The following is a 141,518-nucleotide window of genomic DNA, read 5'->3' on the forward strand; positions in this document are numbered from 1 at the left end:
CATATGGTTAGATCAGGGTTTTCAATTAATTTCATGCACTGATTTGGAATGCAATCTTTGATACACCTTTCTACATTGATTGAATGAGAAATGTGTGCTGAAAACACTACCATAATCATAATTATGGTTATAAAAACACTTGATTTTTTGTGAATTCCCATGACGTATGTATTTAGTTATCACAAATTCTAAGAAAATGTTGTACTTTTTTCTTTTAAAATTGTAAGTAAGATAATTTGATGAGCGATGTTAGGTTAATGTTGGTAATTTATATAGTAGAACAAATATTATCTATTTTTAATAGTTGTTTTGGATCAGTTTATTATTTTGTCTTAAAAATATATTGATTCAATTAATTTTGTAAATTATAGCTGGGCTCTGTCTATTTTAATTCTCCAAACAACTTTTTTGCTATAATAACAATAATTATTCGTTCGTATTACTAATTTCTAGCTTGCAGATATATCCATATACCATTTTGGTTTATTTTTTAACGACTTGTTTTTATGGTTAAATGTTGTAACTGCATGTTGTTACCAATGTTTATTTGTAACAACATGTAGATCAGTAAGATATATGGAGTGGTTCAAAAGGGGAAAAGGCACTAATCTAGGAAGGTTTCGCAGTGCAATAATCGTAAAAGTGATTTCAAGATTTTTTTTTTGGTGATATGATTGTAATTTCACTATCCTTTTGGGTTAGTTTTGCATTTGCTTGAATTTAGGGTATAATTTTGCATTTAAAATCAAGTTTTATGTCAATTTTGGCAAATCTCCCTTGACTTTTATGAGGTTTTAGATGATTTTATATGAATTAGAAAGTTTAATAGGATTTTTGTTAGACTATTCTAGAATCTTGACTAAAAAACAATGAGATTTGAATTTTATTTCTTTATTTTTATTTTCTAAAAGGTTTTCAGGATTTTATTTCTTTAACTCTAAACATTCTAAATCACTTGAATACTTTAAAACACACAACTTAAACTATTTTCACAAGCAATGGATTTCATGGATTTCAGAGTAATTTATGAAATGTCAAAATCAATAACAGTAAAATTTAAATGAGTATTTAAAATTCTTGTTAAAATAACGGTGAATTTGTCCATAATGAAGAAGGAAACGAGACTGTTGTACTGTAAAGGGGTTACCGTTGATGGCAAAGACAGAAACTGATTTCTTTTTTTGTCACCAAAATAAACATACTCATATAGAATCTGCAAACCAAACTAATAACTCTGCATTCATATAGACAACAAACCACGGTTGCTTTCTTGCACTGTCTGCGAGACTATCCACCCTTGAATTCTGCTTCCGTGGTATATGAATGAGCTCTGAGCTATTAAAACTTCTCCTCAAGATCTCTATGTTTTCCAAATAACTTGCAAAGACTGATTATTCTTCTGGTTCTGAAACCATCTATACCAACTGAGAACAATCTGTTGCAAATGTAACAATAAACTGTATAAAATCCCTCATGCATTCCATTCCCCAAATGAGAGCCTTTATCTCCGTGTGAAGTGGCGACTGACTCGTTCTTATATTTTTCGCTCCCATTAAACCATCAAAACTTTCCAGTATGTTATATCAAGGCAGAAACTGATTAAATGGGAGTAGATATATATAGTAGACACTTACAAATCACTTAAAATTCTAAGTTGAATACATCCCTTTTAATTACATTGCTTGCTTGCACTGAATGAATTTAAAATTTTGGCTTAATATTTAATCATTAATTAATTTTGTTTTACGGAAAATAAAATTTATTATATAAGATAAATATATATTTTTTTTAGTTTTTTCGAAAATAATAAATTAGTAAAATGAATATGTTTTATTTAACTTTTCATTTATTTTTAATAAATCTATGTTGGTGTACATGTGCCATTCATATCAAAACACTTAGCTAAGACTATATCTACAAACAGTTACAAATCTTCAACAACCTATTTTATATTTTTTAACATTCCACATCATCTTCTCTTTCTTTCACATATTAATTCAACATTAATTCAACTTTTATATCTACAATACTTGTGTTTAATAAAATCGAACACATTATCCCACAATTTTATCACATATTTTAATACTAGTTTATATACATTTACAATAACAGAATATTGAAAATACTTATAAATACCTTAAATAAATACAACTTATATAAATTTAAATTGTTGGCAATCATCGAGATTTAAATGATTCTAATAATAATTAACTGAATTTTAGATGTTAATTAAATTAATATTTTAATTCATTTCACATATTTAATTAAATAAATAAGTATTTTTATTGAAAATAATATTATTATTATAATAATAAGTATTTTTTGTCCAAATCAAATGAACCAAGTCTCTATTTATAAAGTACAAAAATTATAAATTTAGGTATTTTATTTTTCTTAAAGATATATAATTTAGTATAAGATAATTGATGTGAAAAAATTGGAATAAAATTAGTCTTAACAATTTTATCAACCAATAAAATATTCACACTTGCACCAACTATTTTTTTTTTTTTAAAAATTAGTAGTCTACCTTTACTTTCTTTTTGGTCGCATGAGAAACAACATTGTTTTTTTTTGTTTATGTTAAAACAACTCAATTATATGGACCTCATTTTCTATTCATTCAACCTGTTATTCAACAAGTAAGCCGCGCCATTTTCTAAAATCTTTCAGTGCCTTCATTTTTTATGTTCAACCGTTGAAATTATTTTTCGACACATCCATTGTGTATGTTGATATATCATGAATTTTACTCACTTTCAGCTATGGTATATAAGTGTTTTAAGATATAATTATTATGTTTTGGAGTCTTTTTAGAGTATTTACATGTTCAAGTACGTTCTGGAGAAATATGGTGATTTTGGAGCCTTTTGAAGTGCAGAACTGCACAGACGCGTCAGATGTCTAGCTAAGGATGAAGATCTTCCTGCGCTCATATTTTGACACAAGATATAACTTTGAGTTAGCTTTCCAATTCCACCGGTTCGAAGTCAATCAGCATCATATAGCAGAAGTTATGCCCGTTTTACTGGTCAGTCTGCCTCGCGAGAGGAAGCTGTCGTGGAGATGAAGGACTGTCGATCAACGGTGCACTCTTTCCGTCAGTCGACGGTGATGCCAGAATATGGGTTGAGCATATTTTATGACCGACTGAAGCCCAGAAGCAACCACAAATTACCAGAATACCCTTGGACGACCTAAAATCCTACTTATGTGTTTTCTAAGCCATTGTTGACGACTAAACTTTCTTTAATTCATAGTTGTAGGTTAGGAGAGAAGATATGAACTCCATTGGTTTTATAATATCTATTGTAATTTCTTACCTATTCATCTATGATTTCTATGACAAAATATTTGAACACGTTAATATAGTTTGCGGTGATTTTTTTCAAAATTTTGATTTTTAGATATGTATCTGGAGTAAAACTAATTTTAACAGATGTCCATTTTTTAAAAAAAATTGACACTTATTTAATTCACTGAATTCATAGAATAAGTTAAAAAAAGAAACTTAACTCATATCAATAAAACAAAGACGAGAATGAAAGTACAATTTTATAGCGGTAGAAAATGAATTCACTTATAGAGAGTCAATAGTAAACAAATCGAAAGCAGAAATCCTAATCCCCTTTCGTCATTATACAATTGATGTTTCGTATTTGGTTTTGGTGATTTGTGTCAGTCGCAAAACTTAATTTTTTTTGTGCATATGAAGCCTTAAAAATAATTAAAATAAGTAGTAATACGTAAACTTTTCAACAACGATGATATATTTAAGAGACTAATATTTGTATTTGTCATTGAATAATTGATAAATATTATAATGTTGCAAAATGTTAAAACTATTTAATAAATAAATATTATAATAAAAACTCACTTCAAGCATGCGCGCGGATTATCATCTAGTAGGTTATTAAATTCCAAGTTAAAAAAATATCATTAGATGTTAATAGCTTATAGTAAATAAATAAATAGCCCTTTTAACTATATGCCAGAGTTTGACTAAGCAGATCAAATAATGATGACTTGTCTTGATGGAGATCGCTTATTCCGATACATTCTTTTTTTGAATTACGTATACAAAATCAAGTGGATGTTTCTCAGACAATACGTCCAAAATTTTATCAGATTTTTTCAACTAAAAAAAAAGAAGAATTAAGATTTTTGTGTTCAGAGTAATTTTTGAATTTTACTTAATGATTAATTAGACTTTGAAGTAATAGATGTCCATTTTAACAGATGTCCATTTTTTTAAAAAAAAATTGATACTTATTTAATTCACTGAATTTAAAGAAGAAATTAAAAAAAGAAACTTAACTCATATCAATAAAACAAAGACGAGAATGAAAGCACAATTTTATAGCGGTAGAAAATGAATTCACTTATAGAGAGTCAATAGTAAACAAATCGAGAGCAGAAAACCTAATCCCCTTTCGTCATTATACAATTGATGTTGCCTATTTGGTTTTGGTGATTTGTGTCAGTCGCAAAACTTAATTTTCTTTTGTACATATGAAACCTTAAAAATAATTAAAATAAGCTGTAATACGTAAAATTTTCAACAACGATAATATATTTAAGAGACTAATATTTGTATTTGTCATTTTATAATCGATAAAGATTATAATTTTGCAAAATGTTAAAACTATTTAATAAACAAATATTATAATAAAAACTCACTTTACGCATGTGCACAGATTATCATCTAGTAGGTTATTAAATCCCAAGTTAAAAAATATCATTCGATGTTAATAGCTTATAGTAAATAAATAAATAGCCCTTTTAACTATATGCCAAAGTTTGACTAAGCAGATCAAATAATGATGACTTGTCTTGATGGAGATCGCTTATTCCGATACATTCTTTTTTTGAATTACGTATACAAAATCAAGTGGATGTTTTCTCAGACAATACGTCCAAAACTTTATTGGATTTTCTCAACTAAAAAAAAGAAGAATTAAGATTTTCTGTTCAGAGTAATTTTTGAATTTTACTTAATGATTAATTAGATTTTGAAGTAATGGTATATTATACTATCATATTTCTGGATTATGTCAGTATCTAAAAATATTGATGTCCGCAAAATCTACTAACTAAAATAAAGCACCTCATCAATAATAAAGCCAAGTGCAGTCCAGAAACTCTTTCTCTTTGGCACGTTATCCAAGGAGCTGTTCCGATGAATCTCCCCAGCTCCAACCTTGTCGCTCTTCAGATGTGTTCCTCTCTATGGCCATGATGGTGACTACTCATCCGTCGTGTCTCCAGATCTGCCGACGTCATTCCTTGGCTTGATGCACCACTGCTCCTCCTCCTTGAAGATGATGGTGACAGCTCTTCCTCCTCCTTCATAGCCCAGTCCTCCTCCAGATCTGCCGCCGAACAAGCACTTTCCAGTTGAAACTCTTTCTCCCGTCAAGTCACCAGAACCTCCAGACGCCTCCGTCAGCCTCGTTCTTCTTCAAATCTTCGCTACTTCTTCCAGATCTTCTCCACAAGCTCCTCAAATCCTAGATCTAAAGCTTAATCTTTCAAGGGTGTCAAGTAAGCTCAGTGATGGTGATGCTGGCATTCTTTTCCTGTAGGTATACATCTTGTCTCTTTGTCAGCGTTCTTTTCATGTGGTATACAGGTCGTATCCTTGTCAGCTCGGGAATGGGTCTTCTCACAGCTCTTGTTCATGCCTTCTGTTAATCCATTCGCTTATAGATGTCCAGGTTCACCTTAGCTCCTTACTCTCTGGTTACCCCTATTCTTTTGTATGGGATGCAATGCTAGATGTGTGGGTGATTCGAGCTTTAGTTGGTAATGTACTGATGGACTATGTGTCCTTTGGCTACATCTTTATGTCTCTTGTATTTTTCTACTCTGCTATAGAGTGTTCGTTGCATATTACTTCCTTCTACTCTGCTATAGAGTGTTCGCTGCCTATTGCTTCTTGGTTTCAGATCTTTCTAACTTTTTCCAGAGTGGAATACTTAATGTTAAATTGCAGATCTTCAACTAAATTGTGGTTTCAGATCTTGATTATCACCACTGTTGAAACCAACTTCAACTTTCCTATTATCATCGGTTTTGTATCGTTGCTTCTCATGTGTGGCACCGTCAGACTTTAGACTAGAATATTGCTCAACAGATTATTCGCTCTATGTACTGTTCAAAGGCTCAGCATCTTGGTGTCACATCACCTTTACTATTCTTAGTTGTGTCGAGATACGAGGATGTCTCTGCAATGTGGATGCAGCTTGGGATGCCAAGTCTAGGCACTGCAACATTGGAGGCATCTTTTCGGGTAAGACTACCATCACCCTACCAAACCTTTGTGAGTCTCTCAATCATGTATCATCAGCACTCATGGCTGAAGCCATTGATGTCCGTCTTGCGATAGCTACTGTCGTCTACTCAACGTCCGATTCCTGGCAGTTCTCTCTGATTCTCTATCACTCATCAAGCTATTGAAGAATGGTGGATTCAGTCGGAACTTTTCGGTATCATGTTTAATATCTATCACTACTTGTCTTACTTTGATGTTATCTCTTGTAATTTTATTTTCCGAAACTTCAATGGAGTGGCTGATGCAGTAGCAAAATCAGCTTTCTCTTTGGTTGTAACCATCCTAGTTGGGTGAAAACTTATGTATTTTCTTGAGTTGTAAATGTACATATCATAATCTATATATACAACAGTTTGTTTATCAGTTCTTCTAATCTAGCGATATACATAATCAGATCCAAGAAAAATCTAAAATCAGGGACATGTGAGATTTGATATTTGTGACACCAAAATCTCGCTCAAGCATATTGTTGTTTAGAGCCGCCTTTTTTGCAGAGTTATGAAGATAGAAAGGAAAAAAATGAGAGATTTAAGAAAGACAGAGAGAACAATAAGATGAGGAGGAAAAGTCTCAAGAGCTTATAGGTCTGATACCATGAAAACTTATGTATTTCCTTGAGTTGTAAATTTACGGAACATAATTTATATATACAATAGTTTGTTTATCAGTTCCTCTAATCTAGTGATATACACAATCGGATCCAAGAATATAGGATGTTGTTTGGCATATTCTTTCAGTTGTTTAATAAAAAAAAACACCTCGGATTTATACAGTATTTTAAATTTAATGAATCATATCATAACTAAAAGGCTTGTCTTTTTCTTTTTCTTTTCTTTTTCTTCCGGGCAACTAAAAAGGCTTATCTACTTGGAAATAATATTAAATATTTTATATATATATTAAAGCTTCAATTTCAGACCTAAGTCCATCTCATTTGTTACGAATCTTACACTCACTCTATATCTTCTCTCTCTTTGGTCGTGATGATGGATATGTACAAAGATGATAGCTCACCATATTGTTATTTCCATCCAAAGGAAAAATATGTTGGAGTTTGTCCCTTCTGTTTGAACGAGAGGCTTCTTGTTTTAGCTTCAAAGCAGAGATCATCGCGAACTAAACACTTGTCATCTTCACCAATCATTGGTAGTCTCCCTAAGATCTTCGCCTTGAGCTCTCTTCTCAGTCGCCTCGATCTCCGTCTCCATCGGAAATTCCATCCCTCCTCCGATCTTGACGTTTCCACGAGCCAAGAAGGTGCACAATTATATACCCTATATATATATGTTCTCGTACATATACAGTATTACAAACGATTTATATATACTTCATACAAATATATATATATATATATATATATATATATAAATTCTAGTATATCTTAATATAATTAACTCTAAAAGCCTCATACCTCAAGATCTAATTCCAATATGTTCTAAAAAAAAGATCTAACTCCAATTGGACCGTTCCTTTTTATCGTAAACGGAATTTTTCTTTGTAGTTTCCAAAAAGAAGATTTTCATTATCTCTCCCCACACAATATTTATTGGTAATTAATATTAATATCATCAGTACACTTTTATATTCTGAAGTTGAATTTTGAACTTTATAATATAAATATTTCTGTAAGACCATATGTATTTCTGTTAGACAGTTTTTCTTTAGAAATACGTGCATATAATGTATATTAAAACTTAATTATTCTACAAATTAATAATTATTTAAATTTAATTTATTTTTGGGGGTCCCAGATTCTTTTATATCGATAAAATTCGGAAACGATGGAAATGCATCGTGGGAGAGAAAAACGGTGTCAAAGGTCTGTGTAGACAACAACACAAACTCAACATGTAAGACACAACAATCCCCTATAACGAGCATTGTAGAGTACAACAGTCCCAAGTCATCGCTTAAGTGGCGCAAACGTATTGGTCATCTTTTCCACGTCATTAAACTTAGATCGGGATCGTCCACGTCTTTTTGCCACGTGGCATCATCATCATCCAAGGTCGAAGGAACCAAAGTGAGGAAACAGGGCTGGATGGTGAGGACCTTAACCAGAAGGAAGTCCAAGAAAAGTAAAAGTTAATTATTTTCTCGCTTCATATTAAATTCTACACCTAAAACCAAATACTTTTCTATTATTTTGATTTTGGTTTGGTCGTTGTTTCAGTGATTGATGCGTCTGTTTAAAGAAGAAGTACGTGGAAGTTTTTTGTTGTTGTTGTTGTAAGTAATGATACTACATGGATTCGAATTGATTGAAACATTCATATAGTATATTATTGAATTAACTAAAGTTTATGATATAAATTTGTAAATTACATAAAACATTATATATGCATAGGGACAAGAGGCTTGCTCTGGACCATACTTCTTTCTTGGCATGTGGTCTGAATCTGATAAAGCCATTAAAAGATGTGGAGAAGGGTCAAGATAGCCTTTTATCATTATTTTCAAAGTGACAAAAGAGAGTTTTTGAAGAAAAAAATAAAGAAAGGAAGCTAAAGAGAGAAGAAAAACAAAAAAAGTGAGTTGCTTTAGAATATATAAATTTGCATGGGATTCTCAGAATTCTTGTATGACTTTGAGTGCTCATCACCTTAATTTCCTTTTTTCATATTTTATAAAGGAAAATAAAGGAGAGTAGTACAAGTTGTAATGCAAGAAGAAGAGTCCATGTTAGGTTGTTCACAATAGCGGGAAACATTGTGGCACAGAATATGGACCCCAAAGCCTTGCCCCCATTCACATTGTCTTGTAGTTGTCTCTTTTATATACATTGTATATATCCAAATCCTAGATTAAAAGAATTTTTTGACAAATAGCATAGCATAGTTTTATGCTGTAGAATTATCATGGCATATTAGTTTTGCCAAGTTCTTTTTGATTAGAAAAGAAGTAGGTTTAAATGTGAAATCAATAGTAGAATCATTTGACAGAGTTGATTTTGATAGATGACCCTTTATTGTGTGTGTTGAGGACCTGAGGTGACCACTCAATGAAAAGAAAAGGTTGCTTTAGTGTTTTTCTAAGTTCAAGCAAAAGTTAGGAAATCAATGTGACTCCTCCGGAGAAATTATATAAGTTTTATCAATGTGGTAAGACTGATGCGAGAGATAACCTAATTTTTAGGTTAGTTTAACGACGACTTGACATATGTTTGTTTTGTGTACTTTTATCTGCTTTTTCATGCGTCCTTTTTTTTGATTTTTTTATGAAACTATTATCAAAAACGATCGAGTAATAAGTCAGGAGTTTTATCAATGTGCTCCTTTTTATTCAGATATGAACTTGAAAACAAGTTCTAGCCTTCTAGGAAACCATGCAAAGAATCCACCAAAACTGGGTACAAGGAGGAAACTAGAAATTAAATTATTGAATGATTCTTTTTGAAAAAAAATATATTATTGAATGACTAACCGAATTGTGGTGATTATGATCAGGTCGGCACAATGTCTAACTAAAATTTCGCAAAAATAAGTGGGTAAGTAAAAATTCACTTTGGGCACATGCCAATGCCAAGGGCCGCGCCTAATTATGATCAATCAGGAAGTACCATCCCGATTTATAGTATATAAAAGGGTTTAACAAAATTGATTTTCTATCTATGTCACTAATATGTGTTTACAATTTTCTGTCACACATCCGTTTAAAACTATAAGATTAAACATGCTTAAGCTAGAGTAGTGTAAGTATGGGTTACTTATCAAAAAGTGATTTGCGATACTGTGTGAGTGAAACCAAAGCATGAGAAAAAAATATGTGGTAATTGCAGAATCAGTAAACAATGATTTCGAGACATGGAAAATTAATGCACCACCGTTGGATGAGATGGAGTCCACGGGCCGAGTGAGTGGGCGTGAGAGGCCCATTAATTCCTCTCTTTGGGGCCTATCGTGAACGGACGTGGTGGCTCATTAGCCGTAGGAAGTCGGGCGTTATAAATGGTATCAGAGCTGGTTAACCATCTTGGTTCTGATCCGAGAGGTGTTTTGAGATATGTCATGGTGCAAAACGGGGGCGTTGCGCTTTGTTAGTGGGAGTGAATTCCAACATCCCGATTTTTGGTATATGTGAAAAGGCTTAAGAGAGTTGACTTGTTACCTATGTCACCAAAGTGCGCTTACCTTTTACGGCACACATCCGTTTAGAACTCCAGAGTTAAACGTGCTTAAGCTGGAATACTGGAAAGATGGGTGACCTATCGGAAAATGATTCACGATATCGTGTGAGTGAGACTAAAGCACGTAGAAAGATCATGTGGTGATTGCAGGATCAGTAAACAATACTTACGGGCCTTGAAAAATTAATGCACTATTCGTCGAATGGCAAGGGGCCCATGGACCGAGAGAGCGGGTGTGGATGTTCCATTAGCGGTGGACAGTCGGAGCGTTACACAAGTGATCTGACATATTATTTCTAGTTTTAGCAAAGAACCTCGATGGCCGATACACATATACTTGATGAGGACGTGAGCGGTGAGCCCCATTGGTCTGCATATATATTGGACACGAATTTACAGCGCCTATACGAATCGTATAATACCATAATGGCATGGAGTTGAATTTACAATATACAAACGCGCGGTTGAGATGGTTTGGATAATTGAGATGTTACGCGTAATAACCGATATGAGTGCATGGTCATTATATATATTTAAACGTTAGTCATGATTCTTAAGTGACAACAACATGTGGGATTCAAATTTCGAAGTCTTGAACTAAGAACATGACGTATAAATAATAGTTGGAACTACTTCAACTAGACACTTATCCTGTCCTGACTATCTATGCCTGTTTATACGTTATATATCTTTGTTATTCATTACATTTGTATCAATATGAGAAACTCTCATTGGGCTTCAAAGTCCCACGACGGGGCCTAAATTAATGAGCTTGGTCCACAAAATGTGGAAGATCAGATACCAAAGGGAAATGGCGGCTTATTGCAGCACACGTTGGTCATATGCAAAGTATCAGCATGATCGAACATCCTCTAAACCTTTGGCTAAGCCTTCTTATGAACTCCTTATCCATCGTCCCCACTTGCAGGAAACATTTCTTCCTCAGTAACCCGTCTTGAAAGTATCTGGTTCACTCAGAGAATTCCAAGATCCTCAAATCTAGCATTTTACGAAGTTACTGGGTTGTACGGAATCTCCTTTTAATCAGTAGAACACATAAACACAGTCACTACTTTATCAAGTTTTTTCTCGCCTGTGTAGGTGTAGCAAACAACAAAATCCCATAATGTCACAATTTGTTTGTAACAAACACTATTATTGTATAAAAAATAATAAAATAAAACGTGAAAAATCATTCATACGATACATTTTTTTTTTGTACATGAGACGTTGCTGTCTTTTTTAGCCAGTGACAAACTAATCCATTTTCTCCGGAGGTAAGTTCAAGACCGATTGGTCAACCTACATCACAAGAGAACATATTCACATCAATTCAAATGTGCACGATCTCTTTGAAAATATGAACCAGCATGACCCATAATATAAAAAGAGGACAGAGGTCAAAAACGAACAATTAACCAAAAATCAAGAAAAGAGGCAGGCGTTATTCGGTTATTGTTTAGAAAATTTTGCATATAAAAAAAAAACTAATAGACAAAGAAACATTCGCTAAGAAGTGTGGTCTTCTGTGTATTTTCCTCAAAACTACCAAACTAGGCTAGCAGCTAAGAGACGGAACACGCTTCTCCTTTTCAGAGCTCGTCTTTAGTGGCCTCAGCTGTCTTCTCCTCCGTCTTAGGCTCTCCAGCTGTGTCCTTGTTCTTGTCGATGAAGCTTATAAAGTCTTCCTTTGTCCTGTCTCCTTCGTACAGGACAACGTTTCCGCTCGCTGATCTGAAGTAAATGGTTGGGAATCCCTTCACATCGAAGGTATCACGTGGGAAGTCGTTTGCAGTTGCATCCTAGACAAGTGAAAAGAGGAAGAACCCGGTAAGATAAAACCATGGATTTGATAAATGAATAACCTTTCAGTGTGGTGAAAGGGGAAAAGAAAGTGACTTACTAGCTTAGCTATGACAACACTTGGATCGCTTTGGTATGACACAGCCACTTCGTCCAAGATTGGAACAAGCTTTTGGCAGTGTCCACACCATGGTGCATAGAACTCAAGCAACACTGCAAGTAAAGGAGAGGAAACAAAACTGATTCATGTGTTTCTTTACCTACCAGCATTTAATAATGTAATGTAACTCACCGTTCTTTCCAGAGTTGAAGACCATGTCGTCAAGGCTCTCACCAACAACAACCTTCACTGGCTCGTTGCTTTCGGTTGGGACAGGTTGAGATTTTTTGTGAGGGGACACTTTTCCATCCTTGAAGTCCTTGATCCATGAACCAATCTGGTCAACCTCCACATTTGTTTTCAGGTACTTCTTGTCGTCAGCAGTTTGGATGATGATGAGAGGAACTTGGCTCTCTTCGAGTCCAAAGTACTGTTATTGTTTTCACAAAATTCAGAATTAGCATTTTGAAATTGAAAAGGGATGAAGCGGTTGGGAGATAGATAGCCGAGCAAGAGTAACCTGGAATGCGCCTTGGCTGTTCTCAGCATCACCGAGAAGGAAGCTAAGACCCTGTCCCTTGTTGGATGTAGCAACTTCACGGTACTTTGATTTAAGAGTCTCAGCTGATTCTCCGGTGAAGTTAATGAAAAACATCGCCTGAAACTCAAAATATTACGCACCATCAAAACCAATACACGGTTTGGGAATTACAGGATCATTGAGCTAATATGGCATATTCTATGACAATAACTAATACGCATCAGCTCATCTCAGTCAATCTATAAAAGAAACATGCATACTTATACACAGGAAATAAAGGCAAAACATGAATCCATCATTTTAGTGATATCATGATGGGATTAAGATCTATGAGTGATACCTTAGTGTTAGGGCTGTCAAAGAATTTGATAACATAAGGGTGGTTGTTTGGATCCTTGTCAAAGACGGTGATAAGCGGAATGCTCGATTCTTTGACAAACTTCTCCAAAGCTTCTCCATCAAAATCCTGGATGAACAGAAGAAAATCAAATATATACAACAGGACCACTCATCCATGTTACATACAAAGAGAAAAGCTTTTAACTCTTGTACCTTGGAATCAACAAACAGCTCATCGAAGGGTTTGAACAGCCTGACAACAGGTCCTGTCACAGACTCTCCACGAGGAAGAAGCTTAGCATCAGAGGTATGTGCAAAATCATAGTCAGAGCGCAGTTTCTCAGCAGTGGCCAAGAAAGAATCAAACTCAGAGCCAGCTAATTTAGGGAAAACTCCAACCTAGAGCAGCAGAAACAACATACGTTACTTGCCTATTATATACACAGATGAAAAAGGAATGTGCGTGTGGTGTGACCTAGGTTGCACGGGTACTCCAACTTGGTGCCGTCTCACGTATCGGGTTCGTCGGGGGGACGGGGACGTCTCGGGTACGCATAGGAAACGTCCCCAATATGTGTGAGGTGAACCCGGGACGTCAAGAATCGTCGGGTACGGGCTTGGGCAGAGAAGGAGACGTTCCGGAAACGTTTCTGCAAAAAAAAATAGACGTATCCATGAAGTTTTGTGTTATAAAAAGTGTAAAAAATCAAACCATATATGTTTTAAATGTTTAATGTGTTTATTCTATTAATTTTGAAAAGATCAAAAGTTGTAATTAAAAAAAATAATAGTCTATGTCTCTTCGATTCTTCCACTCTCAGTCTCTTGCACGTCCATCTTCTTCTTTCTCTTTGAAACTAAAGTCCCGACCATTCTCTCTCTGCTGATATATCAGCAACAGAACACATAAGCACTTTCCTTCCCTTCTTGTCTCTTTGTTGTTTATATCACAAGCAACAAAACACGTAAGCATTTTCTTTACCTTCTTCTTGCTTCTGTTAAAACTTATGTTTCAGACTTATGGATATTTTTATATTTTCTTATAATATAGTCGCCGTTTCTATGACGTACCCGTATCTACAAATTTTAAGTTTGACGTTTCCCGTCCCCGCTCCCGTCCCAGTTTCCGGTCCCCGTCCCGGTCCCGGGGCTGCTTAGGGTGTGACACTTACCACCACAACCTTCTTGTCACCAACAACATCATCACCCGACTTGATCTCAAAAGAAGCGGGTCCACTTTGTTTCTTCAAGTAAGAAACAATACCGTCAGCTTCACGAGGTCCTTTGTATTCCTGAACAGCTTTGCCTCCGTTTCTGAAGATCTTGATAGTAGGGAAACCCTGAACCTCGTACTTGGTTGCAAACTCTTTGTTAGTCTCCTCACTTGCATCAATCTTAGCAAGAACCACGGGAGGGACGTTACTGCTCAGCTCCGACGCAGCCTTCTCGTACTGTGAAACAAAAATAACATGAATAAGACAAATTGACATGCAAATCATGAAGAAGAAGAAGAAGTTGTAATTTACCTCAGGAGCTAGCTGCTTGCAGTGTCCACACCTGAAGAAGCAAATATCAAATACCATATCATAGATCGAATCGTTCAAAGACAAATCCGTATGATAAAACTCAGATCCATCGAATCGCATATCTCAGAAAAAGGTTTGAATGAGCAGAAGATCAATACCAAGGGGCGTAGAACTCGACGACGATGAAGTGGTGCTTGTTGATGGTATCGGTGAAGTTGGAGTGATCCAAGGTCAGCACGAACTCCTTCGTCTCGCTTCTTACTGAGGAAGTGAGTAGCGACAACGCGAGGATCGAGAACAACACGTATCCCCTCCTCATCGCAGCCATTATTGATCTCTGTGAGCGAGCTCTATGGGGGAAAGCTTTGGGAGATATTTATTTATCAGCTAAATGGTCGCGTATCCACGTGGCGATCAATCATTCGATGTTACGCTGTCATAGTTTGGTTTTTTTTTTTTGAAACACCATAGTTTGGTTAATACAGTATAATCACGTGAACAATGGGATGGGATCAAATGAGATATATATATCCGTCAAAACCTTGCAACGGGTGCGTCACCTTGAACATGCTCTGCCCTCTCTACTACACGACAGCACTGCCTGATCCCACGTACAAGGCTGGTTTGGTCGGACTGATCTTACTCAAGTGAAATTAGCAAAGATTAAACCTAGCATTTTGCATTATTGGTCTCAAGATATTATCAAATGATAGTGGAATTATTAAGGATATTTTTTCATGCTCTGCGAGGACCATGGTGAACTCGACCTCTTCGTTTTGAACCTTTCCGTGCGCATTTAGACTCTCTGCTCACTCTAATACCATGAACCTGACCAACATCGCCAGCATGTTGGCTCAAACCCGAGTCAGAAGAACGATGGTCTTTCCTCACACCAACTCTAACACGATGGCTCCTCGGTCTTAGAGACTTTCTAAGACGCTCTTCTTTTCTCACTTCTCGTCTCGATCTATGGTATCTGAACGACCCATCATCACTATAAGCACCCTCAGTATACCTGTGGTTTCTGCGTCTTCTTCTGCGTTTGGTGTGTAGCAGATCATAGCAGAAGAAAGTGTAGCAATAGCTAAGAATGTAGAACCAACAAGAGACTAGAGCCCAGAGGAGTCTGCAGAAACTGTGTATGATACAATGCCAGAAACCAAAGAGAAACAAGTAGGCTACGATTAGGACTAAGGCAGCTTTGGCGAGACTAGCCACGCAGAAATTCTCTACGTAGCATAACACATCCCACGGTGATGGACAAACCAAAACTGTTCCAAGTTAAAGAATCGATAAACTTTTGAAGAATATAATCTCTGGGTTTTGGAAAGTTACCTGCAATATTTTCCAGATAGAAAGTCAAAAGGAAAACCAAAGAAGTTGCCGAGAGAATGAAAGAAACCGGTGAAGAACGAGTCCATCACAACACCAACTTCAGATTTGTATTATTAACAGACATAACAAGCCGATCCAATTAGGACAAGAACTTATATAGAAAGCCACTGTAACTGCTTTATATCTGGTAGTTTCCTCTGTTTTAATTATTTTCACGATATTTTAATTATTGCAAAAATAAAATGAAAATAGAAACCAAGGAGTACAGTACAGGCGTTAACTCTAATAAAATATCCAAAGAGGAGAAAATCAAACTTCATCCACAATCTCAGAGAAGGAATGGTTCTATGAATTAACCGGGATGTGATGGGTATTCTACTTTAAACCGGTTAACAGAGAAAAGACAACAACTTGGATAGAAGCAGATGATGATGTTGATGGATTAGATTAATCCATCCTTCCCTTTAGGATCCTTTCTTTAATCTCAGTCGGTGTTCTGCAACAATATCACCAAGAAAGTATGTTTAAGTAATTTGGGATAGCAAAAAACTGTGTGGGACAAAAAGAAGAAACTTATTGAGAACTTACACAACGTAGACATGGCCTCCCCAACCACTCAGACAATCACGGTCAACTGACGAGAGAAGTGCTTGCGATATCGTCTCAAACAGCTCCTCCGCTTCCTGATAAATTCCAATTTTGTTATACTAGAGTCTTGATACACTAGTAACAATGGAGGATGGCTAACAAGATACAACTTTTGAACACTTGAGAACCAATTGAAGATATACAAGCGAAAATTAATTGCTACTGTGATTCCTAATGGCATTACGCACCCTGATTTTTCACAATAATTCAAGATTCTAAATTCATATAAGCTAACAAAGAACCTTAATCTACCAAACTTAACTGTGGACCACTTAAGAATTTGCATGGAAGGGGTTCGGTAATAAAACAAGAGATGATAAAGTTGATAGTAGACAAACCATATCAGGCTTGTACATTGCTTCGCAGGCTCCATACAGTGATTCTGAAGCAGTTCCAGATACAACGAAATCTTTAGCCAACTCCCTGGCATTTTTACAGTATAACCACAAGTATTACAACATGTACAGCAAGCCATTATATCAAGAAACAAACGAAATGCAAGAGTAATGGAAAACTCATTCCCGAAACAGCCAACACAAAAGAAACCGATAAAAATAACAAACAACATGAGGAATCATGAACATTCCCGACTCGCTTATGAATCATTAGACACAACTCCAACAAAAACAAATGCTCCATCGAAACACACTAGACTAACCAAGCTAAATGGCACTGAAGAAGGGAAACTACATCCCTACGATCAGAGAAGCAACAAAGGAAAGGAGACGAGCTTACTTGGCTCCAATGGAGTCCATGGTGCAGATGAAAGGCTTGTCATCTTCCCCCAATCCAGCAATCACTGGTTGGCATAAGTAAGGACCAAATCTGAAACAAAACACCCCAAGTACTAATCAAATCTCAATCCTAACCAAACATCAAAATTCGACTTGACAAAGCAGGCAAGCGACAGACCTCTTCTCGTAAAGAATGGCAGAGACGAGACTAGCGAAAGTTTCAGGCTTCATGTCTCTCTCTTCACGAAGCTGGTACAGCTTATGACGAAACACCAAGCGCTGGTACCTTCCCTCCCCACCCCAAAAGAAAAAATCTCAATAAGTTCAAAAAACAAACAAACAAACATCTGAATGCTTTCTTACAGTGTCTGGACATCGGTGGCGAGACCAGAGAGGCCGATGAAGACGCGATCGTGGATCTTGGAGATTCTCTGGAAATCGGTGGCGATTGTCTGAAGCTGCACACCGAGCCTTCGATCACTGGCGATGGCGAAGCAGTTCTTCCCCACCATAGCTACGACCGCACTTCCATTGTACTCGAAGATCTGCATCGACATCAATTAGTCACGCATCAATGACTGATGACGGGATAAGAACAAGAGTGAGTGTTTATGAAATTCAATCCAACTTACCGACATCGGAAGATTAGGGTTTGTGGGAGTGAAGTTTGGAGCTTTTTCGAGGAGAACGGAGGAGAAATCTGAGAAGACGGAGGAGGAGAGAGAGAGAAAGTAAAGTTGACGGTGGCTTGGAAGAAACTCCAGCCGAGTTACTCTTTGGGCCTTCTACAGGCCCATGGGCTGCTAATTGTATAAACCCAATACAACCAATCTTTTGATGTATCAGAGTTAGTTTCTCGGCAAGAAAAAAACGGAACCGAAAAAATTTTTCGAACCGAATTATCCGAAAGCAAAACCGGGCTAAACCCTCGAATACCCGGATGGTGCCTATATTTCTATATCCAAATAACCAAAACTGAACCGAGAACCGTACGGTATCCGAATATGTGAAAAAACAAACTTTAGCTTTCTAATATAAAATAAAACTAGATACTGACCCGCTCTTTAAAAGGACGGGTATTCTATCTATTAAAATGTCATTTTTCAATTTTAATATTATTTCTAATTAGATAAGGATGTGTTTCAATATTTTATTATCTAATATGGTTTTATTTTTAAAAATTGTAATTCTAATTAGTGTGAGTATGTGTTTGAATAGTTTATTATCTAATATGGTTTTTATTTTTATAAATTGTAATGTAATTTATTTGTTATTAGTAAAATTGTGTTTACACATATAGGACTGCAAATCCGTTGTTTGTTTAATTATTAAATATATCACATATATTAATTTGTTTATTTCTTAAATGTATAATCTCAATAAAAATAAAACGGGCTTTTTATGATTTTAAGTATAGATATTTTACACAAATTGGCATAATGGGTTAATATATTTGTTTATCTCTTAAATATATAATCCCTGTATAAAAAATAAAATAATCTTTTTAATGATTTTCACTAAATATATTTTAAACAAAATGGCCTAAGGGGTTAACAATGGTTCAATTTGGACCTATCGAATGGGTTTTAAATTTCTGTAGATCATTAAATGTATTAAAAAAGTAATGGTATGTTTTGTAATTTTTTTAAAAAGTCGGAGGTATAATCCTAAGAAAGATTCTGCTTTAATAGTATAGATGTCATAAATTCCACTCAACTCGGATTGAGAGGAAGAAGAGTGACAAGATTATTACCACCAGACTATATTATCTTCTGTGTATTCTCTTATATTAAAAGAATAAATACTTACAAAACTGACACTTTAGTGATTTGAATTCTGGTTGAATTGATGAATAAACATGTAATCACTATACCACTTAAAATAACATACTAACTAATATTATATATATATGATTTATACATTACGGGTACTCGAAATCGAACGAAACTAAACCGAAACATCATAAATACTTATTGGATATAAGAATTATTTATCCAATATACACAGAACCGAACAGTGTCTACCCGAATATCCCAATGCCCAGGGATAATCAGAGTCGGAATGCCCCGTTAAAACAATTTAACTGAATCGAAATCATAATAAAAGACTAAACCCGAACTAAAGAATTGATTCGGTTTTATATATTCATTTATTGATAAACTGGATCGAGCTGAAAGACCGACCGTATCACCATCAGTCTAAACGGAGTCAAACTCGCATAAATAGGATATTGTAGTAGCAATTGCAGACCTTAAGTGAAAAAAAATGAAATAAACACTTCAAAGTTTTATTCAAGTTTTTCTCTCTCTTTGCATAAGAGAATTATATATAACTGATGCGCTTAAACCACAACTAGAGTACTACATCCTAATCGAGGCGGTCACGTTCCATCATTAGTATGATTCGTTTCCCAGAAGTGCTTAAATCAGACTCGTTACGTTTCACACGAAAAGACGAAGACAATGACGACCACTCCTCCTCCGATGACGAAAACAACTTCGTTTCTGCGTCATAGAAAACGTCAGATTCCGATGATGACGTCGTCATCGAATCCAAACTGGTATTGTTTTTTACGTCGCGGGTCTTACTCTTCTTGAACCGAAGCAATGGCTTGAGAAGACTCCACCGGCCCCAAGCAGTAGCAGTACCGGAGTCGTGTGTTGTAGCTCGAGCTGATGAACATCGCCAATATGGAGTCGGTGGTGGTCCTGTAGAGCGGGAATCTTGACGCGGTTGGAGCTTGAAAGAAGGAGGAGGAGCAAAGGGAGAGACTGCGGGAGAAGACGACAGAGACGGTGGAAGTTTTGTTATTCGGAGAGTAGAAAGTTTCTTGGGAGGTTTAAGGAGAGTGGGACTATCGTCATCGGGCTGGGTTCGGGTCTTGGGTATACCGGGTCGGATCTCCCAGCTAAAAGGCACTGCTCCGGGTCTCTTGAAAGGACCTTCACCATCTAATTCAACCATTGACATAGAAACACACACACACAAAGAACGTTTCTCTCTGATTTGTTTGAAGGATATTACAACAACCCCTACTTATACTTCAGCGTTCAGACAGTTTTATGTGAAACTATAAAAGATTCAATGGATTTATTTATGGTATTACTAATGTTTTCTATATTAGATTGGATATGTATCAAAAACCTTCTTTTTACATGGATAATGGAGAATCTACGTAACTAATTACGTTTTTATCTTATTCACATTTTCGGAGGATCACTCTCTCAGTAAAATATTAAAGAGGTAAATCTCATTTGTTCAAAGTAATATGATATATTACTATACATACTGGTTACAAAAAGTATATATCTAGATTATATTATACCATTTATTATTTGTATATTTTGTTGTTATATAATACAATATCTCATATATATTAATAGAGAAACATTTAAAATGTTATAACATGTAGTTTGTAGTAATTAAAAAAGTATTATGCTGAGTTGTCACGTAATTAGAATGCTAATTTTGTTTACATGGCGGTTTGAGATCAATTGAAAATTTTGTTAGTCCAAAATTAAATTGCTAAAAATATTATATTATATAGTATGTTTATTATGGATCATTCATTTATCAAATTGAAATTATTATATATTATTTCCTTAAATAAAACATACAGAATTACCTAATATGATTAAAATATATATGACAATTAATGATTTTAAATAATAAAGATTTGGTAATAGTCTGTATACTTTATATCATTTTTGTTTACTTAGTTATTATTAAAATAATTACAGAATTACATTAATCATATAATAAAAATTTAGATTTTTTTGTATATGTTGTATTTTGAATTTTTCAAAACTAGTATAAATTAGTAAAACTGTTAAAAGTCTCACATAAACATTTACGATCAAGGTTTAATTTTTCTATAATAAGATACAATGATTATAAAATCATATGAATAAATAATTTTATTTTAATAGGTGTTTATGTCATATCGTTTAAATTAAACTATACATCATATGAAAATACATACTTATATTGATATTTGCGTTTAACATATATTGAAAAGTTAATATTTTGATTTTGAAATCTTCATTGTTTTTTTAAAAATGATTATAAATTATAGAAACCACTAAACATTCCACATTTAAAAAATCGTTGGTATAAATTTATTATACAAATATGCAAATAATCATAAATTCATATGAGTAGAAACTTCATTTAATAAATATTCATATTAAAAATATACTATATATCCATGTTAGTATTATTTAAATTTAATTATATATCATATACGATAGATAATATTGATTGTTTTGATTTATTTATCCTAAAATGATTGTGAATAAATAAATAAGAGCGGTTGTTTGATTTATATATGCACGCCAGTTTATTACATAATAGTAACTGATTTCTTAGTTAATAAATATATAATTATTATTATTTTATTATTTCATAATATGCAGAAAACCATAAAATAAGTAATAAATATAAAATATTTATTCTGCACAATGCGCATATCTTAACCTAAGTATGTATCTCTTTAATAATTTTAAATTTTAAACATTTTCTAAATCTCATGCCAAAACAAAATAACGAAATGAGAATAAACTCAAAAATGAATATTTATATCGAGCAATAACCAAAATAAAGAAAAAAAACGACACAAAAATGAGAAAAATATTAAAGATAGATATGATTTGCACGTGAACGTAAACTTATTATGACTATAATAACTTTTAAATTGCTAAATCATGATATAAAACCGAGCTGACATAGTTTCATTGTAACCAAATAGTAGGCCTGAATTTTTCTGGCCTAAACGTTAGATTCTTATGCGATAAGTGATTTTTTGACCTAAAATATTTTTTAAAATGAGATCACCTTAACAAAAAAAATTAAGATTATTTAAAGACCAAAAATATTAATTCGATGAAAAATATAAATTTTGTTTTTTCATACAATATTTCTTAAATAATTTTCATATAAATTCACCAATACAGGTCTTATCATAGTTAGGTAAATATTTACGAAATGAGAATGACAATTGTTTTGTAGCTTGAGGATTGTAATTGTTGTGATTCAAAAATGTCTTCTTTTTTTCCTGGTCAAAGATTCATTTAACCATGTCTTTCACAGATGGGTTCATAATCCATTGTGATTTGTTGAATGAAGTCAAACATCGATGAAACATCTCTACGCTACAAGCTATAATAAGAGCATTCGATATATATATTTATATAAAACAAACAGAAAAAAGACTAGGATAGCACCAAACCAAGTTTATATTCCCAAAGTAGCACTTAAGGTTCAAAATCACAAAAATAGGTTTCATTAAAGAGGTAAATATACACTTATACCCTTTAGGTTAATTAATCCAAACCTTAGGGTTTAGAGTTAAGGGGTGGGGTTTTGGAATTAGGGTTTAAAATTTTATAAAAAAAAATATTAAAATAAAAAATAAAAATTTTAAAAACAGTTTTAAAAAGTATTTTTAAATTATAAAAAGAAAATTTGAAAAAAAAAAAAAAATTCGAAAAAAAAATTATAAAAATTTCGAATCTGAAAACATATAATCTGAAACTATAAAAAAAAAAATCTTTTTTTCATTTTTTTAATTTTTATTTTATTTATTTTTATTTATTTTTGTTTGTTTATTTAATTTTAAACCAAGGGTATTAGAGATATTTTACTTTTAATGAATGTCATTTTTGTGACTTTCTCCTTCTAATGCTATTTTTGAGACATAAACTTCAAAAGGTGCTATTATTGACAATTGCCCTAAAACAAACTCTATTGTTTTTCTTTTTTTTTGGGGGGCTATACAATATCCCCCATGTGTTTTTTTTTGGGGTGTATATAAAGATGCAAAGGTAGCTACTGTTCAAAGGAAAAATGAGAGAAGAAAAAATGATAAAGACTCCAGGAAACTCAAAGACTAATTATGTATAGAGATGAGCACACAGACACAAAAACAAACAGCTACTAAGTCTCTTCAAGTGTCCTCTACCTCTTAATCAACCATTGCTAGACTGGAAGCATACTCTTCTCAAACCTCTGAATCGAAAGACTCGGGAGGTTTAAGAGAGTTCCTCTTTGTTGAACTTATTCCATGCTTCCTGTTCAGTGCAATTTTGCATTCAGTTAAACAATTAAATAAGAAATACTTGCTTGAAGCTGAGTGTAAGCTTCGTGGATTATTGCAAGAGATAATAAACTAAACCAGATTTCTTCCAATTACTACTAACACTGTGTTAGTAACGCAGAAGCTGGTTTAGTTACTATTTTTTTTTTTGAACATTGTTCCATGAAACTCTTACCGATTGATCCGGTGGGGAACTAAAATTCGACTGCCAACTTTTGTCTAAATTAGATTCTAGCGAGATATGCTCATTCAGATCCAGTGAGAAAATACCTTCAAAATGTCAAAAACCTTTTCGGCTATATACTTTTGTTCAAGGGTGGCTCCTTTCTGCTGAACTTTATCGGGATGTACATACAGCGTTGCCTTCCTATAGACTTTCTTGACTGCTGAAGAAGTGATCAAATCTGTCAGAGAAACAGCTTCCCAACCACATCCAGGCCAGAGTACCTGTCATCGTTCAAAAACAGAATCAGAACTCAGTGAACTTATTTACAACTTTTGTTCTCGTCATTAAAACTCACGATTTGCAAGGAAGATAACAGCGCACGCATGTTTCCTTCTTTCCCAGTCGCCCAACGCCTTATCTCAGCATCAACACCCTCAGAAATCCTCTGAAAAGCAAAGATCAACAAGGAAGCCATCAAATACACCAACAAGGAGACACACACTATGTAGATTTTGAAAACAAAATCACTAGAGGAAATGTCAATAACAGGAACAGCATTATCATAATGAAGATTTGTAAATCCCAAAAAACGTCATTGTCCACATATAAGCACTGTTGAAAGATTAAAAGAGAAATGTAAAGAGAAGGCATAGCTTACAGTTCTCTGTTCTTGTTCAATCCGAGATTGATGATCACGGTTATTCATATCAGCTACAGCTTGTGCCTACATTTTGAAAAGGCACTGAATAGTGTAAAATCATCTAGAACCAAAATTTACGAGTCAAGGTTTGCACAAGAAGTTTCAAAGCAAAAACCAAAACAACCACACATACCACACGGCTCTTTGTTCTCTGTTCACGATCCCATCTAGCCTTTCTACGTTCATCACTTTCCCCTGGGATTTCCTCAAATTCTCTAAATATAGGATCCCCTGTGAAGAAGAAGGAAACATTGCCAAGAAAGTTAGACCACAGTAGCCAATAACTGAAAAAGGCATGTTTCCACGACATCTAACCTCCAAAAAGTGCAGAAAAGTCATCCACCAGGTTAGCTGGAGCAGGTGGCTTCTTTGCACTAGAAACCCCATTAGGCGTCTTTTTCGGCACGTTGACTGCTGCTTGCTTTCGAGTTGCCTTTTGCAGCAGAAAGAAGTATTAAGGATACACATGTGGATACACATTTTTTCTAATTTTAAAGAATGGAACATATATTGAAAGTGGTTCCTACTTCAGTTGTCGCCCGTGATTTTGGTACACTGCTGGACCGATGCCCAGAGCTGAAAAAGGAGTCAAGATCATCCGCACCAAACTGTTGTTTCTTTGTTCCAGCATCTTCAGCTTCTCTGAATTTACTAGCAGTGTCAGAGGCGGAGGCACTACGTCGCATAGTACTACTACCCATGGCAAAGTCTTCAAGCTCGTCAATTGAAGACAATCCAGAACTCTTAACTGTCAAGAAGAAGGAATACAGTAAACAACAGCTGTGAATTAAGGTTATCAAAGAGATTAAGTAACCTCTGTCGACTTTTTGCGTTGGTTTAGGGGGAGGCTTGAGCTTTGTATTTGATGGTTTTTTCCCCTGAGAACTGACAGAAGCAGCAAACTCATCAAGCGGATCCACGAACAGACCCGAAGAAGAACGTGCTGCAGAGGTAGTTGATTCTAGAACCACAAAAGGGTCAGCATCAGCAAAGTTCGATGATGCACTAGTCTTGCTGAAAAACAAACCAACAACAAAAAAAAAAAGAATCAATTCAAACACATTCTATACATGACAGAGGTATCAATGCTTGATAAACTGGAACACAAACCTGCTAGTGGTTTGAGAACTCCCACCAAAACCAGGAATCAACTCATCAAAACCATTCTTCCCAGAACTACTCTGGTTCCAGGTCTTGGATTCAAGACCAAACCCACCCATATCACCCAGCAAATCATCAACCCCAGCAGCATCTTGCTTCGTAGACGAAGAGAAGGCCCCAAATATATCATCATTTCCAACACCAACAGAGACAGGCACAGCACCAAACAAATCAACATCATCAAAACCCCGCGCTGAAGAAGAAGAAGAAGATGTCTTCATCCCAAAGTTGGTGGAGAACATCAAAACGTCGTCGTTTAAAGACGAAGACTTGGTGTTAGTAGGCTTGTTCAACCCACCACCAAAGACATCGAAATCGTCGTTGACAGATACCTTATTGGAGGAATACGACGTCGATTTGGGGTTAACACCACCGAGATTGTTCAAGCTCTGAGGGGTGGTGGTGGGAGGACGCTTGGAGGCAGCCATGGGAGCAGATTTGCCTTGGGGCTTTATCCCGTAACGCTCCGTTAGAACACCAAACTCGTCCATTTTCGAGAGATTGATTCCACAAAATTGATAACCCTGTGAAGATGGGAGAGAGAGATATTCTCTGGATATTGAAAGGGGATCTCAGAGACGGAGAATAATAATAAGGAATAAGAGAAAAACAATCGTCTCGTCTACTTTTTTTTTTCTCTGTGTGGGAAAAAAATCTGAGAGGCACCGACGAAGACGAATGATGGGTGGGTGGGTCCTCTATACAGATGGCTTCTTTTTGCTTTTTTTAAATTCCCACACCTTCCTTTTATATCTCTTCTTCTTTTTATATACATATATATTCGATTTTAGATAAAACAAAAAGATTTCACTGTAACTAATTAAAAAATATCATTTCAATTGTTGCTTATATGATGAATTGATGATCCAGTCACATTCCCACTTTGAAATTTTTTTAGTTGGCTTGTACGCATATGCACCTACATTTTCTTTTTCTTTATACATCTCATGTATTTGTTTTTGAAATTCAAAACTTGTATTTATCAGTGAGCTAGGCGATAAGGAGGAAATAAATTTCCAGGATTTATTTATAGAAAAAGGGAAAACATAATCATAAACATTTATGTTTCTATATATTTACGTGAAATACTCTCTTTTTCTCGACTGGCAATTCATTTAGAAAGTTAGATAACACCACCCACTATGATTAGCATCTAGCAATCATCTACTGTATATGTGAATCAACTTCAGTACTGCTATGAGAGAGTAAAAAGGCCAATACGAAACCAAACTCTGAAAATTTGTACTGATCATAATTTAAAACTAGATTATATTATAGTATGATTATTTGACTAAGTTTCTCCAAGAACATAGAGTCATAAACACAAGTACAAAATCGACCAAGCATAAGATGCAGAAATTCTAAGTCTTTTTAGTTCATGAAGTTGGAAGTATCCTTGAATCTTCTTTTAGTGCTAAACACATTATCCTGTTCTCTAATTCATTCAGTGCCTTTTCGATTTTGACTCAGAGAGCATGTATCCAGAGATCTTGTGCATCTCGTATAACAGCCCAGCAGAGAACAAAAAGCTGCAACCCCAAAACATTGAACAACAAAGCAAAGCAACCCACAATTGTTAGCTAGAGAGAGAGAGAGAGAGTAGCGGAATAGTAGTAACATCGGTTGAATATTGAGAAGAACTAGTGTCAGTCTTACCAGGTTGTAATACAAACTCGATGCACCGTGCTAGCAGCTACAAGAGCTATGATCTCCGCAATAACCACTTCCAAAAATAAACGAACTTTTCATCAGCAAACAAACTTTACGCCATAGTTTTCACAGTGATTATTCTTGCATAAGTTAAGAAATGACAATAAAGAAACAGATCAATTAAAATATCTAATCTTCCCCACATCCTGGAATTGATTCACAAGGTTACATACATGCCCTTGAAACACTCAAAAGCAATATTTTGGGGATTATCTGAGTCTCTGAACTAAAGAAATCAAAAAGTCCTCAAACCAGACAGAGAGTGATAACAGAAAAGAGAAGTGTTTTTAACAGATAATTGATTTTATCAATAATGTCCATGTCAAAGAGAAACAGCTACCTGCACCCCAGCTACTCTTCGTGCCAGAAGACTCCTGGAGATTTCCTATGAACTGCAAATTAATCACATCACATTGGCCCAACAATGTCCAGGAATTTAATAAACCAAATATCTCAAATTTTTGGAACTGGATCAAGTTTCAAAATAGACAAAGATGATAGCTTACTGTGAGAGAGAAGAGAAAGAGGAGGGAGCTAGTGAAGCCTCCAAGGATCGTGAACAGCTCCGAAGAAGCTAATTTCCCTCTGTACACTTCTTGAAGCGAGAGGACCACCGTAAACAGAAGCATGGATCCAAGCATCGATCTTCCACCTCCCGCCGCCGCCATTGATTTCTCCTTAACTCTTCGCGAAATGAAACATCCTCTCAGGAAAGAAAAAAATCTAGAGCGACAACCTTTTGAATGATCGGAGAATGTGATTGATTACCTTGAACGAAAATAACCCTAATAGATCGGAGCTTCCCTCTTCTCCTCAGGTTCACGGAAAATGAAGAAGACGACCGACGAGGCGGAGTAATACTAAAGTAAGAGTATTACAGAAATACCCTCACTCCCGAGATTTTATTTTACATCTAAACTTTCTCGTTTTGATTAAAGAGTTCAAGACAAACAAATGATTTGTTTCCTCCTACTTGAGTGTTGTTCAAGAATCTAGCTTTGATGATGGATACGTCAAAAGAAATAGAGGTACACTTTTGTTAGCTTTTGTTTGCCTCGGTGGTTGTGATTGACACTACAAAATCTAATTGATTTTGCTTTGTTGGAAACATGAATAAACTAAGCTCTGCGGTATCCCCAGTGATCCTTGTCTCTCTGTTGCTTTTGCCTCCTGCATGTCTGATACCCATCATAATATGTTATAACCTCAGTGTCACCAGGTGAATCTCCAAATTTTTAAGGAAAAAGTGATGGATGTCGTTTTGAGAAGACTAACCATAGAGTCAATCCTACAGTACTGGTCACCACTCGGATGGAATCCCAAGAACTATTTGTATCATAAGTTTTGGTTATACATATTATGATTTTGAATAGAAAGTAATGAGATGAGGACGTTGAAAAGCATGATCAATCTATCAGTGTCTTCAGTCCAAATGTTCCAGGAACGCTGATGCCTTCATAGGATTCATAATTCATACAATGTTAACAATTTTCAATCCTTTTATAATAGAGAAAGATTTAAGTAAATCAAAATTATAGATAGATACGGATTATTAAAGAAAAAAAAAACAATTAATCAATCTAATATAAGACGATTACAAAGATACAATTTCAATTTCTGTTTAACCGGGACACATAATCTTTCATTATTCATCATGTCATAACAAAGGAAGAGAAAAGAAAGAAACACTACTCGGAGATCAAACGACAATCGTCAAAAAAAAACCTTGAAAAGGGAAAAAAATGGCAAATGAACTACTACTATATATTAACAAAAAAAAAATGAAGCAAGCAGAAGAGGGCAAACCAAACAAATAAAAATACATAGAACTCTAAGTTCGAACTGTAGTAAAAAACAGCAAACAATATGATATATGATCATGATCATACTCGTATCACACGTGGGCTTGTGGGTGCTAGAAGGCATTCCAATGATCAGAGCTCCGTGGTGTCTCTGCTGTATTTGTCGTTGTTTTGAATGGTCCGGTAGAACCGAACGGGTCATGGTCATCAAACCCAAACCCGTGACTGTAATCAGCGTCTCTAGTACTTCCAATAGAATCGAATCTCGTCAACGAGGCTTTAGGTGTCTCGGCCGCGTAGTTGTTGCTAGACGAATCATAGCTTTGTGCATTGAAGGAATCGTATCTCTGATAGTTGAATGAATCAAACCTGGACGCGAATGGGTCTGGCTCGCTTGTGCTGCGCATCGAGTCTGAGCGTGATAGAGAGAAAGCGTCATTGTTGTTGCTGTTGAATGAATCGAACCGGGAGAAGGTATTGGAAGAGAAGTCATCGTGTGCGGCAGGTGTACTTGGGACAGAGTCGAACATGAAGGGACTTCTCCCTGGGAACAAGTTGTCTGAACGAGGAGTCTCTGATGCAAACGGCTTCCCGCCAAAATCAGACGTGCTATAAGCAGGAGTGCTTGGGACAGAGTCGTCGAAAAAGGATTTCTTTTCGGGAAACATGTTTCCAGGATAAGCAGGAGTGCTTGGAACAGAGTCGTCGAAGAATGATTTGCCCGCGTAAGCAGGAGTGCTTGGAACCGAGTCATCGAAGTACGATTTATTGCCTGAGTAAGAGGCAGTGGTTGTTGCTGGAGTGCTCGGGACAGAATCAGCAAACAAGGAAGGTTTTGCAGTGAAACCGTCGTTTGCATTTGCCGAGGGGCTTGGGACAGAATCAGAAAATATAGATAGCTTTGGAGGGAGGAAGTCGTTTGATAGGGTGGAGCCAGTTTTTATAGGCTTGATGCTGAAGTCATCGAATCCGAACCCGAATCCAAAACCACTATCATGCTTCTCGTGATCCTTGTCCTGCGTAAACACACAACACTCAAAACAATTAGATTAAGAAGACCAGCATCAATATTAATTTAGAGCGCATGTGCACATTATACCTTTCCGTTGAAGCTTGAAACTGAATCTGTTTCATCGTGAGAGTCATAGTTTACAGTTTTGCCAGCAGAAGCAGTAGATTCGCCATCATCATGGCCATTTTCACTGAGACAGAATTGAGTACAATGTAGACAATGTAAGTCAAGTCAGATGTTTAGGAACATGGTTTACTCTATTTTTACTCACTCATGACACACAGACGGTCTAAGAAAAGAGGCCTACCTCCTCGTATCTTTGGTTCGGGGTGAATCGTCAGCTTCAATACCCTTTCTAGCATCAGGGTCATCCAGAGACCCGTTTCTATCATTTTTACCGTCTGCAGATGCTGGATCCTTTTCAGAAGCCTCTTCATCACTGCTTGGCTTTTTCTCTGTTTTAGACTCAACATCTGAGGATGAAATGTCTTCACCTTCATTTGAAGAGGCAGTAATTTCTTTCTTCCAAGCCGATGATTTTTCCTTTGGAGGGGCTATGACGTTTTGAACATCAAGTGTAAGCTCCTTCACAAAGACAAACCCTGAAAGTAGAGAAAAATTAGTATGCCAAATTCAAGTGTTCGACTTCAAAATTCATGCTTCCTCGATAATATTGATTAAACATCTTAAGCCATGCTTCCTCCATAATCTCATCTAACAAAGATAACTAAATCGAAACCGCAAGTATACCTTCCTCCTCTAGCTTATCCCATTCTTCATCCCAATCCGCAGAACCTTCCTGGATTCCAGGCTGCCAACCTGTGAAAAGCGAAAAAAATGAATACATAAAAAAAATGTATACCATTGTATAGAACAAAAGTATTTCTTGCAACAATACATAAAGAGCCAAATATACTGAGTTTCGTGTTGTGCACAAGCATCAACGTTTAATCAAATACTTAAATAATAAAATTACAAGATCCTAAAATCAAAAGCCACATAATATTGTAACCATTCCTGCCACTGATTGAGAGAATACAATATTAAAAGTGTTATTTCATTGGAGTCAAGAAGGGGTAAATCTATACCAAAAGGAAGTTCCACCAGAGTAGTGGGTTTGCCACGTACTCCATATTGTTTGCAGCGCTCATTCAAATTTCTAATCAGTTCCTCAAGGCCTGATTGGATGTGTTCAGTGCGCTCCTACAAGACAACATTCAGCTAACTACAACCACCAATCACAATCAATCAACGGGATAGCACGCGTGGCTTACCTTAACAACACCATCATCAAGCTTGCCTTCTTCAAATTTGACTATTGCCTGGTACAATTCCATTTTCTTCTCCTGCAATTTAAAGGGAGGTTTATCATATTTTTAAGGAGACATATAGCTCGCAAATAATTCAAATTAAGCCATGTTACTGGGATATTGCTTGTAAACTACCTGTATATCACGGAACGTGGCCTCTTCAATAGTCAATTTAGAGCCTACATTGCCAGACTTCTTGTATTTCTCCTCATATTTCTTTGCTAGAGATTCAAGCTGGATTACAGATTTGGTATGTTAAGTAAACAAAACTGGATGTGTAATACCATTACAGAAGCAGCACAGTGCCACGAAAACTGTATACCTCACGTTTATCACCCGAGACTCTCTCCGTAATCTCATTGTACCTGTTGTCACATCTGCTCTTATATAAAACCTGTCACCCAAGGAACCAAAGGGTGAAGGTCAAAGAAACAAACTTATCGTTGGTAATAGTAAGGAAGTTCCTCAAAAGAACTATATTCCTCGAGCTTTTAAGATCACTTCAGCACAAATCAACCAACAAAACTATACAATAATAATACTGTCAAACAGGTGTTTGCCACTAATACTGGATCAAAATAAGCAATTAAAACAACATTTTGGGAAAGAAAAGACCAACCGGAATAAGCAGAAATACTTACAAGTTCCTGCATCTTAGCATGGAAGAACTCGATTTTTTGCTTGGAATCAGCTATTTCTTTTTCAAGCTCATCCACCTGATGACCAAAATACAAGGATTTTGAGAAAAGAAAGAGCAGTCACATAAATTTCTAGGCTATGTCAAATTTCAGTCAATAACTGATCTCCTATGCGAAGAAAGAACACAAATTGCCAGAAGTAGTATCAAAACAGGTTTGCAAACAGTGAAAAAAAGGAATTATGTATAGTTTCCAGAGGCTGTCTGATAACGCTAACCTAAAAAAACTACCACATTGGCAAATTAGAAAGCAAATCAGAGAGAAACCAGAGAGTGCCTTTTTATCAATGGCAGTTGCTTCTTCAAACTTCGAGTTGAGTGAATCCTGCTCCTCTTTACTAAGTTGATCCACCAGATGTTTTTCCAGCTCAGGCATCTTACGCTTTGGCTGAGTGGGCTGGACCATTCCATCACTAGGTGAGAGAGGAACCGGTCTCGGAGGCTTTCCTTTGGGAATAGCTGGTGGCCTCGAACCCCCATGAAGTTGATGATGTTGCGCACCTACAATATTTGGTCCAGAAATAAACATGCCGCCAGCAGAAAAAATGCAAGTAATACAGAAAAGGTTTGGGTGATGCCATACCATGTGGATGTCCCCAGGACGCATTGCCATGTGGCGCCACAGATTGACCAGGAGAGGTAAACATGCTCTCACTAGATATTATGGTGCTTGGGAACACTGGGGGAAGAGGTCGGCCCTCTCTATAACGCTCCATTAGATAGACAGCAATACAAAATTCCCTTAGAGAGAGCATGCTATCATTATCTTGATCGGATAAATCCCAAACCTGCTTCAAAGCCTCTGTAATACCAAGGAACAGCATTGGAAACACACATAAACTGTCTACATTCCCATAAAACACAAAAAAAGTATACATAACGAAACAAGCGTCACTTAATTAATTAAAATGCATGTTCACCATCATAACAACAAGCTCAAACTGAAACAAGACCATTGATAACGGATGAAGTAACAAAAACGAAAATGTAGCCTACCTTGCGGGAGCTTCCAACTGAAAAACAGATTGCGAGCTTGGTTCCCGGTAATCTTTCCGTCCCTATCAGTGTCAACTTGCACAAAAACCTTGGTATACTTCTGGACATCAGCTGGAGTCATTTTTGGCCAAGGGGCTTGTGAGTGGGAGTGGGGTCGGGGCCGGGGCTGGTGGTGGGGTTGGTGGTGAGGTAGGGGCTGAGGTTGGTGGTGAGGTTGATGGTGAGGTTGGTGGTAAGGCTGGGAATGAGGTTGGTGTTGAGGCTGGGGTTGGTATTGGGGTCGGAGCTGAGCCTGACGCTGGGTCATCTGACTAGAAGCTGACATTCCAGCTCCAACAGTAGAGCCAGTTGTACCAGAAGCTGCACCGGAGGGAGCAAATGGCTGGCTTATTTGTCCAGCAAGCTGATTCTGAACCCCAACAGGATGCTGTCCCAAAGAACCATGTTGCGGGATTGAACTTTGCCTAACTATAGACTGTGCAACCCGAGGAGCCACAACAGTTCCAGAAGACACAGATGAGATGGCCACTGTCGACGTAGTTCCAGTAGTAGGTTGTTTTGGCTCCGTGGAACCAACTGCAAACACATCTCCGAAAAGTGAGTCAGAGGCAAAACCGTTTCCTGATGCCGCCAGTTCCTTGGGATTCTTGCCTACCAATTGACTGGATGGCACATCTAGAGCACGAGCACCTGAAGGAGCAGAAGAATCTTGGGGCTTGTGCACAGGCGCTGATTCTTGAGGTCTAGCGGTTGTAGAGCTTATTACTGCTGGTGTCATATGCGGTGTTGGTATATGGTTAGCAACTGAATTAGGTGCAGTACGAGGCGCACCAGCCCCTCCAGCTGGCATACCCTGGCTTTGAAAGTTTTGCGGTGGTTGAGCCGGACGTGGCCCATTAAATTGATTCTGCTGGCCCGGGACTACTTGTTGATTACTAGTGCTTACGGTGCCGCCCATTTGACCTCCCCTCATACCAGCCGCTACTGATGATGGCATCGATGTAGCTCCCTGAGCTTGTGTAGCAGGCACAACTCCCCTGGGCTGTGGAGAGGGTGTTGCAGCAAGATTTATCTTGGGAGCAGGGATATTAGCTGAAGCAGGACTATAAATTGCAGCCTTCACTATCTCAGGCGTCAATTCCCGTCTACTTTGTGCCACAGTTACCAACTTTAAAGCATTGTAGAACTCCGCTCGACCAAGGTAACCAGCCTTTTTTGCATCCGCGTAGGACCATACCTACAAGCATGATAAAAAAAAAAAAAAAGCTATAACATCAACATATACAAAGATTAATAATAGCCACAATAGGAGCTGAAAAACTTATATATGCACAAATCTGCAGAATGTTGTCTACAGTCCAGCAACGTATGATAGAATTCAAATACATCTAGATTGCTTCTCTATTTCAATATTTCCACTAAATAGACTACAAGCTCCCGAATGAAAAGAGAGGCTTCATCTAGATCCAATTCAAAAGGAACCTGAGCAAGGACGTTCTTAGGCAAATTGGAGGCTTGGAAGAAAGCGACAGCCTCAGCACCACTGATACGACCATCTCCGTCCAAATCTGCTCTCCTGAAATACGTATCGAACAGATCCTGGCTCCCCGTCGGCCTCGGCGCCGCCATTTGGAAACGGAGGATGGTCCGGAAGACAGTGTCCCACAACAAGATGCGTGGAAAAGCCCTAACACATGAGGCTGGCCGAGTCCAATCGTTAGATCACCGCATCGCGGGGAGGTTCGATTGGAAGGAAGGAGAAATGAGATCGGTGGCGGTGAAGATAGCGACGGTTACGAGAGGCGGAGAGGATGATGATGATGATGATGATCCCGACAGAGAAACAATCCAATTCCCGGGGATTTGAGATGGAAACCGGTTCAGCCCGATGGAGGAGGAGATTTTGGGAAAGTTATTTGATGAGAAAAAAATAATGTTATTTTGTTAAATCGCATAACTACCTCGAGATGCAAATAATAATACGGACAGAGCTTATTGCTTTAAAAAATAAAAATAATATACAATTTCCTTTTATTATATTATATCAGCTTGCTCGACTGATAACGATGTCTATGATCTCAGAGAGAGATGTAATATGAGCAAGTTCTCTGCTTTAGTAGTTCTTAACTACTCATTTCTACTATACGACGGCGTTTACTCATATCTACCCAGTTTCAAGAGCTCTTGCTCCAAGTCCTCAAAAGGTTAGAGGTAGAGATTGATTGTTTGTAGTTTTTGCTTTAGTTTTTGGTTTTTGTTTTTGCGAAAATCATTTTTTATCCAATTAAGTTTTTGGTTTTAGTTTTAGTTTTTGTTTTGTAAAAACTATGTGAATTGCCAATCAAGATTTTCAATAAATAGATTCTCTAAAATTTAGGAAAACTAGTTTTTCAAAAGTTTAACTATTTAATGAAGAAAAACCAAAAACCAACTTTTTTGAGTTTTTATGAAAAAAAAACGAATTTTGATTTTTTTTTTGTAGAAACTTCTATATTTTAATTAATCAAATAATTAAAAAAAAATATTTTCATACAAATAAAAATATCATACAATTTGTTTACATAAGATATCATTTAAAATGTGAAATATTTTAATTTGTGTTTCATATCTGTAAATAATTTTTTATAAATAATATTATTTAATTTTAAAACTTAGTTATTAGTTTCTATAAATAAGATAATTATATTATTTTAATAATTATTAATCACATTAAAAATGACGAAAATTATAAAAACATAATATATTTTATTAATACAATATATTGTATTAATCCTGAAATATAAAAATTACCATTCAACTTAAAGAAAATATAAATAATTTATATAAAAAAAATTATAATTAGATTCAAAATTTTATGTATTTTATTTTTATATAATTTATAATATTTATATAAGAAAACTATTGATATTCAAGTTTTAAAAATTAAAAATAATTTATATAAGAAAAGTTTCTAAGTAGTTTCAGAATTTAATATTTTTGGTGTAATTTATATATATTTTATGATTTATATTTTACTATAATATATTTTTATAAAAATATAATAATTAAAATATGTTATTTTAATTTATTTTAAAATAATAATACAGTATTTTGATAAATTTTCATTGTAAAATCTAAATATTTATTGCTATTTTGTTGTATTATTTTAAAGAAATGTATTAATTAATTTTTGAAAAATAAAAAAAATTACAGCAAAACCAAAAACCAAAATCTAAATCTAAAAACCAAAAACCAAAATTCAAAAGCTGAAAACCAAAAACCAAAAATTGAAAACTAAAAACCAAAATCTAAAAACGAAAAACTAAAACTAAAAACTACTGAAACAATCATCACCTCAGACTTTTATGCTCCTGTTACAGAACCTGAAGCCACTGAGCCAGTATTGAGTTGCATAGTGTGATGAAGTTTATTTTACACAAAATAAGCAACGCCTTTGTCAAATTTATGTCATGAAACAAAGGTCTATTTTTTTTGTCACAACTCCAGTTTTTTTTGCAGTTCAAAAGCTGGTACTCATCTAAAGTTGGTTTCGCTTTAACCAATGGACCTTGGCTATTGTCACTTGAGTGATAGCTCCAATACGATGAACCCGCAGTTCGATCTCCGTTGGCCACCAGTGCACTCATGGGACTTACATAATAGTCGGTTAACCTCGGTCGCCAGACACTGTAGATAATTAAAAAGAAAAAAACGTTTGTTTCGCTTTGGTTGCCAAATTTTTAAGAGGTATTATGCATAGGTCGCATAACTCCTTTAACATCGTTCTCATCCGGCTCTGACTCTTATCTTTGTCAGAAGCATGTGATTTTCAAAGATTCATAGCCAATGTTTGAATGCATCATAGTGAGCTACTTTCTGAGGAACATTGGCTTGAATGAGAGAGCAGGAGTGGTTCTACTCGGGAGACATTGGGGTTATACACAAAGACGGTTACTCGGAGGTCAAAGACCAGTCAAATGATGTGATCATATGCTACTATTGGTACAAGATTTGCAAAGTGGAATAGTAGTTTTCTACCTTATATTACAAGTGTACTTTCTTGTTAGCTTTGGCTATTTTATTGTCCTCATGAGTTGCGTTTGCAAACAAAAAGAGATCCTCTGCATAAATTCTAAAGAAGAACAAATTGTCAAACAAAGAAAACATGAAGCGATTGATTTTGAAAGCAAAGAGAAAAGACATTGTCCAGAAACTGGTGTTGAGATGGGTTTTCGTTTTTGATGTAACGGGATGGTCCATTATTAAAATTGAGCCTTTATAAACTTAATATGGCCCAGAACCTTTGCTATATTTTTTTATGGCTCATTTGGGTGAATAACCAAAACAAAAATGTAAATTAGGTAAGTGGACATTTTTTTTATTAATTGGCAAACCAGGAGAAAGAACTGCATGGAAAGTCTATATTATCCTTGTTGCAATCGAATGAATCCATCTCTATTTTACCTGCTACCGGCTTCTTCTACTTCAAAAACCTCTTCTTCAGCTTCTTCTATTTCTCTCTCTTCTTCCCCGGCGACGAAGCTTGCCTCTGACTACTCTTCTCCGGCGATCCACAAAGCTTTCTATTTTCCGACGCCGTTGGTTCACCATCCTCCGGCTAGAAAAGGCGACTTCACCACCTCGTTTTCCTCACTTCCACTTTTTATGGCTCTCTTCTCCTCAAATGCTCCTCCGACCAAGAGACGCCTCCTCGTGTCTCAATCGCCGACAAGAACACGACAGATCCGGGCTCACGCGAGTGGATTCCACATAAACCTAAGAACTTGAGAATCTTGCTGTCCTCAAAGATCATCACCAGACCCTAGTCAGCAAACAAACAAACAAGAAGTACTTGCTTTCTCTAAGATAAGCAGAACAAAGTTGAGACCTTTTCCTCTTCAAGATTGTTGGATCCAAAAATCTGAATCATATCTTCCCCTTCCTATGTCGTTAAACTTTCTCTTATACATTTTAACAGGTGGAACACTCATTGGAATATTTCCAGAAAACTAAAAATAAAATTGCAAAATTCGAACAAATAACCAATTCACATACACGAGTCTGATCTTTGTTCTTGAAAAAGAGGAACCTTTGTTGAAAAAAACCGAGACATCACAACATAATTCTCATTTTAAAAGGAAATGAGAGAAAAGCCCCATTACCTATTGAGATAACTCAGAACATAAACCATATCTTTTCCACTGAAGATTCAAGAAACCTGAAATCTGTTTTTCATTGTTCTGATTCTTTTGAAAAAAATCAAACCCCCAATAACTCAAGTATTGTTGTCCTCGGGTTTCTCTGGAAACAGAACGGAGAAGAAACAAAAAAAAGAGTGGAAAACGCTTCACCTCTATTTTCAACTGCTAGAAAGACGCATCACATCTGTTTTTTTTCATCGTGAAGTTTTCCCTTAAGACACTGTAGTTACAGACTATCATATAAATGTAAGAAGAAAAATGAGATATGAAGATTTCAGAGAGTTTTAACATGAGATGGAGAAAAAAACATTCAGAGATGAGAAATTTTTTTTGAGATTGAGACATAAAGAGGTTAGTAAAGCAAAAGAGGATGAGTTTGGTTTAATAATGGCTATAGATAAGTTTTTACAGTTTTGATGTGTGTAATAATGGCTACAGATAAATGAAAAGGAAGAGGATGAGTGGAGCCTTTTTTCGATTTCATAGGAGAATTTCTTTTGTCAAACAAATCTATACTTCAGATTAAGTTTTTAACAAGGAGAGAGACGAAATGGTAGTGGTAAAGATGGGGTACCGATTTGGTCAGTACTACACCTAAGTCTAAATATAGGGACATATTCGTATTAATAAAAAATGTACAGCCTCCATGTCCATTTACCTAATATCAACTCATAATTTGTATATCTACCGCAAATTCCCTTCTTTTTTATTAACATTATTTTTGACAAGTTACATAATTTATTTTACTATCTTATTCATATATGGTATTTTCAATATTATATTTTCAGAGTTTTTGTTATTTTTGTTTTCACTCACTCACTTTTTATTAAAGGTGTTTTCTTATTTCAATAAATCAAACAGACCACATGAAGCCAGAGTCCTCTTTTCTCATGATCAATTTTCGTGGTCTTTTCAACACTGAAAAATGTAAATATAACGAAAGCCAGAAAATTCTGCGAAATATTGTTGATGTTGATACAAATTTCATCCGACATCAACCAAAAGAAAATAATTTCAAGTGAATAATCAAGAAGCTTCCTCTATCATATAGTTTGAGAAAGTTTATTTAGTAGCACTAGTATATAACTTTAATAATCTCTTGTGGTCGGTTTTACATACTTCAAAGTTGTTTTCGTTTTAAAGGAGAAAAAAATATTGCATAAAATTTTCACGACGCACTAATTCATTCAAAATAGATTGTAGTCGAGGTCAAAGTCCTATAGAAGATTAAAGGCGTGGCTGCGAAAGAATGGTCCACATCAATCAATCTCTTGTAAGATATATATGCTCCCCGCTTGATGTGATATCGTCACCCAATATATTACTCGATTTGTAAAGCAAGTATATGATTCTTTGATTTCTTTATACGAGATTTTATTAAACACGCCTTATGGTTACATTATTATGAATAATTTCCGATGACAAAATGTGCTCATCAAGTGAATGAGTTGATTATAGCTGGTTAAACAGTTGAACTATATATTTATTTTAGGTTGCTGAAATTTTGAATTTATACTATTATCTGAGAAGTGAATATGCTGATTTATTATTTTTTCCATGATTTTAAGTTTTTTTTAACAGTGTATAAGTATGTTATTACACATTATGAAAAATATTATTTTACAAACGATAATTTTAGATGCCTTATGAGGATTCACGTCTGACTGCATCACCTAAACCACCCTATGGGATCCACGCTTGGCGGTACTTCTTGCGTCATATTGCAGATCTCTTGTAAATATTTTTTTCAATTAATTCGTATAATTTCGTCTATTCTGGAAATCAAAACTCAGACCTCCTGATGTAGAAGCATTAATGAACATTTAATCAAACCACTGGACTAATGAGACTTCCACTCCATGATTTTAGATTTATTCAATAGTTTTTTATAAATATTTTATTATATATCTTAATAATAAACAGCTTCAGAGACATGATAATTACAATATTTCATCTATACAAAAATTTAATATTATCTTATTTATCATTGTATTTAAAAATATTCTTAGCTAAGTCAATGGTTTTAATAAATAATTTTAATAATATTTATATTAGATAATAAAATAGTTAATTATTACCTACACAAACATTTGATATTATCTTATTAAAATAATATAAAAAGATGGTTCTCTTATATGTTATAAAAGGATTATATATATATATATTTTTTTTTGGTATTAAAAAGTTATATCTTTTTGGATTTTGTTAATATAAAATCATCGATAGCATAGACAGTTTATTATTTTAATTTATTACTGCTTAGTTTAAAAAATATATTTTTAACAATTGTAAATTTTGCTAATATGTATTACCACCAACTGGTTACCACAAAAGCTCATGTATATGTTCTACCAATACAAAGCAGTACACGTTTACATGTCCTAAAGAAACATACAAAAAACTTGCAAAGAAAAAAGATGAATATTTTAAAACATAAAACATTGCCTAAATATCTTCAAAATTTACATTTATTTATTTATTGTAAATCATATTTTAAAAAATAAATATAATTTTTACATATATATATATATATGTGTTATGTTGTTATTTGAAAATAATATTTTCTATTATAAAGTTAAAAATTAAGATGAAAACATTTTATAATTAAATATTAATTAAAGAAAAACATTTGTAAAGATATTTTAAAAATATTTTTAATATGTGAGAGTTAAAAAATTAATTCAATAATAAGCATATATATTTTGATTTAAAATTTTCAAAAACATTTTTAATAGAATATAAACATTCATAAGACGATTATGCCCGCATGTGAGGGTTAAACATCTAGTTAACCATTATATATTAATATACAGTAAAGTAATATTTCATCTATTTATTGTGTAATAATTTGAGTTCAAATATGGTCACATGTTACTGAAAATGATTACTACAGGATATTTTAAAGCTATTCAAATTTTCTTACTTTACTACAGGATATTTTAAAGCTATTCAAATTTTCTTACTTATTCTTCATGTTAGGGTCCTTAGGGATAACTTATGATTACTAGGTATTCACCATATTGCAATATGACAGAAACTTTTATTTTGGATAAAAAGTCAAATAACATCAGATATAGATTAGGAAAAAGTATTAGGATATAAAATTCATGCTTAATATATATATTAGAAATACATGTGAATAGTATTGATAGCGGATTAGATAATACATAATTCATGTATAGAACAACTAATGGATAAGATTCAGATTTGTGTTCTAGTAAACAAATGGTTGTATTCATTATTTCAGAAATTAAAATTATAACACATAGATTGTAAACTGAAAACTACAACGTTATATATAAATAAATCTCTGAATTAAAAAAAATCATGCAATAGTCTAATATAGTTATATTAATTTTGAGAGTTATTTTTATAATTTTAATATCACTACACCAGTTAATCAAAAACGTTGGAGAATTATCAAGAGTAATTTCAAATAATATATTTCTCATTTCATAGTTTTCAGTCAAATTCTGTATTTTTGTTTTATTTTTGTTTGGACAAGAAAATGGTAATGATTCGAATCGATTCGATTACAAGTTATTAATAATAATATACCACATGAAAAATTAGAATGCATGTTCTTGCCGTCTCGTGTCACCCAAATCATTACTTATTGAAATCAAATAGTCAAGGCGTGCATCGCTATACTCAAATAACCACACGAGCCAAGTGAGTCAGGTCCGCTGCTCCAAGACTATTAATTATGAAAATAATAAAAGACACTTTATCTTTCATTATTTTCTTCCGTCGAATCAAATGCTCCATAACAAATGGAGATTAGATAGAATATTTAATCAAGATATTTACACATATACTGAAATTTGGATTTTAAAAATCGTTTTCTGCATGTTTTGTTTATTCCACCTTTTGCTTTTGTTTTTTCACAAGACTTTTACTTTTGATCCCCCCCCATGCAAAGATAACGTTTTAAATTAATTCGAGCATTAAATTTTTGCTCGTGGTTCATGTGGTGAAGTTATGTATCATTAGTAGTACTAGATCGTTTTTCCGCGCTACGCGCGGATAATATATTTTTTAAAATTTTTTTTTTCATATTTTTTTCACATGTAAATTATCATCTTAATTTTAGATTAATTGTGTTTATTTAATCAATTGCAACTTACTATTTCTACTTTCATTGTAAATATTTTGTATAAATGAGAAAATTTAGTTTTAAAATTTTATTTATCGTTTTAAAATTTTATTTATATTAATCTCAAATAAGTTTCTATTATATGAAATGAAAAAGAGTAACCTGACTATCACAGTAAAATTAAGAAGATAGTTTGAATTACTTTTCTTTTATTATGTTTGGCAAACTTTACTTTTGTATAAGATTCGAAACATTTTAGGAATTAAAATTTCATATAAGTAAACACATCAGAACAAACAAATTTGTTCAATAATGCACCTGCATTTATTATTATTGTTTTACGTAAATTTTATAAATTAATGATTAATAACTGTTTTAAAACTGAAACCGTTTAAAATTTGTCTATGCATTATTAAATAGTAAAAATATTAAATTATAAAATAATATTAATATTGATTGGAAGTGACGTAATAATATTATTATTAGTGACCAATAATTTAAATCTTTTAAATTATGTATTTTAATCTTTTATTTCTTTAAAACGTTTTGTAATATTATGTCAATTATATTGTTTGAGTTTTTAATTAGTTTTTTGTCATTTTTTTTTTGAGTTTTTATTTAGTTTAATAAAATGTTATATACTCCTATTGATTTATTATTTGGAATATGAATTTTTTTTCTTCACCACATATTTTATGTTATTCTAAAATAGGATTAAGATTTAGGATGATTACCATAACTAACACACCAAAGGATGAGGAATACACGTTGTTTTTCTTCTTTGCCATTGTACTTCGTATATTTAGTATTTGGTGTAATGTTGAGGTTTTTTTTATTTCTTATTTTAGTTTAAAAAAAAAACTGAAAATTCAAATCATGTCTACAGACTAAAATTTAAACGCTTTAATATTGTTAATAGGCATGTGATTTATTATCCGAGATCCAAATTCGATCAGCGATCCGGATTCGTTCTGAAAATCTGGATAGGGCCGGATCTAGATATGGATTCGATAAGTGATCTCGATATTCTTAGAAAATCCAAATATCCAGAGGGGTCAGATCTGGATCCGGATAGTAAAATTATGAATCTTCCCAAACAGGATCCAAATCTAAATTCGGATTACAAAATTTTGGATCGGTCAAAATCGAATCTGAATATCTGAATTTGTAAAGTTTATTGATAATTATTTAAAAAAATGGATATATAAGAAAGCAATTTTATTTATTATATTTTCATTTTATTATAGTATATATAAATTTTGTAATAGCTTACGTAGAAATAATTAAACAATTATATTTACTTTTATTTTAAAAACTTTGTTAATATTTTTTTATTTATATTTACTGTCAGGATCCAAATCCGAATATCTACCAGATATGAATTTTTTTGAAAGGATATCCAATATCCAGATATTTAACTCCGGATCGGGATAAAGATAGTAAAAACATGGATTCGTCGGATAAAGATTCGGATCCGCATATTCTAAAATTCTCGAGATAGCCGTTCCGTCCCATGCCTAATTACTAATATTTTTTTACTATTGTAATTAGTTTTAAATATATCATACATTAATGCTCTTAAAGTTTCAAGAAAAAAAAATTGTTTCCGTTTGTTGATGAGTAATAATTGTCTGAAAGCAGCAACTTCGTCATCTCATATAAACAAACTAAAAAATATAGAACCCAATAAATTTTACTCCCTCTGTTTTAAAATAATCCATATTTTAAAAAACAAATTTGTTTCTAAAAAATCAATATTTACATTTTCACTGTATGTAATAATAGTACATTGTAAACTCCGAAGACATTAATTATGTTTACCAAATTTTAATTGGCTAAAAGTTATGAGAAATAGCTAAACACAAAAATAATATATTTATAATCAAAATTTTATGAATTTTTTAATATGTGTGAATACTCAATTTTTCAATCTTTAATTCATTTATCAAATGAAAAATAAATAATAATTATCATATTCTTTACCGCTATTTTGTTAATATTATTGCATGATTGTTTAATTAAAGCTCTTACTTTAATTCTGATGAATATTGTATAGTTGTTGTGACTAAATTATTTTAGTATACTGAATACCTTGATATCTAATGTGGATAAACTTTTGTTTCGTTTCGTTTCTTTGAAGTTATGGAAATAGATTTATGTAGATTTATATTTGTTAAAGTGATAAAAATACTAATATTCAAAATTTCTAAACAATATATAGATTGACTACCATTTTGGTATGAGCAACATCTAAAGTATTAGACCACAATAAATAAACACACAGCTTGCACCACTTTACGATGTCCATTTCCTCTACACCAAAGAATTCACGGTACAAAAAGAATGAATAAAATAAAGTTTAATCTTATATTAATCTATATGGCTACCCAGCCGTTAAGAACCAAAAGTAAATATCTCCTCATTGGCCTCATGAAGCATCTGCTCAGTCAATCCGTAGGCGGGGCTGATTGCTTTTATAATCTACAGAGATAAAGAACAAAGACCTTATCATCAAACATGAATGAAAAATCCATAACCATAATTTCTCTTACTTGAAAAGTAGTAAAAACCTGATAATGTTTTCCCATAACATCCTCCCTTCTAACAGCTTCTTCCTTAGTACTTACTAAGGTATAATCCAACATCTTGAAAATACTGATCCAAACATGATGGAAATCAGCACGAAACTAAGATATAAGTAGTTGACACTGAACTTTGGCATAGCAAAACAGAAACTTAAGATATCCACAAAAACTTCTCGAGCTCCAGTGTCTTGCTCACATCAAGCTCTGTTCGTCCTCCCAGAGAGTAAATTCTGTAATACCATACATGTATCATCATATGCTCATCATTAATATACACATTTTCTACAGAGTAAACGTTGTTACAGTGTACATATATCTCAGTGCAGCTCTATTGAAAGATAATTTGAAAGGAATAAAACATTTTGTAATTAAACTGTAAGTTACCAGAACATTCGTTCATTCCACGTCCATTCCACGGTCCCATATCATTGGTGAATCTACGTTGCAGTTTCAAGAGCAGACATTATTAATATCATACATATGCCACCGAGAGATTGTCTTCCATGAGGATGAACGATGTTGTGCTGATGGAAGATTATAATGATGATGACTATTTACTCACCTGTTTTGTTTGGTGATATAGATAAGCGCGGAGAAGTCTTGGCCTCATCATTTGCTTCCGCTTGTAATTTTCATTTATGCATCACATACAATAAACACAAAAGTGACATTAACACATAAAGCAACTATGCTTTGCTTTGTTCCAAATGGAACTGGAAGATTGCACTATTTTATATATTTGATTCGAGTGTAAAGTGATCTTAAAATTATATACCTCTTCAAGGTTGTCGAGCTCCAAGATCTGCAATATATGTTGAGCAATGCTTTCCTGTGGAATAATGGAGTTTCCACTTGAGCACAATATTCAAAAATATTCAGATGTAACTTGCAGAAATAACTCAAGCAATAGTTGACTGCCTCGGCTGCAAGAACTTGACTGTCCATATCCACTTCGATCTAGATCATTGATGATATCTGAAGACAAATGAATTGAAATGAAAACAATTCTTTAAATCAAGAGTTAAAAACCAGAACATAAACGTTCATTTTAAGATCTAAAAACTGGTGGTTCGTTTTCTTACTCTAGAATTGCTATCGATAAGTCCTTCCATTTGAGGAGTTTTCCAGACTCTCGTATCTTCGTTCCTATTGTTCTTCGGGTACATTTGAGCCAACATCCAGAACCTAAAATGAACAAAGAATTTTCAGATTTGTATTTGATTATAAAAGGTAGGTTTCAAAAGGTATGGATAAATGAGACTTCATACCTCTTTCTCGGCTGCTTGTTATAGATCTCCAATGCGACCATGAGGCACATCATATTGAGCCCCTTTTCCCACGGGAATGTTTTTGATGCGTTCAGGCGTTCAGCAGATTTGAGCTCCTAAGAAAAATTGAATAACTTAACATTAAAACCAAACACATTTCATTCTTGTTCATGTCAAATGACCAAACTCAACCCGCTCTCTTCAACAATATTAAGCTGCAACACATTTTCCCTAGAGCCATGTAAGAGAAAACTAACTCGAGCTCTTCCTATTATATGCTGGTAATGTCATCAGAGAAAAGCTCGTATTGATTACGACAATTTGCACATGAGTTAATATAGGAAAATATGAAGCATATAGTATACAGTTAATTTTAAAAAGAAACAATTATCACTTACATCGTCATTATATGAACTCCACGTTGGGTTTTGTGGTTTGTGCGACAGCAATAGAAATCAAACAGCTTAAACATCTCACAACTTTGGTTAACCTATATCAATAGCAATGTATTCAAAACCATACTTAAAACAAATTGTTTACATGAATCCCACCTAAGTGTTTTGAAGGTACTTAAAAACATAATTAGAGTGATGATCTTTAGAAAACCAGAAACCCTCTAGGAAGAAGAAATACTTTTTACCAAAACCGTCTACACCTCGACAGCAGGCCTTGGCCATCTCCAAGGATCAATTTCACTCCGACCTGCCAAAACACACACTCGCACCGTAACCTGCTTAATCAATTAATGGAACCGTACGATTGATGGCTGGTTTAGAATAATTACGGAAGTAAATTAGCGGTAAAAAATCATACCTGTTCATCGATAAGGAGGAGCTCTATAACCCAATAAAGGTCCAACATATAGCAATGTTTCTTGCCTCGCCGAAATGGACTTACCAAAATGGAAGCTCTGACTGAGCTGGTCCTGTGAGATGTCATTAAAATAGACAGCGATTTGAGTCTTGTCAGTGGGGATCTGAGATTTTCCGGTGGATTTCGTGGACATGGATGTAGTTTCAAAGTAGGTTTTTGATTTTGAGTGAATTTAGGTTTAGATACAACGCTTTCTACAGGTGCAGGATCAAGGGGAGGTGGAACAAAAAAAAAATTAGAAGAATTTAAGGTTGATCATTGACTGATCAGGAGAGGCTCAAAGTAACGCTTAAACTCAGAGAACGAAGAAGACGAAGTGAAGAGCCGTAAAAGAGTTTGTCGACAGGGTGGGGTTGGGCTGAAGATTGTTAAAACAAAGCCCACACAAAATACCCTTAATAACTCAGCTCAAATGACGTGGTAAAAAGACTAACTCTGATTGGCTGATTTTTTTGTCTGACGTGGATAGGCTGAATGTTGATTATATCCCCCTTTTAGTATTGTATTGATATGTAACTATTCTCATAAATTATTCAAAGGCCAATAATAATTAAGTAAAGGTAGAGAGTGCGGCTAATCCACAGCGAGCCTAACTCGGAAAATAAGTGGCTTTAATCAGTATCTCAATTAGTTAAATACGGAGTACTTAATTGCAGCATAATTGGTTTGCAAAGGAAGCTTAGTGAACAAGACCACGTGCGGGAAATAACAAGATTGATAAGATAAGAAAAGTATTATATACTATTAATTTACTACATACTATTAGCTTGCAGGACAAGTCTTATCAATTGATAAAAGGGGGCAGAATCTAGGACTTCGCGTTCTCGTTAAGACAAGAGTGAAAACTAGACAGAGAAAGTAAAGATCGATGAGCTCGGTTGAAAAAGCGGCGGCGGTAGAGAATGGAGAGTGGCGGCAACGACGGTTGGGCCCGAAACAAGGAAGTGTGTTCCCAAAGGAGCGAAAATTGGTGAAGACAATGATCTTGGAGGCTCTGTTTTCATCTCGCCCTTCTTTGAAGTCCAAGCAGATAACAAAAACGCCGTGTAGCAAGCGCGTCCAGCCCACGCTCCGGTAGCCTCCAAGTGATATTCTACTTTTTATTGGAGTAAAGAAGAAATCAATTTGGATCGGAAACTAGAACAAGTTAAATTAGTCTTCTCCCCGTAATTTCCTCTCCTCTCTCTGTCTCTCATGTAAGATCATTTGCGTTCTTTGCTTTATGTAAGAAAAATATAGATGCATGTGCTATTAATTTTGCTTGTTTCTTTGGGTTTCCATATTTGATTCCTCGTGTATTCGTGTTAATTTTAGATTCATAATTTTACAACGTCTGAGATTTAAGAAGCATATCTTTATATTCCTTTTTTTTTTTGCTTAAATTTTGGGAAAATTTGGAAAAATACATCAATATAAATTTTAATTTGAAAACTACATTATTATTTAATATTTTTTGAAAACTACACTTGTGTATATGTAAATTGACTAAACTATCCAATATATATATATATATATATATCTATTTTAAAATTATTCTATATTATCGTTTCTTCTTTTTTGTGCATGGTATATTCTCATTTCTAGTATCGCCGACATCGTCTCTTTCAATGGCAACATCAACTACGTTTTTCAAAACTTAGAGAAACAGACATTGTATGGTGGATCTGTTGAAAACTATTATGCTTTTTGTTAATTTATTGCAGGATAATATATGATCAAAACTATACAGCTAATGAAACAAGAAAGAGCTCTGTTTTATTCACGAAAAACAAAGTAAATCTGTTTTATACACAGAAACAAAGCTCCCAGATATAAGCATACAAGCAAACCAACACAAACACGAACCAAAATAACCACAACGTATTCATGAATTAAATAATTGAACATATATACTAAAATGCTTGTACAGAAACTTTGATTAAAAAAAAATGCTTCTACAGAAACACCAAACACGACCTAACATCAAATCACCACCCCAAATCCTAATCAAGAGCAATTTCAAAGCATAAAAAGAATTCACTCATGAAAAGTCACATACGTAACACTTCCAACCAAGTCATCAATGGAAATTCCAGATATCTACTTTAAGATCCCTAAGGCCTTCAAGCAAAATGAACTGTAACTTCTCATGGAATACAACGCTTGTTTCACCATTTTAAGAATTATAAAATAATAACTTTTTCAAACTATAAGAATGAACAATAGGGATTTGTGCAGGTTCTCGTTTATAAGACCTTTTACAGTGAGCCTGTTGAAAAATAAATTCAACAGTTTAATTGTTTTAGTGGTGTGTTGAATAATGAGTTGAAATCTATGTGGATTAAACTCTGTTGAATAAGTTCAACGGGTTGAATCGATGAAAGAGAGGGTAAGAAAATACACATGTTGCATTCGTAATATTAGGTATTAATTTAGTTTTTAAAATAATGGAAAAGTAAAGATATGTGCAATAATGTTATTGGCCACTGAAAATTATGATTTTTCTTTTTTATCCTAGCTATTTCAAGCCAATTTTCTATAATAAATTAACTTTTTTAAAATATTTATCTTATATCAAAATTTATCATTTATCATTATCTATAAATAGAGATTTGTTTCATTTAATTTAGAGGTAAACTAAAAAGATATAATTTTCTATCATTTTACCCTTAAACTCTTGATTATACCTTAGCTATTTTTTTTACCGAAAGAAATTTGTATAAGTTGTGTCTATTATATTAATTAAGTTATGTGTGTTTTATTAGTTGTGTTGTGTGTTTATTATTGCATTGTAATGCATTTTAAGTTAATGTAAAACTTTTTTAATAATTTAAATTTAAAATTTAAAAACAAAATATTTAATGACTATCTATATTTTCTATTTTTGTTATTTATAAAAATGTAATTTAAATTAACAAAATATAAGTGTTTTATTTTTTAAGATTTTTCTTTAATTAAACTAATTGAAAACTTTTACCAATATAAAATAATGGGATTGAGTGTTGAATTTTATCAAACAAAACCATTGTAGAGCATAAAAATTAAGTGGGTGTTGAATTGTTAGGTGGAAGAAAGAGAAGATGATGTAGAGTGTAAAAAGTAGAAATTAGGGTGTTGAACCTTTTATACCAATGTACATAGTAACGTAGTGGTCTAAGTTTTTGTGATTCAACTACACATTAAGTTGTCAATTGTATTTAACTTTAAAAAGAACTAGACTTTGACCCGCCCTTTCCAATGGCGGGTTTTTGTTTTAATTTTTATTATTTCAAGAAATTTAATTATTTTAATTTTTATTATTTTAAGAAATTTAATTTTTATATATGTGTTTATATTAATTAAAATATAATATAACTTTTGCAAACTATATCGAATATGTCAAAGCTGTATTTCTGTACTTTTACCGATTCGACAAATCTCCACGGCACATCTCAGCCGAACTCATAAGAAGTTGCAGATGTTGTTGTTCATAAAATGGGTTTCATAATTTGTACACTGTTTTTGTTCTTCAAGCATGATCCTTTAAAAAATGTGTAAAGTAAAATCTAAATCTAACTGCTTTGTGCAACTGTATAACATAAAGAAAAGTAAGTATAAATTAAAAAGTAACTGTCGAGTCTAGAGAAGGATGGTATCTTTTTTATTAAATAGATTTAGATACAAATCTAAATTACTGTCTTAATAATATTGATTAGGTTTGATTTCTGAAAAAAATTACTGTCCATCAAATTGTAAAGAAAAAAAATAATATTTTTATAGCTATTTAAAAAAAAAAAAATAGAAGCAGTTACAAAACCGACAGCCAATACACAAAAATTTGAGCCACTGCGCAAGGTTAACTTTACAAAACTTTACATAACCGACAACAAAATTTAACACAAAAACAATTTCTTATTAAAAATTTGGGCCACGTAAAAACCTTGTTACAAAGCCCACGGTAGTAACAAATTTATTCGTTAACATAAAACTTGCGTAATGGTTAGGCAAATAATAAGGATTTGCGGTTAGAGTTAGTATATAATTAGAAGCAGTTATGAAAAAATCAGTTTTTTTTTAAAGATAGGTCCAATGGCATTTTAATTTTTAAGTAATATACCAGGTAGAGGTAAGAACAGAAAATAAGAGTGATCCTGTTTTAGGGGGCGACTGGTTTTCCCGCTACCACCCGCAAACGCAGCTTTTGCGGTTGGTAGCGGTTGTCGGCGGTTTGCAACAATCATTCAAATCGCTCTAAACCCGTTTCAAACCGCTCCGAATCTCATAAATTCAAAAACTGGCTCCAGCTAGCGTTTGCGGTTGCGGGCGGTTGCGGGAGGGTAAAATTTTTTTCTTTTTTTTTAAATAATATATATACAAAAGTAAAAATATTTAATAAAAAATTTAAAATTGAAATTATGAAAATATTAAAATATATCTATTATATTTTAATTAATATTATAAAATTTTACAATAAAAACAATTTCAATAAATTTTCAAAAATATAAATTTTATATTTATTATAATTTTATGATTTTTTCATATTTTTATAATTATATTAAATATAAATATTGTTAATTTATTATTTGACTGTTACCGCATTAGATAGTTAACCAGTCATAAGTCACCCGTAAACGTACCAACTTTTAACCGCAATACCAGTCGTACAAATCTCTTAAAACCGCTAGAAACCGCAACCGCCCGCATCCACAAACTCATGCAACCGCAACCGCAACCGCTGCGTTTGAACCAGTCAGACCCTTAATAATATTGATTCTAATTCACGAACAACCAAACATACATGAATCCAAAAATCATATACTGATTCATGAATTAAATTATTAACATGTATTTTATTTAATAATTGTGTTTATCTCAGAACAAAATAATTTATTGTTTAATTTTGTTTTTAGTTTTTAGTTTAAAACAAAATCTGGATATAAATGACTTTTCACATATAAGAAAGTGCAGTTTTAAAAAAAAAAAATCAAAATGTATTCTTCAAATTTAAAATCATAAATAGGGGGTTTTTCAAATTATCCCTAAATTTTTGTTTCTTGAACAGAAAATATTTGTAATTGTTTTATTTTGAACAAGCAATATATTTGTAATTATTTCTACTAGATCGTTTTTCCGCGCTACGCGCGGATAATTTTTGACTGTTAATGAAAATATGAATAGATCCTCAGGAATAGAAAATGCTCTTGTTCTCTTAGAATCAGTTGTTATAGGAGTGGAAAGTGGTGAATAAGACCTGCAAATCCCCTTCTAAATGGTTGTCTTTTTTTATTTCAATCTGTAAATTTATGGAGTCAAGAAGTGTAGCCAAATCACATTGTTGGCTCTAGTCTAATTGATTACTTGGAAAGAAAATATTTATAAGTTTCTATGAAGTTCTTGATATTCTCGATATTCTTATCGAAGTAGAAACTTGTTCGTTGCGTAGAAGTGAATATCAATTTCCAAATATTTAATCAACGTATTAAGAGAATACAGCTGAAAGTGTATAATTTGATTTCTTTATCTTTCATTATTTTAGGATTTATGCATGTGGCTAAGACAACATCATGTTTGTGGGATGATGTGATTTTAGATTTCAGAAAGAGCGGAGACAATCTTTAAAAGCTAATGATAACTTAAGGAATTAAAAAAAAGTATGTGTGAGAAAAAATTTCAACCAATGCATAAATTCAGTTTTATGTCATAATACCTGAGAGACTATTCCAAAGAGAGGTCTAATAGCAATAATTTGAGTTGTATGAAGTGGAAGCGGAGGGGGTTTAGAAGAGTCATTTATAAATTTAAATACTTGTTTAAGTATCATAATATAGTAAAAAGAAGTTGGGATGTTGGTTCTTTAGTGCGAGGGTGAAGATATGATCCTTTCGGACGCTTAAACCTTCGTGACAGTGCTAATAGTTAAATCAGAAACATATTCAAAATAAATGTTAAAAACATTTGTTTATTACCTTCATATGATAGTAGATTGTTGAAAACTTTTTTTTATAATATTGTAGGTAGTCTTTTTTGTATAGTTGTCAATCAGGTTTTGCCAATAACACGTGAGAGAGCCACACATAACTTTATCCATGAGTGAAGATTGATTTAGGAAAATATGGAAAAATCTTTTTTTAGCTAAGATCTTAGTTTTTGTTTATTGTCATAGAAAAATATAGTTTGATAAAACAGTGAGACCCTAACAGTTAATTTCTGTTTTCGATCGCCTAAGTAAGTCACAATGAGCCGTGTACCATTACATAATCTTCTTTTTGATTGATATTTAGCATAACAGAGACCAAGTAAGTCACAGTAAGCCGTGTACCATGACATAATATTCTTTTTTGATTGACATTAAGTGAGAACTTATGTGAATACATATCCGTGTATTCCAAAACACAAAAAAAACAAAAAAAAAACACAACCGCATATAATGTTTATTATGTTCTTGAAGAGTTTCTAATATCTGAGATACTTTCTCAAGACCCCATCAGTATGGAAAATAGTGTAAGCATTGATTACGATGATTTCATTTCGTGGTGCAAGTAGTATAACTCTTTTAATGAGGCTGTAGAAATGCTTTCTATTTTTTTTCAGCTGTCCAAATGTACAACTCTCAATTTTTTCAGCTCTCCCTATGTACTCTCCACCATTTTTTTGCTTAGTTTGTCATTAATCTCCTTGATTAATTCTACGGATGAGTTTCTCGAATTCAGCTGTGGTGATGTGACAATATGGTTTTTCTGATTTTTGATACCGAATAATTACCTAAATCAATGGCTTATTTTTAAAATATAAACATACAATAAATCTTTAGTTATTTATTTAGATGAAATATATAAAAAATACTATCACATAATTCATTATTGTTTTGTTAATAAATTTACATGGTAAGTTAGATTGCATGATCGGTTTAATAAAAAAAATATTTTAAATTTGATGAGTATGGTATAGTAAAAATCCGGTCCTATCATATTTTTGTAATATAAGATGTTTTACATGATACATATATATTAAAGCAAATTTAAAGTATCATTAAAATATAATTTAAATTGAATTTATAAAATTATAGATAAAAATGGTAAATATAATTAGTTATAGACTTTTATGAAGTTAAACTTTGTTAAATATACTAAAAATCTCATATTGTGAAACTGTATAGAATTGAAAAGAGTAATATATTAAATATCTTAATATGAAAATGTGCCTTGTTTTTCTTAAAATTATTGAAATAGATTCACGTAAATTTAACTGTCTTCAAATTTAATAAAATTTTACGGATCAACAGCTCCGTACTCTTCTGGTATTTTATTTTATAATCCATCTTACGAAGAGTAGCGGTTCCGGGACGTGAGGCTTCTTGGCTCCTCCGGTGGTCGGCGCAAATTTTCTTAACGATGAGGCTTTTTGTTGTATCTCTTCATAACTTGGAATGCACTGTTCAGCCCCACATCAATATATGTTTGGTACCCTTAAGTGAATTTGCTCATAATTGTTATCAGAAACAATAGGCCCTTCAGTTGCTCGGGTATCCACACCTAGTATCACACCGTCCTATTCAACACATAAAAATTGAAATCAATGTTATATAGCTACCACAATCTTTTACTAAAAAAGCAACTTAAAATTTTTAAAAAAGGTCAGTGAAAAAAGTCATCAAATGTTTAATTGATGTGCTTTAAGTACAGAGGGAGGCAGGTCTAATTTAAAAAAACACCACTACATTAGCAGTAGGTTCTTGTAAATGGTTATACTCAAAAGCGTATAACAGGATCCAACTAAACTATCACATGAAGTAGAACAATCTAGTCGTTGTGCGATCAATATTCAATACTCCTCAAGCCTCACCTTAATCACTAATCAAATTATACAGAAATCAAATATTTAGTTTTACATTAAAACCAGAGAGGAAAATAAGACCTGGTTACAACTTATGTTAGGACGGCACTGGCTTCTTTGGATACAATGCCTTCTTTGGATACAGCCGATAATGATGAAGGTGGCGCCATTAGGAATTTGAGTTTCCAGACTGTGTTTTCAGCTCAATTCCATTTTGTTGAAGCCATCTCGCTGTGAAGTAAAGACAGTAATATCTATGAATAATCTCTTCTCTGATTAAGCAAGAGAGCTCTGAGAAGATTTCAAAGCATTTAGCGGTGATGAATCTGATGTAATGGAAGATAAAGAATCCAAGAAATCTTTAAACTACAACTTAATTTGGTTTTGGCCACAAACACTACAAGAAATGTATCGGATGGCCAGGGAAATTGGTGTGGCTCAAGGATCACATCTCTGGCTAAATTACGATTATTTTCGTTGATATACGATCGTTGCTAAAGTGGAGGCCGTGGCTGTCCGTGGCGTATTCGACGGTTTTGCCAAGGCTTGTGAATGTGGCTATTAGCAGTTGAGGTGGAAGGCGTGGAATCACCATAATAACAATGAGCAGAGCCAAGGCCATAAACACGCCCTTTGTAAGGTGGGCAGCCTATTAAAAAAACTGTATCAATCAAATAACCACAATGAAGTTTAAACTTAATTAGTTACAAGCCATTTACCTCAATAAAAATTATCAAGTTGTTGCGGTGATGGCGTTGTTGCAGCAGACCCCTCCCCACCAAGTCATTCAGAATGGGTCACCGCAGCTTCAACATCTTCTACAATTTTCTTTGCACGACCATCTGCAAATGTGCCATCTTTCCGAGTATGGGTCTTTCTCACAAGATAAATCAACGTGGGTTCAATCCCACCATTAGCAACCATCTAAACACCATGTAATTAAAGTTATTGTATTAGCGAGAGATTTAATAGTGATATAACTACAAGTGAGTAACTTTTAAAACTTAACGTTCATATTTACCATATCATATTTGATCTTCATAAATCGTGTCGAAGCAGCAGTGTGGATGTGTTGACCTAGACCTCCTTGATCTGAGCAGCGGCTTTCAGATGTAGACTTGCTTTTCTTTCTAGCAGGTTCAGTACCCCCAATATGTTTGCAAAGCACCCCAGTGCTCTGAACTCATGAATGGAGGTATCTTGCCACTCCGCTTGCGCTTGCTGATGAAGTTGGAGATCAACGACATCATTGTCTTCTTCCAATGTAAACGCACCACATTGTCATGAATGGGGCCCAATAATACTTTTGCTGCAATGAAACAGAAAACGATTATGCAATCAGAATAATATGTATTAATATGAGAATGACATAAAAAAAATCTAACAGAAGTAACATAAAACTCTTACCACAAAGTCTCCCCACCAGGTAAATTTCATCTCATCAGCGACCATGTTACAATCATCAGTTAAACATTTGTCAATCTTAAACCTTCAATCCAATAAACAAAGAGTAGATTATAACATTACTAACAGAAGCAAGTAAACATATAGTTTAACAAATCTAACTCACCAAAGCCCATTGTTTTCTTTCTCAGGATGTATGAGAGGCATCTGAAGCCGGGATGGGGAAGCCATCAATTCTGAAATGCTGACATCTGGGTGGCGTCGAGGTCGTGGTCTTCTCACAGGAGGCGCAGCAGGACCAGCACCTCGTCCACCACCTCAGACAGGTCTGGGAGGTTGTTGGTTAAAGAGTCTTTGCATTTTGACCTGCATCGTAACAATATAAACAGACAGAAAGTTACAACAAACAAAAAGAAAAGTTGCAAATAAGAACAACCAGAACAGAGACTATTCAAAGGTCACAAGTTGACAAAATAAATAAAAAATATAACAGGCTCAGATCGATTCAAAGACAAATCATCAAACATAAGAAGAATAATAATTACGAAGCAGCTAAACAACAATTTAAATTTTCTACAGAACCAGAAGAAACGATTGTGAAAAATAAATATACAAGTCACTCGATTTTCAGGAAACGCTAGTAGAATCGAAAATCAAATATTAAACAAAAGTTCCCAAAATAAAAATCATGAAGGTATAATCAGAAAGAGGCAAAAGCAAGAATCAAAAAGAATAGAGAATTAAAAAGAGGCAAAGGCGAGAATCAAATACACACAGGAGTGAATAACCAAATACACAACGAACTTGCATATAGATTATAAAATAAAATTAGAGGGGGAGAGATGAGAGCCTACTTGATCTAGAGTTGATGACATTGGCAGAACCTGGAAAAGATAGATTCTAAATCATTTTCTTCTCAGCAAAATCGGAGGGGAAGAGATAGATTATATAATGATTGCAATAAATGATAGAGCTTTATGGGTCACGATTATGATTCGTTAACGTTATAGAGGAGAAGCTAAAGAGGTGAAAGCTGATGGGTCTCTCCGAAGAAAAGGATCAAAAAGAAGGCGATCAGTCGGCGACGAAAGCTATAGGGTTCACTGCAATAGATGACATGGCATAATATAGCACTGTGATTGGTTTGAATTAATTTGTCTACGTGGCATAGCTAAACATTGAGCTTATTCTCCTTTTATTATTGTTAGATTGCAATCATTAAAAGAGATTGAGAAACCTCAAATGCTAAAAACAACCCTTTCGTTTTCATTTAATTGCCGTTTAAAACTTGGTCACACAAATTAATAAAATATTTAATTTTTACATATTTTCGAAATAAAAACATCATTACCAATACAATTAACCACATTTCAACTATTAGAAAAATAGATTGGAATAAAAAGTTAAAAAAATTGCATTCAAATTAAAAAAAACGATATTTATTTTGAAACGATAATTTATTCTACAATGACATTTAAACTGAAACTGAGGGATAACTAGTGAATTGTCACTTTTAAGTCAGTTACAAAAAAAGAAGTCATGGTTTATCAAGTTTGATTTCAATACGCTAAAATGAAATAAAGAATCTCTTAGATTAGCAAACCAAGAAATCATTTGTTTAGTTAGCAATCGGTTGACTTTTATTTTTTTTTAATCAAAACCATTAAGAAATAGAGAGATGAGCTGGTGAAGAAGGAAAATTAAGGTTTGATGTCGGGGTAATCCCTAGAATCCTAGATGATAAGAACGGACCTCAGAATTCACAGACTGAACGAACTTCTTCGATTGAAAGACTATTGTCTGGACTCGTGATTCACAGACCACCGTCACGCTATCACACTTTTTAATTGTATAAAACACATATATATTAACATATATATTAGTATACTCCATTACTATATTTATTGACAGGCGTAATTTCTATCGGAACTTTCACACGTGAATTCTTTTTTTTTTGTCATTTTGTTGATCTTATTAAACATTGGCCAAAAGCCGAACAGTATATGGTAAAGACAAAGCCCATAAACGAGGCCCAATAACGGTCCATAAAACATGCAACCTAAAAAAGTCCAAACAAAATCAGTAACAACTCGAGCTCCACGCGTTGCTTTTAGCGTGACAGGGACACATGCCCATCATGCGAGTTACCACCGCACTTCAGGCGGTGACAAGGACATCTCCGGCGAAATTCTAATCGGCTGGCCCACCGAAAACAAACCGGAAACATGATCCGTTCAAAGTGCCTCGCCGTCGACGACATCAAGAGGTGAAGACGTCATTATAACAACAACACCTTAGTTTACAGCGTGAGATCTCCACACATCCAAAATCAAATCAGGACGACTTGATTCTCCAGCGAAATTCAACAGACCCACAAAAAAACTAAAGCCAAAGGATCTCGCTTCTTAATTTGAAGTTTCAATCAAAGAACAACGTTGTTGATCCAATCGAACAACGAACCGATGGAAACAGAAAAAGTTTTAAGAAGCTAAGATCAAACAGAAACCGGGATAGACCCGGAAAAGCCACCGTCACCACCGTGAAGAAAAGTGAGACGTGGAGCCAAGAGCCGACGGTAACATCGGAGGGTCTGATGTACCGTCAAAGTCGGCCGACCACCAAGATAAAAGTGCGACGCTGGAAGAAAGACCCAACCACGGGTAGTCTGTCTCCAGAAAACGACCGGCCTGAGGTTTCTAATCATCATCTTCCCCTCTGTAAAAGATACATGAGAGGGAACAGAGGAAAAGGAGAGAAAAACCTTTATTCATAAACTAGAAATCGAATAAAGTAAAATAGAGAATATGACTCCAGAATACTAAATAAATTGGTGAATACGGTATGATTTTCAAAACATCTAGCAATACGCACAAATCACAAAACTCACTCTACAAGCTTTTTGTTTCTTCCGATTCATATTTTTTTAAAGGAGTGTGTTACCTTATGAGACATTTTCTTGTTTTTTTTTTACCTTTTAAGACATTTTCTGCTGGAGAAACACTTTTTTTATGAAAGGCTGAAGTGAGACGGAAATGCAGCTTGCTGGGTAATCTGAGACAGAAAGCAAGATGATGTTGTTTTGTGTCTAGTTGGTGTGGGGACCAAACTTAGTTACTTTTTGTGTTTACTTTATATTTTATATTTGATTGTTTTTCTTATTCCCTTTATATTTTCATTTACTTTTATTACAACTTCTAACATATATAAAACAAAAAATTGTCAAATTAAATTATTTATAAAATAATCAATCTCTTAAGATTCATTTTCATATATATATATATATATACATCTATACAAAAAAATGTGGATATAGACATTAAAATGTAGGTAATAGCGTTATAAACTATGTGTGAACATGGAAATCAAAGTTGGACATTGGTACGTACTTTCACCAAGTTAGATCTATAGTGAAAGTAGATAGACCACAATTTGGAGTCTGGAAAGGAGGTGTTGAGCTGAATCATCCGTGGACTCTTGATGGGTGGGAGCAAGATTGATGTTTAGGACGTTGTTGTTGTGGACTACATCATAGTCTCTTGATGTGGTCATGTAGTCAAAATATCTTGCTGCATCATCCTTGGATTCTCTGTGGTCATGTCAAGTTTGGCCCAAAAATCCATCTAGTTACGTAGTTAAAGTATCAATTCAGAACTCTTGTTGTTGGAGACCAAAAAAGGTAAATAAAGAAGTGTTTTAATTAAAGCCAAGTACTTTACCTTCCGTTTTCGATCATTTATTTCTTTCATCGAGGAAAAGGAGAAAGGTCTAAACTTAAATCTATAAACCCATATGTAAAGTTTTTAACCATTTACTTCTTAGATCTCTGATACGTAGAAGAAGTGTTCAATTTTTTAATCTCAGATTCTGATACGAACAAAGGAAGTGATATTAAAACTTGTAAATGTCAAAATTGAGCTCTTTGTAGAAAAAGGAATGAAGCTAACCTTCACACCAAGAGAGCTTGTCGTCGTCTTTTCCACAATGGAGGTCGGATCTGCTCGTCGTCACGTCCTCTCCACACCAGAGCTCGGACATGCTTGCTGTCCTCTCCACAACGGAGCTCGGACCTGCAAAAGCATACCCAAACTTGAATCAAATGCAAAAGTAACCCAAAAGCCTTGTGAAATTACAGCCAACCCCTTGTGACCAATAAAAAAAACATAACTCTTTTTACGAATATAGCCCTGCTAAGTCTTCTGAGTCTTCTGAGATTTTGTTAAATCTTCTGGACGACGTCCACAGAAGTCGTCTGCTATAGTTGATCTTAAAAATAATTTATAAATTTTGTAAAAAATATTTTGGTAAGCGAAAAATCAAAATCATGTAATTATAAACAGTTTTAAGTGATATAAATTAAGATATAATAAAATTGAATTGTTTTCAACATAGATGAGTGAAATTAGTGAATCATGATATTCTTTGGTCTAGGGTTTGACAACATATGTTGTTGTATTGTATGTATTCTTAGGGTTAGATTTTGGAAAGCTTAAATATTTTTTTGAAAAATTAATTTTTTACCTACATGTGATTATTTCTGTGTATAGTAAACACTTTTTAAGTTTAATTTGATTTTATGAAGTGTTTAGTTAGTTAATTTAGTTTAGGGATTATGTTTAGGGTTTAGACGACTAACATGTAAGTCGTCTGGCGATTAGAAGATATCTTCGAAAGTCTTTTAACTCCCGCTTAAAAATTTTAGATTCCCGCTAAAAATATTGAAGTCTTATGGGCGACTTACAAGTAAGTCGTCTAGTAAGTCTTGTGATAGAAAATGTTTAACCTTATTGAAATTTTTATCTCCATAGGTAAAGAAAAATTTACACATTCTCTCTCTTCCTCTCAAACGGCTGCAACAAAAATGATATGTTCCTCATTCTAAAACTCTCTAACCTCTCTCTAATCTCTTTGAACTTATAAACACCAAACTTTATATCAATTTATTATTTTTTGTCTCATGTCTTTATCACTAGTTTATCTTGTTTTGCAGGTTTTTCATCACATGGTTCTCATCTTCCACTCATTTAAAAGTAGGTTTATTAATTTTTGATATGTTTTTTTTTGTGTTCTATAGAGGTACATTTATCTAATCTTCAACTCATTTTCTATGTTTTAAAGTCATTTGAACGTTTTTAAAAATGCAAATTTTTTAGATCTGAATTTGGATATGCAGATTTTCAGATCTGGAAGACTTCTTGGCTAGAAGACTTCCAGACGACTTCCGGGAAGTCTTCTGACAGAGTCTTCTCCCATGTCTCCCTTTCATAATAGATCTGAGCGTTTTAATAAGTTTTTTAGTTTGTTTTTCTTCATTTGGTAACCTCATGTTACATAAGGTTCATACATTTTCCCAAACTAAAACTCTCCAAACCCACTCTAATCTCTTGACTTGAAAACACTAAACTTTATATGAATTTTTCATTTTTGTCTCATGTCTTTCTCATTAATCTATCTTTTTGTTATAGATTTTTAATTAGATGGTTCTCATCTTCCACTTGGATATGTACTTTGTGTGTTCTATAGAAGTATGTTTATCTAATTTTCCACTTATGTTTTCTGTTTTTAAGCTATATGAACATTTTTTTGATATGATATGCATGTTTTTCAGATCTGGGTTTGATATACATGTTTTTCAGATCAGGATCAGAGTCTGGAAGACCTATGGAAAGTCTTCTCGGAAGTTTTCTAAGACATAATGCGTTAGAAGACTTCTAGGAAGTCTTCCAGACGACTTCAAAGAAGTCTTCGAGACGACTTCCAGGAAGTCTTCCAAACGACTTCAAAGATTTTTCCAGGCAACTTCCTGGAAGTCTTCTATGAAGTTTTCTGACGGAGTCTTCTTCCATATCAAGTCGAGTCTAAGCTTGTCTTTGTAGAGGAAAGATCTATAATAGTTTTGTCTGTTGTCTGTTTTGTGATTTGCATGTGTATTCCTTTAGTTGTGACTTTTTTTCGTAAATTTTAAAAGATATTTATAAAAAAGTTTGGTAAATATGTTCATTTTCCACAATGTTATCTTGCCAAAATTACTTGACATAATTGAAGTTATTGATACAACTTCAATAGCAAAACACAATAACACAAAAAATTAATCAAATTGATTACAACTAAGGGAGAAAAACTCTCAAGAAAACTTAGTCAAATTCACAAAAGATAAAATATTACATAAGTTCAAAGGCAGAACACTTTCATTAGATACATAAGTAAAAAGTATATCTTATGATATGAGAAGACACATTAAACCATGTTACTTGATATTCTTGAAGTTACTTAACACTTTTGAAAATTAAATAAACATATCTTAAAATTACTTAACAAATTTACAAAAACTAACGTAGAAGACTTCCACAGAAGTCTTCTCAATTAGCTAGAAACTTTACTAAACATGAATGTTGGTAACCTCATAAATATCACAAATTAAGTTATAAATTTCATTCAGTAGCCCCAATATTGACTAATATACATGAATTAACAAAAAAAATTTAAAAAGTCTTTATAGTTTTAGAGAAAATGAAAGTTTATTAAACATTGACACAGACGACTTCCACGAAGGTCGTTTGGTGGATTTCTAGGAAATCGTCTATTTAGGTTAGTTTTGCAATTGATTTTTAACCTAGACGACTTACATGGAAGTCGTCCATCTTTGTTTATTAAAAAAAACTCGAGACGACTTACATGTAAGTCATCTAGGGAAAACGGGTTAGTTTTGCATTTGACCGGATTGTGTCAAAATTTTGACTTTTCTGGACGACTTACACGTAAGTCGTCGAGTAGAAAATTAAAAAATCAATATTTTGTTATACCTAAATGACTTACATGGAAGTCGTCTCAGGTTAGTTTTGCAATTGAAAAATAAAACAAAAAAATATTTTTTCTAGACGACTTACACGGAAGTCGTCCGTCCGACGACTTAGATGGAAGTCGTCCAAGATAAATAAGGCTTGACCAGAATCTCGGAATAAAATCATGGACGGCTTCAATGTAAGTCGTCGGACAGACGACTTCCGTGTAAGTCATCTAGAAAAAAAAAATTTTGTTTTATTTTTCAATTGAAAAACTAATCTGAGACGACTTCAATGTAAGTCGTCTAGGTATAACAAAATGTTGATTTTTTCAATTTTCTACTGGACGACTTACTTCACGAAAAGTCAAATTTCTGACACAATCCGGTCAAATGCAAAACTAACCCGTTTTCCCTAGACGACTTACATGGAAGCCGTCTCGAATTTTTTTTTAACAAACAAAGATGGACGACTTCCATGTAAGTCGTCTATAAAAAACACATTTAAAAGTCAACTGCAAAAATAACCTCTGCATTGACCAGAATGCTTCCATGTAAGTCGTCTACAGCCGTGTGGACAAACAAATCTGGGAAAAAAAACTAATTTCATAGTTTCAACCAGTGAGATAACTTGTTTAGCACACATAAGTCTTCTTCAAGCACCCAGAATCTCAAACAAAAGTGACCCACCAAGAATCGTAAGCTTCAATGGCTCTATGAACCATAAAAAATTTAGAAACAAAATCTTGGATTTTTTTGGATGAATAAGGAGAGAAAGTGAAAGAGATATTGTTTTTAGTTCATAAAAATTGAGAAAAAAAGAGTGTAAATCGATTTTTAGGTGCATTAAGAGCTTCAAAATGGTTGTTCATGGTGGTTGGTGTATGGATGGCAATGACAATATTGTGAATACTTGAGAAAGATGAGGGTGATGGAGTAAAATATGCAGTTTCAAAAAAGAAAAAAAAGTGATGGCATTTTCGTGAATAATCTGAACTTTGGGAATGAAAATGGCAAGTTTAAATTCAAAAAAAAACATGTCTTAGTTTTGTGTTTGACATCAAGTTTTGAGTCATATTTGCAAAAACCTCAAGAAAAAAATTAAATTTTTATTATATGCTTAATGTGATTATTTTATTTATTTTAACAGTTTAAAATTAAACAAATATGATAGAAGATACAGTAGTTTTATCAAATCTTTATTATTCAAAATCATTAATTGTCATATATACTTTAGGCACATTAGGCAATTCCATAACTTTGATTTAAGGAAATAATAAAGAACATTAATAAATAATTTATGGTTAGTTTAATAAAAAAAACGTAATGATTAGATGTACCAACCTATTTTCTAATGATTCTCAGAATCATCCTAGTGATGACACAAAGGTACAAAAAGAAGTTATAATGTTTTTCAATTAATATATAAGGGATACTATTTCGTTAGTTAATGTATTTCAAAAATGTTTTATACTCCGTATTAGTTATTACATCTCTATAATATTATTTGAGAACTCAGCTTTCTATGTGTCGCTCTCACGTTAACTCTCACGATGGTTGATTACACTGATACCCTTAATGAATTAAAATTATTATATTAAAATACTATTATTTAATTATTTTAGTTTCCTTTTTAAAATTTTCCAAAAAAATATACATATAATAAAAAGGGAAATTTTTTATAAAGTAAAAAAAAAACAAATTGAAAAACGAAAATAGATGTAAATATAATATGATTTCATAAAAAAAAAGAAAAAATCACAAAATAGTAATATTACATTTAAAAAATGTTTTTAAGTAACATAAAACATAATTTTTAAGTAATAAAATACTTTCTTTATATCTATATTTTCTTAAATGAAAAATATAAATTTATATATAATGTAATTTCATTAAAACAATTTACACATATAATCTTGATATTAGAAAAAGAAATATTATCTCTTTTTAAACATAATTTTATTAATACAAAAAGAAATTCAAAGTAATAGAAATATTTTTATATATCTATCTATTTTCTTAAATGATTACATAAAATAATTAAGTAACATAAACTAATATATGTTTAGTTGACTTAAAATAGTTTATAATTAGTATTATTAAAATGTTTTATTTATTTTCATATATTTTGTTGACTATAGTATCTTTCAATTACATCAAAAAATATATTGATAAATTATATTTTACTTATATAATACTATTTTCAAATACAACCACAATTTTCGATAAAAATAAACATTGTTTGGTCAAATAGTTACAAAATAGTTTAACGAGGTAGATATATTAATTTTCATTATTAAAGTTATTTGTTTTCTTAATATTAAGTTTGCTTTTAAATTTTTATGTTTTTATGTTTGTGGAACTTAATATAACCATAACCAAAATACTAAAGCAAATCTGAATTCTCATTTTTAAGATTATTTAAAATAAATATTTAGAATTTATAAAATATTTTAATTAGATATTAAAAACACAAATTTCCAGTCAATAAACAAAGGCATAAATTTATTTAGAATTTATAAAATATTTTAATTAGATATTAAAACACACAAATTTCCATTCAATGAACGAAGGCATAAATTTATTTAGAATTTATAAAATATTTTAATTATTTTAAATATTGATATGTGTTTTTAAGCTTTCAAAAATGTATCAGCTAGTTATGCATGCAACTTTCTATTGATCATCATTTTATTTTCTAATATGTTTAAGAATATCAACATATAATGAAAATACATGCGCATTTAAATGATAAATAAAATTGATTTGATATGACTTGATTATAATAAAAATAACAATACTTCATTTTGAATTTGAAAGAATATTTGTAACTCAATATACTCACAACATGAGTGACTAGACTAATCCAACTTATATCTACAATCATTAATATAACTACGATAAGAATATATAATTTTATAAGAATAGTAATTTATTTTATAAATATAAATCATAGGAAAAATCAAAACATATTGAAAATGAAAATAAAATATCAACCAGCTGTTACAATTTAGTTCTTTTTGTAAAAGTCTATATATAATGCATGAGACTTGAGAATATTATCGTTATATTAATTTATATAATTTGGAATTAAACACTTTAGTTTATTTTTATTTCATTCTAAGCACAATATATCTTAAGTTATACATAATCTTCATAAAAGATATTTACATATCTAAGACAACAACCACCTAAATACAAATAAGAAATGTATCAAAATTTTGATATATTTAGAATAAAAAATATTATAGTTGAATTCAGAGATGTAATCCAATTTACCCAAATGATAACTAAATCAACTGTGAAAACAACAAAATCGATTAGATATAATATATATAAAATCATATGTATAATTAAAGTAATATAATATTATTAATATAAATGATGCATACAAATTATAAATTAATTTAAAATTAAAATTAAATAGCAATCAATTATTATAGTATATTTATTATAAAAATATTTATATATGTGCATGAGCACGGAAAAAATTAAAACTATATTTTTATATAAATGTTTTCAAGAAATTATTATTTTATCAAATTGTGATATATCTTACGTTGACATAACTCAAAACTGCTTTAAAAAAAGACATAACTCAAAACTGATAATTATCATATTTAAAATCTATCAAATATCAATTTTAGGAAATTTCGAGGATATCCCTTATATACTAAAGCACAAGTCATTCTACCAATCAAAATTTGACATGTCATTTATATTTACCAAATTTAAGCTAAATTAGTTAAAAAAATAATAGTTTAGAAAATGAAAAAAGCAACCGTATACAGTTTCTCGAAACCAACTACACTGACACTACCCATGATCTTCACTTTATCAAGGTTCCTTTATTTTTCATACTCCTATAAATATTCAATGAGCAAACAGCAGAGCAACTGAACAACTCCCATTCGATTAAAACAAAATATGAGAGCCATATGCTACTTCTTTAGGAGCAGAAGAAGACGAGATCAAAACATAACATTTCCTGCATTTCAATGTATTCTGTGGTTTGAGTTGGTCGGATCTTGGGAATGGTTTTCGAGACCCATGATGTGGAGTACCATTGCTGGCTTCTCCAAGACTGGTACTGCTACCTTTCATGATCCATGGTTTAACAAGGTTTTCCTATTATATTCTCAGATTCTCTCTTGCCATAATCATAATGCTTGAACTCATAATCACAATGCTCAAGGTTTAAATTTAGGGAAGTGTTTTATAACACTATGAATTTTGCAACTCTTGAATTTTTCTTTTTTCATTTTACTGTCTATGTGGAGTTTCTATTTGCACGGACACATGTTTTTCTTTGAACAGCTAAAGATTGAATTTCTTTAGTAGCAAAATACTAGGTATTTGTTATCTCATATAGTACTTCTCTTTGTTTTGTTAGTGTTCTTCACTATAATGTGTGACTATCCAGTTATACGTATAATTTTTACCATGTTTTCAAAATAACATGTCAATAAAAATATTTGCTCTGTTTCCATAGTTTAGTTATGTCTGTTGTGAGCTTATCATTTATGTCATATAGATTTTAAAAGATATAGTAGCATACATTAAGCGATAAAGATTAGCTACTATCTGTGACATGCTGTTTTATTGTTTCATTAGATTTAGAATATTAGTTTTGTTTGTAAATGGAGATACTTAATGAATTACTAAATGCAGTAAGCCAAAGAAACCTAAATTGCAAGTCAAAGATTAGAAAAGTTATTGAAAGCAAAAAATCTTTAAGAAGTTAAACAGGAAAGCTTCAAAATAATATTTATATCAAGCAAGCTAATCAAGACTAATGTAAAAGTCTCTAAACAAATCTAACTTCATTTTATATAGTATGTTTGTGGTTAATAATGATAAGTGTATTTATAATTATATATATACATGCATATAAATCAGCGTTAAATAATACATATAATTTTAGCTAAAATTTAATTTAATTATTATTTATAGTTATTTAGTAAATTAGTCCTAATTAAATTTTCTTTTATTTGTGAACAAAAATATTCCCATACATAGCATGGGCACAATACTAGTATGTAGTATATTTTAATGAAGCCAATAAAAACTAGAGTATAACTGTTTTTTTTTTCTCTTTTTGCTAATCTATTTTTTATAATATTTTTCACCACCCGAATCTTACTTAGATCGGATTATAAAAAAATTAACCCAGAATTTAAATGCCCTCGCCTGATCTTTGTTGGATCGTTCATAACAATAACATATATGGTTTGGTCGGAGCTTCAAACAATTATTAAATTGGACAAAAGAAAGAAAAACTAGCGTAATTTCCCTATATAAGTTGACAGACATTCTTTTTTGGGAAAGGCAAATAATAACATAAATATAGAAAAGCCTATGATTACTCATCCTGACATTACAAAGACAAAGGGGAGTGACTGATTTTTCCGTTACTACCCGCAAACGTAGCTTTTGAAGTTGGTAGCGGTTGTCGACGGTTGTCAGCAGTTTGCAACAATCACTCAAATCGCTCTAAACCGCTTCGAATCTCATAAATTCAAAAGTTAGTTCCAGCTAGCGTTTGCGGTTGCGGGAGGGTAAAATTTTTTCTTTTTTTTAAACAATATATATATAAAAGTAAAAATATTTAATAAAAATTTTAAAATTGAAATTATGAAAGTATTAAAATATATCTATTAAATTTTAATTAATATTATAAAATTTTATAATAAAAACAATTTCAATAAATTTTCAAAAATTAAAATTATAACTTTTTAAATGTAAATTTTATATTTATTATAATTTTATGATTTTTGATATTTTTATAATTATATTAAATGTAAATATTGTTAATTTATTATTTGACTGTTACTGTATTTGGTAGTTAACCAATCATAAGTCATCCACAAACACACCAACTTTTAACCGCAGTACTAGTCGTACAAATTTTTTAAAACCGTTAGAAACTGCAACCGCCCGCATCCACAAATTTCCGCAACCTCTGCGTTTGAACCAGTCAAACCCAAAGTGTCTTGTCTAATGTAAAGCGAACGACTTATTGTTTGTTTGTATTTTTTTTGGTATCAAACACAAGCACTTACAGTTTCAATAAGTTTAATCCCTCTGTTTATGAGATTATTTATCTGGTAATGGTCAACGTGAAAATAAAATTAAGAAATCACTATTGTCAATATGAATTATTCTTAAAAAGTTTGTCATAAGCTACTAGCATTTCTTAAAAAAATCTTTTTTTAATGTATAATGGAAAAAACATTATGGATTAACGTTAACAGCATGATTCGAAAATAACTATTGCCATTTGTTACACCAAAAAAAAAAAAAAAAAAAAAAAAAACTATTGCCATTTGCCAATAAGAATCCTTTTTTTTTAGTTTTAACAAGTTAGGGTCTGACTGTTTTTTCCGATACCACCCGCAAACGCAGCTTTTGCGGTTGTTAGCGGTTGATAGCGTTTCGAAACAATCATACAAACCGCTAAAATCGCTTCAAACCGCTCCGAACCTCTTATTGCGGTTGCGGACGGTTGAGGGAGGATAATTTTTTCTTGTTTTCAAAAACCATATAAATGCAAAAATAAAATATTCAATAAAAAATTAAATTGAAATTATAAAATACTAAAATATATCTATTATATTTTAATTAATATTATAAAATTTTAAAATAATTTTTTTAATATAATATTAAAAATTTAAAACTATAACTTTCTAAATATAATTTTCATATTTATTCTAATATTATGATTTTTAATATTTTTTATAATTATAAAAAATGTAAATTGTTAATTTATTATTTAACCGCTGTTGTATTTGGTAGTTAATCAGTCATAAGTATCCCTCAAACGCACCAATTTATAACCGCATAATCAGTCGTACAAATATCTTAAAACCGCTAGAAACCGCAACCACCCGCATCGATAAACTTCGGCAACCGCAACTGTAACCGCAACCGCTACGTTTGAACCAGTCAAGTCCTTAGTTATAGATACTAATATCTAATGGAATGAACACTATATGGATAAACGTTAGTAGCATGAACACTTCTATATCACTTTTTTTTTTTGTGGCTTAACTATATCACTTTTTCTCCCTATATGATATATGCATAGAACATAAGTCTATATTGATCCATACCAGTTCATGTATTATCCCATTTTTTTACTCAGTAATTAATGTTACGTATGCTTTCTATTTTTGAATTTTTTTTGGTGTTGTTCTACATTTTATAATACAATTAAAAACTCATGTTTCGAATGTTAGTCTTCCCAGTTCCAAATGGTCCTTAGTTATTTCTTAAGCTGGTGCCTCTTCGCCTGTCTAATAAATGCATATAATTAATCAAATAAACCGCGATGCATAGAAATTTCATATTATTGTAATGTTATTTTAACTATCTTAGTTTATTTAAATCCGAACTACGAAAATTTAAGGAAATTGAACGGAAGTTTCGCTTGATTTTATTTTTCTTTTCCATTTGAAGCTTAAATCATAAGTAGGAGATCGTTTTTAATTTTTAGAAAGAAAAAAAGAGATCGTTTTTTAATTAAAATCATATTTACAACAAATGTGTGGTTCACACGTGGATTTTCTTGTCTATCTAAACCAGAACTATCAAAATTATAGGAAATAAATGTAAGTTTCGCTTGATTTTCTTTAATTTTTCCTTTCCAAGCTTATACCATAAGTAAGATATGGTAAATGAATTTCCTCCTGATAGGCATATCCTCTCTATATAAAGAAACCTTGCATTGCTTCACAAATACAACAACATACACATATACTGATACACACATACACAAGACACATACATACATAGAAACTAATACATCTACATAAGAAGGCTTAAGATGAGTTCCAAAGGAGAAGACTCTAGTTCTATGGCTGATCGGATGGTGAAGAAAGACACAGCTAGTGTGATTCCCGTTGAGAGAAAGCTGGTAAAGACTATGGCCGTGAAAACCATTATCTCTGCCTTCACCCGCTCTGGTAGCACCCGGGGTTCCGAGCCTACCGGCGGCAACGGTAACGGAGGGCGCGTGCACCCTACTCGTCGCTGATCCGTCCTTTTCTTGGGGTTGAAGATATTTGCGCCACCGTTGTGAACTCTTCTGTCTTTTTTTTTGTGTGCTTTTATATGCATAAGTTGGTGTTCTTGTCGTCTAAATTTGATGTAGTAATTAATGCGTCTCTTTGTTTCTCTTAAGTTTGAATGTTTGTATTGTTCTTGTTCCGGCCGGTAGAGGGTGAGATGATTATGATGATATCATCGTCTTGTAGAAAACATGTTGTATGGGTTATGTAATTATGTTTATGATAAGGTGGTGTTCTTTTCGTCTATGTGTAATCTAATAATGCGTCTCTTTGTATCTGAATGTTTGTATTGTTCATGTTCCGGCAGGTAAGTTAGGGTGACGACGATTACGATATCATCTTTTGTAAAGAAACCCATGTTGTATGGATTATGTTTATGCTACTACTATCTAGTCAGTACTCTTTTTGTTTGTTATAACTATGTTAACAGTTTCTAATCATCTATCTGATTACATATGCCACTGTGCTGTCTAATTAACCTATTTAGTTTCAGCATGGAATCTAAATTGGAGCAATATTTAATGCATTTTGACCAGACTTGTTTCTTTGTGTTTATGGAAAGCGTGTGGACTTTTGTTGTATTTTTCTTAAAAACGAATTATAGTTTTTCTTTTCAAGTTCATTCGTCCAAATTTTGAGTGTATTTAAATCATAATATTATTTTTATTGACCTAAACTTTAAGAAATGTTAGTGATTAATATATACAACGTAGCAACGATTAAAAAATATTTTCCAATTCAGTTCAATTTCCGTCAAACAGTAGTATATGCTCATGTACAAATTTGTGTTTTGTTCATTCATATTGATGAATTTTGAATGATCATTGTTACTAGTATTAAATTTTACTTTTTTTATCTCGTATCTGGAAACTAAAAGCGAGTAGTGTTATGCAAATGGAGTTACTTTCATAGTTTTAATTTTTTCGCATATAAAACATACTCTCTCCGTATCATTTTAAATGATGTTTAAAGATTTTAATTTTGTTTCATAGTAAATGACGTTCTCACTAATCTAAATAAAATTTAATGTTATTTAAAAGTTGTAACCAGTTACAAAATACTATATTTTTTTATTGGTTAAACTATTTTTATTTAATACTACTTTTATGTAACCACGATAAACTACATAAAATTTTGTATTCAATTTTTCTAAAAAACCTTTAAAACCACTTAAAATGATGTAGAAAGAGTAGTAAAATAACGTTGACGAATAGTACTATCGACTATTCGCTAATTTTAATCCTACGATAGGCTAATAGTGCCAATAATCCAACATATTACTAATCCAGCTCACGTTTCCTTAAAGTTGTGAGATCGAGTTTTCTATTTTAACTTCTGGCACGATTAGTACTATCGACTATTCGCTAATTTTAATCGGTTAGTTATTCTTATATAGCCTATACCATAGGTACACTTGTTTCTAATCGAATTGTACGTACATAGTAATTTGAGCTCCTGTTTCACGTGACAAAAGATGATAACTAGTACTAGTAAACAGCTCTTTCAGATTAATAATTAAACTTATGATTAAGGGTCGAAAAGCGAAAGTAGAAAGAAAGAAAGAAAAAACTTGAAATAGGGACCAATCCAATCCATATGTCATAATTAACTCGAGAAAAAAAAAATTTCTTTAAGCACTAATAATTAGTATCACTTGATTAAATAACTAATTGCACGTAAGTGGTTCTTTATGAAGCTTAATATACAAGGCTAGAGCCACGTGGGAAATATCAAAATTAAAAAAAAGACAGAAATGTTATTTTAATTAAATGCTAGCTTCTCGAATAAGTATCATCAACTGACAAATTGAAGCTAATCTAGGAACTTATGGTTCTCCATAAGACCACAAGACAAAATCACACAAACAGAGTGAAGACGCAGCTCAGTGGTGAAACATGCGGATGCAGTAGAGGATGGAGAGTGGCGGCCGCTGCGGTTGGGGCCGAAACAAGGGAGTGTTACCAAAAGAGAGGAAGTTAGTGAAGACGATGATCCTGGAAGCTGTGTTTCCATCTCGGCCTCGTTTAAAGCCCAAGCAGATAGTTGAACCGATGAAGAGTAAGCGTGTGTGGACCACGCTCCGGACTCCGGTAGCCTTCAGTTCTGATATTTCTCTTTCTTGTGGAGCGTTAATTTATAGTACGATGACATGTGTGCTCTTTAAAAATAAACAATGTTTATGACTTTATGTTGTTTATATTGTAGATATTCCTCGTGCTTTTTTGTATGCCCTGTGAACTGTGATCTGCTACAAATAGTGCTTCATGCTATTTCATACTCCTTCCATTTCCCGTTTCCGAAAGAGCATATAATAAATATTTATAACTAAATCTGTTGTTTATTTTACTATATATTTTTAATAATTATCAATTAATAATTTTTAATATTTTAAAATAGACAAAATACTTTAATAATATAAAAATCTATTTATGAAATAAAAAATCTTACATTCGAAAATAGATAGAGTATATGTTGTTTTCATTGTAAACATAGATAAAAGAGACAGAAAACGCTAACTAAAAAAACTACAAAACCAATGAATGCTTATGTGTAAAAGACATGACCATTATGGGTTAATCGGGTTAAAAATAACTAACATTGTAAGTAATGGTAATTTCTAAAACACTATATGTCATCATGGTAGTAAAGTTCTTAGAAATTTAGTCTTTTCCCACGACGTAAAAAGTTTATATGTTTACATGGTGCCAAGTGAGAACACTTTAAACTATATATTATTAAAACCCAGATTATTATATGCGTAATTAAGTTTCTTGACGAGTATCGATCCTAAACTTATAGCTCTATATGCACTCTAACCTTAGAAATGATTATTTTAAAAGATAAAAACGAAATAAAAGCAGTCAAATTAAATTTTAAGTATTTAGTTTCTACAAGTATAGTCGACATTATGTCTAAAATCAACGAAGAAAATGAGAGATCAAATAATTCAAGACAAAGTAATTATTGGTCGTTTAATTACACTAATAGAATAAAACTTGCCATGAAGATAGAAAACTAATATTATGTTCGTACAGATTTTCAAGACTATTATGTACTGTTGATAATAAATTAGTAGTATCTTTTGTTTGCCATTTGCTGTTTGCAGCCACAATCCAACATTAAAGAAATACAATAAGTCCGAAGGTGACAAATGAATGCTATTGTCTAATTAATTTAAATAACTAGGATAAATCACTTGGAAATAACTTCATGTTCATGTATGTTGTATCATCTTAATTGTAAATCACTTAACATTGTCTTGGCAAAGAAGTTCCACTGCACCGTGACCCTTTTGCCAGTTCATTTATTTATTTTCGAAGTCTAGTTAACACACAGTTTAATATTCCAACTGATTAATGTATACTCGCGATATAAATTTATACTTATACACGGAAACAAGCTTGGGTTCGTCCATTTTATTACTATTATCATCATTTATTAGATGGAAAACAAACTTATAATTTATTGGATATAATAATGTCCACGTCTGATTAGGACTCGACAGCTGGTCCACGGTATTGTGAATAGATTTTTCTAAAATATTTATTATTATTAATAATTTCTGTTTGAAAATCATGCTAATTCACAGCCGATATTATTCATCATGGTTGTATTTGAATCTAACTCTAAAAACTATAATTGTGTTTGTTCTGTAATCAAATCTCCGTTACGTTTCTTTCATTTTTCCTCGCAAGTATCTGACAACAAAATCTTTAGGTCTCATAAATGTAAAATTTTAGAAAATATAATGGGTCCTTGGCTGATCTTTGGACAGTTCCTAACGACCAAGTATATCTGTTGTGATCTGAACTAGTCTGAACATGCAGAAAATATAATAATAGACAGAAAGTACAAAACACAGAAATAGGAAAAAGAAAAGAAACGAATTTACAAGAGAGAGAGAGAGAGAGAGAGAGAGGATATGATGGCTTCAGTTATCCCTAGACGATTACATGGAAAAGGAGATTCTCTAGATCCAAAGCAGATCTACAAATGTAATCATGTTTCTACATAATTATTTTCAACATGGTCATATCTATTGATTCTCTTTGTAACAAGATATTTTGGACATTAATAGTAATAAAGCAGAAACATTAGGATGATCATATATAAGAAAATTATATTTTATATTATAAGGTTTTAAAATATATTATGTTTGACAACATTATTATTTAAAATTATCGATTAATATAATTGCAAGCATCAGTGATTATTGAAATTTGGTGAACATTCATATTGGACTCTAATATTAAGCTTATATCCATTTTACATGAGAAAGTTCTTGATGGAACTAGTTACATCCAATATTGCCAGGAATAACCCTGTATGCGCGTGTGCGTAGAAGGAAGAGGAGTGAAGTTAAAAACACATGTTCAATTGCTTTTAAACGATTTTTTTTCTATTATGTATAATAGAAAGAAGACAATCTTATATTCAATTTAGTATGTCCACATTTTGGTAAAAACCATAGATCTCCAAGTTCGCTTTGTTTCGACGTTCTAATATGAAGTTGAATAAGGGTCCAATTATATAGGTCGGAGGTGACCCAAAAAAAAACTATACTATACAATATATGGTATAGTTTAAATAAAAAAGTCAGATCTTCAATACATGTGTTCAGACAAGTTCCAGCCAGTAGCGAATCCAAAAATTTTTTTTGAGGGGTCAAAATATAGTTAATGGGTCAGGAGAAAGATTCATACCCAAATTTTGTGAGTTCAATGAATTCCTTTTTAACCAAGTACGCCACTCTCGATTATTAAGCATGATTGCCGTTTCAGACTATACTATATGTTGTATATTATAGTATCGTATAGTTTGACACAAGTTCTACACTGATTGCAAAGGAAAAAAATGATATAACCAGTGAACTTAAAATGCTCAAAATTTCTGGATTCTCTTTTGTAGGAAACCGATATACATTTAACCAAGGGTAGGAAAACTTGTGACAAACTGTACTATACTCTACTATACAACAATACTCCACATGTACGCATTTGTGTAGCTCGTATATTAAGCATGATGGCCATTTCAAACTATACTATATGTTGTATAATATAGTATCGTACAGTTTGACATAAGTCCTACACTAATTGCAAAAGAAAAACATGATACAACTAGTGAACTTAAAGTGCTCGAAATTTATTGATCCTCCTCTAAAGGATACATATATACAATTAATATGCATATTAATCTGTGTTGAACCATTAGTTGGGTATAGAATACCTTCTACTAGCAGGAAAAGACACAAACGCAATCTAGTGTCTTCATCTTTGTATTTGTTTTTTTGGCTCAACCTGCATAGGATCCACTCTGGGGTTATCGTCTCCCCACTGCCAAATAATGATTTCCAAACAACTCCATCACCACCTAATTGTTTTTCCTTTGATTTGCCTTTTCCTTTTCCCATCTGCTGCCCACCCACCGACGGCGTTGGCGGTGTCACACAATTGAGACATGTAACTAAGGCAAAGTCCCCAGTACCATAACAAATTGACTTTCCTACAAACAACCACCACAGCTCATACAACTTCCTAATCACCAACTGCCGTGACAACAACTGGTGTGCAAACATTACTGAAAATGTATGAGCCCCCATAAGCATTAGTTGTCTAAACTGAGATTCCGCCAAAATCTCCTGCTGAGAATCTGAAAGTGCTGCTTTTACAGCCTCAATCCACCGCAAATTGAAATAGTTGTTAATTCTTTTCCGGTCCGTGGGATCATACCCTGTCTGAAACAAGCGTTCTGGCAAATCTAACTCTTCCATCCTGTCAGGAGAAATAAACTGGATATAAGGGCCTAAATCAACAAACCCACATAAGACTGAAAGAAATAGATAGTGTTGAACAGAAGTAGTCCAATTTGCAATATGGAAAAGTGTTCTTTGTTTATGTTATACTATACTACATAAATATAAGTATAGTCAGTAAGGGACATATCATAATATAGTGATGGTTAGGTTATAGAATGTAGTCGATTATTTACAATACAAAGTACACACAGGTAGACCAACATGCACGACAATATACTTCATTTACACAGCAAAAGGGACAAATTGTATGTAATTGCAGACACGAGTTGGACAAAGCAGAGAGTCAAATATACTTTATAACATTCACCTATACTACTTATGATTATCAAATATTCTAGTAATGCCCAGGCTGTAATTTTCCCTTGAACACTCACATTCGGGAAACAGAAAGAGAAGGTTTTTTTCAGAGAAGCAAATAATCAACTTTGATACTTTAGAATGCCAACAGCCCAGACATGTATATTGGAACGGTGAAACAATTTCGATAGTACCTTACAACGCTTCGGTCGATGACCCCGTTCACGCAGATCTGCAATTTATTCTAGAGGTATGTATCAATTTCAAAAAAACCAGAGCAAGCTTTTGGCGAAAAAGATATTATGGTGGTTTAAACTCTTAAATCGAACTTACCTCCCTTGATGCCTTTGCTTTCCCGTCTGAAATCGGCCTACGTACGCCACTTACCACCGCCTTTTGTATCCGAAATCCCACCGCAATTCCACCAAAACTCTCTCTCCAAATCTTTCTTCTTTGTTGCTTTGTTAGGGTTATAAAGTGAATGAAAACTGTTCAGTTTCCTGGATAAAGAAAAATAGAAGAAACGGTAGGCATATGCTTGCTCACGCGCGGGGCATTGTTGTCATTATACATAAATATGGCTCAATATATCGTAGCCTAACATATAATATGGTTAGAATCTATGTTTCGTATTTTGCTATTGTTATGCATTCAAATTTCCCATGATTATTTACTACATTGCTATAATATATATTATATAATACTAAAACATCACTTACAATTATATGATTAGTTAGAACATAATAATAAAAAGAAGACAGCTTTTATCAAAAAAAAAAAGAATAAGACAAAAATACAAATAAAATAGTTTATTTTTGTCATCGTCTTAGATGTATTTGAAATATAAATATTAGTGATGAGCCTAACTCACATCCAAAAGCCAGCTCAGGAGTGGATTATCCATACACATATATATTGCCCAAAGATCATGTTATTACACGATGTGAAACATCTAATAGCCCCTCTCATGATGTGGGTGGAAAACGGTCCAATGGAAACAGTCCAAGCCCAACATCTCGGACATACCACAACAAGATGGATCATTTTTACAGTCTACATAGGTAAAAAACTGTTTATATGGGAAATCATCTGTTGGGCTTAACCATAGACTCTGATATCATATTGGTGATGGACATAACTCACACCCAAAAACTACCTAAAAAGTGGAAAATTAACCATACACATATATACTGCCCAATGATTTATTACAGGATGTAGAACATCTAATAATTAAAGCTCTTTTTTGAAACAGAGATAACAATACTAAAACACTACTTATTATTAAATGATGAGATATATACAGTATATTGATATAATGAAAGATAAATAAAGCTCCTTTCACATTATATTTATATACATATATATATTTAGTTATTTATGTACTTATGTATTTTATAGAAAGTATTGAATAAAAAATACTCCCGATGACATATATGTGGACTGTTGTCTTCCCAGTTTCTTGTAACAGCGGCAGACCGGTACTTAGTTCCCAAGTTGCCGGCTCCTCATCTACCAAATATATACATACTACTACATTAATCAAATAATGCATGAATATTTTAAAATATAGTTTTAGTTTAGTGTTAATTTTAATTTATTTCTTAAGAGGTTTATATGTATCCACATATACTCCAGAACAAAATGCACGAAATTTAACGTAAATTTCGCTTGGGTTTTATTATTTAATTTGGAACTTAAATCAGAAGTAGAAGGTGTTAACGTAAATTTCCTCTTTACAGCAATGGATGGCTGACAAGACATGGAGCAACTTAGAGCAGAAGTTAACAGTACTCACTTGAAGGCATCTCCTCTTTTCTATATAAACCAACCACATTTCTGCATGGCTTCACCATTACAAAAGCAACAAACAAACACAAAACATACATATACACATAGATCTACATTGAAGATGAGTTCTAAAGGAGAAGGCTCTAGTTCTACGTCGGAGCGTAAGGTGAAGAAAGAAATAGCGAGTGTGATTCCCGTTAAGAGGAAGCTGGTAAAGACTATGGCCGTTGAAGCCATTGTCTCTGCCTTTTCTCCCTCCGCTATTAGCCGGCCTACTGGCGACGGCAACGGGAAAGGCAACGGAGGGCGCGTGTACCCCACTCGTCCTTGACCTGTCCTATTCTTGGGGTTGAAGATATTTTGCATCCGCCAGGATCTTTTGTGGGTTTGATATATAATATGCTGTTGTTCTCGTTGTGTAAGCTTTTGTTAGTTCTGCTTCTCTTGGTATTTTCTGGTAATGTTTCCATTGTTCAGTATCCTGTAGCTGTAGCGGTGACAACCGAAGATTGTGATGTCCTCTTTTGTAAAGAAATCAAGTTGTAATAATTTTGAGGAATTGTTTTTGAGGTGCCCTTCTGTTTTAACAATATTTACGAGACAATACCATTGAAGTATTTTTAAGCTATACTTTTAATTCAGTTTTATATTTTTTGAATTTCTTTTTATTTAAGCACGGAACTATTTAAATTTTTCTTTCTCTTTTAACTGTAACTAACGAAAGATTTTTTGAATTCCAAAGTCGAGATCTTAACAAAGCTTGGATTTTTTGTTGTTTCCTGAATTAAAGTTTGGAATTTGAATGTTCTCCATTGCAAGCGTTTCGTTTCCGCATGACTATAAGCAAGCTTACAAGCTATGTATCCTTTATATATTTGTAAGGTTTGTTTTTTTCTTCTTTTTCGTAAGGTTTGTTCTATAATTTATTTGTTTGTTCTGCTGCTTCTATTCTGAGTTACACTCCCGAGATCTGTTTTTGTCCTTTGGGAGGAGTGAGGTGGCTCGGAACTCAGAAGATCACGAGTCACGACTGCGGTGGTTAGGGGCAAGTGCAACCAACAAGTCCGGTTAACCAGGGTTTTACTTTCTGTTTTGTCCGGTTTAGTTTCATATGATTTGAAATGTGTGATATTAACCAATTTTTGGTTAGGATTCTATTAAATATGGAGAGATGGCCGATGGTCGAAGACAATTCTATGAAATAAAGTTGGTCATATAGTTTATAAATTCCATAAATGCTATGTATAAAGTTAAATAATATATAACTGTATTTAACTTTATTCTAAATTAATAATACGTGCAAAACTTAGGTTATTTAAGCGAATCTTATTTTCGATGTAACTGAATCTTTGTATTTAATATTTTATAAAATATGCTTCCTATATACGTAAAACCGTATAGTATGTTCAGATTATGTCTCACAAACTTTCTGTATAAGTTTTTTTCATAGATAACTAAAATAATGAAACTATTCTATAACTATATTTATATTTAATATATGTGTTCCTAAATTATTGGCTTAGAATATATATTTAAGTATATTTATTATTTACCGAGAAATATTTAGTCAACTAGCTCTGATTTGTTTAATTAATTAGTCACAAATTTTTCTGATGCTTGACGAGTTAAGAACATGAATTAGTTTATTTCAGTTTTAAAATATTAGAAACAAAATCTTTTTAAAAAATATTAAAAATAAAACAAAAACCAACGTAAAACGGGTTAGATAAACATATTTGTATTTTCATATAGTTATATTTATATACAATTTTAATTTTATTATAGAAATATCTATATTATGAAGATATGTTAGTTTGAATCAAAATATTTTAAGTCAACATAAGACTCATTGCATTTTCTTAAAATATTTTATTTTAAAATCATGATTTTCAATATATTAGAGTGAAAATCTTATATAATTATGGATATTTACTCTTTGTCTTGGAATTTTTTTTTATTAACTCAAATATTAAATAACAAAGTTTTCTAAAACTACTCAACGAAATAAATTACCATATACAACTTTAAGAGACCAACAATATTAATTAAGAATAACAGATTTAAGTATCATCTTTAAGGGTCTGACTGGTTCAAACGCAGCGGTTGCAGTTGTGATTATGGGAGTTTGCGGATGCGGGTGGTTACGGTTTCTAGCGGTTTTAAAATATTTGTACGACTGGTTCTGCGGTTAGAAATTGGTGCATTTACGGGATACTTATGACTGGTTAACTACCAAATGCAGCAGCGGTTAAATAATAAATTAACAATATTTACATTTAAAAATTATATTTAGAAAGTTATAGTTTTAAATTTTTAATATTATAGAAAATATTTTTATTTTAAAATTTTATAATATTAATTAAAATATAATAGATATATTTTAGTATATTTATAATTCCAATTTAAATTTTTTATTGAATATTTTTATTTTTGTATTTATATGGTTTTTGAAAAAAAAAAAATTATCCTCCCGCAACCGCAAACGCCAGCTGGAACCAGCTTTTGATTTTAAGAGGTTCGTAGCGGTTTGAAGCGATTTATAGTGGTTTGTATGATTGTTTCGAAACGCTGTTAACCGCTATCAACCGCAAAAGCTGCGTTTGCGGGTGGTAGCGCGGAAACCAGTCAGACCCTAAGTAGGTTTATATGTAAGTGGCATTTCAATTAAAAAAAAGACACTGACATCACCAACACTTGACATGATAATATTTAAATGTACCAGCAAAAAAATTTCATTAAATTACCAGCAAAATGTTTCAAGTTTGTAATCTATCTATACTATACTAATATATAAGGTCTTTTTTAGGTGATCTTATGTTTTGCAAGTATTTACAAGAGTGCCATTTTCTATTAATTACTAAATATATATTAATTTATTATTCACCCACATAAATATGCTTAAACCTATGAACAGGCCTTTATAATTTACATAGTTTTGACCCACTTATATTTCTAATGCTTTAAAAAACATTCAAGTATCAAACATTATTTTTTCAAGTATCAAACGTAAATAACGAAACCGAGGTTATTACATCTAAGTCACATAATCTTATGTCAAGCAAATAACTTATATATATGGTTCATTTCTACTTCGTATGTATGTAAATTACTGAGTATGTAGTAACGTACATGTATTACATTCTATGTGTATAGACCTCCCTAATTAAACTATTTACATTGAGCTTAAGATATTAAAATTTTATTGATATATTCAAAATGAATTTTAACAACCCCGCTTGTCGGTTTGCAAAAAAAACTTCCTATTTTTCTAAATAAAAAAACGAAAATCACACCGAATACTAAATGAATACCCAAATATAATAAAATACTAATTTATATATGTAATTTAATTTATAAATAAAAATATTCAAATCCCCAAATTACATGAACTAACTGATTTTTTCTAGGTTTTTAGGTTTAACTTAGGTTTTTGAGTGTTTATCAGATTTTTGGCCATAAACCTTAATTAACCCCAAACTATTTTTAATTTGTTTCACTTTGGGTTTTATGGATTATAAAAACCTGATTTGAACTCAATATTACCCGAACCGATCTGATCCGAAAATGTATGGTTCATAAACGGATCTGAAACACCCAACCTCTATAACTTGAAAATCAAATAATCCGAACCACACAAATCTAAAACTCGAATGACCATCATTATAAGATGTCAAAATAAATTAATCACAGTTATAGATGTCAAAACTCAAATATTAAAATTCAAACAAAAAAAATTAATAACATTTAAATTCAAAAGTTTAACCAAATAGTTATCCCGCGTTTTTAAAACGCGGATCAAAATCTAGTTAGTCTTATAACTCTCGTTTTCATTAAATAACGTATAACTATAATCATATTGATTGTTGATGATTTATAATTTCAACATGGCACGCGTGCTGTCGGGATAATCGGGATTCGTAAAAGTCTATGGTACAATAATTTCATTACGGTTTAACATGAATTAAACATTTTTTTAAAAAATACCTTTTCATTTACTTTTTTTTTTAACACTAAAGATCATTTTATATTAGCTTCAACACCATTGTTACAAACTAGGCCGGCGATTACAAGTAATCCCGGAATAATAGGCCGGCGGAGTAGACAAACATCCCCAAAATCATAAGCCCACAAGAGGGAGACAATATAAAAACTTAAAAATAACCGAAAGAAAGATACAATACAAGCTTACAACTAGAACATCATGAACAGATAAAACAGATCCAGAATGGAGATAGAACAAATTGCATGTGGACTTAGAATGAGAACCTTGGAGAGACGATGGAGATAAGCTTTGATCAAACCACCGATAGAGAAACCTCCTATAGTGAATGGCCCAAACAATTGATAGTCCAAAGCAACAAGAACCGGGAAAACAAAGGAAAAATTTATTTTCCTGTCTACAAACCGGATACGGCGGAGTCGAAGGGATGACGACTTGAAACACCTGTTTGAAGCTTGCGAAAGAAACAGATCTCGATCAGATCTTAAGGTTAATGACAAGGAGCGAATGCCTTCAACACCAGATTCTGACGCATGCACAGAGACATGAGACAGAAGACCGAACCAGTGAAGCAACCAAGATAACTCTAATCCAACATGCAAAGCAACAGAAGACAAAAGAGACTGGATCAGATCAAACAGGTAGGACAAGACCTAACCGGAGATGTCTAGAAGGAGCTTGAACTGTATGAGGAAGATCATCTGACCACTCGCAATCATTCCGGTACGGATCGAAACTAGATCTGGATCTAGAAAAATCTACCGCTGAGAAAGGAGTGAAATCAGAATATTTTTATCAAAAGAGAGAATCTAAACCCGACCCCGGCTCTATGAGAGCAGCTGGAGCCGGTGAACGGAAGGAGATGTCAGAGCTTTTTAGTGAGAGGTTGGAGGAAATTCTTAGAGAGAGATAAAGAAAAAGATATTATACTTTGTTGTACCTTTTCATTTATTCATCTTCCCTAAATAGAGGCATAATTACAACATCATACAAATCGTAAGTTCAGAAATGAAAAGTACTTAGAAACTTTTGTGAGCACAAATTGGATCACATTTAAAAATTATCAAACCACACAGACAAAAGAGTGCGGTGAGAGTGGCTGTTGTTGGCCGTAGTCATCGATAGAGTGGATATCCTTTTCTTAGTAAACCTCCTTATGAAGAATTAAAGACCAAGAAGACAAGCCCTGCTTTGCAACTGAATTTCCTTCACTAGAAAGCGGTTTCAAAACAGAGGTATAAAGACGCGCATTCCTTTCACGCCACAAGTAATATAGGCTTTACTCCTCTTGTAGTCACAACAGAAACTAGCCACACAACAACATCATCAAACATAAAGGAAGGTCTGAAATGATTTCGACTAAAGAAAGCGGACCAGACCTCCATTGAAAAATAAACAAAATCATGTAACAAAGTAAGCCTCGCTGTTAGGGTAAAACTCACTGTTAAGATGAAACTTCTACAGCAAGAGGATAAAAGAGTGCCAATATAGACGTGATCTTTTTGATTTTAAATCCAGAATCCACAGAGCAAAACGAAGAATGTTTTGTCTTCATTCCACTTGAAATGTATAAACTTACATAAAGAACCCATATTCAAAAATCATAAACCAGAGTTTAACCATCAAATTTAGTAAACCGAACGAGGCTTAAACCTAATACTGTAGATCTTTAGTTTCACGATCAATAGTAAAATACATTGATGCAGTCTATCAATTTTTAGATACATCTCCGTTAAACTCACACTCATACTAGTAACATTTAAGTAATACTAGTACATTTAAGCAATACTATTAAATTGCTTCCTGGGAGTGGCTGGACTAGCAAAACAAGCCACGAAGAGAGGTTTAAACACGGGACCCTGTATTGAAAAAGGGGAAAAAAAGAGCCAAGAAGAAAACAATATACTCCTAGCTAGCTAGGCTATATATAGCAAAAGCAACAAAGCAAATTATATATATGTATATATGAAAAAGGGTAGTCACACGTACACATATATTGCAAATTCCTAGGATAAAGAGAGATGATATTGCTTAGATTCACTGAACAACAGCGACTTCTCTGCTTATAGTTTTGTTCATGCACACTTATTTTCCACAAGCTGGTGTATCATTTCATCTATTGATTTATCCTTTTTGAGTTTTTTCTTAATTAAGTAGTACATATGTTGATAATATTTTTTTGTCAAAGTGAATAGTCAACAGTCAACATTCAACGTCAATATCTTTTCAAAATGTAGTTGTAAAGCTAGTACTGAATTCGTCTCCTGAAAGATAAACTGGATCCGGCAGTAGTACTAGCAAGGAATAAAACATTGAGGATTGATGTTAAATGCCAAAATGCTAAAATTAAAAGGAAAGCCTAGTCACGTTAACTTCTAATTTTCTCAGTATACTATTTTTTATTGTTTCTGGATCATAACCAATTCATAACGTTTGAAACAATTACCAAATAATCAATACATATATTTAACTTAATTAATTAGGGACCAAATGATATATACATATGTATTATATTAACCACCAATATTTAGTAGATCATAGACAAATATTTCATCTTGCTATACTTATGACTTGCTCTGCTTCGGACTTCAATTATTGTCGATCAAATTTCAAAAAGTGAACAAAAATATAAACTTATCTATCAACTTACTAATATTGCACCGATGGTTGAGTGAACCGTAGTACAAGTTCGTACCTTTTAACTAATATGTACATTTACAATTATTCACATTTTATATGAACGTAAGATGCCTCTTTCACTTATTTTTTTCCCTATAGAGACTTAAAAACATTAAGTAGAAGTTGTTGATAATAGAAAATTCATGTTTACAGCAATTGTGCTGCGGCCACGTGATGTAAAGTGTGAACATATAGCAACTTGATGACAGTTTTATTACTTTTTCCTCTTTTTTGAAAGATCGACTAGAGCAGTCCAATTCTCTATTTATTCGCCCGTAGGAAGATATCTTCTCTATACATACAAACAAACACACATAAATTCATATACACTCATACATCTATTTCTTATAGCTTTAAGAAGATCATGAGCTCCGAGGGACTAAAGCCGTTTAAGAAGAAAGAAGGGACTGTGATCCCCAAGAAGAGAGAGTTGGTGAAGACAAAAATCCTCAAAGCCATTCTCTCTTTCCTCCGTCGCTCTGACAGCAAAAAAAGTTCCGACGGAAAGCGCGTGTATCCCACTCGCCGATGACCTCCGCTCTTTTATCATGGAGTTACTATCATGATCTTTTATGGTTTCGTCTCCTCTGTTTGTTTCATTTGTTATAGTATATTTAAGTAGAAGGAAGCTTAATTAGCCTTGTTGAAGATTATCTGTTTCTTTTTATTCGAGGTGTGGTTTCTCAGTCTTCGAGAAAGGGAAATATTTCATGAATGATGAATTAATATGTTTAGTCCTCTTCTTGTGTAAACCCCATTCATATATGAATCATGAGGCGTTGTGATTAGTTATGGTACGATAGTCTTTAAAGCTTACTCTGTTTTTATGGTGTTGATAGATTGTTGTTATGATCTGATCATACGATGTTGTTTCGGATATAATATGCCAAAACGTGCTGTCTCGAAATTAATTAATAAATTTTGTAATAATGATTGTACAAAAAAAAAAGAAAGATAAAGAAAGAAAGTAGAGATGGATGCAAGAACGAATAAAATTTATTATCTAAGGATAAATCATAGATAAAAATAACTAAATAGACAAAAAATGATATTTTGAATTTCACGTGAAACTATCCCTGCTGTCTGGTGCTAATTATACATAAGAAATATTAAGTCCAAGACTTTTATTACATGTGGAACTTGGGATGCGTCGGTCGGCTTAATGTTTCTTATAATTTTGAGTGTATGGATGGATACTAATGCTATTTTGGATAGTGTACCAAAGTTAAATCAAGTTTCATTAAAAACAAAAATATATAAATCTAGGATTTTCCATCATTTTTTTTGTTTGAGAAAACTTCTCTAACTTGCCTATAACTTTCATTGGTGATAAATTTTTATACTATGTCAAGTTAAAAAATAAGATAGGAAATAAAAATCAACAAGTGTAATTAATAAAACCAAACAAAATTTTTAGTCAATAAAACTGATAATAAATAAAAATTAAGAGAGCCAACGTGTGTTTACCAATTGGGAGACAATGGGGCCTGTCAGAGTAGGAAGGTTGTCGTCACCAATGACGTCTCACAGTTTCGTCAGTGTTGGTCCAAACTTTCATGTATTCTTGTACTCCTTCTATAAATAGCCAAACTCTCGTTAGACTTTGTTCGGTAAATAATTTCTCAAAATCGAGGATATATCTTCATCAAATACTTCAAGGCATCTGATTATGTCAGGGACATTTTATCCATTAAATTTGATTTGATTTTTTATTTATATAGATTCGATATATCTATAAATTTATAAAACAAAAAAAATATTAATTAAAATATATATATTTAAAAAATAAAGAAACCACAAATACTAAAAATTTCAAGTAGGGTGGGCACTTTACCCGATACCCGAAGCCGCATCCGAATCCGATCCGAAAAACCCGAACCGAAATCCGAATCGAAGTAGCAAAATACCCGAACGGATATTAAGTTAGAGAGATTGGATATCTGAATCCGAACGGGTAATATCCGAACCCGAATGAATATTTGAAGATAACCAAACATATATATACTTACCTTTATATTTCTAGTTTACATCTTTCATTTTTTATTCAATATTTATATTGATGTTACACATACATTAAAATCATAAGTATATATATATAATTATGGAGAAAATGATTTGATATTCATTTAAAATGCATGTCAAACTTTTTGTTTCATGTATTAACAAAAAATACATTCAAAGTTTAAAAACAATACCCAAATTAATATCTATTTATTTTTGAAATATTATCTCCAAACATATTAATCATTCAATCTATAAAAATAAAAATTCAGTTAAGTGAAATCTATATTTTTAAATACAAGAAACTTAAAAAATGAAAAACATTATTTTTTTTCTTGTAAAATCTAAATATCCGAACCAGATTCAAAATAACCGAACCCAAACTAAAAATACCCGAACCCGACCCGAAATACAGAAATATCCGAACGGGTTCTCTATCCCTATACCGAAATACCAAAAAATCCGAAATACCCGACCCGAACCCAAACGGATATCCGAACACCCACCCCTAATTTCAAGGTCAGATATCTGTTCCGTTCAGTTCTCTTTTTTAACTCGAAATTCAATTTATTTATGATAAGATACAAAGTAAAATACACAAGCTAGTGGAACATAAATAAATCATCGGAGATAATAGCCTAAAAGAAGGAGACATGATATCAACCAAAACAACCGATAGATTTTAAAACATTAGACATGTAATATATAGAGAAACAATGGACCTAGAGCTGGAACTAATGATCCAATAATTACTCACCACCTTTCCATAGAACAATGTAACATTGAAGCTGAATTAAGGAGCAAAAGTCTTGAGCGATCCCAATCCTGAAGGAAACATCCCCATGCCAAACTATAACAACAACATCAGAAACGCCACTTGATAAAACGTCAAAGAAGACCACTAGCTCTTCCACGCGGACACTGACAAGACAATCAAATGACCTACAAACAAAGACTGCCCACCTCCTCGCAAGAGAAGAACTGAAGAACAAGTCAACTGCTTCATCTAGAAACCATATCCCATATCCACAGAGGACCAAGGAAAGATCTAGTAGATCCTTCACAACAAACACAAATCACAAATCACAAAGACGAACGCAAATAACGAGCTTAGGTTGAGACGAAGAGACCATGACAGCAAGAACCGAACATAAGCAGGAGTCCCACGACTTCAAGCTCTAATACCAACTCGTCACAAAATACATTCACCCACGCTTAAAGACACCAAAAGAAAGGAACAAATCCCACTGTCAATCAAGTAGATCCGGATCTCCGGCTCCAACAGAAGGAAAGAGATGGTCAGATCTGAAACCATGCACCTCGCCGGTATCTGAGATGATTCAAACCTACCACTCAAACCACCAAGAATATAAACCCAAGAAAAAATATGATATACAAAGACAGAACAAATGAGAAAGAAAGGAGGAGAGACCGACTCCGATGCTGACGGAGCCATCGAAGCCGGTCTCCGACAAGTGGTACGATATATACTTGCTCTGTTCAGTTTTTATATAAATAGAAGTATATCTACAATTAAACAGATATTTATAAATATATAAATTTATATAATTATTATTTGAACATATAATTTTAATAATTTCATATATAAAATTACTTATAAAAGTATTAAATTAAGAGAGAAATATAAAATCTTTTGAAAAACTACAATTTTCTAAAGTTTTATCTTTAATAAAACTTATGGAACATATTGTTTCACTAATTTTTATTGTTTTGTTTTATATTATGTAAAATATATTTTTGATAACAAACTTGTATAGTTTTTTTAGATTTACATACTAAAATGGTTGAGATATATGTAATTTTCAATTTTTTTGGAAACAAATCAAATCAGAAAATTAAATATCCATAAAATACGAAAAATCACAAATACTGAATTACTGTACTATCCTCTCCGTGCCCACCTTCAGCTTCAGTGTGCTGTAAAAATAAATACAAAAAAGAAAAAAATCAATGTCGTTGGTTAAATAAAACATGAAGGACTATTTTAATGGAATTAGTTATTGTTGTAAAGCAAGTCACCTTGTGTGAGTCTGGAATCACCAATTGACTTGCATTATTTTACATTATCATCATTAAGCATCTGAATTAAGTTTTCTTAGCATCAATACTATTAAAAGGGAAGGAGTCTAAATAAATCTACCTATAAAAGTTGTTTGGACCTTTTCATTTAACTCACTATTTTTTCGGTCTTACCTTAAATTTATACTAACAATATGTTACCATATATTTCTCTAACAATAATTTAGTCAATTCTTTTATTCATTTAAATCTCACTCCTAAATCCTAATCATTACTATTACTATATTTATCATTTTGATTTTTAATTGTAAAAGCATTGAAACTAATGTTTTATATTATCACTTTTATCATATAATATAAGATTTAAAGCAAGATAAATTACAAGACATATATATGTGTACATTCTAACTTTCTCTTTCGTTTATAATAAAGTAATCATATCATATATAAACTTTCCCACTAAAATATCATATCATATACTAAAATTTCAACCGTCTATAGTTTGATAATATTTTCATATTTAAAAATGATTTTTTCTGAATATTCATGTTACCTTCACAAAAATGAAAAAATTCATTGGTTCTATTAAAGCTAACATGACTTCACGATATCAATATTGATTATTCAAGATTTTGAAAATTATTTGTTTAGATATTATACTTTTATATACTCTTCATTTAAAACGAATCAATACTATTAAAAAGGAAAGAGTTTTAAAAAATCTAATATAAAATAGTTGTTGGAGTTATGTATAACTATTTATTATTTTTCTGATAATACATTAATCATTCTAAACATACAATATTTTAAATATTTTTAACAAATCTTAATATTATTTCTTATGATACCATTACTCAGAAAAATATTTCATCAACCATGTTTTTGTACAATAACGTTAAAAATCTATATCAAAAGGTTGTTGGACATGATATGGACAAAATGGGTCCACATCTGTTCGGGTATTTAAGATCCTAAAAGAATTTGAAATATATGAAAAATCTGAAAAATATCTGAAACACGAAAAGTATTTGAAACTCCAAAATATCCAAAATTTTATCCAAATACCCAATTTTTTTTTAATTTGAAAAATTTACCTGATATCAAAACTCTAATCGTAAACCAAAAACTTAAAAATAATATCAATAATACCGGAAACATATTCGGAATATCCAAATATACCTAATAAACACATACTCCCTCCGTTTTTAATATAAGTCGTTTTATAGCTATGCACGTAGATTAAGAAAATCATTAATTTCTTATATTTTCTAAACAAAAACATCATTAATTATTTACTTACCCACAATTCAACCAATAGAAAAATAGAAGATATATTACCATTGGTCATACAACATTAATTATTAATAAATTTTACATAGAAAACTGAAAACGACATATAATTTGGAACAAAAAAGTTTCTCTAAAACGACTTATATTAAAAAACGGAAGGAGTATTTATGATCGAGTCTAGGGTTAGGACCCGGACTCAAACAAAGACCTGGAGGTCAAAAAAAACCCAATAGGTTATCTTCTCTGGACCTGAACTAAACCTATAATTTTGGGTCGGTTCGGTTTGTTTTTTTGATCCGGATATAATTCTCATGTCGAAAAGAAACTTACGTAAAAGTGTACATATAAAATTTCAAATAAACTAATTTGTAGATTATATAGCTGTTAAAAATATGTTTTTCGATATAATAAAACTTTGTATTATAATATAATCCAACAACCCCGCGCTTTCCAAGCGCGGGTCAAAATCTAGTTCTTTTATTATAACGGGAAAAACGTCGTGTATCTTATCTTAAGGCACCCAGCTCCGTTAAATATTTGAAAATCAGACGTGGAGATCTAAATCATATGTCTTATTCCTAATATGAAGTTACGATGTGTGATTTATTTACGGGATAAGATCAATACTTTCAATTCATATGTTGAATACTATATTCAGTTGATTTACGAATTGGATTTGTCATTGCTGACGGATTTAAGGTTTAAACAAACAAACAGTGAACCAGTGATGTAGATAGATGTTTGTCATATTTGATAAACAACGAATTTAAAGACTAAAGATTCTCAACTAACTAACACCCATCCCTGAAGTTGCGGTTCTAGGTTTATGGACTCATAAACGGGCTTGAGCCTCCAAAACTAATCCAATTTTTATCGGCATTTATAACTGTTAACACTAATGCTTCATACTCAAAAGACCCACCAAACAAAATTTAAAACAGGGGTATCATAGCCAGTAGGGATGGGCAATCGGCGTCCAATAAAGTTTCGGTTCGGGTTCATTCGGGTATTGGATTAATGAATTGCAACTCCATTCGGATATTATAAAAGTCTGGATCAGATTATGTTCGGGTTTAGTAGGGTTTGGCTCAGATTTAGTAACATTTCCAAGATCCGGTTAAACCCAAAATAGTTTCGGTTTTGGATATTAATTTGGTCATCGGTCTCAAAAACATTAATATTTACTTGATTAAATTCAATATATCCAATAAATTTGTGTACGTAGCTTCCTTAAACTACATTGTTATGTTTCAAAATAACTTTAAAAGACTCGTGTATCAACCATTTGAGACTCTCCCTTGAATGCATGACAACATCAGACATATCACTACAACAAATATAGGTATTCATAGCAGATTAAGATAGCACAATTTTCCTAACTGCTATGGAAAGGTATTTGGAAGTCTGCCTCGCAAAGTTATAGCACTTTACTTATGCTATGCCGAAAATTCGGTAAAGTGAAAAAAAAAACTCACTAATCACCCAAGTTTTTAGAATAAGCGCCAACACTTAGTGAAAAAAATGGATTTAGGCGGTATGTTTTAAGAACATATACTTTTCATAGCATTAAAAAAAAAAGAAAGGGATCGGATTTACTTACCTCGTTCTCTCCGTCTTCCCTTTCTTCTCCACCTCCATCGAGCTCAAAGCTCTATCCACCATCTCCGACTCGTTTCTCCATCTTCCCTTCCTCTCTACATCCTCTCTCCACCATCTACGACTCCATCGCCCACCAACCCTTCCTCCCCACATCATCTCTCCACCATCTCCGCCGCGTTTTCTCCATCTTCCATTCCTCTCCACAACCTCTCTCCACCATCTCCGCCTCGATCTCTCATCTTTCACCATCCGTAATCTCGTCGCTCATCCTAACAGAGTATACAATTGGATTCAGCCATCATCATCTCCAATTTCAAATCCGAGACTCTAATTTAAGAGTGAGGTCTTAAATTCAATTGATCCAAGTTGTGCATGTATATAGGTCTTAGTTTTGATTGATTGAAGTTGTGAAAGTAAATAGGTGTTAGATTCGATTGATTCAAGTTCTGATTAATTTCATTGTTATCGGTTCATATTTGTTTCCATTCATCAGTTCTTTTTTTGTTTTGCAGGTGCGGGTTCGTGACTTCACAAGCTTGCGTCTTCTATATTCTGTCGAGGTTAGACACATCGATCACTTATTCACATTATCTAATAGTTTGTATACTTTTGTAGACATTTATCTAGTTGTTTGCGGTTTAGACATTGAAGCAAAATTTATATTGTCATTGTTGCTTGAACCATGTACACTTTTTGGAATTTTGGCAAGGGTCCTAATAATGTTGGACAAGTCGTGGGTTCATATAAGTAGGTATGTACATTTCCCTAAGTGTTCAGGTTATAGAATTCCAAAAATTCGCGTCATAACTTTTTTTTTTCATGAACTTAAGAGTTGATTCTGCATACGAGAGAGCTGCCCGAGCTTTTGTCAATGGTGTTACTGATAAGTTAGGAGTTAATGGGAAGATTGTATGTCCATGCGCCCGATGTCGTAATCTGTATCGCCATACAAGTGAGGAGGTTGTCTCTCATTTGGTTATAAATGGAATGGATGATGCTTACAAGGTACGGACGGATTGGTTTCACCATGGAGATGGTAGCTCTGTTGATGTAGTGGATGTTAAAGATAGATGCTGGAATGCTGAGATTCTTAGTTTATATGAAGCTGCAAACTTTGTAGATGAGGATTTAGCCAACCGGGGTTCACAGTTACGTGAGTCAGTTGAGGGTGAGGACAGGAAAGAAGATGAGTTTTTAGCAAAACTTGCAGAGGCTGAAACCCCCTTGTATCCGACGTGTTCTAGTCATAGCAAGCTATCAGCTGTAGTTTCTTTGTTTAGGATTAAGTCTCAGAATGGGTGGTCAGACAAGAGCTTTGATGACTTGCTGCAAACATTGCCAAATATGTTACCTGAAGACAATGTGCTGCACACATCAACTTATGATGTCAAGAAGTTTTTGAAAACTTTTGATATGGGATATCTAAAGATTCATGCTTGTGTTAACGACTGCTGCTTATTTAGAAAGAAGCTGAAGACGGCTGAGAGTTGCCCAACATGTAAAGCGTCTAGATGGAAGACCAACATGCATACTGGTGAAATCAAGAAGGGTGTTCCACAGAAGGTTTTGAGATATTTTCCGGTGATACCTCGTCTGAAAAGGATGTTCAGATCGGAGAAACTTGCAATGGATTTACGATGGCATTTCAATAACAAGAGCACAGATGGGAAACTCCGACATCCAGTAGACTCTGTTACTTGGCAGTCAATGAATGACAAGTATCCGTCGTTTGCAGCGGAGGAGAGGAATTTGCGACTTGGGCTTTCAACAGACTTGGTGGTCCGGTTCATTTCCGATGGATGTATCCATTTGAAAGGTATGTTCTCCACTGAAAAAATTATTAATCTTCCTAATGGACTTACTAATCAAATTCTATGTTCTTTTAAAACAGGTATATGAAAGTCTTGAAAGACTATGTCAGAAACACAGCAAGACCAGAGGGGTGTATAGCTGAGTCTTATCTTGCGGATGAGTGCATGAAGTTCTGCTCGGCTTTCTTGACTACTACAACAAATGTGCAAGAAAAAGAGGACAGAAACACTGAGTATGAGAGTAAGTCCATCCTCGAAGGTCGTCCTATATCAGCCGCCCGCTCATTCCAATTTTCAGAAGCAGAGTTGAAAATAGCTCATCTTGCTGTAATACAGAACACGGCCATGGTGGATCCATATGTTGAGTAAGTTTCTCTTAGTATATATAAAAGTATTGATTGTGACTTTTATAAGATTTCAGTGTTGAGGTTTGCTTTTTCCATTTGCAAGTGCTCATTTACAACATCTACAAGACTCGAATAGTAGATGTCAAAGGGATGCAACATATTTATGGCGTATGCACACTGAAAAATTTGCAGCGTGGCTAAAGCAACAGGTCTGCTAGTACTGTATATGTTTCAATTCGATTTTATACCATGTTGTGTAGCTAACAATTTTTAATGGAATAAATTTTAGATATCTATTGATTCACCTGATGAGGAAGACACTCTGAAGTGGCTGGCTTATGGTCCTCGTAGTATAGCCAGATCTTACACAGGCTACATTGTGAATGGGCTACGATTTCACACAAATGTGGTGCATAGGCTAAGTCAGAATAGTGGTGTTTACTATGAAGCAACAGCAATGTGTAGATCTAGTGCAAAGGACACAGCTCAGGTGGTCGACGTTGTATCCTACTATGGGAGAGTAGTTGATATTATATTACTAGACTACAATGGCTTCTACGTCCCAATATTCAGGTGTGAGTGGGCAGTTAAAGGTAACGGTGTGAAGGTAGAGGATGGCTTTACGCTGGTTAATTTTAATCACAGCCACATATCCTTTGCAAAGGATCCATTCATTTTAGCATCTCAAGCGAGACAAATATTTTACTCAAGGGACACTGATGAATCGAGTTGGTATGTAGTTATGAAGGGTCCATGTAGAAGATACAGTGATGAGAAACCTGAAGATGGACATGCAGATGTAGGACCATTGCCTTCGGATATAGATATGTGTCTGGAAGACATATCAGATGAGGCTGAGAATGTCAGAGATGATTGTGAAGGAATATACGTTTGACATATCAGATGAGTCTGAGAATGTCAGAGATGATTGTGAAGGAATATACGTTTTTTTTTGGGTTTTCCATGACATTCTAGTTGGTTACTTTCCAATGCAATATATGATTGATTTCACTGATTACCTATATTTATTTCTGTTTGCATATAGTGTTGAGTTGGTTTGACATTTGATTAATTTTTTTGAGTTTCCCTTTAGTTTGTTGCAGGAAAGCCATGGCTAAAGGAAAAAGGGGATCAAAGAAAAGGAAGATGATTGTGCACGATGATGAGCCTGAATTTATCCGCACCATATATACTAAAGAAACGCAAGATGAGAAGCAGATAGAGGGATCACAGCCTGAAGACACACAGCCGGAAGTGCAGCCTTGGGACACACAGCCGGAATTGCAAGAGGCTCTTGCTAAAATGAATAGTCGAGTAAGTGTTTCTGAGCAACTCTCCTGTGATTTTTTTTTTCTTATTAAAGAACACAAACCTTATTTATTTTTCTAATTACAGAGGCCAAAATCGGAAGAGGGTGAGAATTCAGCACCAAGAGTAAGTACTTGTGCAAATCGGATTCATGCTCAACTAACTTGAACGGAATGTAACTGTTGTGTTGATTAATCTTTGTAGAGTGTGACGAATAATTGGACACCACAGCCTAAGTGTATCCTATATGATTGGTGTGACAAGGAATGCAAAGTAGCCGAGGGTCGTTTTCTGTCATCGGATGAAATGGAGTTTGTTAACAATGTGCCATTGGGCCCTAATTCAGTTAAGGTGGTAGTTGAGACGGCTATTGAAGTAGATGCATTTCTTTGGAGACCGGCGCCAAAAATTTACACTATTGGTCAGGCTGTAGGAGAAACAGTTGCGTGGCCTCAAGATTCTCTTCTTGTTCTTGACGAGGAGATCGATCCAGATCACATTCTTGGTAAAGTAAGGTTTTCAGTCCTCATCTCACTTTGGTGTCTAAGTTTCTGTTTTCTAAAATCTAGTAATGTATTTCACGTGTTGAATTTATTGTTTTGACAGAGCCCTGAGACAGTAGAGAAGAACAACTGCAAACTTCTACATTGGTTAACACAGGATGAAGAAACAGTTGCTGAAGGTCGTTGGGAGAGTCGTGATCCCAAAGCCTTGGTGGATGGCCTTCCTCTTGGACCAAATGCTGTGAAAGTATATGTAGATGCGGTGACGTTACCTCAGACTTTTCTTTGGAGGCCAACAGAAAAACACTCAACCCTCGGTGATTGTTTGAAGTCGTATGTAGCATGGCCTCTCAGCAGAGTTTCATTCGACAGTTTAAACTCTGAGTCACCAGCTACAGAATCTCCTATTACGCAGTCACAAGTACACACTCCACCGGCTCCTGCTAAGATTTCAAAACCAGTGGCACAAACTCCTTCAAGCTCTCGGAAGGTAAGTAGTAGTGTAGGTTGTGTTGATATATCTAATAAAGTTGGTAATGCTTTCATATGTGTTACACTAATGGACATCATTCTCATACACAGATTGTGAAAGAAGGTCAGAAGTGCAAACTGCTCGACATTACCGGTCAGAAAGTTGTTGTTGCAGAAGGACGCTGGTCTTCAAACAACCCAGAACAGTTAGTGCATTTTGTTCCTTTGGGAAAAAATGCAGTTCGTGTGTGGGTTGATGTAGTCAAGGTGGATGATGCCATGGTTTGGAGGCCTACATCTGCAATCGAGTGTATGGAGGATGCTATTGGTACCACTATAGCATGGCCTGAAGACAAGGTTGTCATCGTGTGAGGATGAATAAGAACGTATGGTCTTCTATTTTCATTGCTTTAGAACTTATGAACTTATGGTACTTAGTGCAAATGACACTTGTGTTCTTACTTTTGAACTTAATTATGATATGGTATTTCTATTATGAAATTTCAGACTTTGTTTACTTCTTTTTGAGCATTTTGTGTATTTATAGTGAACCATTTATTGGGCGAAATAGCATATTTTAATGGGCGAAATAGCATATAAAATAAGTTATGATACACTCACTTGATATCACGAAAAAAATGCTATAAATCATATGAACATAACTCAATACCACTGCTGCAACACATCATAAAGTAGCACCAATGTAAAGCTACTACAACGTAATTGATGGCTACAGAATATAGCTATTTTACAAAAATATATAGCAACATAAAAAAGTTATTACATAATTTAGAACAGCACAAAATAATAGCTATTAATAGGTTTAATACAGCAGATAAATATAGCTGTTATACAATTACCTATAGCATAAATTGTGTGTAATAAATAACCGTAACACAGCGAAAACATAACGCTATTAAAGGCTACTCTACGATAGCGTCATCCGAAAACGCTATCGTATATAGGGACTCTATTATAGCGGTCGTTTTCATAGCATTTGTAAAACCGCTATGGATACCATATAATAGCGTTATCCGTATGCTATTAAAAGCCATATTTGTTGTAGTGTATCATGACATACTGAATCCTTATACGAACGAGAATCATACATAATAAAATCTAAACAAATGAAAATTAACAACTAGCAGCTCTATAAGGGTAAGAAACACTATTTAAACTTTAAAATAAGACATCATTTTTTAAAATATAAAAGCAAACATATTCATAATTGAGCTTCAAATGCAATTGTCAAAACATAAAAACATCAATATTGACTAAATACCAAAATATATATTAAACTAAGTATTTGAGTTAGTTATTCATGTACTAGATAATTATTTTATGTACACAATAACATCTTAGTGTATTTTGGATATATATTAGAGATTGAGATCAGGTTCGGTACGAGTTCTTTTTAGAATTTTAAAATTTTCCGGTTTTTCGGATATCTATTTGGATTCGGATTTGGTTCGGGTAGAGAGCCAGATTCATTCGGTATTTATATCGGGTTTGGATAAGTTCAGATTCATTTTTATGGGATCGGTTTCGGATTTTTGGATTCTATTTATTGGCCTAGACCTACTTGTCAGTCTAAATCTACGGTTAAGACACCGGTATTCAACAACATCAAACATAGAAAATGAAAACCTAGGAAGAGGAACCATTGGCTATCAGAGAACCAGAGAGTCGTCGCCAAACCACCATTATTAACACGAGAAAAGAGTTTCGTCAAGATCAAGACATGGTTATTATGTCTTCCCAAGAGAAAGTTCTTTAAATCGCCATCTCTAAGCAGCCCCGGCCAAAACATTTAAAAATTACTTAAGGCCTTAAGCTAATATAAAAAATATATAAGAAATAAAAATTTGTAAAGTATAATTAAAAAAGCAGTGTATGTGTCCTAATCAACTGTTTATGTAGTCTACCCTTTTGGCCGGGCATGTCTTCAAGCAGGAGATTTGAAGGAAGTTTCTTGAAATCGTCATCTATGAGCAGAAGATTTGGTATAGCGGTTGCTTACTTGACACTAAAGTCTCTTCTTGTATAAAGAGAGTATAGATCTGTCTGGTCCCAAAAACTTTCCTAATTAAGATCATCAGATCAGAGACTAGGATTCATCTTATAAGATCTAAGATGGACGAAACAGCTATCAACAAAGTAATAGTAAACCACAAGGAACCGGTGGTTCCAATATTTGAAGAAATTGACAATCCTTTAATTGAATTGGATTGATTCATCCTTATGTGAGGATTAAGTATTTTTGTTTTGTTGAATATGTTTTTGGTAAATTTATTTTTATATGTATGCATTTGCAATAGTCTGGACTGAATACATTATACAGCTAAAGGAAAAATTGCCATGTCTTTTAATAATATCTGAAAGAAAACGTAGCGTTTTGGAGTCATGAAAGTCTTCTTTCTCTTGGTAGACAAACAAAAATCTATTTTGATGTCTTATCCAAATCCAACCAATGAGCATGCAGATATAAATTGCAATACTACAACTCTATCTTCTATTTGTGTCTACCAAGTCTTTGTTCCTTGCTTTTACGCATTCTTGGATTAGCTATGACACATTCACTCTCTCCTCTCCTACCGGCTGCTCACGCCGGTAGCCCCTCCTCTCCATCACCGAGGTCACAACCGCAGACTCCTCCCATCATCCTTCAAGTTCCACCAATTAATCGCAGGTAATCGATTATGTTAATCATAATCTTTATGGAATATATTATAGTTTTCCTTTAATTATACAATGTGAAATTGGTAACATAATCATGTATTAATAATAATTATCGACTATCTATGCAGGGATATTGTGGTGGGATTAGGCAGTGCGCTATGGAGTTGGGACGCCCTGAACGGTAAGGACGAGGCAATGGCGGCAGCAAGACGGCCGCCTCCACCACCAGCAGTTGAGAAGAAAGATCCGAATGTGAGTGGAGTTCAGGCTAAGGTATTAGCGAGTAAGAAGCGTAAAGAGGCAATGAAGGCCTCCATGGCTAAACTTAGAGAGAGAGGCAAATCTGTTGTTGATGAAGAAAAACCATCTTCATCTTCTCCTTCTGCTACTGTTGTTGTTAAAGATGAGCCAACTCCTCCTTCTGCTGCTCCCGTTGTTGTTGAAGCTGAACAAACTCCTTCTTCTGCTTCTGATCAATAGTATCCAAGCAAAATGGTCTAAACCTTTCTATTTATCTTCTCTACCAAATTTTATCCTATCATGTTAATTCACGCTACTGTACTTTAATTTATTATTTTGGTGACTATGTGCACTACAAGAAAACATCGGGATACTGAGGGAAAAAATCGTCGGTATGTCGTCGGAATAACGCTATTCCGAGGACATACCGACGAAAAAAGTCCTCGGAAATAACTCCTCGGAAATTCATAATTCCTCGGAATTCCGTCGGAATTTTCCGACGGAATTCCGAGGAAACAAAATTCCGAGGATACTCCGAGGACACGAAGTTCGTCGGAAGGTTCCTCGGAAAATACCGAGGGAATTCCGATGGTCCAATCCTCGGAAGTTTCGACGAAATATTCCTTGGAATGTTTATCGGAAAATTCCGAGGAACTTTTTCCCTCAGAAAATTCCGAGGAACTTAAAGTTCGTCGGAATTTTCCGAGGGGAGAAAGTTCCTCGGAATTTTCCGAGGAACTCCATTCCCTCGGAATTTTGAAAAAATTTATTTTTTTAAAAAATTTATTTTTTAAAAAAATTAATTTTATTTTTAAAAATTAAAATTTTTAAAATTTAAAATTAAAATTGAATAAAACATAAAATAAAACATAGTAGATAATATTCAAATTTAAATAAAACATTCAGAGTTTTTGGAAAAAAAAAAAAACTACGGGTCTTGAATGTTCGGGAACGTCTCGTTCGGGTACATCCTCTTCATCATCTCCATCATCTGCTCGTTCAGCCTCTTCTGGGTCTCATAGCCCGCCTGTTGAGCTGCCATCTGAGTCTCCAACGCAGATATCCGATCATCCTTGTCCTTCAGCTGAGCCGTAAGAACTTCTGGATCAACATACGCATGTGGTGCAGAAGAAGGAGCAGCCGACCGGGAGCGACGACCCAAACCGACCAAACGTCCCTTTTTCTTTGGAACCGACTGAAATATAAATAACCAAGTTTAGATAATTTAAATTGATGATAAAATAAAAATCAAGAAATAATTAAATTGAACTTTTAAAAAAAAAAACTTACCGATTCAACGATTTCGTTGATTCGAACCCGAGACAAGTTGGTCGAGGCCGTCGAATCGTCATCATCGGTTTGAAGCTGAGACACTTCGTCATACACCTGAGTTTGGACCAGGTCGACCACGTCCCTCACAAGACCATCATCAATCTGGCCGGTCTTCTTGTTGGTATACGCCCTTTTCATAAGGGCGAGATCATCAACTGGGTGGCCTTCATTTTCTTCCGCCTTGAAAAAAAATAAATTAGACAAACATTAGAAATTTGAAAATGCAAAAAAATAAAATTCTGAAACTTAAATAATTGAAGAAAAAGCGGTTGAGCTTACCATGCGATCCGCCAGAGTGGCAATAGATTGAGCACCCAAGTTATGCTTGTAGATGCCCTTTCCTTTACGGTCGCTCCTGCGGTTGTTGGAGTTGGTGGAAGAAGTTTCTTTCGTCTCTTCTTTATCCCAATGCGCACACAACTCCTTCCAGACCGTGTCGTTCATCGACTTTGGGACCTTTTAATTTAAAAAAAAAAGTTTAATAATTTTAAAAATAGTTTAATAAATTAAAAATTGTTAATAAATTAAAAACTACCTTGTTTACTTCCCACTTCTTCTTCCACTCGTACATCTGCTTCCCATAGTTGTCCATAACTTTATGGACAAAATGGTGATAGATAGAGAGCGTATCATCGGCATTCCAGTTGAATTCTTGCTGAAATAGTTTAAAAATAGTTTTTAAGCACAAAAATATAATAGTTTAATAATTACAAAAATCGTCGTTTTAATAAATAAAAAATAGTTTAATAATTAAAAAAATAATTTAATAATTACAAAAATAAGTTTTAATAATATTTAAAATGTCTAATAAATATAGAAATTAGTTTAATAATTACAAAAATAAGTTTTAATAATATTTAAAATGTCTAATAAATATAGAAAATAGTTTAATAATTACAAAAAATAGTTTTAATAATATAAAAAATATAATTTAAAAATTAGAATACTTACCGCAAACTGCTGAAACCACAGATGCTGCTTCTCGACAGGGAAGTGAGTGAAAGTCGGATGTCCGCTGTCGAGGGCCGAGTACATCATACGGTTGATCCATGCGCTGATCCCATTCCCGGATCGGTTGAACCTAATAAAAAAATAAATTATTAATAAAAAAATAGTTTAAATAAAAAATAGTTTAAAAAATAAAAGTTTAAATTACCATGTTTGACCATGTCCATGTGGATACTCAGTGAGATAGGGAAGATGGTCACGACCGGGCTGTCGAACCAACTCCGCAACCCTCATCACTCCCAGAGGACCGGGTGCAGCAGCGGGACCAGGAGCGGGTGCAGCAGCGGGAGCGGGAGCAGCAGGAGCGAGTAATGGAGAGGGAGATGTATGGTATGAGCTGTGGGGCGAAACGGAATCCTGAACATGGCTGGAAGAACCCCGAGACTGGCTCCCCATACCACCCCGGCTACGACGCTGGCGAGGCCGGATCTGATCATCATTAGACCTGTAAATTAAAAAAAAACATATTTAAAAATTAGTTCTAATAATTTTAATTAAAAAAAACAGTTTAAATAAAAAAAGTTTTAATAAATAAAAAATAGTTTAAAAATTTTAAAAATAGTTTAAATAAATCCCAAAAACATAATAATTACGAAAAATAGTTTTAAAAATGTTTAAAATGTTAAATAATTACAAAAATAGTTTTCATAATATTAAAAATGTTTAATAAATATAGAAATTTATATTTTACATATAAAATACAAAAAAAATGTTTTTAAATATTATATAAATGATTTTTAATCTTAAAAAAAGTTTTATAGATTTTAAAAATGTTTAATAAATATATAAATGAATTTAAAATGCAAAAAATAGATTTTATATACAAAAAACGTTTTCAATATATATATATAATTTCAAATTCGATTTTTATAACCACAAAATTAATAAAAACTCTAAAAAAAAAATTCAAATCAAGTGAAATACATAATCAAACTCGATTTTACACAAATCTACCATTCACCCTAACAAAATCTATAAATCTCATTCCAAAATCATCAAATCTACTTAAAAACCATACAAATCTAACCTAAAAGAGTGGGATAGGGTTCTTACATGATTATGGGGGAGGATTAGGGGAGATTCGCCGGAAAAACGCGAGAGAGAACGGTGGAGTCGCCGGAAATCGCGAGAGGAGAGGCTCAGCGGCGCGGAGAGAAAGAGAGAAATGGGGAAGAAGATCGGGCTCGCCCTAATATTATGAGGCGTCCGACGGAAACTATCCGTCGGAATTTCCTCGGAAATATTTAATATTTCCGTCGGAATTTCCTCGGAATTCTTTGATTCAATTTTCCCGAAATATTTGGCGGCTTGGTTTACCCGGTTAAATGAAAATATTCCGACGAACAATGATTCCTCGGAATACCCTCGGTAATCTCCGAGGAATTTCTGAGGAACCAGGGTTTGGGGTTTTAAAACATCGATTATTTTCGCCGTATTTCATTTCTTATACAATTATAATGCATACCATTGAGGATTCTTTGTATAGATGATCATAAACCATGAAATAACACAATTTCAAAAATAATTGTAAGTATTCCCTTTACCATTTATTAAAGTGTATAAGTGTTTCTCTTATGTTGTGTGGTTTTCGTTCATGCAATCGTAAAAGTGTTTGTTATTGGATAAAACACCAAAGTTCATAGTTCCAAACATCATAATCTGGTTATGACACTTAATGAAGGTTATATACGTGTTATTCAATCCGTAAAACGTTGTTTTCGATTTAAAACCCCCAGTTCCTCGGAATTTCCTCGGAATATACCGAGGAGATTCCGAGGAAATCCTTATGTTCGTCAGCATTTCCTCGGAATATACCGAGGAGATTCCGAGGAAAAAGAATCTATAATCAAATCCCCATCTCCTCGGAATTTCCTCGGAATTTTCCGAGGAAATGCCGACGAACATAAAGAGTTCCTCGGAATTTCCTCGGAATTTTCCGAGGGAATTCCGAGGAACTTGGGGTTTTCAATCGAGAAGATCTATTCCGAGGAAATTCCGAGGAAAAACCTATCTGTCCTCGGAATTTTCCTTTAAAAAAAAAAAAAAAAAAGGTCGTTGCTAGTCTGTTTCCGAGTCGTCATCACCAGATGAATCTGAATCTGGATCTTGGTGAAACTCTCCAATCACTGGTTCATCCTCTACGTGAACGGCGGCTTCTTTTCCGAAGTCAGTTAAATCGACTACAAGGCCAACTCCACCTAAATCTTCTGCTGCACTTAAGTTGCCGGATGTGCTTGGTTGTAGTGGGTCTTCCAGCTCAGAACTTCCCTGAACTCGGCCTCTCGGGTTGAGTCTTGTAACAGTAACCCATGGATCATCTCTGTTCCTTACCCGGGGGTACTTGATATAACAAACCTGATCGGCCTGAGAAGCAAGAATGAAAGGATCATAATATTGCAGCTTCCGTCTTGAATTTACTGATGTAACACCAAATGCATCTGTTCTCACACCTCGATCTGGAGTGTTGTCGTGCCAGTCACAATAGAAAACAGTACAGCGCAATCCAACCATGCCCAAATACTTGATTTCCAAAATCTCATTTATGTGTCCGTAGTATACATCATCTCCTGATGCAGAACAAACACCAGCATCGTAAGTCGTACTCGAACGTCTCCTCTTCTGAGTTGTGAATGCATATCCTCGAGTACAAAATCTCGGATATGACTTCACAACAAAGTTTGGTCCAACGACCATCTCGCGTATCCAATCGTCAAATGTTTCACCTCTGGCCAAACCATCACTCACATAAGTAAACATCCATCCACCAAATTCTCTCTGCTTCATTTCTTCTAGTTCGTCCTCTGTGGCGTATCTATATTCTAACCGCTTTTCTGCCATGAAAATCCTTTCATATTGAAGAACATCTTCGCAGTTGGTGAGTAAATATGTTTGCAAATGACTGCGCTCCTGATCAGTAAGTCGACGGTCCTTTGGTTTTCCGCTAAGTCGTCCAACGTCTGTGAAAATGTCTGGAACCTTCCAATGATATGTTGCCCGTTCGCCTCTATCATCATGCCGAGCAGGTCTTCTGTTTTTGGTCTGAACTTCTGCTGGAAAGTAGTACTCGGCAAAGTTTGAAGTTTCTTCATTGATCATCTGTGCGACTATAGACCCTTCCACCCTACTTAAATTTTTCACCATCTTCTTCAAATGGAACATATACCGCTCATACAGATACATCCATCTATACTGCACAGGACCACCAAGTTCCAATTCTCTTACCAGGTGAATAACAAGATGCTCCATAACATCAAAAAATGAGGGAGGAAATATCTTCTCAAGGTTGCACTGAATCACAGCTATGTTAGTCTTCAAATTTTCAATACCTTCAAGAGTCACTGATCTTGTGCATAAATCGCGGAAGAAACCACTTATCCCTGCAATTGCTTCATGAACATTTCGTGGTAATAGTTCCTTGAAGGCAAACGGAAGGAGACGCTGCATCATTACATGGCAATCATGGCTTTTCAAGCCAGTAAACTTTCCTTCCTTTCTGTCGATACAGTTACGCAAATTAGATGCGTAACCGTCTGGAAATTCCACATCGTTTGAAATCCAATCAAAGAACGCATCCTTTCCCGCTGCATCAAGTCGGTATATGGGAAAAGGAGCCCTACCACTCTCATCAACATGAAGTTCTGAACGAGCACATATATCGACTAAATCCAGTCTTGACTTCAAATTATCCTTTGTTTTACCTTGAACATTAAGGATCGTGTTCATGAGATTGTCAAAAAAGTTCTTCTCGATATGCATGACATCTAAATTATGCCTTAGTAGATGATCCTCCCAGTATGGCAGATCCCAAAAAATACTTTTTTTGTGCCAGTTATGTAGGTTTCCAACACCATCTACCGGAAAATGCTCATGTCCACCGACGTCTGGCGTCCTTTCTGCACCAAAATCTCTAAGTTGTGTCTTCAAATCTTTCCCACGAATTTCCGGAGGTGGACTGTCAAACACCCTCTTGTTCTTCGTAAACAAATTCCTACTTCTACGATATGGATGATCTGGTGGTAGAAATCTCCTGTGACAGTCAAACCAACACGTTTTCCTTCCGTGTTTTAGTTGGAAAGCATCAGTGTTATCTTGACAATATGGACATGATAGCCTTCCATGCGTTGTCCATCCAGATAACATACCATATGCTGGAAAATCACTTATTGTCCACATTAGTACTGCCCGCATTTGAAAGTTTTCTTTATACGAAACATCGTATGTTTCAGCACCTTGAGTCCATAGTTGTTGCAACTCATATATTAGTGGCTGAAGAAACACATCAAGTGATCTCTTAGGATGCTCTGGTCCGGGAACGAGAATCGAGAGAAACAAAAACTCTCGTCGCAAGCACAAGTTTGGGGGTAGGTTGTATGGTGTAAGAATGACTGGCCATAGAGAATACTGTCTTCCACTCTTGCCAAACGGGCTGAAACCATCAGTACATAATCCAAGGTAGACATTTCTTCTCTCATACGCAAAGTCGGGATACTTTGATTGGAAATGCTTCCACGCTTTTGCATCTGAAGGATGTCTGATCTCACCATCTGTTGAGTGCTCCGCATGCCATCTCATTGGTTGCGCTGTGCGTTCAGACAGATACAGCCTCTGCAACCTTTCCGTCAAAGGCAAATACCACATCCTTTTATATGGTACTGGAACTCTTCCACTCGTATCTTTATAACGAGGCTTCCCACAAAATTTGCATGAAACCCGCTGTTCATCCGCCCTCCAATAAATCATGCAGTTGTCTCTGCATACATCTATTACCTGATACGATAAACCAAGACCAGCTACGAGTTTCTGAACCTCGTAGTATGAGCCAGGAGCTACATTATCTTCGGGTAGAATACCTTTTACATAATCAGCAATCGCATCCACACAGTCTTCAGCCAAATTATAATCCGTCTTAATGCCCATCAATCTTGTAGCAGATGATAAAGCTGAATGACCATCTCTGCAACCTTCGTACAATGGTTGCTTTCCAGCATCCAACATATCATAAAATCTCCTAGCTTCGGCATTGGGTAAATCTTCCCCTCTAAAATGATCATTTACCATCTGCTCAGTACCTACACCGTAATCTACATCCGTTCTAATTGGATCTTCTAATCTAACCGCTGGCTGAGGTTCGCTAGTACTACCAAGTTCATAATCAGTTTCTCCATGATGATACCAAATTTTGTAACTTCGTGTAAACCCACTCAAATATAAATGAGTCCAAACATCCCATTCTTTAATAACTTTTTTATTTTTACAATTAGAGCAAGGACATCTTAACATACCTGTTTTTGCTTCCGGTTGTCGGTGAACTAACCCCATGAATTCGGTTATACCTTGTTGGTATTCTTCCGTAAGCAATCTCGTGTTCGGATCCAAATGAGGTCGATCGATCCAAGAACGAAAATAATTTGAAGAAGACATGTTTTTTATGAATCAAATTCGTGTGTAAAGAAAGTGAGAGGGAGGATGAAGATATGGTGTGAATGAAGAGGAAGAGGGGTGCTTGTATTTATAGTTGAAATCCTGCCGACGGTCCGAAGAAATTCCGACGGAATTCCGATGCAAACGGCTAGTTCGTCGGAATTTCCTCGGAATTTTTAAAATCCCCCCAACGGCTCTCCAACGGCTCTCTAACGTTTATAATATTTCCTCGGAATTCATCGGTTTTTTCCGAGGAATACTAGTTTCCTCGGTATTCCGTCGGAATATTCCGACGAAATGAATTTTCCTCGGAATTCCGTCGGAATATTCCGACGGAATTCCGAGGAAGAAAAATTTTGTGTTTCCTCGGAATTGCCTCGGAAATGCCTCGGTATATTCCGAGGAATTCATTTTCCGTCGGAACGTCCGTCAGAATACCGCTGTTTTCTTGTAGTGGTGGTACCAGATCCATCAGTAATTTAGTTCTGAAATCATCACAGATTTGATAAAAATGAAATATCTGTCAAAGAAAGTACATGGTTCAACAAGTTAATCGATCGGATAGGTCTTGAAGGCGTCATCCTTGTTGGAGACACCAACAAGAAGGTCTGCCACACCCCAACCTTGAAACACGGTACTCATACACTTAAACTAGACTTCATCTCGATAATAATGTAGCTGTGAAATATCACACTGTGACCGCGTCAAATGGCTTCGATAATCATGGCCTGGATGTTTCCAGTGCACTCCACCGTATGTTGTCTCTGGGATCATTTGTCAAAAGTCACGCTTTCTAGAAGTTATTCTTCTTCACGTCTCCCATTCCCAGCTTCTTGAATCGTTCCTTGGCTGGCCTTGTAATCCTCTTCTTGTACTTGTAAAGAGTGGAAGGTCTTTGGGCCACAAGAGTATCAGAAATCATAGAGAAGCAGGAACAAACCTGAGTTGTGTAAACCATGTGTGATGACAAAGAAAGACCCTCAAGCTTTTGCTGTGAAATATACGCATGTAGCAAAATCTTGGCATTGGCCTCCTCCAGAGTTTCAATGAACAGAATCGGGACACAATCCAACACTTTTGCCAGTTCCATCTTCTCATCTTGTCGAACAGACACATACTCAGGATACAATCCAAAATAGCTTTCCAATTTTATTTTAATTACATACTAGATATTGACAAAGCGCGGGATTTGTTTTCTGTTAAGTTAACATATCAAAACATGTATATTACGATTGTATTAGGAAATAAAATTGTAAGATGTGTAATTATGTTTCAAGATTCATAGTAGACAAAACTGTTCATATATTTGACTTAAGGCCTGGTGTAACCGCAACGGGTTATGGTTGCGGTTGGACGGATGGTTGCGGTTTTACGCGATTTTCAGGAACTTTATACGATTGGTACTACGGTTAGAACTTGGTGCTTTTAACAATATTTACATTTTATATAATTATAAAAATATTAAACATGATAATATTACAATAAATATAAAAATTATATTTATAAAATTATATTTTTTATTTTGTATAAAATTATAGAAAATATTTTTGTTTTAATAATTTATAATATAAATTAAAATATAATAGATATATTTTTAGTATTCTATTATTTCAATTTTAAATTTTTATTTTTATTGTTGTATTTATATTTTTTGAAAAGAAGAAAAAAAATTTAACTTCCCGCAACCGCCTGCAAACGATAGCTCAAACCAATTTTTGAATTTAAGAGGTTTAGAACAGCTTGAAGCTGTTAAGAGCGGTTTGAATGATTATTGCAAAACACCAACAACCGCTAACAACCGTAAAAGTTATGTTTACAGATGGTAGCGGGGAAATCAGTCATGCTCTTAATGACAACATAAATCTCTAGTTTAACAGTATAGATTTTATATCGTTAACTAAAACACAAAATAAATTATGATTTCTATACCTTTCGAATTTTAAACTATGCATAAATATAATCTTACACATATAATATTTATGTGTAACTTAGAAACACAGTATGATTATTATTATTTTGCTAGAAATAGAATAACATGGTTTTTTATCTTAACCATTAAATTTTAAAATAATAAGTTGTAATGTTTTTAATAGAGATATTTTACAATGTTTATAATTTTCAGTTCAATTAATTTAATTTGTTATAAAATTTAGACTGGACTTAATAATGGGCAAACTAAATATTTATTTTAATTTTGAATAAAACTATCAAAATATGCTGTATTTTGAATACAAATTGTTTATCAAAGCCCGTATTTTCTAAATTGGCCCAAGCCCAGTCGATTGTTTGGTTCAGTTTTCAACAGAGCTCCTTTTTCTGTTTTCATGTTTCAAAAAACTTTTCGGTATCACCCAAAAAAGTAAACTCAAATGGCGATTGAAGCAGAAGATACAATTGATAGATAGTTGGCTCCAAGGTTTGCTCATTTCTTGTATTTTCTCCGTCGTTGATAGATAGTTGGCATCCTAGATTCTACGTAACCAATTTCTTCTTTTATTAATTTCTTTTGCGTGTCATGTCCGATGGCTTAAAAGGAATGGATCCGTTGAAATCGAAGCCGATCTGAGGCATTCACAGAACATATTGGTGAGGTCGTTCGATTTAGTATTCAACTAAGAAAAATCTCAAAAGGTGTGGGTTCAGATTGCCAGTAAATCGTTTCATTCTATTTTTTTTAATCTTTTTTTTCTCTTGCAAGGATCTATGAAGATAATATTATGTGTCTTAATTTTAAAAATATGAATTTTCTGTTAAAATATATTTTTTCCTTTAAATCTAGTTTTTATTTTCCGGTCAATTGGCTTTTCTATAATTTTAATCAATTATTTTAGAAACCTATTATCCCAAAATATTAATTATTATTAACAGTTAGTTTGTATAATATTTAAATAGCTAATATAAATATTTTAGTGACTTAAAATTTAGTAATTAATAAATTAAATTAATCCTAATCTATACTATTAAATATTACATCCATATTCATTTGTTTGGGGCTCTTTAATTTTAAATTTAAAAATATGGGTTCAAGGCTTCAAGCCCGTTAAATTAACCGACAAAATATATTTATTTATTTTTTAAGGATAGTTTCGACAAAAAAACAAAATAATTTATCTCTCACCTGTCCGTTCCTCCTTCCCAAAGAGAAGAAGATGGCGATCTCCAACAGGATCCTGATCATCCGATCTTTAATGGTAAATCCTCAGTTACATTAGTTTCTCTTATTAATCTGTCACATATATCTCGTCCCCTTTGAAAGTGTTTTACGAAGAACAAACATAAATCAGATCTAACCTTTTTTAATCTCTTTTGCATGTTGGATCTGATGACTTTCTTGGTTATTCCGATGAGCTGGAAACATGTTACGATGCCTTATTAATAAATAAGTTTTTATTGAAAGTTTAAGCCGTACAAACAAATATGGTCACCAACACTCAAAAGGTATACAATCTATACAATTAATACGTTTGTTAAAATTGTAGAAACTTAAACAATATATAATTATTTTAAATATGTAAAATATAATAATTTAAAAAAAAATATTCTTATTTTCTAGATAAAAAGTATTTCTTATCTTAATTATCCCAAGATTTTATTATTTAACAGTTACTTTGTATAATAGTTAAATAGTTGATATAAATCAAAAAGTTAATTTAATATTTATATATTAATAAAATAAATTAATCTGTGCCATAAAATAAATAGAGTCTTCCATTCGCCAACATTGCATTCATCACCCAAAGACTTCAAATAGTTCTTCCTACATGTAGCTTATATTTTTATCCATCGAAGAACATTTATTTTACCACAGATGTTAGTCCATGATCTCACGAAAAAATCAAAAAACATGTTAACATTTCTAAGTATTTACCTTTTTGTCTACAAATATTATTTCTTAAGTCTCACCAAACCTGGGATTGGATGGTTTCCAGGTATGCACCACTTTGGCGCTTGGATAAGCCACACCGTTTTCTATGGTTTAATATCATCAAGGTAAACAGTTTTTTTTGCTAGGAAGACATTATATGAACAAGAATAGAAAACAGTGTGTTTGCTTTGAGGCTAGATGGCCAATATATATAGGAAACGTAAAGGCTGAGGGTTTAGGATATTCCTATTCAATTTAGTTAGAAAATATAGGCAGTTAGTTTAGGAAAATATCATAGCTTGAGAATCTAGTTTTTTCAAGTTATGGAAAATTATATTTTAGTTGGAAAATTAAAGATTTGAAAAAAGATTAGCAACAACAATATTGATATGTTCAAGATATGGAACTATAACGATTGGTTGGTTGGGTATCTATAGTTTAGTATTTTCGATATAGGTTTGGTTTAAAATGTTGCGCCTTTTTTGGTTATTGATCTGGAAAAAATATTTGCAACTACAATATACTGCACAGTTGTTAATCCCGTTTAATTCTCAAAATTTGGGGATTTGTTATTCATTTTTTTAATATACCGGCATTTAAACCCAATAGTTATCCCTACATATGACTGACATTTTGTAAAAAATAATAATTTAATTAATAAAAGAAACAAATAATTATTTGGGGTTTAGGGGTTCGTTTGTAGTTTCATACTGTACATCTAAAAATTGAAGCTTCCAAATCTATGAACACGAATGTTATATATACTTGAAGTTTATTATCGATTGCAATACAAATGTATGGTTGAAGTTAATGATTGTAATTAAAACATTGAATTACATATTAATAGATAAAACATTTGTATTGAATAATGTAAGTTTTAATTTTGAAACCTGCAGAATCCAATGTTGTAAGTTTTAATTTTGAAACCTGCAGAATCCAAAGTTCGTGAGGAGAACACAGGAATTTAAATGTTCAAGTGTCAGTGCTGATGGAACATGATGAATTAAATTTCAATATACGATTTTTTGAACATATAAAATTAACAAAAAAGTGTAATTAATCTTTTTTGATGGCTACGATCGAAGGAAGGACTTTGATATGTATTCTATAGTTGTCGAATTTGTTAATGTCGTATAGTTTTGGTGTAGATAAATAGATATATTAAATGAGTAAAATAAAAGGAAAAAGATCAAAAATAGTTCCTGTTGAAATAAAAGGCGTAGTGAATATATGTAAAAAAAAAATCATAGATTAAAAATATTTCAGTGGCATAGATCTGTAAATATTTCAAAACTCCAAGGGGATCTCAAAAAAGGCCCTTCAGTTTTAATAGTATTGATGATTTTAAATATATACTATATAGTCGGTTTGTTTATTATTTGAGTTAATTAGATTTGCATCTATTTTTCTGAATTTAACTATAACTTTTTTTTTTGTTCTAAATAGATAAATTTGATTAATTCTTATTTGTATTTAGGTTGGTTGTTATTTTAGATAGAAAGATTATGTATAACTTAATATAACAATAATATGTTAAAATTTATTTTAAATAATATTAAACATACGAATTAAATTTTCTTGATATTTTTATTATGTGCATGTTGGATTCTAAAAGTATAAAGAAAAAAATAAATTAAAACCAAAGTAAACATAAGCAAAAACAAAGATTTTTCAATATGGTAGAGTATAATACTTTTATTTTATTAAAATATTTGGAGTTGTGATAGTTAAAATATTTTTGTAATTATTCTATCAAAATAGGTTTGTATTAAATAAGTATTTTAGTTTTCTTTTCTAATATATTTATCTTGCTTAAGATATTTATTTTTAAATATTATTTAACATTTTAGAAATAAATATAGGTTTTCGCAATTTGTTTTCTAATATATTTATCTTACACTAATCCTTATCAAGTTAGGAAAAGGAAAATAGGTTTTACTAATGTGTTTAGGAACTTTATCTCTATATAAGAATATGGTGAGGTGTGCCATGAACTTATGAGTTTTAGAGATCGTGTTTGAGTGCTTGAATTTAGTGATTTTCTCACGATAATAAAGAAAGTGATTCTTTATTGTGTGATCATATATAACCTTTAAAACTTATATGTACCCTGAGAAAAGAAAACTGAATGTTAGCACTTGTCTCAAGATATCGATCGAAATATAAACTAGTTTTATACCTGAATCAAATTGTAACGATGAAGACCAAGTTTGCCGTAACACTTAACCTTCCAACCAAGGGGATAATTATAGTTGTCGAGAACTTCGCACTCATAGGTTACCAACTGCCCAGACATAACCATATACCCATAGGTCCTACGATACCTTCAATGCCAAAACCCTAAGAACAAAACAAAGTAAATATAAAAGCCATGAACAACGTAGATAAAAGTATGATAGGATTCACAAAGACATGAAAGGATTAGATTAGATTAGATTATATTATATTCAATTCAATTCATGGGATAATAATAACACAGATTGAAGAAGATGAAAGAACTAAATACCCTGGGATTCACACGAAGCCAGTATGCATCCAAAGCACGGTAATACTCCTTGTTGTTGTCGACCCCAAAAGACGCCACTATCTTTCAAGTTATGGATCAATATTTAGGGCAGCCACAGTAGATGTTTGTTTTTTCTTTTTCCAAAAGCTCTAAAAATTAATACTCTAAACACGATAAAAAATTAATAAAATTTTCAATTTCAAGTTGGACCGGTGTAAACTAATTTGATATAATAAAATAATAATATTTAGAAAATTCATAGCATTTTATAATATATATATATATATTTTTTTTTATATACATAAATAAAGCATTTTATAATTTGTTAATCTTCAAAATGAATTGTATCTTTAACTTTTATTTTTTTATTTCCGCATTTTGATGTTACTTTATCGAATTATATATAAGAACTCATTTGTATATTTCCATATCTTTTCAACACACATAAAATGTATCAAATAATCTCATAAATATAGATGAAATTCAAATCTATAATGTTTTAACTAATATATAATAGTATGAAATGAAATATTCTTCATTATTTTAAATAAAAAAAATACTTTTTAAAAATAAATCTAAAGTATAGATTTTCTTTAAATGAATAACTCTATAAACTAAATCCAAACATTATTAATTTATTGAGTTTTTAATGTATATCGGTTTAGGTTATTTATATATCCAGTTGAATTCAACTTATTAGTCTTATTTACGTATTTTACTCCCTGAAAAAAAAACTTATTTACTTTTTCTTCTTTTTTCCTTATCTGAAGCTTTTTAACAATATACCAAAAAACATTAAAAATTTAGTTGTATGGCGCCGTAATTTAAAATATTAATTGTATGGTGCCGTAAAAAAGGTTTAATTGTATGATAAGAAATTAAAACTTGTATACACGTGTGTTAACATTATGTTAAAATCTGTTCTTTTTGTTAATGTTTGACGGAATGGTAAGAGATATAACAAATACAGCCGCGTATATATAGCTAGAGAGCATTACGGCTGCATGTTTGATCTTTTAGGTCGAGCAAGGAAGCTACAGATTTTATATAACACATGCATCTGAAACTGATCATGCGGGGAAACATAGCTGAGCCCTTGGAGAATTCATTGCAATTTCTTAAACTATCAGAAGAAGTTACAATAGATTCTTGATCATGACTGAGCCACCTTTGATTAAGATTTATATTCACGGAAACAAGTCTACTTGTAAACAAAACTCTACTTTTATATAAAGAGAGGTGAAAACAAATAGCGTTAGCTAGGTTAGCTTCTCGGAATCACTAATACATAGAGATGACTTCTTGACCAGTTACAATATAACCAAAAGATTAAAAACAAAACATAAACATTGTTTTTTATAGAACATATGTTACTAATCTTTTTCACCTCCAAGCTGAAGCAACGATTAAACTCTTATCCTCCCAGTAAAAAAGGAGCTCACCCATCTCCTCTTTAACCTTGTACTTACTGCAATACTCTTCCTTTATCAAGCTCTGCATACTCCTCGCCACTCTTGAACCCATTGGCCTCGAACTGAACCCCGCCATCATCATCCTCGCCCTCCATTTCCCAGCAACCTCGTACCTCTCAATCCGCTCTTCTCCTTCGCAAGCAACAACGTTGACAATATCTCTAGCGAGACACTGCCTCTCCACGTTCATCCTCTCTTGGCTCTCTCTCGGGAGCGTCACGTCAAGAGAATCAAAAACCGCAGAGTAGTACTCGTAAGCCTCCATGAATCTCGGGAAGAAAGGGCAAGTGTTTGTGTTCACGTCTTGCTCAACGACTGTGACAAGCTTCGGGTTCAACCCTTTGACCATGTGTAGCAGCTCGTCGCGCTGGTTAACTACCGTGACGCTCTGATACGACTAGATTGTAAAAGTTTGCACTCGTAAAGAAACTGTAAAGATATTCCTTGGAGAACAAGCTAATACAAAGGTTTTAGAGTTTTTACACAGGAGTACTCTCTCTCCTCACACAAAAGATCGATGATCACACTCGATACATTTCTCTTATTCATTACTACTCTTATAGAAAGCATAAAGCAAATAGCCACGTCACAGACAACCCATGTGCGCAGACAATACGGTTATTACGTCCTCTCCTCCTTCCTTGTATTCTTATCCTTCTAGATCCTTTCTTGTCTCATTCTTCTCCTCTACTGTTCCGACCTTGGGCCTCCTCTTGTAGTGATGGATAATAGGTGGCCTTATAGCCTCGTACATAACATTACTCCCTCCATTGAAACTGACCTTGTCCTCAAGGTCAAGCTCAGGAAACTGCTTCTCCATGACGCTCTTCCACTCCCACGTACAATCTGCAGCAGGTAACCCATTCCATTTAACCAAGACTTCCTCATGCCCAGTCTGCGCGTTGCTCCTGTGTGCCAACACTGCTTCCGGTTTGACCTCTAACACTCCTTCTTCTGTTAGCTGAGGCGGAATGGTGGCTGCTTCCAAAGACCCGCCCACTGCTTTCTTAAGCTGAGAAACATGGAATGTTGGGTGGATGCGAGCCTCTGCTGGTAAGTTCAAGCGATATGCTACCTTACCCACTCGCGCAGCAACCTCGTACGGTCCGTAGAACCTAGCGGCCAACTTCTCATTCACCTTCCTGGCCAATGACTTCTGTCTGTAGGGACGTAATTTCAAGAACACCTTATCACCCACCTCAAATTCTACTTCCCTGCGATGCTCATCTGCTCGTGCCTTCATGATCTGTTGTGCCTTTAGTAGCTGCTGTCTCAACAAAGCCAAATTGTCGTCCCTCTCTTGCAGACGAGACTCCAAGTCAGCATTGTTGGTAGAACCGTTCTCGTAGTGGAGAAGAGTTGGTGGTTCACGCCCATACAACGCGGTAAAAGGAGACATCTGGATGGTAGAATGATACGACGTATTGTAACTGAACTCAGCCCACTGTAAGTACTTTGCCCATGTCCGTGGTTTCTCTCCTGCAAAGCACCTCAAATAGGTCTCAAGCCCTCGGTTTGTCACTTCCGTCTGCCCATCCGTCTGCGGGTGATAGGCTGTTGAGAAACACAGAGTAGTTCCCGACAACCTGAATAGCTCCTTCCAAAACTGCCCCGTGAAGATACGGTCTCGGTCCGACACAATAGTCTTAGGGTAGCCGTGTAACCTGATCACCTCCTGGACAAAAGACCTTGCAACGTCAATGGCTGTGAACGGATGTCTAAGGCCGATGAAATGTGCATACTTAGTGAGTCGGTCGATCACCACCAGTATGACATTAACTCCCTCTGATTTCGGTAACCCTTCGATGAAGTCTAGTGAGATGTCCTCCCAGACGTTAGTAGGAACTGGTAGGGGTTGGAGCAGCCCTCCTGGCGCGAGTGTTGAATACTTGTGACGCTGACAGGTTTGACACGACGCCACGTACTTCCTGATGTCTGTCATCATCCCTGCCCAGTAAAACAACCCTCCAATGCGCTTCTGTGTCTTTAGTACCCCCCCATGTCCTCCATATTTGCTGTCATGATACTCTTTTAGTATCAACTCAATCAACTTGGATGTCTTTGGCAGCACCAACTTCCCGTGCCTCAGCAACCTTCCTTGCACCAGAGTATAATCAGGGTGTGAGCTAGGGTCCTGAGTTAACTCTTGGATCAACTTCGATAACTCACTGTCTCGCTCCACTTCTGATCCCACCTCCTCCAACTGAATTGAGACCGGAACTGATACTGCAAACAGCTCAGTAACTGGACTCTTCCGAGACAGGGCGTCAGCTGCTTTATTTTCTAGCCCCGGCTTGTAGTGTATATCGAAATCGAACCCGAGGATCTTAGTCAACCACCGCTGATATTCCATGTTAATCTCCCGCTGCTCCAGCAAGAACTTAAGACTTTTCTGGTCCGTTCTTACAACAAACTTCCTTCCCAATAAGTAGTGACGCCATTTCTGTATGGCAAAGACTATCGCCATGAGCTCTCTTTCATATACAGACTTCATTTGCTGTCGCTCCGTCAAAGCCTGACTGAAGTATGCGATCGGTCGCTGTCGCTGCATCAACACAGCGCCCAGTCCCACCCCAGACGCGTCCGACTCTATCACGATTTGCTCGTTGAAATCAGGCAATGCCAGTACCGGAACCGTCGCCATTGCCTGCTTCAGTTTCTGAAAGGCTAACGCTGCTTCACCGGACCATTTGAACTGATCCTTCCTCAACAGGGACGTGAGAGGCCTTGCAATATCGCCATACCCTTGAACAAATTTTCTGTAGTACCCTGTCAACCCCAAAAATCCCCTCAGCTCCTTCACTGCTTTTGGTTCCATCCAGTCTAGCATAGCACGTACCTTCCCTTCATCAGCTGCCACTCCTTCTGCGCTTATCACATGACCAAGATACTCTATGCGAGAGCTTCCAAATTCACATTTCTTGCGATTTGCGTACAAGCCCTGTTCTTTTAACACCTCCAACACTAAGCGTAAATGTTCTTCGTGCTCGCTTTGTGTCTGACTGTACACAAGTATGTCATCGAAGAAGACCAAAACAAACTTCCTCAGGTAGCTTCGAAAAATCTCATTCATCAAAGACTGGAATGTAGCTGGCGCGTTGGATAACCCAAACGGCATAACAAGGAATTCGTAGTGGCCGTCATGGGTTCGAAACGCTGTCTTCTGCACATCCTCTGCTTTCACCAGAATCTGATGATACCCTGACTTCAGATCAAGCTTCGAAAACACCTTCGCCCCCTGTAGTTCATCCAGCAACTGGTCAATCATAGGTATCGGATAACTATCGGCGATGGTCACTTTATTCAAGGCGCGATAGTCCACGCAAAACCTCCAACTCCCATCCTTCTTCTTGACTAGCAGTACCGGACTCGAGAAAGGGCTGCTACTATCCCTGATAATTCCCGCCGACAACATCAATGCCACCTGCTTCTCGATCTCCTCCCGTTGCGCTTGTGGGTAACGAAAGGGTCGAACACTTACTGGACTGGCATCCGTCTTTAGGACGATCGCGTGTTCCTTCCCTCTCGACGGAGGCAGACCCTGTGGCTCTGCGAACACTTCCTCGTACTCCTTCAGAATGTTCTGCAGCGGCTGAGGAATTGACCCTCCACCCTTTTCCTCCTCCAGCTGTAACCCATTGTACTCAATCAACATTGCTTCTCCCCCTTGTTGCACCGTCTTCCAAATCGACTTGAGAGAAGCCGCAGAGCAACAAAGGCCTGGATCCCCTTGCAGTACATACTTGTTGTCTCCTATCTTGAACCTTAGTATCTGCAACTTCCAGTTAACCTTCATATTTCCGAGGGTCTCAAGCCACTGCATACCCAAGATTACATCAGCGCTTCCCAACTCTAAGGGTAAGAAATTGGAAACCACAGTACACCCTTGTAACTCCACCTCCATCTCCTTGCACAATCCCGCTCCTTTAAATGTGACTCCTCCTGCCGTCAACACGCTGTAGCCTTGTGTGTCGTCGGTACCCAAGTCTAGTTGCTTCATCAACTCTCTGGACACAAAATTGTGTGTCGCCCCACTATCAATCAAGACTATCACTTCCTTTCCCATCACCGTTCCTTTTAGCTTGATGGTTCTGGAAGTTGATATGCCAACGAGGGAGCTAATCGATATCTCTGCCACCTCGATCTCGGCCGCTTCCCCCATTTCATCCATCTCCACCGCTAAACTCGATATATCCACCTCCGTACCGTCTTCTAGCACCATTATAACCAGCAGCTCCGCCTGGGAACAACGGTGCGGATAGACGTACTTCTCATCGCATCTGTAGCACAGTCCCTCAGCCTTCCATTTTGCCACCTCCGCCGGAGTCAGACGGCGAAACGGCGGTTTGAGACGGTTATGGTTAGGTTTGGTGGTCGTGTTGTTCTGCGACGTCGTAGACCCGGAACCAGCTTTATTCTTGTTTGGGCTCGACCCGTTCCCACTCTGTTGGGCCGGTTTATTGTTTTGGGCCTGCGGACGTCCATTAACGCTACGACTCGTTTTGTCCTTTTCCTCCGATGTTTCCTCCGTCGTATCTCCCCCTTCCGACCAATCTTCGACCAACTTCGCCACATCCATCACCCTCTGCAACCCCCTCGGACTCATCAACTTCACCCCGGCCTTGATTTTTGGTCGCAGTCCGTTCAGAAACGCCATCTCGAGTATCGGATCTGGTATCTCCGGCGCGTTAGACGCGAGTGCGATGAAATCGCGGCGGTAGTTGCGTACGGTGTCCTTTTGTCGCAGGCACAGCACCCGCTCCCCTGCACTCGTATCTTGAGCCGGTGAGAACTGTTCCAACACCCGAATCTTCATCTGCTCCCAACTGAGAAACGGGTTTCGGTTTCTCTCCCATCGGTACCACGGTAGAGCCTCGCCGGTATAACACATCCTAACCGCACGTAGCTTCTCTTCCTCCGTGAAATCAAACATCTCAAAGTACTGCTCGACACGGTGCACCCAACTCTCCACTCCGTCACCGTCAAACAGAGGAATCTCTATCTTCCGCGCGAGTGAATCTTCTCGTTCCTCCATAGCAGTCTTCCGGCGGTATAGTGTCGCTGCGGAGCTTGTCTCCTGCCCCGACTCCGCTACGAACCTTCCACCGGAAACGCTCCTTGGTTCCCCCATAATCGACTTCCCCGATCCTTCTCCCTGATACGCTGTTGGTTTGAGAGCATCGGCTGGGTTGGAGATCAGATCAGGGGTTATCGGCCCTCCTACACGCCGATCCTTCTCCCCTGTCGGATCTACCTTCCTCAGCGCGAGTTTCTCAAACCCACTAGCCATCATCTTCATCAACTCACCCATTTGTTCCTTCATCGTTGATAGCTCCCCCTCCATCGCGACAAATCTCTCGTCGTCACGTTGGGCCAGCTCGATCGCCTTGTCGTCGTTCTTCTTTGGTGCCATCGCCAAGCCGCAGGTTCGTCTTGCTCTGATACCAAGTTTGATACGACTAGATTGTAAAAGTTTGCACTCGTAAAGAAACTGTAAAGATATTCCTTGGAGAACAAGCTAATACAAAGGTTTTAGAGTTTTTACACAGGAGTACTCTCTCTCCTCACACAAAAGATCGATGATCACACTCGATACATTTCTCTTATTCATTACTACTCTTATAGAAAGCATAAAGCAAATAGCCACGTCACAGACAACCCATGTGCGCAGACAATACGGTTATTACGTCCTCTCCTCCTTCCTTGTATTCTTATCCTTCTAGATCCTTTCTTGTCTCATTCTTCTCCTCTACTGTTCCGACCTTGGGCCTCCTCTTGTAGTGATGGATAATAGGTGGCCTTATAGCCTCGTACATAACACGCTCTCGTCAGGCATGTGGTGAAGCTGAAACGCAAAGTTGACGATCAAAGCCTCTCCTGGTTTGCAACCGAGTGCAGATGGAGAGACGATTAAAGAAGTCTTTGACGCTATTGCTCTGAACTTGAAGGAGACTCCATGGTCTTTAGCGAGCTGCTCGAGTCTTAGGCCTATGATTCTCAACCCTCCTACTGATCTTTGTACTGATTCAGGGTCATCAACACCGGTTAGCCTCATGAGAGGGCCCTTACCGGGAAGCTCAGCAATGGTTTTGATCAGCGTCATGTATTGGTTTCCTTGGTTTACATCGAAATCTATTATGTGAACTTCTTTTTCATCTCTGATTGATTCCACTATTGCGCCGTTAGCAGCTAAGTATCCAAATTTGAAGCAAGGGCAGACCTCGAAGAGGACTTGCATAGCAGCTAGCCTCTCATCAGAAGGAGGCTCTTTGCATCTCAACGCTCTGTAGAGGAATTTTCCTGAAGCAGCCATTCTTGCGGCTAGACCTTCAACCATGTAAGCTGCTATTCTCTGAGAAGGGTCTCCTTGGATTGAAACTATCTGTCTCAGCTCGTTTAGTAGTGACAAAGCTTCCTCTGATTTGCCTTCTGATAAGGCAAGGGCACAAGAGATGAGCATTTGCTTTGGAGTTGTTGCTTGTGAGACCACTTCTTTGCTACTACTGGAATGAGAGTTGGAATCTGCAGATGAGGAGTCTTTGTTTGAATGGTTTTGGTAAGACCATTCGTTGTCAACCTCCATCAGGTGATCTAGTCCCTCCATGATATAATTATCATCTTCATCGCTGAGGAGGGCTCTTTCAAGCTCTTGAATCTTTGATCTCATTTGTTCATCATCAAACTCCATGGAGGATCCAAGAACCGGTCTAGACTGATAAGGAAACGAGTCCAAAGAGCCAAATGAGCTAACCGAGGCCGCCCCAGAGGCAACAAGATGTTGTTCTGTTGGGGATTCGAGAAAGTAGCTTTGGCTTGGGTAAGAATCATGAGTCAGACAAGTGTTCTTGGACCTGTCTGGATCAAAGATTTCAACAGAAGCACCACCGTCACTGTTGTAACCATTCTCATTGAGCGAGTAAAGCTTCGGGTTCTTATATGCTGCAGCTGATGGCTCAGCTGAACTCACCAGTGACATGACTCTCGCAGTTTGTTCCACCATCCAACTTCAACTACAATATAATCACACACAGAAGAAAACATCAAGCCACTGAGATTCTAACTATAAAAATGTTGAACCAACCAACATATCATTCTTAAAGGTCAAGCCTTTGTTACTAATGCGTCATCATAGATAAACCAAACATGGAGTTTTATGATCCAAACACTAATAATTATGAATTTTTCTAACTCAATCCATGTAAAGTGTATTCCTTTTGATACCTATGCAATCCTCAAGACCATAACTGATTAACCAAGCAATCTGAGTATTAGGGAGTGTGTTTTAAAGATGTATAATCAAAATCTGAAACCAAAAAGAAAAAGTCAATTACCAGGAGAGGTTCAAGAGCAGAAGGGTCTTCGATTCTGGAGATTTGAGAAAGATGAAGTCTGATATAAACGTTGCAAAAGCCAAAGGGAGAAAGAAAAAGTCTTAAAGGTTTGAACTTTAAGGGTCGTCTCTCTACAGAAGAAGACAGAAATGATAAAAAAAAGGAACCGCCTTGTATTGGTTTGTCTCTGTGACTGTCGCCTTTGTTTTAAGATGTGTTCAACGAACGACTCGTGTGGTGTTTTGAAGTTTTAGTTGAAAAGAAATATATGGAATTATTGTAATGAAATTACTGTTAAATAGATTAAATATCTCATTGGAAAGATAATTAGCGGTTACGTGTCCATTTTGGTTTGATTTCTGTTGACTGTCACTCGTTTCTTTTCTTTTTTTTTGGTAATATTGGATTTTATGATATTTTTGTTTTGGCAATGAGACGAAAACATCTGACCGTTCGATATGGATGAGAACTATGACGAAGGTGGGGAAAAGTGCCAATTTCGACCCCAACTATTTCAGTCTTGCCAAATACGACCCGAACAATTGATCAGTGCCAAATACGACCTCAATTCAATTATAATTCAAAAAAACTACCCGAACTTCTTAAAACGTGCATAAATCTACATTGACTCTAACAGAAGTTAGTCAACCGTTAACAAGATAAAACGATGTCGTTTTGATATACGAGGAAAAGTGCCAATTTCGACCCCAACACTCTAAGTCGTACCAAATAAGATCCGAACAAATGGTCAGTGCCAAAAACGACTTCAACTCAATTATAATTTAAGAAAAATTATCCAATTTTTCTAAAACGTATCTAAATCTACATTAACTCTAACAGAAGTTAATCAACCTTTAACAAAGATAAGACGACGTTGTTTTGATATATGTATTTTTTTGTTAAATATGTTTATTTCGGGACTCAAATCCTTGCTGGGATATCTTTTTAAAAGGGCACACTAACAACTAGACTAAAATAATTTTTTGAAATATTATTACAAATTGAAATTCTCCATTATATAAAATACTATTCTTCTTCATCTTATCCAATTTAAAACTTTGGTGATTGCTTTATATATTTTAGTTATTGTTTAATTTGTCTAATATTTTGTACAACATATCTTAGTGAAAGAAAGGTAAAAGGCCTCTTAACATTTTTGAACAAAATATCAAAATATATAACATCAACTTTGGAAACTAAAAAAATTCCCACTTAATTTTAAAAATTAAAAATAATTTATATAAGAAAATTGTATAAATAAATTCAAAGTTTTAAGCATATTTAATATCGTATAATAATAAATATTTTATTATTTATATTTTAGTAAGATATAATTTTATTAAAGATATGATAAATAAGAAAAACATGTTAATGTATTTATATAAATCAGAAAAAACTGTCATCAAAATTTTAAATTGGATAAGATGAAGAATAATAGTAGTTTATATAATTTCAAATTTGTAATAGTATTTTAAAAAATTACTTTTATCTAGTTATTAGTGTGCCCATTTAAAAGGGTATCACAACATGGTTTGAGTTTCGGAATGAACATATTTTTAAAAAAAAAATAGATATATATATATATATATATATGTATATATAAACGACGTCTTCTTATCTTGTTAACGGTTGAATAACTTCTGTTAGAATCAATGTAGATTTATGCACCTTTTAAGAAGTTCAGATAGTTTTTCTTAAATTATACTTAAGTTGAGGCCGGTTTTGGCACTGCCCATTTGTTCGGGTTCTATTTGGCACGACTGAGAGTGTTGGGGTCGAAATTGACACTTTTCCTCGTATATCAAAACGACGTCGTTTTATCTTGTTAACGATTGACTAACTTTTGTTAGAGTCAATGTAGATTTAAGCACGTTTTAAGAAGTTCGGGTAGTTTTTTCAAATTATAATTGAGTTGAGGTCGTATTTGGCACTGATCAATTGTTCGGGTCGTATTTGGCACGACTAAAATAGTTGGGGTCGAAATTGGCACTTTTCCCGACGAAGGTGCCTACCACAGTTTCCACTTTCCACTAATTGATATTTGATTTAAAAATATTCACGATTTCATGCTCTTGTTAGTGATGTTTTAGCGTGTTGATTTTGTTGAAAATATTCAAACGCTATTTTTTTCCTTTGTCAAACTTTGATCAAGTTACCAGAAACTATACAATATTTTGATTCAAACTTCAAAGCTAGTAGGTTTCGGTTTAATTAGTTTTGATTACATTCTCTTTCAACTCTAAATCCACAACATAAACATTGTGTTTGTCGGAAAAAAAAAACATTGTGTTTAAGTTATGTTATTTGCGAAGTATCTCTTTTTTTGGAATAGACACTATTGAGCCACTATTTACAGAAACGAATTTACTAGCAGCCTACAAGTAAACTGACTGTTTAACGCATACAAGCAATAATCGTTAATCGTTGATCAAAAAAAAAGAAGAAGCAATGATCGTTAATCAGTGTGTAAAGAATCTAATCTCTGTTGGTTCATTTTTTACAACAGGAATAATTGTTTACTTTTAAATATGGTGAAACAACAGGAATAATGAATGTGTAAACGAATTTACTTCGCTAACTTCACACTCAAACGTGTATATTTCACCAAATGTTTTATTTACTTAACATTTGACAAAGATTGTTTATCACAACCTTATCCTCGCAATACCCTTGTTAGGAAGTCTTCTCTCTCTCAAGTTCCACTCTTATCCACTAATAAGCAACTTCTATTTTTATTTGATACCAAAAACGGCTTGCTTTCGAAAAAAAGATTTGAACCTTGACTTTCGATTTTATTTTAAAAGTATATACATTCGTTAATCATCTCAGCACGCTATTATACATTCACCAACTATATATACAGTTGAAATTCATATATGAAAGTTATACATCGCATTGAGTAAAGGAGCTTTCTTGTGCTATAATGTTACCATTGGAAATCAAATGGAAGTTTCTTTAAGCAAATGATGTTTATTAGCTAGTTGGCTGATGAATGACTTTTTTTCTGTTGACAAAATATTCAGTGTGGATTGAATAATTTTACTCATTTATTTATTGTTTTAATTATACTGGACATCGAAGTTTAACAAGAGCTTGCTTTGGATTCAAGATCCTCAAGAAAAGGGAACCACCAAAGATCATTTGGAAAAGATGATTACCTTCGAGGAGTTTAACCGTTTGGTGAACTTGGATTCACAGTACGAGCTCAAAATTAAGTACTCGAATCTCATAAATGCTCTGGGGACAACAAAACCATGAGATAGTGATACTCAATAGCTACAATGGAAGCTAAGCTCTTTGTAATGTATCAACAATATTGTGTTTCTTTCCTTCCTTTAAACATATTCAATAAGGCTAATGTCAACTTATTCTAAGACCTACAGAAGAGTCTTGACATTTAAAAAAAAACTCATAAAGTTCTGATCTAGTAGGAGGGCTTGTTCATGCTTCTCCGACAAACCAGAGAACTAATGTCACCAGCAATATTGTTCTGAGCATCTCTTGAAACACCAGCCAAGCCTTGTCTCCCAACTCTGATGATCCGAGAACAGAGATATAATTGCTAAGGGACAGCGTGTTACTGTCGATTTTGGTTTGTTCATTTCAATTTCGTTCTGGTTGTTTGCAAGTGATTATAAGGAAGACAGTCATAGTCATTTGCGAGTGTTTGAAAATTGTGTGACACACGTATTTCATTTGTCTTACGTAGATATCATCAGTTCAACAAAAGGGTTCTATGGTGTAGTGGTTAGCACTCTGGACTTTGAATCCAGCGACCTGGGTTCGACTCCCGGTAGGACCTTTATTTTTGTATGTCTAGCTCATTTTACATACATACTGAAGTCCAGTGAAGGGCACATTCTATCTATTTATACAATTCTGAGATAGTTACATTTGAGTTGACAAAAAAAAAAAGAGAGTTACATTTGCATCCATCTTACTCTTACCCAACCAAAGAAATTTTACAATCTGATGATCTTCAGTACATTTTAAGAGTAACTTTAACCTTCAACGCTAAATAGTCACAAAGAGTTCTTACAAAACATAGCAGTCACAACAAAAGAAACCTTCCTGATGCTGAGTTTGACAATGTGAATAGTCTGCAATAAGAAGTCTATTTACATCATTAGCCATACAAGAGAATGAGATCCTCTTCACATCTCCTCTAGATTTAGACATGAAAACCAGGAGGACAATTAATCTTGAAGTTGTTTAATTTCTACTAAGTCCTTTAAACGAAGTTATTTCCCCTCTAGATTCTTTGGTTTAACATCATATACATCGGTAATCAATTCCTTGCACTTACAAATCACAAAGGATCTAAACTTAATTATCATTACTTTGGTTATTAAAAGCCTAAAACTAATAAATCTACATACATCTTTGCCTTAAAAGAAACGTGTTTTGTTGTTAAAATAATTAAAAAAAAAAAGTTAGGATTCATGGTTCATGGAAGAAAAGTCAACATCGAAAATGAATTTAGATTTAGAATTAATGAATTTTATTTTGGTGTATTAGTTGCTAATGATCATTACTTTCGACCTAAACTTTATTATATTTCAAGTACAAATTAATTGGAAATAAAATCAAAGATTCTTTTTAATTTCTGTCACCGCCCGTTACTTTATCCTATTAAGACAAAAGCCAAAACACAACAAAAGTTTGCATCTTTGCAAAACAAAAAAAAATAGAACAAAGAAGAAGAAGAAGTCGCAATTTGATTAATGGACGGCTAAGGTTTGACGATGACCTGATACCATCACTCTAAAACTCCGATCGTGCTCTAACACAAAAGCTTTGATCTTTCTCCAAGAATTGTTTTCATCGCACAGATCATTACAGAGTCTCCACAGACAAGGTAAAATCTCGCGATTAGATTACTTTCTTCTCAAGATTTCACTTGATCTGGTCTGATTACAAGTGAATTGTGATTTCATTTGAACTGGCTTGTTCTGTCTTAATGAAGTTTATGTAATTGATGTTATCTTTAGGATCTGATTTTGAAAGAGCGAGATCTGTCGGCAAAAATGGCGAATAACGGGGCGGCTTGTGCGGAGAGGGCTACAAATGATATGCTGATTGGTCCTGATTGGGCTATCAACATCGAACTCTGTGACATTATCAACTTGGATCCTAGGTAACAACATCCTTTGATGTCTTTAAACATCACGTTGGGTTACTTACTAGCTACCTTGTTTTGTTTCTGTAGTCAAGCAAAAGAAGCTGTGAAGGTGCTTAAGAAACGGTTAGGAAGTAAAAACTCCAAAGTTCAGATTCTTGCTCTTTATGTAAGTCCTTTTTCTTCACTCTCTTTTGTTTTTGTTCAGTTTTATTGTACTCATCTTCTCATTCGTGAATGGTTCAGGCATTGGAAACTCTTAGTAAGAACTGTGGAGAGAGCGTGTTCCAGCTTATCGTGGACCGTGGTATATTGCCTGATATGGTCAAAATAGTGAAGAAAAAGGTTCTTACTTACCATCTCTTCACTTGCTTGGTACATTTGAATTCTATATAATCAAACTTGCTTACTACACTTATGCAGCCGGACCTGAGTGTGAGGGAGAAGATACTTAGTTTATTAGATACATGGCAAGAAGCTTTTGGTGGGAGCGGCGGTAGATTCCCTCAGTATTACAATGCTTATAATGAACTCAGGGTATTTATAGCTTGAGCCTTTTTATGTATATATGCAATTCTATTGTTCAAAGTTTTGATAATATGTTTTGAAAAATTTAGTCTGCTGGAGTTGAGTTCCCACCTCGAACGGAGAGCAGTGTACCCTTCTTTACTCCACCTCAAACTCAGCCCATTGTTGCTCAAGCCGTTGCTGCATCAGATGAAGATGCTGCTATTCAAGCCTCTTTGCAAAGTGATGATGCTTCTGCTCTCAGGTACTCTCTCTTGTTTGATAATAGCTAAATCAATATTCTGTGTCTCAAACAAGTTTTTTTTTTGTTCTGCCAGTGTGGAAGAGATTCAAAGCGCTCAGGGATCAGTTGATATTTTGACAGACATGCTTGGTGCTCTTGATCCAAGCCATCCTGAGGTAAGGGTCTTCACATTGATTAGCTTCTGTGTCTCTGTTGTTAAAGATTCACTGTTGTTGATGTTGTGACAGGGTTTAAAGGAAGAACTTATAGTTGATTTGGTCGAGCAATGCCGCACTTATCAAAGACGTGTGATGACTCTGGTCAACACTACATCGTAAGGCTTCCTTCGTTTTCTTCCTCACCCTACTGTTCCTTGTTGATGGTAAGAGAGAGAGAGACTCCTTTTCTTTTTTGCAGAGATGAGGAGCTTCTGTGTCAAGGACTAGCATTAAACGACAACTTGCAGCGTGTTCTTCAGCAACATGATGATAAAGCGAAAGGAAACTTTGTTCCTCCTGCAACAGCTCTCGCTCCAATACCTCTTGTTAGCATCAACCATGACGATGATGATGATGAGTCAGATGATGATTTTGCTCAGCTATCTCACAGGTAAATACCCCCATCCTTTTGCTCGTTTCAGTTGAACCACAAAGACTTGGATTGTGAAAACTAATCGAACTCATGTCTGCAGGTCGAAAAGAGAGAGTGCACGAGTGAGTTTCAACCCTGTCCTTCCTCCTCCACCACCTACAATGAGGCCAGTACATGTTGAATCTGGTGGTTCTATGGACTTCCTCAGTGGTGATGTCTACAAACCTCAAGCAACCTCTGAGATTTTAAAGCCTTCCCATTCATCAGATCGAGACTCTTCTGCTCCTATCTTCGATGAGCCAGCTCCCAGGAGCAAATCCCCTGAGCAGTTACCTCGTGCTCCATGGGATCCTGAAGGAACCAGGGTGTTTTCACCACCAATGTCTGTTAGAACCAAGCATAATAATAACGTTCCTCAACACTCAAGCACTGGCTCTGATTCCTCTTACGATGATCTTGTGGGAAAGTCCCGGAATCTCTCTCTGAATCCAACCGCCTCTGCTGCTGCTGCTACACCACCAAAGAAAGATGATAAGCCAGAGGATATCCTTTTCAAAGACTTGGTTGACTTTGCTAAAAACAGGAAGTCATCTTCTTCTTCTTCTTCCAAACCCTTTTGAGGCAGAGCTCCCCAGTTGTTGCTGTAGTAATAATAAATACTCCTTTTTACCATTCTTCTCTCTTCATTTGTGTTATTGTTTTCTTTGATTGATGAACATGGAGGATTGAACACTTTGTTTCTTTTTCTTTCAAATAAAAAAGTTAATATATAGAGATCTTTTATTGTAGAGAAACCTCATTAATATATTGGTAAATCATTTGTTAATACAGTCTCTCTGTAAATAATACAATGATTCTGAAGTTTCTCTGCTTCTTTGGATGCATTAGACGCTGAGGAGTTCCCAAGTAGGATAATCTTTGAAGATAAGATTTTTTGCTTTCACCCTTATAACCATAGAAATCACAGAACATTTGTATACATAACTAAGTGAATCTTCCAAAACAGGTTGACTTTCTTTGTAATGATACGAGAGCATGATGACGTTTTGTGTAAATGAATATTGCTAGATAACACCACAAAGGTCAATTTGCTATGTTTTTTTTTGTATTCGTCGTGTGAATACTCGAGATTCTTTTATTATCTATAGTAAGCATCAAGTTTCTCAACTCTTACTTGTCTACTTTGTTACTTAATTAACATCGAAATTGCACTGCATATCATATATTCTACGTTGTCCACTTGTCATTATCATGTTATTAGGTTAATCTAAAAGTTCGTGACAGCTTTTAACTAAATCTCAATAGTTTTAGCCAGCATCAGACATTGTTAATTGTTAACGTTAGTCATAGACTCTTTTTTTTTGTATTTGATCTCAAAATGTATATTATTTCTTTGGAAATTTTGTCAAATAAATTTTTTTAGCTAACACCGTTTTCTTCACTTGACCAAAAAGTCAACTTGGCTCACGAAAGTGCCCCACAAGTTCATCATGAGATGTTGCACTTTTAGATGCACATGTGATGTATAATTGATTCAGATTTATTTTCTATAAACCAAGAGATATCTAAGTGAAACTATTGTTTACATAATTTGATATCTAAGTAAAACTCTTGTTTACGTAATTTGATGCATAAGTGAAACTATTGATTTTAAAGTGAACAAAGTTTGAATTGTACTTTTTGCAATTGTTGATAATTTCGTTTTATTGGATTTAGTTCTGCCTTATGAACTGAATTTCTTACTGATTTTAGTGAAACAACTTAAGCTATTCAATTGTAATAGTTTTGTTTCTCTTCTTCTTTAGTTTTTTTTGTTCTTTTTAAGATGAAAATGTACAAGCTATGCTTGAAAAGTGATAAATGAGTGATTAAGATAGTGTTTATATTTTCATATAGATATGTTTATCTCAATAATATTAATCTGTTAGATACTTCTTGTTACGACTATATTCTCTATTTTTCAATATGATTATTGAGAAATTTACCTCTTACGTATATTGATTTAATTTTTCTTTTTGATAATTTTGTTTCATTGGATTCAGTTGCACCTTATGAAGGATGAACCTTAATCTTAACTCATATTTAAAAAAAACCAATTATCCTACTTAATTTAATAGTTTCATATTTAACTTTTCCTTATTGGAGCTTTGATTTTCGTTGTCATTAATTGAAAATATAAAAAACTATGGTTGATAAGTGGAGAAACAAGTGACTGAAGAAGACATATCTCTTTTTTCATATGGATCTTATTGTCCAATAATACTAATTTGTTATATTCTTTTGATTAAGACTATATTCTTTATTTTTCCAATATGATTGGTAAGCAAATTAACTCGTATTTATATCAATTTAGGTTATTGTTTTGTAGATAATTTCATTTTATTCAATTCACTTGGAAAATATGAACCCAAATTTTAGCACATACTTTAATGAAACAACATACCCTATTTACTTTTATTTTTTTTTTCTTTAACTTTTTATTTATAGAGTTTTGTTTTTTAGTTTTTTTTGTTGAAAATGTAAAAATTATGTTCTATAAGTGATAAACGAGTTTTTAAAGACGATGTTTATTTTTTCATATGAATATATCTGTCTAGCTAATGTTAATTTTCTATATTCTTTTAGTTATGACTATATTATTGATTTTTTCAATATGGAGGTTGAGAAAATTAACTCTTCTATCGATATAGGTTATATTGTTGATAATTTTGTTTTATTGAATTCAGTTGGTTCTTATGAACCCAAATCTTAATTGCTTCTTTAATGATGCAACCTAACCTATTCAATTTTAATAGTTTTGTCTTTAATACTACTTCATTAGAGTTTTTAGTTGAAAATGTAAAAACTATGTTTGATAAGTGATAAATAAATAATTGAAGAAGATGTTTATTTCTTCATATGGATATTTTTGTCTAAAAATGTTAATTTTTAGACTTTTTTAGTTATCACTATATTCATCATTTTTTAATTGGGTATTAGGCAAATCAACTCTTACTTTTATTTATTTATTTACTTTTAGTTGATAATTTTATTTTATTGGATTGAGCTGGTTCTTATAAATCTAAATCTTAATACATATTTAAAAGAAAGAACTAACTCTAATTACTTTTAATAGTTTAAAATCTTCTTCGGTAGAATTTTGCTTTTCTTTGATTTTAGTTGAATATGAAAGAACTATGTTAGTGGTAAACGTAAGGTTAAAGAAGATGTTTATTTTTCATATGAATATTTCTTTCCAAATAATATTTATTTGTTAGATTCTATTGGTTATGGCCATATTCTTCACTTTTCAGTGTGGAAATTGGCCAATTAACTCTTATTTATACCAATTTATGTTATTTTGTTGATAATTTTTTTTATTGGATTCATTTGGGTCAGGAATCAAAATCTTCATATTTTAATGAAACATCATATCCTATTTACTTTTAATAGTTTGATAGACACTGATATGGATGAAGCCGTTGATGTGATAGAGGAATGGACTAAGTGAAAATGACATTCTGAATGGTTCAGAGGGTTTGATATTACATGTTAGATTCATATAAATAGAAGAGCTGTATCATCTTCTTCGGTATGCAATTAGAGAGCATCTGAGAGAGTGACTGGGTGATAGCTGTGAGAGATCATCGGTTATGGTTCGTTGAGAGAGGTGATATGCTCGTGAGAGGTCACTGATCTTTTTGTTCGTGTGTGATTGGAGTTAGGTTCTTATCAAATTGGTGTGGTGACGTTTGGATCGATCGTTCATCACGATGGTGGAGAAGATGATCATAGATGATGATCAAACCACGGAGAACTTCATTCCGGTTTTCAAAAGCCCAAAGGTAAAACTCATTCTCAAAAGCCAGCTTATGAGATGAGGGTGTCTTTACAGTAATAAATTATTTGTTATTTCCTTCGCTTTCCAATGTGGACATTTTAACTCTAACTCTCTTTAACATTTTGTCTTCTACCTCCATGTGAAATTTGTTGTTTATTTTTTTTTCTTATTTAGCATCTTATCATAATTTTGTCTTTAACTTTTCTTCCCTAGATTTTTGCTTCTTTTTATTATTTTTGCAAATGTAAAAACTATGTTTGATAAGTGATAAACGAGTGATTGAAGAATATGTTTATTTTTTCATATGTATATTTTAATTTGTTAGATTATTTTGGTTATGACTATATTATTATTTTGTATTTCAATATGGATATTGATCAAATTAACTCTTACTTAGATTTATGTTATTTTTGTTGTTGATATTGATCAAATTAACCATTTCTTTGATTTGCCAGAAAAATTATTATCTGATAAAAGATTTAGTAAGTTTTATTGTGCAATGTATTGTATTACTCCCTCCGTTTTATAAAGAGTGTCATTTAGACATTTTTTCACACATATTAAGATGTATTTATGTTTTCATTAATTACAACAAATTAACCAATAGTATTTGAGATAAACAAATTTATTAATAAGATCAGTGCATTTTACAATTAATATTTAGCTGAAAATGATTATAAATTGTATTGGTATTGTACAATGACATTTTTTATATAACAAGAAAAAAAATGCTAAAGTGACACGTATTCAGAAACAGATGAAGTATATCGTAGTAATCATTAAAAAAATTAAGACACCTCCGATATACAGAAGAAATTTTTATTCATATTAATTTGACATGTTAATGCAATGAGTACATTCCTATTTAAAAGGGATAATTAATTTTAATTTTGGATTCTTAAATAAATAAATAAAAGAGAAATTGTATAAGAACTGATATATACATATAAAGATATATACATTTTCATGATATAAAGTTTTAAGTTCACCGAAAACATCAAATAATTAGATTACTTCTGAATCCATGTTTACATCGATCTTAACCTGTTCAATCCGAATTGTTCCTGAAAGAAAAAGTGAAGCACCATACACATAATCAATAAATATCAACTAAATAAATTGAAAACGTGAATAAGACTATTGTTTACTGAGTGATAACAGACAAGTTGTGAATAATAAGATAAATCTTTTTTTTATAGACAATAAGATAAAGTTATAATAACGGTAATTACCAGAACAATGAAAATCTCTTTTAGAATAGGTGTCAACAATGAGCTTAATGTCTCAATATCTTCTCTAAGGGTCTCATAGCTCTCGTCTCGTCCACCGATCGCGTCCATAAAAGTTTTATTATCAGGCACTAGCTTCAAGCACACCTTCATTATTACATATTTAACACAATATCAAAACCTATAAACCCAAGAAAAACTAATAAATTTTTGTGGGATATACTAAAATGATGTTTTAAGTATGATTTAGCTAAAACGAGAGTAATCATGCTGTATACTTTGAAAGCAGCAGAAGCGATCCATCCATGATGCAGTTTTAAAGTCGCCAAGTAGGTTTCTTCTACAAGTTCTTCCATTTTTGACGACATCTCTTTTGACAACAGTCGTAGTAAACCCGCAGTAAAATCCATTGTCCTATGTCGTAGAGGATAGTAACAAAGAGTATAAGTCTATTTACTAAAGAATATATTAATTAATTTTATAAAGCATATAGGACAATTTTCTCAAATAGCTATTTTTAAGTTTTGTCACAAAATAGTTCCCAATGAAAAAATGACCAAAATAGTTTTTTTTTTTTTTTTGAAATTTTTAATATTTTTTTTTTTAAATTTGAAATTTTATCCTCAAAACCTTACTTTTTAACTCTAAACTTTAACTTTAAACTATAAGTCTAGATTAGTTAAACATATGATATAAATGTATTTTTCTTCTTTAATAAAATTTCTTTTGGTTATTTTTTTCTTTGAGAGCTATTTTTATGAAAATAAATTAAAAATTGCTATCCTAAAGAATTTTCAAAGATATATGTAGAAATTGGATAATAACAATAGTTTGATAAACAATAATTTGATAAACGCTTCTGTTTATTTTCTTCAATAAATAATTAAATATTGAGATGACTACTTGGGTACGGAAACATATGTAAGACAAACTTGATACATGTTTTTTACAAAGATACATGTTGTTGGACAACAATATGACCATATATTTTTCGAACTTTATAAGTCCACACTTGTAAGTAGTAATAAGAGAGGGGATACGCAGGAAGGACGAATTAAGTACTATATTGTATATAGTACAATGAGTTAGACTACAATTATGATGTGCATGGCTATTATTTGTAACGAGATTCTATAGTTGGTTGATGAAATTATAAAATAATTCATTTAAGGAGAATACCTAGTGAGCCAAAGAAGAGCTCTACTGCAACTAGCAACCATCTTGTATGTCCCCTCGTTCCTTTCTTTCTTTAAAATCTCAACCAAGTTGGAGTAAATACAAGGATCTGTTTCACAAACCTTCTCTAATCTCTACACACACAGATCAACAAATAATAAAAACATAAGTAATTAATATTTTGAAGTGTAAGAAAAGGAGAGATACAAGATTAGCCATTTTATAGAAAGTCATTTCAAAATTGACTAAAGTCCTCTTGAAAGCAACCAAAAAGGAACTACAAGGCTGAAATTGAATTATTGAAGATATCTTTTATGAAACGATTGGGTGTTCTTATCACCATAAAAGTTCAACAGTCTTTTTGCAAAGATTATTTAAATTTTAAGAGACCCACCATTCATACATACGTAATTACGTACACATGATGTTGATGAGTTTCAATCAATAAAGAAGAGAGAAATTAAAATAATGTAAAGGGTCTTGTCTTGTGTTTATATGCATGAAGTATTGAAGTTACATTATCTTTAATTAGTTTTTTTTGTTAACAACATTATCTTTAGTTACCTGTATATTTTGATCGATGTCTTGTCTAAGAACAGCCATTGTCGGTCCTATCTTATCTGCAAACACCAAAACACAAACATCTCAGGAAACTCATCGTGTTATGCTCAATATGAACATTAGAGACAATCCAGATTCGTTTGGGAACTTTAAAAATGAAATAATTAATGAAGAATAGTCTCCAATAAAATAAAATATGATACCAAGCACTTGAATGATTAAGTTGCAGAAGGAGAGAAGAGGCCTCAAGGGAATATGTGTGGTTTCAGTGTTATCTACAGGTTTAGTTATTATAAAGAGAGAGAGCTCTTCTATGGCCGTTTGAAGCTCCGTCTTCTTCTTCTCCATATCGTATCTCTTTCTCTTCATCTCCTCTCCCTCTCTTTCCTATATCCTCTTATTTTTTCCCTTTCTCCAGACATCTGGAGCATATATATATATAAAGTGTAGTTGTACAAAACTGCAATATATATATATCGCCTCTGACTTTAAATAAACAAGTTGGTTATATCTTTTGTATTATAAAGGGACGAATTAAAAAATTAAAATTAAGGCATCCAACTTTTGTATTATAATTGTTTTGGGTTAGAAGCGGAGACAAGTAAACTTCATCAGCAATGACCATCACGGTCCATATAAAACTCATTTGTATAATTTACGGGTATGGCATGAAAACAGTAATCAACTAATCGCTTAGATTCCTTAGAAGATGTGATTGTGACCTCTGATTTTTGGTTTACCGCTCCAGCCGATCCAATTATCTGAACCCATAATATATTAATTGTATTCATGCACCCACGTATTTGAATGTAATTTGCTCTTTAAGACTTTAACTAACTTAAGCCGATTCAATACTTTTGACTTCAGATGGATAACCCATGAATGATCGAATTCTTACATGATTTGTTAATTTTCAACAAAACATTGTATAATTATACAAAACTAAAACTTTTCTGGCCATTTAATCATTTTACAAATTTACTAAGGCTTTAATTTGCTTAGAACTTATATTTTCAACAAAATAATTTCAAAGCGAATGGATGTTAATAAAAATATACTCTATCCAATTTTCATTTAGTGTCACTTTGACATTTTTCACACATATTAATTAAGTGAATAAAATGTATTTAAATTTTTATTAATTACATCTATTTAACCAATAGTTTGAAATAAATAAAATTATTTATAAAGTCAATATAGTATGCAATTAATTTTCAAATGAAAATACGTATAGTTTACAGTGGACTTCTAAAATGACATTTTTTATGTAACAAGAAAAAAATGTTAGAATGATATTTATTATGAAACAGATGGAGTAATAAATTAATAATCACTAATCACGTATGTCACCTCAAAATTTTATGGAATCATCACCTTTGTGTATAATGATTTCACATTTTGCAATTTTACCAAATCAATATTAATATTAAAATTCAAAAAATAAAAAAAGTACTCTATACGACTATACCAGAGCTTCAAAAATAACAAAGGTAACCATTAACGATTAAACTAACAGTTGAAAAAACTAATTAGAAATTGATTAATGCATTCCGTTTAGATGTGCAGGTTGGTATAAAGGCATGCCAGGGTGAAATAAAAGGAATCTTTCTCAATTTCTTAATCATTTGGATTGTCAGCTCTTCGTTTATGAATCCAATCATTTGCACCAATATACAAATATATTAGTGTGTTAGTGTGTTTAGATATTTGATATTCGCTAGTTATATTTAATTAAATTATCACTAGGTTTTCATTGATCATAGGTCCGGTTTATTAAGTACTCCTATGAAGCCTTAATTTGCTTCAAATTATCTTATCCCAACACGACAATTATGTTCCTCTATGTCAAACATTACGTACTTATAAATCTTTTTTTCTAAAACATTACTTATAATACTACTTTAAGATCATGTAAATTTCGTTGTATATTATTAGAACATGGTAAACTTATAAAATTATAAAGACATTGCAACTGTTACAATAAAAACAAGAGTAAATTAGCTAAATATACTAACAAAGGTGGGATATCATTGAATGGGGGGGAAAATGGTAATGTTGGGGGGAAGAAAATTGGAGGAATATAGGGTATGGAGTGCAAATAGGGAAAAAGTAGTGTGTAGGAAGTACAAATTCTCTAAAAACAAATACCGAACCTAACCAGTTTTTCTTAGTATACCAAATAACTTTGCTTTTACGAATTTACGTAAAAGAACTAATCCTAAAAATTATGCCCTTTTACAAAAAAAAAAAAAACTAATCCTAAAAATTAAATAATATGTAAAGTTATATTTTATGTTGGTAAAAATAACCTATTCACAAAATGATTATGATAATAATTTATATACAAAAGTATAAGTTGCCTTCTAGATATCTAACTACAATACCTGATATCTCCACCTCTACATACGACCATACCATTTTTGGACGTAACATCCATACACACCAACGTCCCATTTAAGATTGAGTTAAACCGTCGATTGACAAAACTAAACGCTTAGGATCCGACTAGTGATCATTCTGAAAACAAGATAAACAGATAGGAAAGGAATGTAGAAGAATAAAATAACATTAATGAAAAAGAATGAAAAGAATAATTTGTTTCTTATCAAATTTAACAAGGAATAATTTTGTTCTTTATTTCTCTAAAAAAATGAATGAGAAGAAATGAGAAAGAAAAATTATTCTTTGTGAATGGTGATTTTTTTTAGGAACGTTAGGAAATACATCATTCTTCGTCATTATTTGATTACCATCTATATTATTAAAAGAGAAGTACAAAATAGAAATACCCCTTAGTTTTACCACTTATTTACATTAAAATGCCATTGAGATATTTATTGAATCTATATTTAAGCATGCTTGTCTTTTCCTAATTTAAATAATAGATTTAAGCATTTAATGTCTTTCCAAAATTTAAATAATAGATTTCTTTTATCAAATCATAACCAAAATAAATTTTCTAATGTATTTCGTATTAACATATTCAATATTTTTAATATTTATAAGTAATAAATAAAAAAATAAAAAAATCACACATCATAATCAATTTGTATAACATATAAATAAAATATAAAATAGTTTATTCATATATTAGTATAATGCTTTCACAATATAAGTCCAATTAGTTATAAATATTGGATTTGTTTATATTATACATTGTGATATAATAGATGATTAAAATCACAAAATATAATTATTCAAAGTAATAAATGAAATTGTTATGTTTAAAAATGTTATATTAACAAATGTGTAGTAAATATATATATATATATATATTTTTTTTTGATGAAATTTCAAATTTATTGATCATACTAGAAAGAATATATGTACAAGCCTATGTGGTTACAACTGAATAATGTGAGTAAACAGCTAAACTAAGTATCATGAGCTCCAAACCACCTTTGCATCATACCTTGCAACCTTGGTCTTAAGTAATAACGCGTAGACGTTATACGGTTGCGAACCGTCTTGTCTACCAGTCTAGCAATATGCTCAACCGGCTTTGAAACATGGTTGTGGAGTCTCTCATTCCGTTCTCTCCAAATGTAGTAGACAGTAACCTGCAGCACAAGTCTGAGCAGAATAAATGTAAGCCGATCATAGTGACCTGTCAAGAGCCTCGTGATGGTAGTATCCCAATCAGGATCCGGGTCCATGCCAAATAAGTTTCCTGTAACCTTGAGCCAAAGTGTGAATGTGTACGGACAAGCAAAGAATAGGTGGTCTCGGGTTTCGTCTGGCTCCCCACAGTAGAGACAATATTGTGCATGACCCCACTGTGCAGTGCGATGTCCAGTTGATAGCCTGTCTCTTACAGCCAACCACGTTATGAAAGCAAATCTCGGCACTCCTTGCTGAAACCAAATCAGCCGACTCCACATTACTTGATCCTTCTTCTTTCTAATATTATTCCAAGTGTTCTTGGAGTTAAACCTGCTGCTATAGGTGTCGTCTCCATCTCTCCATAACACCCCGTCAGGCACGTTTGCAGTCAAAATTAGTGGGAGCTCTCGAATGTCATGAACCAGATCTTGAAGGAAATGGTCACGACATCTACGAAATCTCCACTCACCATCGACTAGCACATCACAGATTCTAGCACTTCTTTCAATACCCAGTCTCTGAGTCCCTATTTCACCCGCTAGGTCAATCAGTCGCCCCCTAGGGTGCCACAAATCTGTCCAGAATCTCACACTACAACCGTCCTGGATCTTCATACGAATGAAACCTTTTGCAAGAGGACGAAATCGTAACAGCTTTCTCCAAACCCACGACCCTATCACAGTATCTCTTGCGTCTCAAAAGACCTCCTGTCTCAGTAGGTAATGATGTACCCAAGTCACCCAGAGCGAAGAAGCCTGAGAAAAAAGCCTCCAGATGAGCTTCAACACAAAGACAGTACTAACATCCTTTATTCTTCTAATACCCAGGCCTCCTTCCTCATAAGGATAACACACATCTTCCCAAGCAATCTTTGCGCGAGTAGTAATGTTTGGAGAACCACTCCATAGGAAAGCCGAGCACAGGCTTTCAATTTCGTCGATGCAAGATTGAGGTAGACAGAATGCGGAACACCAGAAGTTTGTTATGCTGGCAATGACCGACTTAATAAGCTGCAGCCGCCCTGCGTAAGAAAGAGCCTTGCTCGTCCAACTGAGTAATCTGTTGCGAATCTTCACAATCAAAGGCTCATAGTCGCTTCTTGTCATAATCTTCGTAGTCAGAGGCAGCCCAAGGTACTTAATAGGTAGAGCAGAAACAGAGAGGCCCGCCACTCCTGCTTCCCTCTCAAGATCAAACTTCCCTCTACCCGCAGCAAACACTGTTGACTTAGCTACATTTATCTTTAAACCTGACTTTTTTGCGAAATCATCAAACACATAAAGAACACCACGAAGAGATTCTGGCGTGCCATCCATGAATACAACAATATCATCAGCAAAGCTCAGGTGCGACAAATTTACTTCCATGCACTGAGGATGGTAACCAATCTTCTCTTCAGCAACAGCCTTGTTCAGGAGTTTGGAGAGAACGTTGCTAATAATCACGTAGAGGTATGGAGACAAGGAGCAGCCCTGCCTAATGCCTCTAGAGCTAGTGAAGAAACCCTCCAATTCACCATTGACAGACACCGAGAAAGCTGCTGTGTCAATACATCTCATAATCCAGGTGACAAATAAATCAGGATAATTCATAGCTCTCAGCGTGTCTTCTATAAAGGACCAGCTCACCGTATCGAAAGCTTTAGAAATATCCAGCTTAACAGCAGCTCTAGAGGAGACTGAAAGCT

General features: G+C 33.8%; 17 protein-coding genes, 5 long non-coding RNA genes and 1 other non-coding gene across 37 annotated transcripts; 8 read left to right on the forward strand and 15 right to left on the reverse strand.

Annotated features, from left to right (window-relative positions):
- The first annotated feature begins 7,141 nt into the window (after positions 1-7,141).
- Positions 7,142-9,290, forward strand: LOC106358186. Of its 7 annotated transcripts, none has more exons than XR_007314921.1 (5): positions 7,161-7,591; positions 8,086-8,412; positions 8,508-8,563; positions 8,682-8,864; positions 8,967-9,290. XR_007314921.1 is itself a non-coding variant. In XM_013797935.3 (4 exons), the coding sequence occupies exons 1-3, from the start codon at positions 7,318-7,320 to the stop codon at positions 8,525-8,527; spliced, it is 621 nt and encodes a 206-aa protein (XP_013653389.2). In that variant the 5' UTR covers positions 7,161-7,317; the 3' UTR covers positions 8,528-8,563; positions 8,682-9,290. The 7 variants fall into 7 exon arrangements, 3 of the variants coding, with proteins under 3 accessions (XP_013653391.2, XP_013653389.2, XP_022544529.2); XR_007314922.1 differs by having other exon boundaries at positions 8,508-8,560; XM_013797935.3 differs by having other exon boundaries at positions 8,682-9,290.
- Positions 9,291-11,811: 2,521 nt separating this feature from the next.
- Positions 11,812-15,137, reverse strand: LOC106371070 (protein disulfide isomerase-like 1-1). Its single transcript, XM_048736774.1, has 9 exons — positions 14,928-15,137; positions 14,770-14,800; positions 14,416-14,694; positions 13,457-13,642; positions 13,245-13,370; positions 12,884-13,021; positions 12,556-12,793; positions 12,364-12,476; positions 11,812-12,262 (listed from the first exon to the last, which is right to left on the reverse strand). Exons 1-9 carry the CDS (start codon positions 15,095-15,097, stop codon positions 12,053-12,055), a joined length of 1,491 nt encoding a protein of 496 aa, XP_048592731.1. The 5' UTR covers positions 15,098-15,137; the 3' UTR covers positions 11,812-12,052.
- A 16-nt stretch (positions 15,138-15,153) lies between these two features.
- On the reverse strand, positions 15,154-16,190 carry LOC106369459. Its single transcript, XM_048735518.1, has 2 exons — positions 16,142-16,190; positions 15,154-16,040 (listed from the first exon to the last, which is right to left on the reverse strand). Exons 1-2 carry the CDS (start codon positions 16,188-16,190, stop codon positions 15,505-15,507), a joined length of 585 nt encoding a protein of 194 aa, XP_048591475.1. The 3' UTR covers positions 15,154-15,504.
- Positions 16,191-16,364: 174 nt separating this feature from the next.
- On the reverse strand, positions 16,365-18,321 carry LOC106371069 (proteasome subunit beta type-3-A). 2 transcript variants are annotated; one of them, XM_048736775.1, is made up of 7 exons: positions 18,119-18,321; positions 17,850-18,031; positions 17,665-17,772; positions 17,488-17,577; positions 17,091-17,175; positions 16,693-16,787; positions 16,365-16,600 (listed from the first exon to the last, which is right to left on the reverse strand). In XM_048736775.1, exons 1-7 carry the CDS (start codon positions 18,122-18,124, stop codon positions 16,552-16,554), a joined length of 615 nt encoding a protein of 204 aa, XP_048592732.1. In that variant the 5' UTR covers positions 18,125-18,321; the 3' UTR covers positions 16,365-16,551. The 2 variants fall into 2 exon arrangements, with proteins under 2 accessions (XP_048592732.1, XP_013666547.1); XM_013811093.3 differs by lacking the exon at positions 18,119-18,321 and having other exon boundaries at positions 17,850-18,037.
- Positions 18,322-19,853: 1,532 nt separating this feature from the next.
- On the reverse strand, positions 19,854-20,450 carry LOC106369458. The gene has a single exon (XM_013809609.1). It carries the CDS (start codon positions 20,448-20,450, stop codon positions 19,854-19,856), a length of 597 nt encoding a protein of 198 aa, XP_013665063.1.
- A 2,732-nt stretch (positions 20,451-23,182) lies between these two features.
- On the reverse strand, positions 23,183-26,295 carry LOC106371068 (auxilin-related protein 2). Its single transcript, XM_013811091.3, has 9 exons — positions 25,557-26,295; positions 25,261-25,460; positions 24,974-25,194; positions 24,762-24,879; positions 24,580-24,677; positions 24,405-24,470; positions 24,102-24,191; positions 23,851-24,027; positions 23,183-23,554 (listed from the first exon to the last, which is right to left on the reverse strand). Exons 1-9 carry the CDS (start codon positions 26,096-26,098, stop codon positions 23,516-23,518), a joined length of 1,551 nt encoding a protein of 516 aa, XP_013666545.2. The 5' UTR covers positions 26,099-26,295; the 3' UTR covers positions 23,183-23,515.
- Positions 26,296-26,859: 564 nt separating this feature from the next.
- On the reverse strand, positions 26,860-28,376 carry LOC106370128 (protein KRTCAP2 homolog). Its single transcript, XM_013810194.3, has 5 exons — positions 28,086-28,376; positions 27,824-28,001; positions 27,658-27,709; positions 27,264-27,330; positions 26,860-27,136 (listed from the first exon to the last, which is right to left on the reverse strand). The coding sequence occupies exons 2-5, from the start codon at positions 27,983-27,985 to the stop codon at positions 27,052-27,054; spliced, it is 366 nt and encodes a 121-aa protein (XP_013665648.1). The 5' UTR covers positions 27,986-28,001; positions 28,086-28,376; the 3' UTR covers positions 26,860-27,051.
- A 507-nt stretch (positions 28,377-28,883) lies between these two features.
- Positions 28,884-35,116, reverse strand: LOC106371067 (epidermal growth factor receptor substrate 15-like 1). Its single transcript, XM_013811089.3, has 13 exons — positions 34,617-35,116; positions 33,135-34,371; positions 32,722-32,940; positions 32,416-32,639; positions 32,083-32,157; positions 31,764-31,835; positions 31,577-31,675; positions 31,406-31,477; positions 31,220-31,334; positions 30,882-30,950; positions 30,439-30,733; positions 30,219-30,321; positions 28,884-30,135 (listed from the first exon to the last, which is right to left on the reverse strand). The coding sequence occupies exons 1-13, from the start codon at positions 34,761-34,763 to the stop codon at positions 29,233-29,235; spliced, it is 3,630 nt and encodes a 1,209-aa protein (XP_013666543.2). The 5' UTR covers positions 34,764-35,116; the 3' UTR covers positions 28,884-29,232.
- Positions 35,117-37,470: 2,354 nt separating this feature from the next.
- On the reverse strand, positions 37,471-40,785 carry LOC106371066. The gene is made up of 2 exons (XR_007314924.1): positions 38,002-40,785; positions 37,471-37,914 (listed from the first exon to the last, which is right to left on the reverse strand). It is a non-coding gene; the product is annotated as an uncharacterized LOC106371066 (long non-coding RNA).
- A 3,821-nt stretch (positions 40,786-44,606) lies between these two features.
- On the reverse strand, positions 44,607-47,508 carry LOC125576518. 7 transcript variants are annotated; one of them, XR_007314928.1, is made up of 10 exons: positions 47,077-47,504; positions 46,897-46,993; positions 46,662-46,753; positions 46,264-46,379; positions 46,078-46,180; positions 45,895-45,970; positions 45,558-45,824; positions 45,380-45,432; positions 44,981-45,225; positions 44,607-44,891 (listed from the first exon to the last, which is right to left on the reverse strand). It is a non-coding gene; the product is annotated as an uncharacterized LOC125576518 (long non-coding RNA). The 7 variants fall into 7 exon arrangements; XR_007314931.1 differs by having other exon boundaries at positions 44,607-44,914; positions 44,963-45,225; positions 45,558-45,970; positions 47,077-47,508; XR_007314930.1 differs by having other exon boundaries at positions 44,963-45,225; positions 45,558-45,970; positions 47,077-47,507.
- A 353-nt stretch (positions 47,509-47,861) lies between these two features.
- Positions 47,862-48,479, forward strand: LOC111201286. Its single transcript, XM_022692967.2, has one exon. The coding sequence runs from the start codon at positions 48,005-48,007 to the stop codon at positions 48,212-48,214; it is 210 nt and encodes a 69-aa protein (XP_022548688.1). The 5' UTR covers positions 47,862-48,004; the 3' UTR covers positions 48,215-48,479.
- Positions 48,480-54,216: 5,737 nt separating this feature from the next.
- On the reverse strand, positions 54,217-57,978 carry LOC106371063. 2 transcript variants are annotated; one of them, XR_002654597.2, is made up of 7 exons: positions 57,186-57,978; positions 56,498-56,697; positions 56,335-56,416; positions 55,949-56,236; positions 55,647-55,851; positions 55,009-55,588; positions 54,217-54,642 (listed from the first exon to the last, which is right to left on the reverse strand). It is a non-coding gene; the product is annotated as an uncharacterized LOC106371063 (long non-coding RNA). The 2 variants fall into 2 exon arrangements; XR_001274437.3 differs by having other exon boundaries at positions 55,009-55,576; positions 57,186-57,968.
- A 17,817-nt stretch (positions 57,979-75,795) lies between these two features.
- LOC125576519 lies at positions 75,796-81,238 on the reverse strand. Its single transcript, XR_007314932.1, has 3 exons — positions 77,624-81,238; positions 77,485-77,522; positions 75,796-76,949 (listed from the first exon to the last, which is right to left on the reverse strand). It is a non-coding gene; the product is annotated as an uncharacterized LOC125576519 (long non-coding RNA).
- An 11,234-nt stretch (positions 81,239-92,472) lies between these two features.
- On the forward strand, positions 92,473-94,519 carry LOC125576138. The gene is made up of 6 exons (XM_048735519.1): positions 92,473-92,480; positions 92,602-93,030; positions 93,200-93,247; positions 93,397-93,438; positions 93,518-94,405; positions 94,504-94,519. Exons 1-6 carry the CDS (start codon positions 92,473-92,475, stop codon positions 94,517-94,519), a joined length of 1,431 nt encoding a protein of 476 aa, XP_048591476.1.
- LOC125576520 lies at positions 93,873-95,956 on the forward strand. The gene is made up of 3 exons (XM_048736776.1): positions 93,873-94,863; positions 94,949-95,054; positions 95,135-95,956. Exons 1-3 carry the CDS (start codon positions 94,583-94,585, stop codon positions 95,738-95,740), a joined length of 993 nt encoding a protein of 330 aa, XP_048592733.1. The 5' UTR covers positions 93,873-94,582; the 3' UTR covers positions 95,741-95,956.
- A 276-nt stretch (positions 95,957-96,232) lies between these two features.
- On the forward strand, positions 96,233-97,647 carry LOC125576521. The gene is made up of 4 exons (XM_048736777.1): positions 96,233-96,279; positions 96,358-96,663; positions 96,760-97,146; positions 97,239-97,647. The coding sequence occupies exons 2-4, from the start codon at positions 96,460-96,462 to the stop codon at positions 97,497-97,499; spliced, it is 852 nt and encodes a 283-aa protein (XP_048592734.1). The 5' UTR covers positions 96,233-96,279; positions 96,358-96,459; the 3' UTR covers positions 97,500-97,647.
- A 1,911-nt stretch (positions 97,648-99,558) lies between these two features.
- On the forward strand, positions 99,559-100,392 carry BNAANNG40570D. The gene is made up of 2 exons (XM_013797946.1): positions 99,559-99,816; positions 99,935-100,392. The coding sequence occupies exons 1-2, from the start codon at positions 99,695-99,697 to the stop codon at positions 100,284-100,286; spliced, it is 474 nt and encodes a 157-aa protein (XP_013653400.1). The 5' UTR covers positions 99,559-99,694; the 3' UTR covers positions 100,287-100,392.
- Positions 100,393-111,005: 10,613 nt separating this feature from the next.
- LOC125576522 lies at positions 111,006-111,802 on the reverse strand. The gene is made up of 2 exons (XR_007314933.1): positions 111,099-111,802; positions 111,006-111,054 (listed from the first exon to the last, which is right to left on the reverse strand). It is a non-coding gene; the product is annotated as an uncharacterized LOC125576522 (long non-coding RNA).
- Positions 111,803-115,561: 3,759 nt separating this feature from the next.
- On the reverse strand, positions 115,562-115,999 carry LOC106355243 (scarecrow-like protein 1). Its single transcript, XM_013795224.1, has one exon. The coding sequence runs from the start codon at positions 115,997-115,999 to the stop codon at positions 115,562-115,564; it is 438 nt and encodes a 145-aa protein (XP_013650678.1).
- A 5,139-nt stretch (positions 116,000-121,138) lies between these two features.
- On the reverse strand, positions 121,139-123,246 carry LOC106366835 (scarecrow-like protein 1). Its single transcript, XM_013806500.3, has 2 exons — positions 122,982-123,246; positions 121,139-122,660 (listed from the first exon to the last, which is right to left on the reverse strand). The coding sequence occupies exon 2, from the start codon at positions 122,648-122,650 to the stop codon at positions 121,451-121,453; it is 1,200 nt and encodes a 399-aa protein (XP_013661954.2). The 5' UTR covers positions 122,651-122,660; positions 122,982-123,246; the 3' UTR covers positions 121,139-121,450.
- A 3,465-nt stretch (positions 123,247-126,711) lies between these two features.
- Positions 126,712-126,783, forward strand: TRNAQ-UUG. Its single transcript has one exon. It is a non-coding gene; the product is annotated as a tRNA-Gln (tRNA).
- An 822-nt stretch (positions 126,784-127,605) lies between these two features.
- Positions 127,606-130,212, forward strand: LOC106358197 (TOM1-like protein 3). The gene is made up of 10 exons (XM_013797948.3): positions 127,606-127,839; positions 127,973-128,118; positions 128,191-128,269; positions 128,347-128,445; positions 128,524-128,637; positions 128,718-128,872; positions 128,946-129,027; positions 129,100-129,185; positions 129,269-129,460; positions 129,543-130,212. The coding sequence occupies exons 2-10, from the start codon at positions 128,009-128,011 to the stop codon at positions 130,060-130,062; spliced, it is 1,437 nt and encodes a 478-aa protein (XP_013653402.1). The 5' UTR covers positions 127,606-127,839; positions 127,973-128,008; the 3' UTR covers positions 130,063-130,212.
- Positions 130,213-134,067: 3,855 nt separating this feature from the next.
- LOC106356413 (glycolipid transfer protein 2) lies at positions 134,068-137,075 on the reverse strand. The gene is made up of 6 exons (XM_013796170.3): positions 136,432-137,075; positions 136,232-136,287; positions 135,671-135,801; positions 134,770-134,905; positions 134,495-134,638; positions 134,068-134,326 (listed from the first exon to the last, which is right to left on the reverse strand). Exons 1-6 carry the CDS (start codon positions 136,595-136,597, stop codon positions 134,291-134,293), a joined length of 669 nt encoding a protein of 222 aa, XP_013651624.2. The 5' UTR covers positions 136,598-137,075; the 3' UTR covers positions 134,068-134,290.
- Positions 137,076-141,518: the final 4,443 nt, after the last annotated feature.

Source organism: Brassica napus, chromosome A7, assembly GCF_020379485.1.
Source record: "Brassica napus cultivar Da-Ae chromosome A7, Da-Ae, whole genome shotgun sequence".
NCBI lineage: Eukaryota > Viridiplantae > Streptophyta > Magnoliopsida > Brassicales > Brassicaceae > Brassica > Brassica napus.

Coding starts and splice junctions, on each gene's coding strand:
- LOC106369458 (XM_013809609.1), bottom strand. CDS start 20,450: ATGGTTGAATTAGATGGTGAAGGTCCTTTCAAGAGACCCGGAGCAGTG.
- LOC125576138 (XM_048735519.1), top strand. Junction 93,031..93,199: donor GACTCTAATTTAAGAGTGAG/GTCTTAAATTCA, acceptor TTTGTTTTGCAG/GTGCGGGTTCGTGACTTCAC. Junction 93,439..93,517: donor TCGTGGGTTCATATAAGTAG/GTATGTACATTT, acceptor CATGAACTTAAG/AGTTGATTCTGCATACGAGA.
- LOC106366835 (XM_013806500.3), bottom strand. CDS start 122,650: ATGGTGGAACAAACTGCGAGAGTCATGTCACTGGTGAGTTCAGCTGAG.
- LOC106355243 (XM_013795224.1), bottom strand. CDS start 115,999: ATGGTCAAAGGGTTGAACCCGAAGCTTGTCACAGTCGTTGAGCAAGAC.
- LOC111201286 (XM_022692967.2), top strand. CDS start 48,005: ATGAGCTCGGTTGAAAAAGCGGCGGCGGTAGAGAATGGAGAGTGGCGG.
- BNAANNG40570D (XM_013797946.1), top strand. CDS start 99,695: ATGACACATTCACTCTCTCCTCTCCTACCGGCTGCTCACGCCGGTAGC. Junction 99,817..99,934: donor GTTCCACCAATTAATCGCAG/GTAATCGATTAT, acceptor CTATCTATGCAG/GGATATTGTGGTGGGATTAG.
- LOC106371069 (XM_048736775.1), bottom strand. Junction 17,773..17,849: donor GCCACCGATGTCCAGACACT/GTAAGAAAGCAT, acceptor TGGGGAGGGAAG/GTACCAGCGCTTGGTGTTTC. Junction 16,788..17,090: donor CAATGTACAAGCCTGATATG/GTTTGTCTACTA, acceptor GGAATTTATCAG/GAAGCGGAGGAGCTGTTTGA.
- LOC106358197 (XM_013797948.3), top strand. CDS start 128,009: ATGGCGAATAACGGGGCGGCTTGTGCGGAGAGGGCTACAAATGATATG. Junction 128,873..128,945: donor GATGATGCTTCTGCTCTCAG/GTACTCTCTCTT, acceptor TTGTTCTGCCAG/TGTGGAAGAGATTCAAAGCG. Junction 129,028..129,099: donor TTGATCCAAGCCATCCTGAG/GTAAGGGTCTTC, acceptor ATGTTGTGACAG/GGTTTAAAGGAAGAACTTAT.
- LOC106369459 (XM_048735518.1), bottom strand. CDS start 16,190: ATGGACTCGTTCTTCACCGGTTTCTTTCATTCTCTCGGCAACTTCTTT. Junction 16,041..16,141: donor TTCTCTCGGCAACTTCTTTG/GTTTTCCTTTTG, acceptor AACTTGGAACAG/TTTTGGTTTGTCCATCACCG.
- LOC106371067 (XM_013811089.3), bottom strand. CDS start 34,763: ATGGCGGCGCCGAGGCCGACGGGGAGCCAGGATCTGTTCGATACGTAT. Junction 30,951..31,219: donor TCTGGTGGAACTTCCTTTTG/GTATAGATTTAC, acceptor CGCTTTTCACAG/GTTGGCAGCCTGGAATCCAG. Junction 30,734..30,881: donor GGATAAGCTAGAGGAGGAAG/GTATACTTGCGG, acceptor CTCTACTTTCAG/GGTTTGTCTTTGTGAAGGAG.
- LOC106370128 (XM_013810194.3), bottom strand. CDS start 27,985: ATGGCGGCGGCGGGAGGTGGAAGATCGATGCTTGGATCCATGCTTCTG. Junction 27,331..27,657: donor GAAGAGTAGCTGGGGTGCAG/GTAGCTGTTTCT, acceptor TATTTTTGGAAG/TGGTTATTGCGGAGATCATA. Junction 27,137..27,263: donor CGAGTTTGTATTACAACCTG/GTAAGACTGACA, acceptor TTGGGGTTGCAG/CTTTTTGTTCTCTGCTGGGC.
- LOC125576520 (XM_048736776.1), top strand. CDS start 94,583: ATGAAAGTCTTGAAAGACTATGTCAGAAACACAGCAAGACCAGAGGGG. Junction 94,864..94,948: donor ATGGTGGATCCATATGTTGA/GTAAGTTTCTCT, acceptor TCCATTTGCAAG/TGCTCATTTACAACATCTAC. Junction 95,055..95,134: donor CAGCGTGGCTAAAGCAACAG/GTCTGCTAGTAC, acceptor AATAAATTTTAG/ATATCTATTGATTCACCTGA.
- LOC106371070 (XM_048736774.1), bottom strand. CDS start 15,097: ATGGCTGCGATGAGGAGGGGATACGTGTTGTTCTCGATCCTCGCGTTG. Junction 14,801..14,927: donor GTCGAGTTCTACGCCCCTTG/GTATTGATCTTC, acceptor TTGCTTCTTCAG/GTGTGGACACTGCAAGCAGC. Junction 14,695..14,769: donor GCAAGCAGCTAGCTCCTGAG/GTAAATTACAAC, acceptor TTTGTTTCACAG/TACGAGAAGGCTGCGTCGGA.
- LOC125576521 (XM_048736777.1), top strand. CDS start 96,460: ATGGAGTTTGTTAACAATGTGCCATTGGGCCCTAATTCAGTTAAGGTG. Junction 96,664..96,759: donor CAGATCACATTCTTGGTAAA/GTAAGGTTTTCA, acceptor TTGTTTTGACAG/AGCCCTGAGACAGTAGAGAA. Junction 97,147..97,238: donor CTCCTTCAAGCTCTCGGAAG/GTAAGTAGTAGT, acceptor TCTCATACACAG/ATTGTGAAAGAAGGTCAGAA.
- LOC106356413 (XM_013796170.3), bottom strand. CDS start 136,597: ATGAAGAGAAAGAGATACGATATGGAGAAGAAGAAGACGGAGCTTCAA. Junction 135,802..136,231: donor ACATCGATCAAAATATACAG/GTAACTAAAGAT, acceptor CTGTGTGTGTAG/AGATTAGAGAAGGTTTGTGA. Junction 134,639..134,769: donor TCGCTTCTGCTGCTTTCAAA/GTATACAGCATG, acceptor GTAATAATGAAG/GTGTGCTTGAAGCTAGTGCC.
- LOC106358186 (XM_013797935.3), top strand. CDS start 7,318: ATGATGGATATGTACAAAGATGATAGCTCACCATATTGTTATTTCCAT. Junction 7,592..8,085: donor CGTTTCCACGAGCCAAGAAG/GTGCACAATTAT, acceptor TGGGGGTCCCAG/ATTCTTTTATATCGATAAAA. Junction 8,413..8,507: donor CAGAAGGAAGTCCAAGAAAA/GTAAAAGTTAAT, acceptor TCGTTGTTTCAG/TGATTGATGCGTCTGTTTAA.
- LOC106371068 (XM_013811091.3), bottom strand. CDS start 26,098: ATGGACGAGTTTGGTGTTCTAACGGAGCGTTACGGGATAAAGCCCCAA. Junction 25,195..25,260: donor AACGCAAAAAGTCGACAGAG/GTTACTTAATCT, acceptor TCTTCTTGACAG/TTAAGAGTTCTGGATTGTCT. Junction 24,192..24,404: donor TTGAACAAGAACAGAGAACT/GTAAGCTATGCC, acceptor TTTGCTTTTCAG/AGGATTTCTGAGGGTGTTGA.